At 57.2% G+C, this 105,058-nt stretch overlaps 4 protein-coding genes across 12 annotated transcripts; 3 read left to right on the top strand and 1 right to left on the bottom strand.

The window, feature by feature from the left end:
- The first annotated feature begins 9,901 nt into the window (after positions 1-9,901).
- Positions 9,902-54,733, top strand: PLA2G6 (phospholipase A2 group VI). 7 transcript variants are annotated; one of them, XM_036299708.1, is made up of 18 exons: positions 9,902-10,006; positions 10,539-10,597; positions 17,840-18,092; positions 29,887-30,102; positions 31,439-31,622; positions 33,788-33,975; positions 36,234-36,330; positions 37,431-37,613; positions 40,757-40,865; positions 42,743-42,895; positions 44,593-44,671; positions 48,167-48,330; positions 49,577-49,727; positions 51,083-51,219; positions 51,645-51,799; positions 52,462-52,629; positions 53,089-53,162; positions 54,611-54,733. In XM_036299708.1, exons 3-18 carry the CDS (start codon positions 17,884-17,886, stop codon positions 54,636-54,638), a joined length of 2,295 nt encoding a protein of 764 aa, XP_036155601.1. In that variant the 5' UTR covers positions 9,902-10,006; positions 10,539-10,597; positions 17,840-17,883; the 3' UTR covers positions 54,639-54,733. The 7 variants fall into 7 exon arrangements, with proteins under 7 accessions (XP_036155601.1, XP_036155597.1, XP_036155599.1 ...); XM_036299704.1 differs by lacking the exon at positions 54,611-54,733 and adding an exon at positions 53,305-53,449; XM_036299705.1 differs by lacking the exons at positions 9,902-10,006; positions 54,611-54,733 and adding exons at positions 10,058-10,238; positions 53,305-53,449.
- On the top strand, positions 54,669-75,710 carry BAIAP2L2 (BAR/IMD domain containing adaptor protein 2 like 2). 2 transcript variants are annotated; one of them, XM_036299712.1, is made up of 14 exons: positions 54,669-54,800; positions 55,824-55,899; positions 56,927-57,013; positions 57,415-57,476; positions 66,214-66,285; positions 66,467-66,583; positions 67,381-67,527; positions 71,872-72,024; positions 72,431-72,581; positions 72,677-72,902; positions 73,801-74,013; positions 74,322-74,529; positions 75,032-75,075; positions 75,251-75,710. In XM_036299712.1, exons 1-14 carry the CDS (start codon positions 54,750-54,752, stop codon positions 75,324-75,326), a joined length of 1,683 nt encoding a protein of 560 aa, XP_036155605.1. In that variant the 5' UTR covers positions 54,669-54,749; the 3' UTR covers positions 75,327-75,710. The 2 variants fall into 2 exon arrangements, with proteins under 2 accessions (XP_036155605.1, XP_036155604.1); XM_036299711.1 differs by having other exon boundaries at positions 73,798-74,013.
- A 1,825-nt stretch (positions 75,711-77,535) lies between these two features.
- Positions 77,536-82,146, top strand: SLC16A8 (solute carrier family 16 member 8). The gene is made up of 4 exons (XM_036301174.1): positions 77,536-77,749; positions 78,181-78,324; positions 78,524-79,336; positions 81,705-82,146. Exons 1-4 carry the CDS (start codon positions 77,536-77,538, stop codon positions 82,013-82,015), a joined length of 1,482 nt encoding a protein of 493 aa, XP_036157067.1. The 3' UTR covers positions 82,016-82,146.
- A 1,567-nt stretch (positions 82,147-83,713) lies between these two features.
- Positions 83,714-104,575, bottom strand: PICK1 (protein interacting with PRKCA 1). Of its 2 annotated transcripts, XM_036300544.1 has the most exons (15): positions 104,191-104,575; positions 99,254-99,304; positions 97,886-98,212; positions 97,672-97,769; positions 96,570-96,681; positions 94,261-94,389; positions 92,195-92,261; positions 91,139-91,228; positions 88,799-88,852; positions 88,312-88,374; positions 87,230-87,363; positions 86,829-86,921; positions 86,140-86,190; positions 85,004-85,148; positions 83,714-84,537 (listed from the first exon to the last, which is right to left on the bottom strand). In XM_036300544.1, exons 4-15 carry the CDS (start codon positions 97,710-97,712, stop codon positions 84,266-84,268), a joined length of 1,251 nt encoding a protein of 416 aa, XP_036156437.1. In that variant the 5' UTR covers positions 97,713-97,769; positions 97,886-98,212; positions 99,254-99,304; positions 104,191-104,575; the 3' UTR covers positions 83,714-84,265. The 2 variants fall into 2 exon arrangements, with proteins under 2 accessions (XP_036156437.1, XP_036156436.1); XM_036300543.1 differs by lacking the exons at positions 99,254-99,304; positions 104,191-104,575 and having other exon boundaries at positions 83,714-84,532; positions 86,829-86,949; positions 97,886-98,717.
- Between the last annotated feature and the right edge of the window lie 483 nt (positions 104,576-105,058).

The following is a 105,058-nucleotide window of genomic DNA, read 5'->3' as shown; positions in this document are numbered from 1 at the left end:
CGAGTGATACAAAGCCAGTGATGACCTGACCCTGCCGAGAGCCCCCATCTCCTGCCACAGGGAGGGACCTTGTTGCCAGTTTCTGGGGAGGAGTTTCCCTCTGCCAGCTCAGTCCAGCAGAACTCTCACTGGCCCAGCTAGTCCCTCCCTGTTTACCTGCCCCAGAGTCCAAAACACCAGGCAGCACCCAAGCACCTCCCTGGGGGCCCCTGGCCCACAGTAGGTGCTTTTCCCACTAGTAGGTACTCATTGACAGTGACAGGCTTGACCTGAGACAGGATCTGCAGCTCAGATTGTAACAGTGAGGAATCATAACCCACCCCACTATTCTTGTGACATTGTTTCTGTAAATGCTGACTCTGACTAATACGTATAGCTTGTAGATAAACAGTGTGTTTGTATAAGAATCCTAGGAACTAACTTCAGGAGATACAGACTCTGACCTTCAGTCATCCCAGTTCCAGGAGATTTGCTGACCTTCAATGATAGAGCCAGGATAATGTAGAACTAGGATGACGAAGACTGGATCATCACTTGACCAGTTTTGAGATCCTTATCGGAACGGACTGTGCTGGCCTGCACGTAGAGAACATTTCAACCCCCTCCCCTTGATCTCTTTGTTCTTCTTTCCCTCCCCCTCCTAATAAAAATGTCTCCCTGCACTGAAATGGGAAGATGGGCTTTGCAACGAGTCCCCCATCTTCTCAGATGGCTGGCACTTGAATAAACCTCTTTCCTTTTTCACCAGCACCCATCTCAGCTTTCAGCAGGCAGCTGAACCTCAGTTTCAGTTACAAGATTGTACCTCTGGCTAACCCCAGTGTGGGGCTTTCTTCACTCCAGGCTCAGTCTCCCTAATTGCAGTGAGTGCGTAGGATTAGATCAGTCGTTTTTAAAGAACCTCAAACCACAGTAAACTTTCTCCAAATGCAAGTTGTCTCTGCAGCGCATCCCACATGAGAGACAGCTGGAAGCTGGGCTTTGGCCGAGGAGACCAGGTCTGGCTTTAACATTTCCCTGGCGAGTATTCTCTGGAGGCCCTTCCTGCCCTGAGATTTGGTATCTTGGCCCCTGTGAGTGCCTGTCCTGGACCCTCAGGTCTGCCCCCCGCCCCCCCTGCCCTTCAGCAAGACAGCCCTCCATCAGCTGGGCCATGTCCTACATTTTCCATGGTCCCCTCTGCTGGGTGGCAGTGATGTCAAAGGGATCTCTTTCAGCACCTGACCTTGTTCTGGGTACTTCCACTCATCACATGCCCCCTACCAGTTTCTTATTACTGCATATTACTATTACTATATACTTACTACTATGACTGTATTTATGGAATGCTTCCTTTTTGCCAGACACTGTGCCTAAGATCTGTTTGTGTGGTATCTATTTTTCTGGTTCTTTTCTCCCACGCCTAAATAAACCAGCCATCCAAACAATGATTTTTTTCTTTTTATCACATTTCAATGTCTTTAAAACCCAACTTTTCCTTCTCACAAAGCCCTCCCCACTTTGTGATGGGAGGTGCATATTTGGACTGGTATGGGTTCAGGGAGCACCCCCAGTTGCTGGATGTGGTGTGCTGGGTGGCCCTTAGTCCTTTCCCACCATCTTAGAAGTTAGATATTATCATCACCATGCTGCAGGGGAGGAAACTGAGGCTCTGAGAGGTGAGGAACTTGCCCAATGTCACACAGCTCATCCCTGGAAGAGGAGGACTTAAACTTGGGCTAGTCTGAAAACTCAGGCCGATCTGATTCAAGGACCATGCTCTCTCTCCCTTCTGATAACTCTGCCATGCCCAACTAGAGGGGGGCTGCCAAAGCTGATGTGGCAGGGGTCAATCATAGTGCCCAACTCCTGGCCACAGCTGATTGGCTCGGGGGTTGGCCCAATTAGAGTCCTTTCCAGGAAGGTCAGTCCATTTCTTTTGGTAAAAGCGGTGGATAGCGTGGGAGCTGCATTCCTCATTCCTGGGCAGAAGAAGCCAGAGAAGAGGATCAGGTGGATGTGCTGAAAGAGGAAATGGGGGGCCTGGTTCACCCCAAGGCCCTGCTAAGGTTTAGCTGGTCATCTCTTCCTTGCTTCCTTGGATTCTGGAAGATTCTCTGATTACTTTCCAGTCATGTACACTAATGTGAGTTGGGTTTCTGTCACTTACAATCAAGGGAGTCCTGACTCACTTTAATCTCTTTCTTTTCTGGATCCCATAGAATCCTGTTCCTCTAATTCAATTCCCTCTTCTGGGAATCTCTAAAAAGATGGTTGTATGGCCACATTTAATTAATTTATATACATTTTAGAAAGCTTTATGCTGAAGATTGCCTGGGATTATGATTTATAGTTGATTAAGCATGAAGGTTTCTGTCATCACAAACAAAACAGCACCTTTTTGCCTTGTCAATCGATGTAGGAGTCATTTAGAATATTCACAACTATTCTGGTTCCTCTCCTTCTTGCCACATAGTAGGACCGCATTTCCCATCTCCCTTGAAGTTGGGTGTAGCCATGTGACATGCTTTGTCCAATGAAAAGTAACACAAGAGGTACACATCACTTCTGAGCAGTACCTTTTAGAGGGGCAGCCTGATTCACAACGGGCTGATCGGCTGATCGGGGAAGCCCGTGCTGGGAAGGAGCCTCCTCAGCCTGGGCTCCTGAGCGACTTGGATAAACAGAACCTACATCCCTCCCCACATGGGACAGACAGTGCGAACAAAGACATCAACTTGTGCTAAGCCAACGAGATTGTGGCATTGTTCCTACAGCATTCCCTGGCCTGGCCTGGCCCGTCCTGCCTGATGGATCTGGAACATGAGCCACTGTACTTCATGATTTCTGCAGGAAAACCATATTTGCCTGCATCCCGCGGCTTTTTCACAATAAACAATGATCTGTGTGCCTGAGGCAAGTGGGTATGCCATTGTGACCTCTAAGGACAGAATAGAGTATCTTCCATATCCCCATCCCACCAAGAGGGAGGCCATGCACGTAGTGGGTACGTCATAATTACTGGCTAAAGAAACTGCAGTGAGGACGAGAAGTCTAGGAGAGAGAAGAAAGGGAGGGATGAAGGCCTTGCACACACTGACCCCACGAACCCCACACTGGAATCCCTGAGAGGTCAGAATCTGCATATTTGCTCCTGGCACACGCCCCTAAGTGCCCTTCACTCAGCCCCTCTAAACCCTCACCATCCTTCAGGACTCAGGTTCAGAGCAGCTTCCGGCAAAACCACCCTGGTCCCTGGCCCTGAGAGCCAGCCTCTCCTCAGGCCACAGTCTGTCCTGAGAGCCCCAAGCGGGGAGCTGGGGAAATCCTGCCTTTGCTGCTCAGCACTGGCTCCTCCCCGCCCCCCGCCCCCCGCCCCCCAGGCATGGGAGCATGTGGCTGCTGCCTCACAGCTCAAGGTTACCTGCACTCATTTCCTTCCTGAGGGGGCACAAGACCCAGTGGCCCCTCACCAAGTCAGAAGCCACATCATCGGTGTAATCATTACACAGCTGCCTCGTGACCTCTGTGCCCTCCAGTTCCCCTCTCCCACCGCGGCAGAGGGATTTTTTCCAGGTCACTTTCCTGCTTGTATCCCTTCTGGGGCTCCCACTGCCTGCAGGGCAAGGCCCTCATCTTCCACCTGGCACTGGAGAGCCTTCATGCTTGGCCTCTGAGGCTCACCTGCCTGATCACCTGCTCACATACCAGGTTCCGGCACAACAATCCACACACCCTCATGCTGTTGACCTTCGCCCATATGGTTCTTTCCACCTGGAATGTTCTTACTTCCCTAATCCAGTTGGTAAACCCCCTATTCAATCTTTGCAACCCAACTTAAGAACAGGAGTTGGGGTTGGTAAAAAAAAATTTTTTTTTTTCTGTTAAGGGCTACATAGAAATATTTCAGGCTTTGTGGCCCAGATGGTCTGTGTCACAATTACTCAACTCTACCATTGGAGAAAGTATAGACAGATGGAAATGAATGGTGTGGCCGTGTTCCCATAAAACTTTGCTGACAGAAGAGGTGGCAGGAGGGATAGCGTGCCCACCCCCTTCAAGAGCCATCTCAGAAAGCTTCCTATAGGAGGATCTCAGCAATGCCGCCTCACCATGTCCTCTCTACCGTCCACATTTTGTCATGACACAAACCCCATCGGTAATGACGCTACAGTTGTGCTGACTAAATGGCAGGATAGTCATACCACTGTCTCTCACTTGGGTTTCTGCATCAGCCTCCTCACGAGTCTCCAGCCTCTGCCTTGCTCTTATAGTCCGTCCTGTGATAGATCTGTTCAGATGTAAGTCTGGTCAGGTTACTCCTCTGCTCAAAAGCCTCCATGGCTTCCCATTTCCCTTACAGCGAGAGAAAAAAAAATTTAAAAATGGCCCATAATGTCCTATAAGCGCCAATAGCCCTTTGGCCTCATTGCCTGCTTTGCTTCTGTTCTCTCGCTTAACTCCAGGAACACGGCCTCCTTGTTTTTTCTTGAAACAGGCAAGAGAGATGCCGCCTCAGGGCCTTGGCTCTTGCTGCTGCCTCCATCTGGGACTCTTTCCTGACTTTTCACGTAGTTCACTCCCTCATCAACCTTCAGGTCTTTATTTAAATGTCTCCCTTCTCCGTGAGGCCTCCTCTGGCCACTCTGATTAAAACTGCAACTCTCCCCTGTCTTTCCTCCCCACTTTTACTCTATAGCATGTATCTAACCCACTATATTTCCCCAAAAATTTTCAATTATAAAAATGTTCAGTACCTCAACATACTAAAAGCCTTTTATGACAAACCTTCAGCCAACATCATACTCAATGAGCAAAAACTAAAACCATTTCACGTAAGAACAAGAATGAGAGACAGAAGTTCTCCCACTGCAGACACAGCTGATTCTCACAGACAGTTGGCCTGGAGGTCAAATCCCCCCCAGTATTACCTACAACAATCAAGGCTTAACTACAACAAGACTGCGCACAAAGACCACAAGGGGGTGCACCAAGAAAGCATAAAAAATGCGGAAACAAAGAAACAAGACACAACTGACAGAAATGGAGGATATAGAGTTCAGACCCCGAATAGCTGCAGCGATCCTGAGAAAGAAGAACAAAGTAGGAGAGATTTCAATACCAGATATCAAGCTGTATTACAAAGCCACTGTTCTTAAAACTGCCTGGTACTGGCACATGAACAGACATATAGATCAATGGAATAGAATAGAGAGCCCAGAAATCGACCCAAACCACTATGCTCAATTCATATTTGACAAAGGAGGCAAGAACATACAATGGAGTCATGACAGTCTCTTCAATAAATGGTGTTGGGAAATTGGACAGATACATGCAAAAAAATGAAACTAGATCACCAACTTATACCATACACAAAAATAAATTCAAAATGGATAAAGAACTTAAACATAAGGTGGGAAACCATAAAAGTATTAGAGAAATCCACAGGCAGCAAAATCTCAGACATATGCCGAAGCAATATCTTCACCGATACAGCTCCTAGGGTATTGGAAACTAAAGAGAAAGTAAACAAATGGAACTACGTCAAAATAAAAAGCTTCTGTACAGCAAAGAAACCATCAACAAAACAACAGGAAAGCCCACTGCATGGGAGAACATATTTGCCAATGTTATCACCGATAGGGTTTAATCTCCAACATTTATAGAAAACTCATACAACCTAACAAAAGGAAGATAATCAATCCAATCAAAAAATGGGCAACGAACCTAAATAGATATTTTTGAAAGAGGACATATGGAAGGCCAAGAGACATATGAAAACATGCTCAAAGTCACTAGTATTCCAAGATATGCAAATGGACAATGAGGTACCATCTCACACCTGTCAGAATGGCTATCATCAACAAATCAACAAGCGACAAGTGCTGGTGAGGATGCAGAGAAAAAGGAACCCTCATGCACTGCTGGTGGGAATGCAGACTGGTGCAGCCACTGAGGAGAACAGTATGGAGTTTCCTCAAAAAACAAAATGTAACTCCCATTTGACCCAGTGATCCCACTTCTAGGAATATATTCCAAGAAACTAGAAACACCAATCAGAAAGGATATATGCACTCCTTTGTTCATAGCAGCACAATTCAAATAGCTAAGATTTGGAAACAGCCTAAGTGCCCATCAGCAGATGAATGGATTAGAAAACTGTGGTACATCTACACAATGGAATACTATGCTGCAGTAAAGAAGAAGGGATTCTTACCATTTGCAACAGCATGGATGGAACTGGAGAGCATTATGCTAAGCAAAATAAGCCAGTCAGAGTAAGATAAATACCACATGATCTCACTCATTTGTGGGAAATAATGAACAACAGAAACTGATGAACAAAAACAGATCCAGAGACAGAGAAGCATCGATCAGACCATCAAACCTCAGAGGGAAGGTAGGGGAGGGTGGGAGTAAGGGGGAAGAGATCAACCAAAGGACTTGTATGCATGCATATAAGCCTAGCCAATGGACACAGACACCAGGGGGGTGAGGGCATGAGTGGGGGAGTGGGGGGCAATGGAAGGATAAGGACACATATGTAATACCTTAATCAATATAAGAAAAAAAATGTTCAGGCGCGCTCTCCCTTCAGGGAGCACGTATCTCCTAAACTCCAAGGACCCCATGAAACTTGCAACCAGGTGAGGGATGGGCATCGACAGCTCATTCTAGGCTAACCCCCTGAAACTGTCTCCAAAGCCCCGTTTTCTCTGCCTTCCCAGTGAGCCCAGCCACCCAGCCTAGGCTCTCCTGTTGCGTTGTCTATGCCCGTCCTTGTTTCACTGTCCTAAGTGGGGTTTTTTGTTTGTTTGTTTTTGCCGGAGTCAATAAATTCTTGCTTGCTTTTCTAAGAAAAAATGTTCAAACAGAGATAATGGAAGGACTAATGCAGTGACACTCATATACACACAACCCCAGATTCAACACTCAAGGTATTTTGAAAGAAAGATGCTAACATCATGACATTTCACCCACAGACTTTAGCAAAACACTCTATGTTTGACGTCTCTATCTTGTTTATCATTTTTCATTCCCCACCAGGCTGTGAGCGTCACAAGGACAGAGACTTTTATCTATTTGGTTCACCGTGGTATCATCAGCATCAAGAACATTGCCAAACTTCTATAGTTTAGGGGAAGAAAAGATAACACAGGTCCTGATTCTGGTTCTGCCTCTAATTGACCTATGATTCTGGGGATCATTTCCCCTTCCAGAACCTTGGTTTCCTCATCTATAAAGTGAGGGGAATAGCACTGCTTCTCAGGGTTGTTGTGAGGGTCAAACAAGGTAAGAGTGTAAAACTGCACTGTTAGCATGTCAGTTAAATTTCCACCTAACTTCTTGAGGGAGGGGGCTTGGTCTAGTCTGACCCTTTGGAGGCTGGGTTCCTAGAAGGCAGACACCTTGCTCCGCGATGTTCTTAGATGCAGGACCTAACACAGCCCCTCAAGAGAAGCTCTTTGATTTGATCTGCTCCCATGGAAAATCCAGTAGAAACCCAACAGAATGTATTCCCTTGAGCTTACTTGACCTTCTCTTTCCATTGCTTGCTCATTCAGTGCTACCTAATAACCACTATATTTCATCTCTTGCTTTATCTACTCATGGAACAATTTTTGCCAGATATACCTAGGGGAGGAGCACTCACCTCATTAAGTCCTGAGGTCCTATTTGATTAATGTCTTCCATGGATCTTCGAGTGTGTCTAAAGAGCGATCCAGTCTCCTTTGGCCTCTTCAGCATTTCAGATTACATTGTGTGTCCATGTTGACAAATTCGCCTTGCAGACTCACCTTGAACACAAAGTTGGATGTTTGCTGAAGAATGGGACTCATTCTGTTGAAACCATACATTTTTTGGGGGGGTCTGATTGCTTGGTAGTGGGTGGAATGCCTGGTCTTTTGCAGTCTCCTGGATAACCATCACCCTAACTTCAGTTGCTATGGGTGTGTAGGAAAAAATATTTTCATGGAGAATTCTGAGTCTTCATCCCATTATCTCCACTCCAAGCTGAAACTCTTGAGCAAAACTTCAATTTGTTTAAGGGAACAGTTTCCTCATCTGTGTGGATAGGGAAGAAAAAAAAAAAAGGAGTTGAATGGAAGATAACCTCACAGGGTGATAAGGTCATAAATTCCTAACTGGGAGGTCATGGTGGGTAGTCTTGCCTCAGGTCTATACCTTCTTTAGTGAAAAGCTTTAAGCCAGCCTTGTCCATTGCGCTTGTGCATCTAGGTTAACATCCGGTATCTCTGAAATACCAGAAGTAATACCCCTCAAAGGGGATGTTAACCCTCAAGAGAGCACAGAATCTTGCTAACGATCCTGTAATCCAACCCCCACCTTGCTTTCTCTAATCTTCCTTAATTTCAAATGCATAAAAGAAACAGCAAAACTGTTATTCTCCAGGGCACGGGAGATCCTGCTCCCCAGCATATGCCCTCAGTTTGGCACAAATAAACTCATAAAGCTTATCATTTCTTACATTGACATCGGTAAAAATGCCAACCAGTGTAACTCACCCCAGCAGTGATGGATGTGAAGTCTGGTTCCTTTGTAACTGGCAAAGCTCGGTACCAGTATTGGTCACTATGGTTAGTTGTAACTGTCTAGAGCAGCGGTTCTCAACCTGTGAGTCGCGACCCCTTTGGGGGGTCGAACGACCCTTTCACAGGGGTCGCCTAAGACCATCGGAAAACACATATATAATTGCATATTGTTTTTGTGATTAATCACTATGCTTTAATTATGTTCAATTTGTCACAATGAAAATACATCCTGCATATCAGATATTTACATTACGATTCATAACAGTAGCAAAATTACAGTTGTGAAGTAGCAATGAAATAATTTTATGGTTGGGAGTCACCACAACATGAGGAACTGTACTACAGGGTCGTGGCATTAGGAAGGTTGAGAACCACTGGTCTAGAGCCTTAACTAAACCGTGCCCTGCTGCATTGGCCGCCCTGTCTGGGCATTAACATCTTTGGACAGGCTGAGGGCCAAACTCCCTTCTTTCCACAGGAATGACAACAGCAACTCCATTTCCCACGGGGACAGAGAGCAGTTTGGAGAATTCATGTGACCTAGGGCTGGGGGGTCATAGGGGAGTAGAAGGTGTCGGTCCAATGGAGCCTGGAGGGCGGGAGAGGAGACCTGAGCTGCTCAGTCCGAAGCAGGCCTGTAACTAACACCCAGTCTCCTCGTTTCCTCCCAGCATACCCCATTCTCAACACTATTGACCATAACAGCCCCCATTTATTGAAATCCCAGCTGCTGCAGGCCCAGGGACTCACGTATCTCTAGTCCTCACGGCCCTGTAAGGTGTTACTGTGCTCACTTCTCAGACGAGCTCACAGCAATCAATTTGCTCAAGTTCGTACTAAAGGTGCTAAGAGAATTCCTGAGATTGGCTTGGGGTAGGGCTGCCCGATTACCAGAATTTTATTTTTATTAGTATTATTTTTTAGCATAACTATAGTTAAAATTATTGGTTCTTTAGCTGAAATTTAAATTTAACCCGGCAGAATTTAACGGGGCATCCCATATTTTTATTTGCTAAATCTGGCAACCATAGCTTGGGGGTAGCCGGCAAAATAAAACCCGGGTTCCTCCCTGCTCTGCCCCATGTCTTTACTGGGTTTAGTTTTCTCTTTATGAGCCAGTCCCCCAGACTGCAGGCCTGACCTTCTCAGGAGGCGGAGATTCTGCCCCTCAACAACATGTCTGCCAGCGCGCCGTCACAAGGACCTTCCGCCCAGCACAAACATGGCCGCGCGCCGCCGGCGCGGATTGGCTACAGCCCACAGCCCGCCCCCCACGGCGCTGGGAGCCTCGGCCATTGGGCGGTTAGAAAAGATGGCGGCGCCCGTCCCGCCTCCTTTGCGCTCAGCGCTCGCGGCTCGGGGGCGGGGCCGCGGCGCGGCCGGGAGGCCAGGCCTTCGCTGATTGGCGGAGAGCGGTGGCTGTGGCCGGGGGCTTGTTTGCGGAAGTACAAAGAAGTGCTGAGTAAGCCGAGGTGAGTGACGGGGCAGGGGAGGCGGGGCCTGAGGGGCCCCCCCAACCTCCTCAGCGCCCCAGACTTCGTGGTCCTTCCCTCGCACCTTCCCCGAGTTCCCTGAGACACGTTCTCCATTCACCCTTGTGTGACACCCGAGTACCCCCACCCCAGATTCCTCCCTTTGACCCCCGGCGTCCTCAACTCCCATCCCGTGACCTCTCTTGTCTCCCAGGAACCCCCAGCTTTGACCGTGGGTCCCCATCGGTACCCCAGCCTGCCTGTGTGGTTCCCCTCTGTCCCTAACTTCCTGAGTCAGCCCCTCCTCCCTTCCCCATCTCTCAGTGGCCCCCACTTTCACTCTGGCCCCACTGATTAGTTCCCCCCTTTTTTCTGGGCGCTCCCGAGTTTTCTGCCTGTGTCTTCCCATTCCCACTTCCCCCCCATTTGTTTCCCTGCCTGCTCCCCCACCCATGCTCCCTCCGTCCCCATAGCCTCCTCGCCCCAGAGTCTCCCAACCCCCTAATCTTCTGTCCACCTCCTGCTCCCACAGATGACCTGGAAGCTGGTGACAGGGTGCATGTGACCCATATGACCGTGTGACTGGGACAGGCAAGCCGTGGGTGTGGGAGAGGGAGGAGGGCCTAGGGCTCAGGGATTTTTTTTTTTTTTTTAATAGACTATCAAACAAATACCTTCCCTTCCCCTAAGCTTCTGGATCTTTCTCTCACCTGCCTCTTACTCGCCCAACAGGAAGTTAGGCAGGTTTGGTTTGGCAACACATGTGCTCCACCCTTGGGCTGAGTGCAGTGTTTTTGTTACTGTCTTTGCCCGAGAATGTTACTGGGGTTTGGAGGCTATTTTTCATCCGAGTCTGTTTCCTCATCTGTGAGGGGGGATTGTATTTCCTGCCCTCATAAGGCTGCTGTGAGGTTCAAACTGAGATAACGCAGAAAAGCACAGCGTTGAGATCAGTATGGTCCTGGGCAAATGCATGCGTTTGCTATTTTGTCATAGACGAGGAGGGGAAGACAAGTAGAAGGTAACATTGTCTTTTATGTAGTGCTTGGCAGTATTTATTGATCATGAGCTATGAGTCAGGCTCTCTTCTATGTTAACCTTACCCTTCATTTGTTCCTCATGTATTTAACAGATACTAATGGGCTGTTTACTATGTTCTAGGGCCTAGAATCTAGGCTGCCCTTGATGTAGCCAGTGTTGTTCCCCTTTAACATAAGGAAAGAGGGCAGCTCAGTTGCCTGAGATCACACCAACTGATGTCGGTTGGAACTGGAATCTGGATACAGTACTTGGTGACACCAGAGCCCGTGTGAGTGCCCGGCTGTGTAAGGGTCACTGCTGCTGTCTCAGTGCCCAGGGCACTTTTTCTCCTCCCGTGGGTTACTGTCTTCTTAGAGACAGCCATAGCTTGGGGTACCCGGCAGTCCTCAAAAGGGGATTTCCTTCTCACTCGGCAGAATGACATCAGCAAGAGAGGGAGGAGGAATTGAAATTGTGTGTGCGCTCACGCATTGCTATTGTGAAGGAGCACCTAATCAGCATTTAAACCTTTGTTTGTATTTTGCCTATTTATCTTCTTTCTGATTTACAGCCCTCTAAAGCATAAGTTCTCGGAGAGCAGGGATTTTGTCTGTTTTGTTCATTCATGTATTCTCAGCAGTTAGAACTGTGCCTGCCGTGTAATAGGTCTTCAATAAATCTTTGTAGAGTGAGTCATACATAGACTGGGCCATGCCATCAGCCCGAAGATCTCTTAGTGATTGGTGTCTCCTGTCCAGCTCCAGCAGCACTCCCAGGGCAGCTTGCTTGCAGGCATGGTCCAGCCGAGCAGAGTGAATGAGAGACACCTTGTCCTTTTTTTGAAAGAGCCTTTGGCTCTGACTCATGTGAATGGCAGTACATTTGTAAGAGGGGGCCTCAGCTTTTGGAGTACAAGGGCCTGAAGATCAGGCCTGACTCAGCCGTCTCCCATTCAGGCTTGCTCCTGAGGGGGTCTGAGGAGTATGAGCTGGGGCTCTGGATTCCAAAGATTTCGGTTCAGATCTGGCAAGTTACGTACCCTCCTGTGCCTCAATTTCCTGGGTGTCCTATGGCAGAGGTGTACCTTCTTTTATGAGTGTCTTGAGGATTAAATATGATAATTACCTAAAAGATGTGGTGAGGCGCCTGGTACCCAGGGGGTGCGGGGTGAATGTAGCAGTGGTGTTGGGGTGCAAGGGGATGGGAGCGAGCTCTTCCTCATTCGTCACTCACTTAGGAATGAGGGACGAGCTGGGGTCAGCGTGAACGTGTGGAGGGACATTTTGTCTTGTAGGCAGCCTTGGCGGTCCAGAGGCTCAGGTGGGAGGTGGAGATGGCATTTGACTTGACCCCCACTTTCATCTAGTCTTTCCTCACGCACCAGCTGAGTGCCTACTATGTGCAGGCCCTCTGCCTAGCGCTGTTCAGGAGTCTCAGGAAGAAGGCATGAGTGCAGCTGCAGGCAACACCTCCCAGCTCCTCTCCCTGGGCATCGGTTTCCCATATTTCCCACAATTGCACTTGCCCTCTGTAATGGGCACTTGTGAGCTGCGAGGCAGCCAGCAGAAAGAGAATTCCCTGCCAGCCGCAAAGCAGGTGGCTGTGGGGAGATGCGCTCACGTGCCGAGGTGCAGGAAGGGAGCACGCAGTGGCCAGCGGCCGGGGCTCTGATCAGACCCCGTGGAGCCATCGGCTGCACAGGAGGGTGTTGCTGTCCTGTGGCCATTGCTCCGATCATGGGACATCCTGTCATAAGCAGCGGCTCAGGAGGCCTGATTTCCAGCTGGAGCAGTTCTGCGTGTGTTCCCAGGGTCCCCACGTGGCCAGTCCCGTGAGGTCAGCTTCCTGGCCCGGCTGCCTGAGGATCCTGTTACGCACCTCCCAGCGGCGTCCTGCCCTCTGGCCAGGCTTCTTGGAGAAGGAGGCAGAGGCTGTGAGAGTTTTCCCCCCTTGGAGTGTGAGCTCAGCTCGTGTCTATAAAGCTGAGCTTTCCAGACCAAAGCGCAGTGTCCCTCCTGGGGCCCAGCAGGAGCCCCGTAAAGGTTCCCCTGGCGCAGGGTGAGCGCCCCCTGAGCCTTTCTTAGAGGTGATGCAGCTCCGAGTGGGTGGGGAGTAGGGTGTGTGTTCTGTTACCACCTGCAGGGGAGTTAGAGAGGAGCGCCTCAGAGGTGCCAGCCTGTGGGCTTCCAACCGGCTCATTCACTAGTTCTCACTGGTTCATTCACCAAACATATGTTAGGTGCTTGGCTAAATCACTACCTACTAGGTGCTTTGATAAACAAATCAAAAGGGGGCAGGTGGGCAGCCCAAACCCACAGATACACCCCCATAAGTACAGGATAAGGACTGCAGTGTGTGTGCGCTGGGCGGTGGGGGTACAGAGGCAGGAGCAGGGGCACCGAGGACTGAGAGCAGGGGAGACACAGAGCATGGTTCTTAGAAGAGGTGGCATATGAGCCCCGCCTTTAAGGACAAGAGGGATAAGAGGGATTATTCATTTGTCTAACAGGCCTTTTTGAGAGCATCCTCCAAGACGGAAGATGGGGGGCGGGGAGGGTGCAGCGACACTGAGGCCCTAGTGGCATGCTCTGGGAGGCTGTGGTGGGCAGTGTGGCTGGAGCAGCAGTGCAAGCAGTGGGTTGGAGGGTGGGCCGGGTCAGCCCACATGGATGCTCACATTCTTTCTCTGGAAGGTGATGGGGAGCCCCTCACAGGGTCTGATTTGTACAGAGGGCTGTAAGGTGGGTGGGTGGGCCAGGCCCTCATGGTGCATAGGCACAGAAAGGGCTGTGGGGTGAGCTGGGAGGGAGTGTGGCAGGAGGGGCAGATCCATTGCCCTGAGGGTTCCCAGGGTGCAGCTGGGCCTTGAAGGAGGAGCAGAGGTTCTGGCAGGAATTGGGGGGGGGGGGCATTCCAGGGGGGACAGGCCAGGAGGTGTCCCTTCACTCTGGGAGAGCTATTTCACCACGAGCTCCCCCATCTGCCACACTGATTGAGCCCACTTGACAGGGTGGCAGTGGTCAAGGCTGGCATGGCCGGTGCTGGACAAACGGCGCCTGGTGACCAGTACCCATGTGGACAGCAGCAGTAGTCGTAGCCCCTCCTCTGTGCCACCTGGACTAGTGACGATGCTCCTTCCCAGATGGGCTCCAGGCCCCAGGCTTTCCCACTCATTCTCGTGGGCTCTGTCTACTGGGAGGACCTCTGTCCCGTCCCCAACTTCAAGGTACAGCTCAAGAGTCACCTCCTCTCGCCGCTCTTCCCCGACACGTTCCCCGCAAGGGACTGTGTGCTTGTTTAGACAGGGACTGGGCGTGAGGTCCCCCTGTGACTACTCATTTTATGAACCGCTTCCAGGAAGTTCACCCAAGATTCTACCTGTTGGTTCCAGTCGCCTCTGATCCCGGTGAGGGCTTTCTGTTTGTTTTTCTGGTGGACATCAACATGTCCTTCTTAAATTGCTCTTTGAACACCCACAATTTAAGGCCTCTCGGGGCCTCAGTTTCTTTATCTCAGCAATGGGGATAATACTGCTTGTCCTTCCTGCCTTACAATTCCTCCAGGGGCGCCTTCCCTGAAGCACCTGAGCAGGCAAGCTGGGCCTCTGCCGGGGGCGGGGGAGCAACACTGAGAACAGGCCAGACAGCCAGCCACACTCCGGGGGACGCAAAACCCGCGCCTGGAGGCTGCCTGGAGTAGAGTCAGAACTGTTGCCATCACGGTCACCACCAAGCTCTCATTCGTGTCGTACGGCTTGTGGCGTTTGAGGGCTGCTTGTAGCAGCTGCAGGTGCCCAGCAGGGTAGGGCCGTCAGGTGACCTGGCACCACTCAGGTGCAAAGAACAAGCCCAGGTGAGGACGAGAACAGTTGTCAGCAAGTGAAAGCAAATGTGGACACCATGGGGAGGTCAAAGGGCAAGCAGCTGTGAAAGCGAGAGGAAGAGAGGGTGACAAGGCTGTGCAGGGGAGCGGTGGCTGGGAGGGACCTTACAGGTTGGGAAGGCAGCCGGCTCCCCAGCCCAGCGTCCTGCGTCCTCCTCCTGCAGCTGCGCTGGAAAAACCCCTGGGTCTGAGGTCAGAGGCGGTGGGGGCGGGAGGGGGACAGGAATGAGCTGAGCCAGGACGCAGGCATGCGCTGTCCATGCCACACTGGCCACTTTCCCCTTGGCCTGTTATGATTGTTCCAGGATGTGGCGCGGTGGTTTTCATTTCCTTTCTTCCACCTCGTGATAACAACGGCCACTGTTTGTGTGCCCAGAGCGTCCTGGCCACTTGCCCCGCATTGTGTCATTTCACCCGCTTGCCCAGCCGGGGGCGGGAGGAGAGCAGGTGTGTCCTTTCAGCGGTCAGGCTGCTGTCTGTAGGAGGCAGGACCCGGAGGGCGTGTCTCCTCTGGGGCGGGGTACCTTCCTTCATCCAGCTGGACCCCTTAACCTGAGTGGGCTCCCTGCCGTGCTCCTGGCTTCCCCGTTTCCTGCGAACACCATCCCCAGGGCAGCCAGCCTGCCCTCCAGAGCCTCCTGCCGTCTTTCTAAGCCACGCCTGGCCCCCACAGGCCCCATCTCCCCTATACGCCTACTTTCTTTTTTAAAATGGAATTTATTGGGGCAACATTGGTTCACAAAACCATACAGGTTTCTATTGTGCGACTCAACAAAACACCCTGCACCGTGTGCTCATCGCCCGAAGCAAAGCCTCTTCCATCCCCATCTGTCCCCCCTTTGCAACCTCTACCTACTCCCACCCTTGTTTCCCTCCGGCTACCACCACACCTACTTTTCTTTAAAAAATAGAATAATTTTCCATACCATTTAAAAAGTAGGGAAAAGAAAAAAATTTCCCATAAAACCTATACCCTTATCTACCCTGAGTATTTTGGTATGTTTTCTATCAGTCTATTTCTCTCTTTTTTGCTGTGCATAATTTCCACTCCATTAAATTATGTAAATTATGTTTTAACAAACTTTCTGTGGGCCACGCTTAGTGCTAGGGGTGAGTGTACAGAGGGGTAGCACCTGCCTTTAAGGAGCTCAGACTCCAGAGCCCGCCCATCTGGCTGTGTGACCTTGGGCCTGTCACTCTACCTCTCTGTGCTTTGATTTTCTCATGCGTGAAATGAGGACTACAGTGGTAACAGTTGTGTAGGTGGGGGTGCGGACGCGCTGGTTAATAGGTATCAGCTCTTGGGACAGGCCCGCAGCGAGGCCCACGAGTGTCTGGTGTGAGTAGTAGTAGGGATTGTGCAGGAGGATCAAAGGCGAGGAAGGACATTTCAGAGAGACGGGTCAATGCAGACAGGCAAGGAGGCGTGAAACAGCATTGCTTTCTGGAATCACGCGTGGTTTGGAGCTGACAGGGTGGGACTCCAGGGGAGAGGCTGCAGGGGGAGGGGGGCAGGGGGGCAGGGACTCTGCAGGCCGTGCTTTGGCCCATGAGCAGCACGGGTGCGTCGTGGGCTCGATGCCGCTGAGCCTGTCACAGAATGCCGCATGCTTTTCCCGGGTTGCTGGTGAGGCTGGGACTTGAACGCAGTTTGCCCCGGAGCTGTGCGGTGTGCTCAGTGCATCTGCCTCCTGTGGTTTGGTGAGCATGACGCGAGACAGTGACGTGACGTGTTTAGCTCAGGCCCTGCTACCTAGTAAGTGCTAAGTAAACGCCCCTGATGTAGTTATTATTGACTCGTATTCTCTGTTTAGAGGATTAAATGAGGCCTCTTGTTCCTGTTATTCCTCAAGTTGATTTGCTCCTCAACACACAGCCAGGGTGTGACCAGTGTCCACTCCCCTGCCCACACCTCCACCCTCTGTCCTCGGGGTCGGACACACTCTTGGCAGGTGTGTGCCGCACAGCGACAGAGGGCGGCCTCTGGCTGAGTGTCCCCTGACTTCGGTGACACTCACTCAGGGAGGCAGAGTGCTTTCTGGGAACCCAGGAAATAACAAGACATCTAATTCTGTCATCCATGCCTGGCCGGTGTGGCTCAGTGGTTGAGCGTCAATCTATGAACCAGGAGGTCATGGTTCAGTTCCCAGTCAGGGCACATGCCTGGTTGCTGGCTCGATCCCCTGTGTAGGGCGTGCAGGAGGCAGCCGATCAATGATTCTCTCTCATCATTGATGTTTCTATCTCTCTCCCCCTCTCCCTTCCTCTCTGAAATTAATAAAAATACATTTTTAAAAATATAATCATTCTATCATCCAAACAGGATAATTTAATAGCAGAAACTGTGACCCCATGAACATGAAACGTAAAATGTCTCCCCCAAATAGGTGTTCGCTTTTTCTAAGTCTTTTCATTCCTATTTATTTCCGGGAGCTCCTTGGGAAACCAGTGGGGCAGGTGTTAAAGGTGTCAGACAAGTACTAGCCTCCCTCCCCTGGTGGTTTCTGGCAGAGAGGGGTCATGGCTTCTTTGTGGAATTGAAATGACCCTGCCAAGCTCTTCGCGTACCAGAAAGTTGACTCTCCCCCTTCCCCACGTAAGGAGAACCGCCCCATTGGCCCAGGGCAGGGCCGCCCGTGTGTGCATTCATTTGATCACCATGGCTCCATACCACAGATGAGGAAACTGAGTCTCTGCTGGGAAACTGGGTCCGGTCGCCTGTGCCGGTGGCATCTCTCTTACCCCACAAGGCCTCTTCCCTCCCACTCAGTGCCATTCTCTCTCTCCCTTCCTTTCAGCTCCCTCCAGGCCCAGCCTCAGGGGGACCACGCTGGTGGGGAGCCATGGGCACCTGGGCAGGAAACTGCTGTCCTTGGTGAGATGGGCCTGGAAGTCTGAGCCCCGCTAACCAGAGACCCCGATTTCTTCCAGACGGAGGGGGGAGGCAGCAGGGCCCCCCACTGGCCCCGCAGAAGATGCAGTTCTTCGGCCGCCTGGTTAACACCCTCAGCAGCGTCACCAGCTTGTTCTCTAACCCGTTCCGGGTGAAGGAGGTGTCTCTGGCCGACTACACCTCGAGTGGCCGGATTCGGGAGGAGGGGCAGCTGATGCTGTTCCACAGCGTTCCCAGTCGCACCTGGGACTGCATCCTGGTCAGCCCCCGGAACTCACAGACCGCCTTCCGGTGAGTGATGGTCTGCTGTGACACGCACATCTTTCCCTGGACTCTCCCAGGTCCCTGGCTTTGGGCCTACATCTGAGGGCTCAGGAGAGGGGTGAGAGAGAAAACCGCTCTTCAGTGGAGAGCGGGGCTTCCTAGACTCCCTCCTTCTGGCCCATCAGGGTCCCTGGAGCAGGGGCAGGGGGCACAGAAGACGGGGTGTTTCCTGCTGTGGGGCTTGACCCGTGCAGATAGAGAGAAGGCTAGGTCGGGTAAGGCCCAGGTGTCACCTGTCGCCCTGGGTCTTAAAGGCATGACTGTATTTAGGGGCTAGCCTAGTTTTGTTCAGGAGAGCTTGTAACAGGTAGGTAGCTGTCACTTCTCAGGGCACACTGGGTCAGCCATGGGCTAGAAGGAAGGGGTCAGAAGCCAGCTGCAGGGCTATTAGGAAAAGGGGAGAGGAGTGGCCAAGGACCTAAAATGCACGGTCCCGATGCGCGTGGGATCCTGCAGGTTGGCATTGAGTTGGCTTGTACTAACAGCCCCTTTCCGTTTATGTATTCCTCTCGCCATCCCGTCCTCCATCCATCCAGTCACCATGCTCCGAGCACCTCGTGTCTCTGGAGTCCTGGGCCAGGCCCAGCTGCTGCTATGAGATGACAAAACGTGCTCTGTGCTCTCAAGGCACGCGCAGTCCTTGGGGGAGGCCACCTGCAGACCAGGCAATACTGCGTGAGGGGCCCCACGGAACAGGGGGACACAAGGAGGCACCACTTCCTGGTGGGCTCCGCTGTGTGTGGGAGAATGAGTAGGAGTGAGTCAGGCAGAACAGAATGGATAAGGTTGTTTCAGACGTGGGAGGCACGGCGGGGGGACCTGCAGGCAGAAGGCTCTGGCTGGATCCTAGGTGCACCCAGGGCCTTGGTGAGAAGGGAACCTCAGGGTCATTCTGAGTAAGCAGGTGTGGCAGCAAGAGTCTCAGGAAGTGCCAGCTGGGGGTCAAGGTCCAGCCACCAGGAGAAGAGTAAGGCAATGTATCGGCCCCAGCCAATCAGGTGAGAATTCAGGGCCTGGCTCCACAGGGAAACTGAGGCAGAGGCACCCTAGTGGGTAGGTGGGCAAGAATACAGTTCAGTGGCCAGTCCAGACATAGTTTAAACAAAGCAGAACTAGTCGGAGCTCTGGATGCCCTTCCCCAGGCCTGCCGCTGAGGACTGCTGTTCCGGAGAGCACAGCTGACCAGGGCAGTGGGTCCACTCTTTGGAGGCCACTCATCCTTACTTTTTGTTTTTTATCCTCACCCGAGGATATGTTTTTATTGACTTTAGAGAGAGAGGGAGAGACGACAATGTGAGAGAAACACTGATCTGTTGCCTCCCTTACACGCCCCAATCATGAGTCGAACTCGCAACCTTTTGGTAACGGGATGACACTCCAACCAACTGAGCCACCGGGCCAGGGCCATCCTTGCATTTGAGGTGCCCTACCTTGGGGACTCCACACCCTCCACATGCAGATCATCCCCAAGTCCTATGAGTTCTAAGTATCCATTGATGGGATTCCAGCTTTGTCTTGGGAAGCTTGAGCCCTGCTCTGGGCAGACTTCCACCTCACAGGTTAAACCCTTTACCAGCAGTGTATTAACTACGCCTGTACTGGTGCACCTTATCGTCAGCGTACTTCCGCATGCGTGCATCAGCGCATCCTCCAGCGGCCTGCGAGGGGAGCGCGGCAGGCAGTGTCTCCTCGTGTGGATGAGAAAGCCGAGGCTCAGGGATGAGCAGGTTGCTCCAGGTTGGGCAGGAGGCAGTGAGGAAGCAGGATCTTGGCGTCCTCTGGTTCCACATCCATTTCTCTTCGTGGGCAGCTGTTTCCATGTGTTGAGACAGCACAAGAGCAAATTGGGTGGGGCTTCAAGCTAAGCTCATATCTCTTCTTGGAATTCCTGACATTCCTCACGTGGCTCTGGCGTCTGTCTGCTCTCCTCTCTAACCTGCTCCCATCCAAGCATTTCCGTGTCAGCAAAGGGCATCACCATCCATCTACATGGTTGTGCAATCCAGACACCCAGGAGTGATCCTGATTCCTCCGCCTCCCACAGCCCCACATCTGGGCCCTTAACAAATTCTGTTGGTTTTCCTCCCACGTACACCCTGAGTCTGCTTCTCTGTCAGTTACACTTAGGTTGGGCTTGAGTGATAGGAAGCCCCACAGGGTAGTGGGGAAGCAGGATAGGATTTCCATTTTCTCCTAAGCGACACCCATGGTAGAAGGGGCTGATGTGGCAGCCCTGCTCCTCAAAGTCCTCCGGGGCCCAGGCTCCTTCTGTCTTGTTGCTCCCCCATGTGTGGCTTCCGTTCTCTAGGCCACCACATGGTCCCAGCTGGCCACATATGGTCCAGCTGTCACAGCCACCTTTCCAGCCAACAGGAAGGCGGAAGGGCACTCTCTTTAGGAACACTTCTTGGAAAGTTGCACACATGCCTTCCACCTAAATGCCTTTGGCCAGGAATTAGTCACAAGGGAGGCTGCATTCCGGTCACATTCTAATCCAAATGCAGGGGTCCTGTTACTCTCCATTTTGCTGCTGGCTCTTTTCAGGCCATGGTGGCTGTGTATGTGGACTCCTTGCTCCCTGCCTCCTGGGATGTTGTTCTGTCTGCAGTCTTTTTAAAAAATATACATATTTTTTATTGATTTCAGAGAGGAAGGGAAAGGGAGACAGAGATAGAAACATCAGTGGATGAGAGAGAATCATTGATCGGCTGCCCCCCACTGGGGATCAAGCCCACAACCTGAGCATGTGCCCTGACCGGGAATCGAACTGTGACCTCCTGGTTCATAGATCGATGCTTAACCACTGAGCTTACACTGGCCGGGCGCTCTGTCTGCGGTCTTGCCCTCCTCTCAGAATCATCTTAGAGGACAAATCTGATTACCCACTCCCCTAATCAACTCTTCAAGGGCTGCCATGTCCTTAACACATCAGCTGATGAGCATGGCTTGAAAGGGCCCCTCCTAGGGCCTTGCCTCTCCCTCTGGTCCCATGTCTGGCCTCCCTGTGCTCCGGGCCTTTGCCCAGACTCTCAGCTCTGCCTAGAACACTCGCCCTTCTTTGCTGGCCTCGCTTCTCCTGCCCTTTCCTGGCTTTCAGGCTAGAATAGGTGCCACTGCTGTGGGTCCCACTGGAATCCCATCCCTGTGCCCAGTGGACTGCCTGCCTGGTGACTACAGACCCTGAGAGGGTAGAGGCTGGCTCTGTCTTATTCATCCTGGCGTGACTCCCTAGCACATGTCAGGTTTGTGAGATGAGTGTGAAATATCCATTCAGCTTTAACAGTATTTATCAAGGGCCACAGTGTCCAGGCCCTTTGTCGGGGCTGGAGTGGGTGAGCTGGGAAGTGTGAGTAGATAGCTGGAGAGTGGGGTGCTGGAGCAGAGGTTCTTATAAAGAGTTGCTGAAATGTCAGCGCCCAGGCCTGGGGTGTGCCCGGGAGTGAGGCCCTCCCCACTGCTCTGACACCCTGCGGTGTGTAGAGAGAAGGCTCAGTATAGCAGACACCTTTTCAGGGGCTGAGACTCAGTCCTTTTTAAAATTTATTTTATTTTTTAAACTTTTTCAAAGAATTGATTTCAGAGAGGAAGGGAGGAGGAGCTAGAAACATCAATGATGAGAGAGAATCATCAGCTGGCTGCTCCTGCACGCCCCCTACTGGGCATAGAGCCCGCAACCAGAATCGAACCAGTGACCTCTTGGTTTCTGGGTTGCCACTCAACCACTGAGCCACACCCTGCTGGATGAGACTCTGTTCTGTACACGTCTCCTCCTGTACTTGTCTGGGGGGCTTTGAACTGCAGGAAGGTGTGAGAGAGAGATGTCAGAGTTCTGCTTCCAGCCTGGCGCAGGTGGAGGTGTTCCTGCAGTCCGGTAGCTGCTGGTAGCTGGCGGACATAGCTTTAGGATGATGAAGGGAATCGGGGACTTGGGAATCCCCAGGTTTGTTGCCTGAGGCCTGTGAGTCCACAACACCCCTGCTGGGTGGAGAGATTGGACCCTGGCTGCTGCAGATGGCAGCAGCTGCAATAATGGTATCTGTGGTTTATTAGCGCGTCCCATGTGAGAGGACTCGCTCAGTGTTAACTCCCTTATCCTTGCAGCAGTCCCAGCGGTGGGGTTATGACCCTGTCTTACAGGGGAGGAAACGCAGCTCAGAGAAGTTAAGTAAGTTGCCCAAGGTAACATGGCTGGCTGGTCAGTAGCAAAATGGGATTCAGACCCAGGCATTCTGCCTCCAGAGCCCACATCTTCCTTTCCTTTCACCAGAGCCACCTGGCAGGGTGGTGAGCTGGGAGGGGCTCAGCTCACCTGGGCCCATCCTGGGCCCCAGCCTGACATATGGCCCAGGGTCCTGGCTCTTCCGCTGTGAGCCCCCGGCAGTCGCTTGTCGCATTGCTGTGTACATTGTGATAACGTCCATACTGTGTTCTTGGTACGAATTAATCATTGACGGTGACGTTGACTGTGGCATATGCTATTTGATGAAACCTGCCCGCCCTCACTGGCATCCCAGCAGAAGCAGGCCTCTCACCCCAAGGCATGTGCGACACGTGATCTCCGCTTCGCAGAAGGGGGCTGGCTCTTGAGCCCGCAGTGCTTCTGCTCCTGGACTGCTGTGCAGCTGCCTGTCAGGAAACCTCTTCCCATCCCTTCTGTAGACTTTACTTCTTACCGCTTCAACGCCATGGCCATCCTCACAGTCACACCCTTGCACTTACTCTCCGCCTTCCTGTAGCTCTCTCTCTCCATTATGTTTGCTGGGCACAACCCCGACAGGAGTCCATTCCCGTTCTCTCCACCATGGCTGACGGAACACCCTTCCACACCCACTGGTCCCACCCCAAATCATGACATCAGCTCCAAGTGACCTGTCATCCTGTTGGCAGCCCGGCATTTCTCGGGGTCATCCCTGTCCGACTCTCCTGGACGGCATACCTGTCCTCTCCTCTACCTCCAACCCCTCCTCATGCTCACCCCCACGGATGGCCTGGCATCTGCCTCACTGAGAAAGTAAACAACCAGAAGAGAAGTACCATAAGCTCCCTATACCCCGTCTGCCCCATCTACACCCATGTGCTGGGCCTTCCTTGTTTGTTCCGGCTAGAGATGCTTCTTCGCTCATGGGTCTCATTGAGGCCATCCCCCTGTCATCTTTCCTCTCCTACACAATCCCCCCTCTTTACTGGACATTTTCCATTGCTATACAAATGTGCTTTAAAGAAATCTTCCTCGACTCTACTTTCCCCACAGGCACTTCCTATACATATTTAGGAGACATATTGTCCTATAATTTTCTTTTTAAGAAATATTCTAATCAGTTTTCAGTGTCAGCTTTATGCTAGACTTATATAAAGAGTTGATAAGTAATCCTCCCATTTTCTGAAAATTGTTTAAGACTGATATTTCTTTTTTAAATGTCTAGAAGAATTCATGAGTGAAGCCATCTGAGCTTGGAGTTTTCTTTATGGGAAGTTTTTAAAATATAGTATGTATTCAATTTCTTTTTCTTTTGTATGTTTTTCTTTATTTCAGAGAGGAAGGGAGAGGGAGACAGACATTGAAACATCAGTGATGAGAAAGAATCATCCATTGGCTACCTCCTGCACACCCCCTGCTGGGATTGAGCCCACAATCTGGGCCCTTGACCCGAATCAAACCCAGGACCCTTCCGTCCTCGGGCTGACATTCTATCCACTAAGCCAAACTGGCTAGTGCTGTATTAAATTTCTTTAACAGATATAGGACTAACAGATTTTCTCTTTCTTCTTGTGTCAGTTTTGCTATGCTGTGTTTTCAAGAAATTTGTCCACTTTAAGTTGTCAAATTCATTGGCATAAAGTTGTTCATGATATCCTGTTTTCTTTTTAGTATCTGGAGGCTCTGAAGAGATGGTACTTTGTATTTTCTGTATTTCTTGTTCAGATTTGTTAGGGGTTTGTATATATATATATATATATATATATATATATATATATATATTTCAGAGAGGAAGGGAGAGGGAAAGAGAAATAGGAATATCAATGATGAGAGAGAATTACTGATTGGCTGCCTCCTGCACAGGCCACACTGAGGATTGAGGCTGAAACCTGGGCATGTGCCCTGACCTGGAATCGAACCTTGACCTCCTGGTTTATAGGTCAACGCTCAACCACTGAGCCACACTGGCTGGGCTAGCTTTACCTTTTTTTTTTTAATATATTTTATTGATTTTTCACAGAGAGGAAGGGAGAGAGAGAGAGTTAGAAACATCGATGAGAGAGAAACATCGATCAGCTGCCTCTTGCACATCCCCCACCGGGGATGTGCCCGCAACCCAGGTACATGCCCTTGACCGGAATCGAACCCGGGACCTCCCAGTCCGCAGGCTGACGCTCTGTCCACTGAGCCAAACCGGTTTCGGCATAGCTTTACCTTTTAATCATGCAGCGTGTAGTCACAGGAGTCTGACTTTTTTCCCCACTTACCATAATGCTTTTGCAGTTCATGATTGTTTTCTAATTATTCCATTTTCCCTCTCTGTTAGCTTGTAAGTTATACACTCTATTGTCTTTTAGTGATAACTGTTAAGAGACAGTTCTCTATGGGTGTCTTGCGTTTCTGTACATCTTGTGAACAGAGACGCTGGTTGCCTTTGCTCGGGCTGTCTATACAAGGATGTCTGCGGTGAGCAGCCTTGGAAGGCAGGGATAGGGTCTTTCCCCAGAGCAGAGGGCCGGCTTGCCTGCTCTCCTGTGTAGTAAAGACAATATCTTCCTCCAGAGCAAAGCTTAAACAGATTTCTCATTGACAATTATAGAAGATTCCAGTCCCTGCACTCAGGTTTTCTCTCTGGTGCAACATGAGCAGGTGTCACCTGACCCTCTTCATGTCACCCTGTGGGAACCGGATCCCAGGGAATTGGCACAAATGCTGATACTTGGCTACTGCTGTTGCTGTGAGTAATAAATTGCCCTTTGTCTTTGATCCAGGAATCTTGTGTCTCCTGCCAGCATCCATGAAACTGTGTCAGGCTAACTTGTTAGTTTGCAACTAGGGCAAAATCTGAAACCTTCCACAGTTCTTTTTTTTTATTATTTTTTTTTTATTTTATTGACTTTTCACAGAGAGGAAGGGAGAGAGATAGAGAGAGTTAGAAACATCGATGAGAGAGAAACATCGATCAGCTGCCTCCTGCACATCCCCCACCGGGGACGTGCCCGCAACCCAGGCACATGCCCTTGACCGGAATCGAACCCGGGACCTCTCAGTCCGCAGGCTGACGCTCTATCCACTGAGCCAAACAGGTCTCGGCACCTTCCACAGTTCTTGATAGAACCCTAGAGATTGTAACGCACATCCTTGGCCTTACTGAAGTATAATTGGTACTCTAGAATCTTCCAGGCCTGGGAACCCTTTCACTGCATTTATCCCCCTCCAGGCTTCTATGCCATGTTCTTTTTTCTTATTAATACTCTTATTTTAAGCACAATAAGGCATTACATTGTCAATATTCATTTAGATTTGCCTATAAATATACCATTTTCATGGGCTTCATTTTCCCCCCAGCATCTTTATTGTTGATCATTCACCTGGGATAAGGTTCCTTCTACTTTATGAAAATAATTTTATATTTCCTTTTGTTTAGGTCTGCTAATGACAGTCAGTCTCCCTCTCTCTCTCTGACTAGTGAAATGTTTTTGCTTTTTGGCGGTTTTAAAAATATTTTTATTGATTTCAGAGAGGAAGAGAGAGGGGGGAAAGACATAGAAACATGAATGGTGGGAATCACTGATTGGCTGCCTCCTGCACACCCCGCACTGGGGATTGAGCCCACTACCCAGGCATGTGTCCTGACTGGGAATTGAATCGTGACTTCCTGGTTCATAGATTGACGCTCAACCACTGAGCCAAACCGGCCAGGCTGACTAGTGAAATGTTTTAATTTCAAGTTCATACCTGTAGGTTTTGTGTTTGTCTGCTTTCTGGCTATAGAATTCTCTTTGGTGTTTTTTTCTTTCAGCTCTTTCAGGATGTCGTTCCATTGTCCCTGGCTTTCATTGTTGAGATGCCAGCTGTCAGTGTACCAGTTGTCCTTTGGAGATGACCTCCTCTGCTATTTTTAATATTTTCTCTTTGCATTTTGTTTTCAGCAGTCGTAGTAGGGTCCATGTGTCAGTTATTGCTGTGTTACAGTATGTTCACCAATATATGTCATTCTCTGGTATTGCTATGCAACAAACTACTCCAAAATGTGGTGGTTGAAAACAGTATCAATTATTTAGCTCACAAATCTGTAATTTGAGTGGAGCTCAGTGTGAAAGGCTCAGCTCTAGTCTACACAGCGTCGGCTGGGGTGGCTTGACTGCAAGGTCCACTGTTAAAATGACTCACTCACAATTGGCCGAGTTGGTACTGGCTGTTGGCTGGGAGTTCACCGGGGCCGAGGGTCCAGGACCTACAGTCACCTCCATGGGCGCTCAGCTTCCCTGGGGCGGGATGGCGGGATCCCAAGAGAAAAGAGGTAGAAGCTTCCGGTCCCTTAAGGCCTTGGTGCAGAAACTCGGACAGTACCCCTTCCGCCACATTCTAGTAGCAAAGCAGCTACAGAGCCAGATTAAAGGGTAAAGAGACACGAATTCCCTCCCAGTGGGAGGAGTGTGGAAGGATTTTGAGCCATGTTCTAAACCGCTACAAAGTCCTTAAGTGTAGACGACTTCTTCTTCGCTTTCTCCTTCTTCCCCTTCCCTTTCCCCTTCTTCTGCTTTTCTTTTTGGTGGAGGGGGCCCAGAAGGTATTTTAAATCAGTGCTTTTTGTCAATTTTGGAAAGTTCACAGTTGTTAACTCTTCACATATGGCTTCTGTCTAATTCTTCTGTTTTTGTGGCTCTACTTATTATGTATGTTAGATCTTTTCACTATATATTCTACATCTTTTATCTACTTTCCTGTGTTTCCCCATCTTTTGGCTCTCCATGCTTTATTCTGTTCGTTCTTTTCTGACCTAGTTCCTCTCCACTATTTTATCCCAGCATTGTCTAATTTGCTGTTATACCTAGCCATTTTCTTCATTTTGACAGTTGCATTTTTAAAATTTTATAATTTCCACTTGGTTATTTTTTTTTATAGTTTAAAGTTCTTGGCCAAAATTGTAAGTCTTCCATTTTATCCTCTTGAATATTGTCCCAGTTATTTTAAAGTCTGTATCAGATAAGTTTAACATGTGCAGCCTTTTGCTTATAGATGTGCTTCTGTGGGGTTTCCTTTATTTTGTCGTATCTCCTCATGGGCCTGGCGAGCTGTGATGGTGCCAGACTTTGGATTTGCAACAGTGCGGTAGGGATCATCTGAAGCCTAGTTTGAGGTTTCCTTTATGCTTGCGTCTCCCAGGTACCTGGGAACACGCTCACTGGGGACCACCTCAGTCCAGTTTCTGGAACGAGTTATTGAGCTGAGGCTGAGCCCAGGCTTTCAGGACCCCAGCCCACAGTAAGAGGCGGTCACCAGGGCTCTGCCTGCAGACCCTGGCCTCCAGTCCCTGTCCCCGGAGCCTGTGAGGTTGTTGATGCTGCCGCGTGTCCCCCGAGCCTCTCGAGTAGCAGCAGCCTGAACAGCAGGCTCACGTCCTGGGTTTCCATCATCCCTGCCCGCCCAGCAGTTCTTCGCTGTCTGACTAGGTATCCAGCGCCTCACGCTGATGCTTTTTATATTCTGTCTGGCGTTTCTGGTTGTCCCCAGCTGGTGACCTGGTTCACATGACCTCTGCTATGACAGAAGTGCAAGTCCTCAGAGAGACCCCATTTTCTTTTGGGCCATTCCTATCAGCGTTGCAAAGCCGGGTTGCACTTTCCCATTAGGAGCCTTTAGTTGCACCCTCTGCGGGAAACTCCACATTGTCTGTATTTGCTGCCTCCAGTTCCTCACATCCCATTCGTCCTTAAACCCATGCTAATGGGGCTTTGGTTCCCACACTCCACCAAAAGTACTCTTGTCAAGGTCACTTGTGCCTCAATAATGCCAAACCCAGTGACCAATTCCAGTTGTCATCATACCTGACACCACAGCACTCCAACATTGAGAGGTTGGTGAGATGAAGCAAAAACCATCCACGGAGAATGAGGAACGGTCCTTCCATACCCCCCTGTCCTACTTTGTTTTTCTATAGCACTCTTAAAAATACATACACACACACACATATGTACTAGTATATATTGATTTCAGAGAGGAAGGGAGAGGGGGAGAGAGATAGAAACATCAATGATGAGAGAATCATTGATTGGCTGCCTCCTGCCCACCCCACACTGGGGATGGAGCCCACAACTCAGGCATGTGCCCTGACTGGGAATCGAACCCATGACCTCTTGGTTCATAGGTCGACGCTCAACCACTGAGCAACACCGGCCAGGCGCTATGGCACTTTCTACCAGGCAGTCTGTTTCTCATATTCCTTATTTGGATTTCACCTTGCTCATTCTGTTGATCTCCCCCATGAGAATGTGGGCTCTGGCAGGCAGGGCAGGGCAGGGCTGTTGTCTGTTTTGTTCCTTCATTTACCCTCCATTTAGGGCAGCGTTGAGCGCAGGTCAGCGTGTCAGTAGGTATTTGCTAAGCGATCGATCGCTCTCCCTGGGAAAGAACAGGCTGGCGCTCCGAGCCCCCTCTCTGGCCCTGGGCCCCGGCTGGCTGCGGGGCTTGTGCGGGTGTGTGGGAAACCCCTGGTGTGCTGACAGCCCTGGTCAGAACTTTAAGCCACCATCATCGGCAGGGAATTACTTCAGCTTTTAAAGCGTTTTTCCGTCACTGTCTCGGCTGATCCTCACAGCACCTCGGCGAGGTAGGTGGGGCAGGTGCAGTCAGTCTCATTTCAGAGAGGAAAGGGCTTGTTTTAGGAGAACAGCAGACCCGGACTCAAACTCTACTTTTTAAAAGTGAACAAAGCTTTCCCCAGCTGGAGTGGCTCAGTTGCTTTAGCCTCGGTCGCCCTGTGTTCCAAAGGTCATCAGTTCAGTTCCGGGTCAGGGCACAGGCCTGGATTGCGGGTTTGATCCCCAGCCGGGAGCCTATGGAAAGGAACCAATCCATGTTTCTCTCCCCGCCTCCCCTTCCTCTCTCTAAGCATGTCCTCGCGTGACATGTATATTCTTTTTCATGAATAAAACATTTTTCCTGGTTGTAAAAACAATTCCAACTCATTGTACAGAAATGGATAAAGAAGAACGTTGACGTTGTTGTGCTGTCATACACACTCTGACATTTCCTTTCAGTCTTTTAAGTACAGCGTAGATCACGTGTCATACAAAATGTGTATCCTGCTTTTAGATTTAGCATTATAAAATGGCTCTTCCCTGTTCTTTAAATATCTGACTTTCACGGCTGCGTAATGTTCCACCACATAGATGTACACAATTTATATAACATTCTACCGCTGGGCATTTGTTAAATAACATGTTTACTTCCTACTGTGTGGGAGGGGCTGGGCACTGGAGGCCTGGGGCTGTCAGACCGGACAGTCAAATTCGAAAGTGGGTAAAATAAAATCTAAAAGCACCACATGATGATACTTTTAAAAAAAGAGAGAAGGAAATATTTTCAAATAAAAAGCAAGTCCCAGCTCCATTTAGGGGTGTGTGGGGCGGGGCTGGGAGTCTGGCGGCAGCGGATCAGTGCACCCCGGGAGGCAGGCAGTGTCCTGTTTGCGAGGACCCAGGGCTCCTGATTCCCGAGGGGGGTGGGCCGGGGGTCTTCGGCTCATTTCTGACTCCCTCCTCGGTCCTGGCTCCGCAGACTCTTCCAGCTGGAGACGGAGGCCGAGGCCCTGGTGACCTTCCAGCAGTATTCCTCCCTGCTGTCGCCCTTCTACGAGAGCTCCGCCCACATCCTGCAGGTGGAGGTCCTGCAGCAGCTGACCGACCTCATCCGCAGCCACCCCAGCTGGTCGGTGGCCCACCTGGCGGTGGAGCTGGGCATCCGAGAGTGCTTCCATCACAGCCGCATCATCAGGTGGGCGGGGCCTTGCCGGGCGGGGCAGCAGGGCTGGACCCTTGGGATGTGTGGCAGGATGGGGCCTCAGGGAATCTCTCCCTCCTGCCTCAGTTTTTCGTAAACTCAAAGGTTGCCCAGAACCTTTGCCTTAAAAGGGGCAGCGTTGCCTCTGGGTTAGAGGCTAGAGATGCTGGCTACAGACAGAGGGAAAAATGTAACATTTCTGGAGCATCCACTGGGTGCAGGCCCATGGTAGCTGTTTTATACCCACCTCGAACTGGAATTTCCCCAACACCCCCATGAAGCGTTGTCACCAGTGAGAGGTTACGTGGCCTGTGCAGGTCGCTCAGCTGGACGGGGCTGCGGGGGCTGCAGATCCTGGGTGGCTCCTTCCAAGGGTCTGGTGGCTGCCCCTCGGGAGCCGGACCACTGACTCACACCCACTCAGCCAGATGTGCATCACGGCCACAGTCCTGCCCTGAGGTGGCCACACCTCCTTTGCTCAGCTCAAAGCTCCTGGCTGCCCTTCCCAGGTGACAGGCCTGTTCTTGACCATCATGGCATTTAATCTCACAGGCCTGGCCATTTCCTAGGGCAGGCACGGCAGGGATTGTTGTTACTTTTTTGTAAATAAAGATATTGAAGCCCAGGAAGGTTAAGAGAATTGCCCATTGTTAGATTTCTGCCTTCTGCGACCCTTTTTACTTATTTATTTAATTAAAATTTTTTTTTAAATGTTTTCTCTCTTTATTGTTGAAAGTATTACAGATGTTCCCTTAGTTTGTTTGGCTTTTTTCCCATTGACCCCCTCCACTCCGCACCTGCCCCTCCCAGGCCTTCATCACTCTATTGTCTGTGTCCATATATGCATATAAGTACCCCGGGTAAGCGACCCTTTTTAAAAAATCTTCACCAGAGGTTATGTTTATTGATGAGAGAGGGAAAAGAGAGAGAGAGAGAGAGAGAGAGAGAGAGAGAGAGAGAGAGAGAGGGAATATCTATCTGTTGCCTCCTATACCCACCCCGACTGGGGCGTTTGATGTACAGGACGACACTGCAACCAACTGAGCCGCCTGGCCCAGGCCTGCAACCCTTTCTGTGCCACCCCACTGCCCACTTCAGGCTGGTGTGGCCCTGGGGCACATCTCCTATACAGTGCAACTGGCACTGAAAACGGATACAAATTCCTTGAGATACAAATAAATCACGGCTTAGCCCTGAGTTTGAACCGGCCAGCGGGAGCGTGGCGTGAGTGCTCCTGACTCCTAGCCCCCTTCCCTCTTCCGCACTTGGGTTTCTCAGTGCCCTGCCCACCTCGTGCCGTGTCCACTCACCTGTCTGCCCACCCCCTCAGCTGTGCCAACAGCACGGAGAGTCAGGAGGGCTGCACACCCCTGCACCTGGCCTGCCGCAAGGGGGACGCGGAGATCCTGGCGGAGCTGGTGCAGTACTGCCATGCCCAGGTGGACGTCACTGACAACAACGGGGAGACGGCCTTCCACTACGCCGTCCAGGGTAACAGTGCCCAGGTGCTGCAGGTGAGCAGCGGTGGGGACGGGGTGGCAGCACCAGTGACACCGCGCTGTGCCCACAGCTGTCTCTGGGTCCTTGCACTCAGATGTCACTCAGGACCTCTCACGGTCCCTCTGTGGTCCTTAAGGCCCGAGCTCCTTTGTGGATGGTTCATCTCTATCCACTCTTCCCTCCTTCGCTTGTCAAGGAGACGTGTTCCTCGCCTCTTTGCTCTGACAATCTAGGAAAGTCCTCCAGCCCAGCAGGCAGACTCCACTCGCAGTCCAGCCGGTGGGTTTAGTTCAGCAGCTCCGAGGGCCTCCGGAGAGCCGGGCCCCTAAGTGGGGGCACTCGTGGTCCTGGGGGACCTGAGCCTAACTTTTGTTGTTGTTGATGTTAATCCTCACCCGAGGATGTTTTTCCATTGATTTTTAAAGAGAGTGGAAGGGCGTGAGGGGGAGAGAAAGAGAGAGATATCGATGTGAGAGAGAAACATCGATTGGTTGCCTCCTGCTTGTGCCCTTATCAGGGCTGGGGTTTGAGCCTGCGACCCAGCTACGTGCCCTTGACTGGGAACCAAACCCGAGACCCTGCCGTGCCTGGGCTGCCTCTCTAACCACTGAGCCACGCCTGCCAGGGCCTGAGCTTAACTTTTTACAGGAATTCAAAACAAACACCACAAAATTCCATCTGGCTCCTCCTGGCATTTGCGCCAGAGGCATTCCTGTTGAATTTTCCATGAGCTGGGCAGAGAGATAAAAATAAGAATTCTGAGTGAGTAGATCCAGTGACGTTATTGAAAGGCCACTTCAAATATAAGGCAGAAAAGGCAGACTCCTGGGCAGTATTTTATTGCCTGGGCTTAGGAGACTCTTCTGAAGATGATATCCTTGCCTCTGCCTTGGCATCAGAATGGAGCTACATTATTCCAGAAAATGTGGATCCATCCCTAATGATTCGTGCTCTCGGGGGAGGGGATCGCACACCGCCGAGTGCCGCACGGGGCCACACATGTCCTGCCTCGGGGCAGGGGCAAGGTACTCTTTCCAGCGGCCACACGCAGCCGCGCCTGTCTTCGCCGCGTGCTCGTCTGCTGCCTGCCCTGTCCTGGGTGTTGTGTGTGTTCTAGTTAACTCTCAGAATGCCCTCTGCGCGGGAGGGTCATTCCCTCCTCTCCTGGCTAAAGAAACAGGGTCGGTGATGTTCAGGTTTGCCCAGGGAGGGCCCCCTGGTCTGTGAGTGGCGGGGCTGGCCCTCTAGTCGGGTCACCCTGCCGCATCCTCAGGCTGCTGATACGCCCAGCTGGTCACACAGGCACATAGGATCGTAATTAACCCCGGGGACAGCATTCAGCCCAAGGAGGAAATAAAAGCCTCGCAGCGTGCCTTTTAATACTGATATTTTTTAAAATAGATTTTTATTGATTTCAGAGAGGAAGGAAGAGGGAGAGAGAGATAGAAACATTCATGATGAGAGAGAATCATGGATTGGCTACTTTCTGCAAGTCGCCCACTGGGGATCCAGCCCACAACCCGGGCATGTGCCCGTGACCGGAATTGAACCTGGGACCTTTCAGTCCGCAGGCCGACGCTCTAGTCACTGAGCCAAACTGGCTAGGGCCTGATATTTTTAAAAAAATATTTTTATTGATTTCAGAGAAGAAGGGAGAGTGGGTGAGAGGGAGAGAATCACTGATGGGCTGCTTCCTGCACACCCCACACCGGGGATCGCTCAGGCCTGTGCCCCGACCAGGAATGGAACTGTGACCTCCTAGTTCATAGGTCGGCGCTCAACCACTGAGCCATGCCGGCCGGGCAATACTGATTTTTTTTTTTAATTGAAAAATATCTGCACACAGCAAAAAAATTCAAGCAGGACAGAAAAGCTAGAAACACTACCCTCCCTCCCAGACCCCCAGTGCCCACCCCTAGATACGACCACATTTTCAGTTTCTTTATTCAGAAATTGTCATACATGCCACAGGCATGGCAGACCACACCCCAGTTCGGTCAGCTCCCTTTCCCCCCAAGGCCGCCCTTCTCTGTTGCTTCTCTCTGAGTTCTCAGGCATGTTCTCGTGCAGTCAGCTTCCCTCGCCCTTCGTCCCCAGGGAGAGGCTGCCGCGGCGGGTGCCCGGGGAGGGACACGGGGACACGCAGGGGCTGCAGCCCACGCCTCTGTTGTGCTGGCAGCTCCTAGGGAAGAGTGCGTCCGCCGGCCTGAACCAGGTGAACAACCAAGGGCTGACCCCGCTGCACCTGGCCTGCCAGATGGGGAAGCCGGAGATGGTCCACGTGCTGCTGCTGTGCAACGCTCGCTGTAACGTCATGGGGTCCCGCGGCTACCCCATCCACACGGCCATGAAGTTCTCCCAGAAGGGGTAAGCCCTCCCTCCCACCCCCGCCTCACTCGGTGCTGGGCCTCACCTCCCTCCTGAGATGCGCATCAGATTCTGGCGCCCAGGGCTGGCCTGGCACGAACCAATGTGTAGGGTGTGAATCTCAGTCCACAAGCCCCACTGTGCAAAGAATCAAACACCAAATTGCCCTATAATGCACCTTAATTTCTGACTGTGAACCTCCCTTTACCAAAGGAGATACAACATTCATCTTTTCTGGGTTCCCCTTTCCAGCTCCCCAGGGGTGGTCCAGTGCTAGAATCTCATGCAGCCCCGACTCCGAGAGGCCCACTGACCTGATTCCTCTTCCCCCCGAGCTGACCAGCCTGATCGGAACCCGTCTCGCTGCAGTGCTCACGGCTTCTGTGGCCGACTCCCGGCCGAGGCATGATTGTCAGGGTGGCCCAGGGTCCATCTGTCTAGAAGCATTCGTCCCTCCTGGTGGATGGCACTGTGGGCTCACAGGTCCCGGCCCATGTCTCAGGGAACTCTAGAACACTTTCTCATTTCTTCCCTTCTCCCAGACCTGGGAGCCTGGTCTCAGGAAGTTCTTCTCCATGTGGGGGTTGTGTGTGTGTGTGTGTGTGTGTGTGTGTGTGTGTGTGTAAGGGGTGAGGGGGGGCATGGATAAAAGAGATGACTATCTCAAAATATTACCTAGCAGGCACAATACCTAGAATGAATGAATGAATGAATGAATGAATGAGGCGGTCAGCCCCTCAGACCAGGCACTGTGCCCTATGAAGATGGATAAGAGAACAGCCCTGGGACAGGAGACAGAAGTCACCCAAGATCCCCCAGTGCTGAGTGCCAGGCAGGCAACGGGAAAAGGGCACATGACGGGCCACACTCAGGCTCTCATGCCCTTCCTCAGGGTTCCCCTTCCTCTGGGCACCTGGCTGGCCCCCTGGGGCATTGCTCTTCCCTCAAAGGCCCACCTCGGACCAAGCCTCCTCCCCTTATCCTCCCAAGCACAGCCAAGAGCTAGAACTTTAAGAAAGACTTGACCAAGGGGTTGGAGGCAGGACCAGCGCTCTCACCCCCAGGAGTCAGGTTCCCTCATTGCAGGCTGCGACCCGAATGGGTACAGTGATGGTCGTGCTCGCCTGCACCTGGGGGCTGGCTCGGTGGCCCTGCTCGTGCTTGGCGTCAGCCCCTGCAGGCTCCAGTCACCCGCTCCGTCCATGTCCCTTCAGAACCCTGGTGTTGTCCAGGCGGCTGCCTCCTCAGGTACCCGCAGCCGCCTTCCCTCTGCCGCACCCAGGCCTCCCTGCGGGCCGCCCAGATCCAAGAGGGTCATTGCCTGCAGGATGACGCCAGTCGCCTCGTGCCTTGGGTGTGCCCACAGCCATGCTCCTTGGGGCCCCGTGGGGACACCCTCTGCTGCCGCGTGGTGGCCAGCACAGCTGCACTCTAAGAATCACAGGCGGTGGCGTTACTGAGAGTGGTTCATCCCAGCTCCGGCCTGGGAGCCCCTCTGGTGTGTGCTGACCTTCCCCGGACTCTGGTTTCACTTAGAGCGACATCTTCAAGGGTCAGCAGTGTCGTCACAAGGACCAGAGTCTCCTTCCATTTTAAGGCGGGCGATACTCCATCGGACGGGCCGCATTTTGCTTTCCAGTCATCTGTCGGACACCTGGTTGCTTCCACCTTTTGGCTGCTGTGAATAGGGCCGCAGTCAACATGCTGTTCGAGCCCCTGAGTTCAGTTCCTTTGGTTCCTCTGGTTATAATCCTAGGGGTGGAGAGCAGCTGGACTCTTACCCACCCTGCCTGCTTCTTCCTGCAGGATGCAGTCACTGCAGGAGACTAACAGTGGGGGGTCAGGGAGGGCTGTGTGCCAGGCACAGAACCAGTGCTGAGATACCCTGTCTCCTTTCATTCCTGCCCAGTCCTGTGAGAACTGCCTCCATTTGGCAGGTAGATTAAGTCACCTTCCAGAGGTCATCAGTGAGGAAGCTGGGGCTTGCCCTCAAGCCTGTCTGACCCTAAAGCCAACACCAGTGAGAGTGATCATTGCTGATGGGAGTTATCAGGGAAGGCTTCCTGGAGGAAGGGACTTGAGCTGTGCCTGGAAGGGCTCATGATACCCTAGATATACCATGGTATTCACGCTGGTTGGTTTTGTTGCAACTTTACTTGCAGAAACTCCCCCTAACCAGTCGATGAAGCCCCTGTGACCTCTCCTGGCACCAGCCTTCCTCTGGCCTTCCTCACTGACCCAGGCTCCTCTCTCCCCAGGTGTGCTGAAATGATCATCAGCATGGACAGCAGCCAGGTCCATAGCAAAGACCCACGCTATGGAGCCAGCCCCCTACACTGGGCCAAGAAAGCAGAGGTAGGTGGCTCTGGGGGAGTGGTAGGCAGGGGCAGTTCCCTGATCCTGGCTCCTACAGGGACCCTGAGGATGGCACTTGGGAGGTTGATCTCGCAGTGGGCGCCCAGGCAGAGAGGACCAAGGAGAGATGACATCCTGGTGTTGCCCTAGTGCTCACGGGCACAGTGACATGTCCCCTCTACGGACTTCTCCTGTCTGAACTGGAGGTCCTGCCTCTGGAGGTGTGACGTTAGCAAGGTATCGCGGGAGAAAAATCTTTATAAATTGTCAAGTGCCTCATAAACAGAAGGTAGAGGTTGATGGCGTGGCTGCGGCTGGCTCTGGCGGCCTCTCCTCTGAGGCCTCTCCCTACGCCACACCTCCGTCCCCCTGGGAGGAGGAGGTCTCTGGTCTCTCATCTCCGGGCAGCACAGCTCGGCAGTGCACTGGGTGGCGCCGGAGGCCATGGCCTGCTCCTAGCTGCCAGGGCCGGGAGGGCGGAGATCCACACTTTCAGGGTCCTGTCTTCATGCCAGCAGCTAGCCACCAAGTCAGGGACTTTCGTGTATGTTTGTCATTCATTGTTACCATACTCTGTGAGGCAGGGACTCGCATTTTACAAGGAGAGAAAGCTGAGGTGCAGAGGGGTGCAGTGACCCATCCAAGCTCAGGTAACTGGGGTGAGTGGAGCTGCTCAAGCCTATTGGGCTTCGAAGTCCAGGCTCCTCTCCACGGCGCTAGGCTCCTCAGGGTGCTGGGTGAGCAGTGGTGTGTGTGGCCACGTCCCGAGGAGAGAGCCTGCCTTTGCAGGGCCCTAGGGAGGGTGACAGAGTGGGGCTGGGCCCAGAAGAATTCTGCAGGGGGCACTGGCCCTGTGAGCTCCAGGGAAGGACTTAGAGGCCTAGAAGAACAGTTGGCACATCTTCAGCTTTTTAGCTCCTAGTTCTTGGGGTGCTGATGGCACCACGGTCTATAGCCACCCCCAGAACTGAGGCCTGCCAGCCGGGCTTGTCTGTTGCTGCAGCTTTCCAGAGGCCTCTGAGGGAGGGAGTGGCAGTGCCCAGGTGCCCAGGTGCCTCAGGCCACAGCTGCTGACGTGGGCCCGGACCCTGTCCCCGCAGATGGCCCGCCTGCTGCTGAAACGAGGCTGCGACGTGAACAACACCAGCTCCGCGGGCAACACGGCCCTGCACGTGTCGGTGATGCGCAACCGCTTCGACTGCGCCATGGTGCTGCTGACCTACGGGGCCAACACCAACGCCCGCGGGGAGCACGGCAACACGCCGCTGCACCTGGCCATGTCGGTGAGCCTGCGCAGGGAAGGGGGGGGGCAGAGCCCGGCTCCTTCCCTTCGCCCTGGCACCCTCACTCCGTGCCTCCCAACTTGACGCCTGGCTATGCGGGGAGGGTACAGCTCTGCCTACTGACCATGGCCCTGGGCAACTCGTGTCGCCTCTGTCAGCGCTGGCGTGCTCCCCTGGGAACTGTAGGTGTCGGTCCCACCTGCAGAGCTGTCGAGAGGAGTGAAGGGCAGCACTTGGTAGCCCTGAGGACTGTGGGAGTGACACACGGGACCTGGCGCGGGGTGAGCGTCCACTGGTGTCGGTCCTCCTTCGTCACTAGGGAGCCATATCTGTCTGCGTATTGTTCTCTTTTTTAAAATTTGTGTTGATTTCAGAGCAGAGGAGAGAACGAGAGAGATAGAACTATCAAGGATGAGAGAGAACCGCTGATCGGCTGCCTCCTGCACGCCCCACACTGGGGATCGAGCCCGCAACCTCAGCCCTCCTGCTTCACAGGTCGACGCCCAACCGCTGAGCCACGCCGGGGGGCTGTGTATTGCTCCCCTATCCCGGGTGGACTCTAAGCTGCTGGAGGCAGGCCTGCTTCCACATCTGGGCGGCAGGCGGTTGGTGTTGGTCACGCTTGTTGGTTTATTATAGAGCATAGTTCCTGCGCTTAAAGGCCGGCAGTCTGGTTAGACGGCTACAGTATGAACAGATTGCATGAGGGGAGGGACCGTTACTGTGTTACAGGCACATCTGTGTGTGTGTGTAACTGCAGCAATACCACATGCACAGAAGTCTGCTTCTAAGTCTCGGAGTGAGGGACTGGGAGGCTCTAAAAGAAGTCGATTTAGGACAAATTCAAAGACATCCCGTTTTATACCAAAGGTCATGATTATAGAGCAGCGTTGCTCAAGAGGCTGAGGTTATAAATAAAACCCTGGGCACGTTCAGTCCTGAGTGGGCCCTTAGGGTGATCCAGTTCAGCAGTTCTCGAACGTCTTGGTCTATTTGGTCCCCTCATACTCTTAAAAATAATCAAGGGTCCCAAAGATGTGTGTTTTTTAAATCCGCGCCCGAGGTTATTTTTCCCCAGTGATTTTTAGAGCGAGTGGAAGGGAGACGGAGAGACAGAGAGAAACACTGATGTGAGAGAGACACATCAGTTGCCTGCTGCATGCCCCTGACCAGGGCCGGGAGCCTGCAACTGAAGTATCTGCCCTTGACTGGAACCGAACCCTGGACCCTTCTGTCTGCAGGCTGACACTCCCTTCACTGAGCCAAACCAGCTAGGGCCCAAAGATGTTTTTATATGAATGTTATCTGTCTATGGTTACCATCTTAGAAATTAAAAGTGAGAAATTTTCAAAATACTCATTAATTCATTCAAAAATAACCATCATTTACCATCACATACTAGCATAAATGATAATTTTATGGGAAACCCCCCCCCACACACACACACACAAAATATAGTTGACTGAGAGGAGATGGCATCGTTTTACATTTTTTGAGTCTTTTTGCTGCCTGGCTTCAGAGAAGGCACGATTCTCGTATCCTCCGCTACGTCCGTCTTGTGGCGGGATGCTGGGGACACGTTGAAGACTGTGAGGAGAGCTGGCCTCACAGAGACGTGTGGCGGGAAGGACATGTAGCTCCCCTCACAGAGAACTGTGGCTGCCCCGGATGCGGCACCCCAGGGCAGCTTCCGACAGGCTGGCCGCGGCGGGCCCTCCGCAGCCGCCTCCGCGCACTGTCGCACACCAGGCCGCTAACGAGCTCATTCTCACGGGGAGCGCGTGGCCAGGAAGAGCCTCGATGACACTTGGTATGATGCCACTGCCTGGCTTAGTGCCAAGGCACCCGCACTTCACCCGCCATGGCTTTACACCATCGCTGCAGAGGCAAACGTCTTGGTATTTTTATGAAAACAGTCTTAACCTCCACCTCCCAAGCCTCTAAAAGGGCCTCCCACAGGCCTCACTCTGAGCACTGCCTCATCGCTTCCCAGGCTGCAGTCCGGAGCAGCACCATCTTCACGGTCTGGGACCCGTTCATGGACCACTTTACAGTGATGGACTTACCACGTCTCTGAGTTGGCTTGCTTTCAGAATCACTGCGAGCTGTTTGGAAGGAAATGTCTCACTGCCAGAAGTGGTTAAGCCAGTGCCACAAGTAAAAGGCAACCAAAAGAGAACTCCGTAACTCGTGTTTAAAGCACACACATTTATCTGGGCCCCCCCCCACACACACACACACACATCCTCATGGAACGTGAGCAGCTGTTGGGACAACTGCATTCTAGACACACCTCTTCGCTCTCTAGGCAAGGAATTCAGGCTCCGAGAAGAGGGAGGTGATTAGACGAGCGCTCGGGCCTGGCAGCCAGTCTTCGGCTGGCGCTGGGACACCAAGCCATGCCCACCCGCCCAGCCTCCAGATGGTCACTGCTCAGCGCTGTGAGGGCCATCAGGGAGGACACGTGCTTGGTACCCCTCAGGACTGGCATCCCGGCCCGGACCAGCAAGACAGCCTTCCCTTTCCTCGCTCACCCTCTCCTGCTATCCTGAAAGCGATGAGTAGCTAACCCTCAGTGTCCCCGCGGCTCCTGAGTCGGGGGTCATAGCTGCATTGCTTCCTGTGAGAGGGAGCTGCTGGGCTGGAGGCCAGTGAGGCTGCCTGGGTTTGGAAGCCCTCACCTGGGGATGCTAAGCCTGCTTGTCAGGGCACCAGCCTTCAGATTGTAGACTTTGGAATTCCAGGTCGAGGGGCAGGAGATCAAAGGTCCCAGTGTTGCCCTAGCTGGTTGGCTCAGTGGTTAGAGTGTCAACCTGAAGACCAGAGCGTCACAGGTATGATTCCTGGTCAAGGGTACATACCTCGGTTGCAGGCTTGATTCCTGGTCCAAGTCAGGGCATGTGTGGGAGACAACCTGTTGATGTGTCTCTCTCAAATCTATCTATCTATATATATTTTCTCTCTCTAAAAATCAATGGACAAATATCCTTGGGTGAGGATTAAAAAAAAAGGGTCCCGTGTCTCCCTGTGCCGAGGAGAGGCGCCCGAATCGATGGGTAGCATGGGAGAGGCTGGGCTCCCTTTTCTTTGTGTTTCCTTGCGCTGTTGGCTGTTTCCTCCAATCCCCGCTCCATGCCCAACAGAGAGGCAACGTGGAGATGATCAAGGCCCTCATTGTGTTTGGGGCAGAGGTGGACACCCCAAATGACTGTGGGGAGACTCCTACCCACATAGCCTCCAAGATCAGCAAAGGTATGTTCTCATCACCTGGTCCCGCTTTGGGGGGGGGGGGTGCAGGACTGGGGAGGAGGGAAGCCCAGCTCGGGCCCAGCATCCTGCTTGTACCCACCCCATTGCTTCCTGCGCAGGGTTTCTAGGAGGACCTGGGAGGCGGAGACGGAAGCTTCCGTTTCCCAAGAACTGGGTCCCTGACCAGTAGACCAAGCCCACAAGGGGCTTGTCAAGCCAGTGTCCCCTCCTGTGCAGCCCCATTCCCCTTCAGGGTGCCAGGGTTCAGCGGGTGGGACAGACAGTGGCAGTCCTCTTCCTCAGTCTTGAAGAATTCTCTGATGGAACCACTACACGTATGCATGTGTGTCCCATGCTCAGGCACCCTGCACGTATTACACTACACAAGTGTGTGCATGTGTGTCCTGTGCTCAGGCACCCTGCACGCATTACACTACACAAGTGTGTGCATGCGTGTCCTGTGCTCAGGCTCCCTGCACACATTACACTACACAAGTGTGTGCATGCGTGTCCTGTGCTCAGGCTCCCTGCACACATGACACTACACAAGTGTGTGCATGTGTGTCCCGTGCTCAGGCTCCCTGCACACATGACACTACACAAGTGTGTGCATGTGTGTCCTGTGCTCAGGCACCCTGCACTCATTACACTACACAAGTGTGTGCATGCGTGTCCTGTGCTCAGGCTCCCTGCACACATGACACTACACAAGTGTGTGCATGCGTGTCCTGTGCTCAGGCTCCCTGCACACATGACACTACACAAGTGTGTGCATGTGTGTCCTGTGCTCAGGTACCCTGCACGCATTACACTACACAAGTGTGTGCATGCGTGTCCTGTGCTCAGGCACCCTGCACGTATTACACTACACAAGTGTGTGCATGCGTGTCCTGTGCTCAGGCACCCTGCACGCATTACACTACACAAGTGTGTGCATGCGTGTCCTGTGCTCAGGCTCCCTGCACACATTACACTACACTAGTGTGTGCATGCGTGTCCCGTGCTCAGGCACCCTGCACGCATTACACTACACAAGTGTGTGCATGCGTGTCCTGTGCTCAGGCTCCCTGCACACATTACACTACACAAGTGTGTGCATGCGTGTCCCGTGCTCAGGCACCCTGCACGTATTACACTACACAAGTGTGTGCATGCGTGTCCCGTGCTCAGGCTCCCTGCACGCATTACACTACACAAGTGTGTGCATGCGTGTCCCGTGCTCAGGCACCCTGCACGCATTACACTACACTAGTGTGTGCTCAGGCACGCTGCATGCACTGCATGCTCACTTGGTGAGCCTTGGCTTCAGGGCTGGAAAAGCAGGTGCTCCTCACCAGCAGCCTGGAGCCCCCTCTGGAGGTTTCCGGGAGCTGTGGAGGTTGCCGTGGGTGTGTACCCGCCAGTGTGTGTGCATGCATGTACGCGTGTGGGCACACTGCCTCTCGTGGCATCCCTTCCAGTCATCCCATGCGTTAGATGGGCGTAGCTGCTCGCTGGCTGGCTGGCCAGTCCCTTTCGAGCTCTGAAGGACTGTCCTCTCAGCAGCTTTGAGAATTGCTGACTATGGAGGTGGGAGTTCCTCTTTCTTGACTAGAGTCGGAGGGAAAGGGAGAGTCCCCCAAATACTCAGGCGGGGCCACACCGACCTGCTCCTTCCATTTTCCACGGTCCACCCCGCACCTTCCCGGCCCCCGGAAGGAAGCTGCTTGGGATGTAACAGACTAGAGTCCGCATGCCCTGTCGGGGTGGGGTGGGCTCCCCCATGTACCCAGGCCTGGTAGACGGGAGAGGGAGGGGCTGTGTGTGGAAAGGAGGGGCTCTCCCCTGCATGATGACATCATTTCTGATCCTGTGTGGTTCCCCCTCCCCACACTCCCCAGCTGGCACCAGGAAGGCAGTCTTAACTCTGCTGAGAATCATAGGGGCCAACCACCACTTCCCAGGGGCCCCCACGGAGCTGGGCTCCTCCGCAGCGCAGCATTCCTTCTGCCCGGAAAGATCTCAGCCCCCACCGATCAGCTTAAACAGCCTAGGTAGGCCCCCTCCCCCCGCACTATGCTCCCTCCTCTCCAGCTGGTTCCCAGGCTCTCAGCTCAGAGCTCCTGAGAGAAGGCCCCAGCATAGAAGCCATTGAGATGAGTGGGGAGGGGGGGCGGGGCGGGTTGATTAGCCTCTGCGTGCAGCCAGCAGCCCACAGAGCCCAGAGGCCACGGGTCCCTGGCTAACGTCCCACAGTCCATTTTTCCTGCAAGGATGCCCCGGACACGGGTCTCAGGTCTGGGCATGCCTGGCACCCATGAGGTGGGTGCTTTCATGGCCTCTGTGTCCCCTGGGAGCTCAGGGTGGAGTGAGGAGTTCTGTTTGGGGTCCAGAGCCCCTGACCCTCGGGCTTCAACGAGGAATGTTTCTGCTGCGCAGGGAGTCACTGTGGGGCCTGAGGCCTGTGTGCCCCCCGCTGGCCCTTTCAGTGACCTGCAGGCTTTGATCATGAAGAGCACCCAGCATCTGCCCCAGGCCTCCCGGGTGCCTGTAGAGATGCCCCCAGGAGACTCTCGGTCTCCTGAGCGTAGCCCCCCAAGGCCCTAGATTGTTTGGGAAGGGGGTCCCCTGAACGGGGCCGTCAGAAACCCATCCTTGGCAAGCTGGCCTTTTTTGGGGGGGGCGGGGGAAGCAGACCAAGAGAGCCCAGCCAAGCCTGGAGCTCAGTCAGTCCTCTGGCTCCACTCTCCCCGCCACCCCACCCCCACCCCCCCATCCAAAACCTGCCCCCACCTCCATCTCTCAATCCACAGGCAGGCAGTCACCCAAGCCAGGCTGGATGGCGGGCCTGGGCGCGGCTGCAGATGGGTAAAGCCCTGGCCCAGCGGGGCTGAGCGCCATGCCCCGAGTTAGCCGTAGCCGCGTTCCCTCTTTTTCTCAGCTGCGTGCCCACACGTGCGCCCTGCTGCCCTCCCTGCCTGGCCCTCTGTCCCTGCCCTCCTGGCCAGCCTCCCGCTCATCTTGCCCACTCTGGCCGCCTGCCCTGCTGAAGGGGGCCCACCGCCTGCTGGCTGCTTCCTGCTTTGCTGCTTCTAGACTCCATGCTCAGTGGCGTGGGGGGCCCGGTGACCTGGCACTGCTGGGCCAGGTGCCTGGGGCCCAGCTGCTTGTCAGGAGGGCAGCTCGGGCACGGGGTGGGCACGGGGGACACAAGGACTGAGTAGACGGGTGCATCCAAGCCGAGAGGCCGCTGAGGAAGTTTTCAGGGGGTCAGTCTGGAGATTGGTTCGGGTGTCTCCCCGCACGCACGCAGTTAAATCCCAGGGAACGTCCTGACTCAGCCCTTTGGACTCAGTGACCGCGGACGAGTCGCGTAGCCTCTGAGCCTCGTCTGCGAGTTGGGATCGCAGTTCTGGTGAGGGTGGGTGTCAGCAGCACCAGCCAGGTGTGTGAGGAGCACGCTGTGGACTGCGAAGCACAGGATGCATCAGGGGCGCCTGTGCTTCCCAGCCCTGAGGGGACGACATTGAGCCACATCCGGGGACTGGCCCAGCAGGTTGGGGGCCCCCAGGGGCCTGCGGGCTTTGGCTGAGCTGTTTCCTGGGACAAAGAGCCCTTCCCGGGGCAGCAGGCAGATGCTCCTGCTAGGGATGGTGGGGTGAGGGTACAGCTTTGCTCCTGGACCCATTGGGGCAGCGGGGGGTGGCTGGCATCTGCCCGGCCTCTGCCCACCCAGCCCTCCACCCTGCAGAGCTGCAGGACCTGGTGCACATCTCCCGGGCCCGGAAGCCCACCTTCATCCTGAGCTCCATGCGGGACGAGAAGCGGACGTGAGTGAGGAGGGAAAGGGAGGGCACATGTGCGCGGCCTCTGCTGGGGTCCACCGAGGGCTTGGGGCTTGTGTCTCGTCCGCCCGCGGTCCTGTGAGGCGGCTCGGTCCTCTGTGGTTCACAGCGAGGAGGCTGAGTGTTTAGAGAGCCTGGGTCTGCTCCTTCGCCAGTGGCCGTGCAGGCTCTGGGCCACACGATGGAGCGGCTGCAGTCCTGTCCCTTCCCCGAGACCTGTCATGGTTGTGGGGGCAGGTGCAGGTCCTCTCTGCAGAGACCAGGGCCTGCTTCCCTCAGATTCCACCCCACTCCTTACCCTGCCTCCGAGCACCTGCTGTGCACCCAGGCCCATTGCAGAAGGCGGACCTGGGTGATGGGCACAAAGAGAAGAAGCCCTGCCATGTCCTGGATGACAGTCCCTAGGGCCCAGAATCCATGCCCACTGGCACATCAGGTCACCAGGATGACGTGGTTCCCAGCGGCCGCCCTCTCCACCCTCCCTTAGTAATAGAGCTGGTTTATTCTCTACTAGAGGCCCGGTGCACAAAATTCGTGCACTGGAGGAGGGGGTCCCTCAGCCTGGCCTGCGCGTTCTCACAGTCCGGGGACCCTGTGATCGATCGCCCCGCAGAGGGAGGCCCCACTCACCCGCCGTAGCACAGCTGGCCAGGTAGCCTGGGCCTCCCTCTGTGGGGCAGTCGATCGTGGGGCTCCGTGATGGATCGCCCCAAAGAGGTAGGCCCCACCCATCCGACCAGGGCTCTGCGATGGATTGCCCCAAAGAGGTAGCCCTGCCCACCCGGCCAGGGCTCCGTGATGGATCGCCCCTGCAGAGGGAGGCCCAGACTACCCGCCACAGCCTGCTGGTCGGTGGCCTGGGCCTCCCTCTGCAGGGCGATTATGGGGCAAAGGCTGGGCCCCCGACCAATCATATCGCACCCGCTTTGGCTGGCCTGGCACCAGTGGGTGTCATAGCGTGGTAGTCCGGATGGTCGTTCTGCTGTTCGGCCATTCAGTCAATTTGCACATTATGCTTTTATTCTATCAGTGTTCCTGTTCTAGCAGCCTCCTAGGGACCAGCATCCTTCTTGGGACCAGCAACTTCCTAGGGCAGTGATGGCGAACCTTTTGAGCTCGGCGTGTCAGCATTTTGAAAAACCCTAACTTAACTCTGGTGCCGTGTCACATATAGAAATATTTTGATATTTGTAACCATAGTAAAACAAAGACTTATACTTTTGATATTTATTTTATATATTTAAATGCCATTTAACAAAGAAAAATCAACCACAAAAATGAGTTCATGTGTCACCTCTGACACACGTGTCATAGGTTCGCCATCACTGTCCTAGGGATTAGCAGCTTCCCTAGGAATTAGCAGCCTCCAGGGACCAGCATCCTCCTAGGGATTAGCAGCCTCCCTAGGGACCAGCAGCCTCCTAGGGACCAGCAGCCTCCTAGGGATTAGCAGCCTCCTAGGGATTAGCAGCCTCCTAAGGACCAGCAGCCTCCTAGGGACCAGCAGCCTCCAGGGACCAGCAGCCTCCTAGGGATTAGCAGCCTCCCTAGGGACCAGCAGCCTCCTAGGGACCAGCAGCCTCCTCGGGATTAGCAACCTCCTCGGGATTAGCAGCCTCCTAGGGATTAGCAGCCTCCTAGGGACCAGCAGCCTCCTAGGGATTAGCAGCCTCCTAGGGACCAGCAGCCTCCTAGGGACGTGTTAGCAACTGCAGAACCTGAGTCTCTGAGAGGTTAAGTGCCTTTGTCAAGGTCACATGGAGTGAGTGTCAGAGCGGAGACAGGCCAGGTCTTCCGGGTCCATGTGCTTCCTTCCGCTGCAGGCTCTCTCCTGGCCGTGGCCCAGTGCCAGCCCCGACAGGGCCAGGGAAAGCCCCGTAAGCACACAGCCCACTCCCAGGGCCCGGCAGCCGCACCGCGTGGTCTGCTGCTCCGTGCCTGAAGGGTGCCTTCCCTTGGCTGCCCCGCTCATTTCCTGGGGGTGCATCTGCCTATCCAAGTTCCGGTCCTTCCCTCCTGCTGTGCCCCCTGCACCTTCCTGGAGATGGGGCTGGGGTCTGGACCTGCAAACTCTGGTCGGCCTCGTCTTGACTGGCATCTCCTTCATGGAGCTGTCTGGGCTATGGGGTCCTGCCTGCCTGTGGGGAGCCTCCCAGAGCAGCATCACTCCCCTCCCCCGAGGCAGGCAGTGCCCTCGGCCTCCCTGACTGTGACCCCTGCCTGGTCCAGTCGGAGTCCATACTCTCCAGATCTGAAGACACCAGGAAAGGACCCTTCTGCACCCGGCATCAGGTGCAGCGTCAGGACACCCTGTGGGGATCTTTTCGGGCGGGTTTGTGAGCCACACTCAGCCCCGCATCCTCAGGAGGGTCTCTTGCATGCATGCCCCTCTGGTCAGGCCCTGGAGGACCCCAGCCACAGCAGCCTCCCTTGCCACCACTGGGCTTGCTTCAGGGCTGGCCGCTGGCCCAGGAAAGGCCGCGGGGCCACACAGGCAGGCGCACCAGCTGTCTATTGTAGACACCTCTTGTGCACTGGATCCGTAGCCCTGCACAGAGCAGAGCCCGCCCTGCCCTCAGAAGCCTCCAGTCCAGGGGGGAGAAAGACAGTCAACAATGAACAAAACGTGGTGCTGATGGGGGACAAGTGCTCAGCACCAGGACGTGGCGGACAGGCAGGCTGAGGCGGGCCCTGATGGCAGCGCAGGCTCCTCTCCGCAGTGACGTGTAGACAGAGATGGCAAGAGGAGGAGGCCAGGAGGAAGGGTCCAGGTTTGCGCAGACAGCGGAGGCCTCCCCCGGGGCCAGGGCCCGGCACACAGGACTGGGGAGACAGGTCAGGGCGTGCGGAGAGCGGCCACTCGGAGTCAGCAGACTGGTCCAGACGGAGCCAGCATCTCTTGACCACCCGTGTGCCTGAGCTCCATCCTTCATCCCTTCAGTCACGCACCGGGCCACAGGGAGTACCCGCCTTGAAAGGGATGAGGGCATTTACCTGAGCTCGTGCTGGCAAAGCCCCTCCAGCTCCTGGCACACACAGCCCTTTCTCCCCCCCTGCCCCCTGCCGCTCCCACCTGGGCGGAGCGCCCTGACCCTCTGCCGCCCCCCAGCCTTAATTCAAGGCTTGAGTCAGGCAAGTGGGAGTGGGAACCTAGACCTGAGCAAACCAAGCGCTGTCCTCACGGGGCTCCTGTCCGGAGTGGGGCAGACCCAGGTGCCTGCTGAGGTGGCACCCGGCCAGTTACCTGCCCCCAGCTGCCCCTTACCCTGTTTTTCTCTGTTGTACTTTTCACCTCCTGAAATACATACTTACTCCTTTTTTGACGCCCCCTTCTGCCTCCCCGAAAGCTTCAGTAGCCCCGAGCTTGGTCTCACGTGCCCATCCTGTGGCCATAGGTGCCCTGGCTCCGGGCTTGCGTGCGGGATGTAAAGTGCTGGGCGGTGACGAGCCCTCTTCTCTCCCCTGCTGTCCCCCCCGCAGCCACGACAACCTGCTCTGCCTGGACGGAGGGGGCGTCAAAGGCCTGGTCATCATCCAGCTCCTCATCGCCATCGAGAAGGCCTCGGGCGTCGCCACCAAGGACCTCTTCGACTGGGTGGCTGGGACCAGCACCGGCGGCATCCTGGCCCTGGCCATTCTGCACAGTGAGACGCTCCCTGCAGGGCGGGGGCCGGGCGGGCTGGGATCTGGACCTGCAAACTGCTCGGCCTCGTCTTGACTGGCATCTCCTTCATGGAGCTGTGTGGGCTGTGGGGTCCTGCCTGCCTGTGGGGAGCCTCCCAGAGCAGCATCACCCCCCTCCAGGCAGGCAGTGCCGACTGTGACCCCTGCCCGGTCCAGTCGGAGTCCATACTCTCCAGATCTGAAGGCACCAGGGGAGGACCCTTCTGCACCCGGCATCAGGGCCAGGCCGGTGCCAGGTGCTAGGGACATGGGCCCGAGTCAGACACATGCCCCACCCAGGGAGCCCCAGTCTGATGGGTGTTCACCAGGGGAAGAGGCCACGGCCCAGCTGCCACAGTGTAAGGGCCCTGGACCAGGAGGTGGCCGGGAGCAGCAGCATCCCTGAGCTCTGGGAGAGGAGGGTCATCAGCTGGCACATTGCCAGGTTTGGCATCCCAACAGTTTACTGCCTGGTGCTTCACATCGTGTTTATGACGGTCACCATAGCCTGTGAGGGTACAGCTGGGGAAGCTGAGGACAGAGAGGGTCAGGCCGGGTCTCCATCTGTGTGCCCCACCTGCTGTCTCCTGGCTCCAGGACCCACATCCCTCTCTGCTCTTCAGTCCCTGCCTTCCACCCGAGAGGAGCCATCTCAGGGCTGCCTCCACGGGGACATGGGGGTGGGGGGAGAGCCTAGCCTCTCCCCCAGGCAGGTCTCTCCCTCCTTCAGAGGACACGGGCCCTGTCCAGGGTCTTCAGACTCCTGGGGGCTGCGGAAGGGATCTGGGAGTTGCCCAGTTAGACCTGTCACGGGCAGAACCCCCTCCACAGCCCCCGCTTGCTCACCCCGGCCGGTGAGGCACGTGGACACCTCACTTCACCTCCTGTGAGGTGCAGCCTGCCCTTTGACCCTGTCATTGGAGCCTCTGAGGACAGGGCTGGTTCTTATTTCCCGTGACGCACAGAGTAGATCCAGATTTAAAAGCTCATACACGTCCGGGGCCCTTCAGGGAAAATAATGCAAAATTGTGAATAGGAAGTCAAGTGCAGCGCCTTGGGCTGCTGAAGGGGAGGGACATCTGCCTTGGGAGGGGAGGTGCCGAGGAGGCCGGAGCCCGGCGTGGTCGGTGCCTGGGCAGAGCTGCCCTCACCTGCCGCTGCTGCGCTGGCTTCCCCAGCCGGCCTGTGCTCAGGCGCGCCTCCCCGCTCCGACCCGTCCGTTCCTAGGCAAGTCCATGGTCTACATGCGTGGCGTGTACTTCCGCATGAAGGACGAGGTATTCCGGGGCTCGCGGCCCTACGAGTCAGGGCCCCTGGAGGAGTTCCTGAAGCGGGAGTTTGGCGAGCACACCAAGATGACAGACATCAAGAAGCCCAAGTGAGCCTGCGCAGGGGCCTGGGCTGTGGCCGGCTATGCCTGCAGGGATGGGGGAAGGGGCAGGTTTATTTCTGATTTACCTTATCCAAGAGTATAGCCCTTTGGGGTCCCACCCTAATATAAGGAGGGTCTCTCCTTAGACCCCTAACCTTTGGTGGGCCCTGGACTTCGACTCTGTCCCTCTGGCCCCAGGAGGCCATCAACCCTGAAGCTTAAATGGACTGAGTTTGGTTTCTGGCTTCAGGCCGGAGCTGGGTCTGTGCTCACTTACGTCTCTGGGTCCTTGCTTTTCCTCAGGCCTTACCCTGGCATTCCCTTTGTCTTGTCGGGTCTGTGCTTTTAAGTAGATTTTTAAAAAATATATCTTTTCCAGCTTTTAATTTTTTTCCAGTGGGAAAATTGTTCAAATTCCCTCTCCACAGTATTCCCAGAAATGGAAAACTAATGTTTTTTCCTGTGCAGAGTTTTTGTTCCCTTCCCTTTATATCGAGCTTTACAATATAACAAATTCGTTTCTGTGTGACGCTGACCCCCTTGTAACTCTGAATGGCCCAAACAGCACCTCACTCTCTGCTGTCCTGCTTCGGTGGGCTCGTTTTTCACAGTAATGCATGGCAACGAGACGACAGCCGTGTACGGAAGCCTGCGCTGTGACTAGATTATTCCTTTAGGGAGATTTCCTAACGTGGCTTACAGGCCAGAGAGCCAAGACATCGATGAGTCTCCATACATGTTATTTCCCAGGGGGCTGTGCCGGTCTGCACTCCCCACCACATTTTAGGATGTCTGGTCTCTCAGACAAGAGGTATCTTCTTCAATAGGCTCTCCTGGCAGATAGAGCATTGAAGGGGGACCACAGGGGAGGTCTCCTGAGCTGCAGCCCCCTGTCCCCAGGGCCGCTCGTGGCCCTTCAGAGTTACCCTCCGACCAAGCAAATAGGCACATGGGTTTTGGGGGGATTTGTTGTTGATAAATGGGGGCATATCACACACTGTCCTGAGCCTGGTTCTACTTGGCCACAAATCTCGGTGCTCAGTGCCCATCGGCACATAGAGCTGCTTGATCCTTCTGCAGCGGCACAGGCCCCAGTGAGTGGGGACCGCGGGCAGCAACCCGGCCAGCACGTGGACAGTTTCGTTGTTGCCAGTCTTGTGCTTGAACAAATGCTGCTGCTGTTAGCAGCCCCCTGCGCCCATCTCCACACGTGGGTGCGGGAGAGAGCCGCTGAGGACAAACTCCCAGGAGTGGGCTGCCGGGCGGGCAGGGGGTGGGGGGAGTGGGCTGCCGGGTGCGGGGCGGGGGGGCTGCTGGGGGGCAGTTAGAGACCTCAGCGTCCTGTTCCTGTTTCTCTCCAGGGTGATGCTGACAGGGACGCTGTCGGACCGGCAGCCGGCTGAACTCCACCTCTTCCGCAATTACGAGGCCCCAGAGTGTGCACGGGAGCCTCGCTGCAGCCAGAACATTAACCTCAAGCCTCCCACTCAGCCCTCAGGTTAACACCATGTTTGCCGCATCTGTGGGAAGCGACTGACCTGCGAGGCGTGGGGTGCGGGTGGGAGTCGTAGGCTTGTCACTGGCACCCCTAGCCCACCCCCTCCCATCTGCTGCCCTGCGTCTTTATTGGCTGAGGACAGGCAGAGTGGGAGCTGTCAGCCCCGGCAGCTAGAGGAGGCCCTCAGCTGTACCCGCCTTCCACGGGGGAGGAGAGGGACAGACAGCATGCCTTGTTGGGCCTGTTCCTGAAGAGTTCCCAGCCTCTCCCTTCTCCTGCAGCCACACACACACACATGCACACATGTATATATACACATACAGGCACACACACGCATGCACATACACACGCCTACTGAGATCTGAAGAGCTCAGAAATTGTACCAGTCCCTTGTCCCACTGGGCCACCCTCCTCCCCACCCGCAGAGCAGCTGGTGTGGCGGGCAGCCCGGAGCAGTGGGGCAGCTCCCACCTACTTCCGGCCAAGTGGGCGCTACCTGGATGGCGGGCTGCTGGCCAACAACCCCACGCTGGACGCCATGACCGAGATCCATGAGTACAACCAGGACATGATCCGAAAGGTGAGAGCCCCTCAGGTCTCACACACACACACACACACACACACCCCCACCCTGCTCAGCAGATCCGGGTTTCCTGTGCGGCCATTGCCCGGGCGTTCAGCAGCAGCCTTGCCTCACATGTACTGCCTGGCCGGTGTGTCTGCCCGCAGCGCTGTGCTGAGAGCGGTTCTGAGCCCGGTCGGGACAAGGGGGGCAGCGGCTCTGGGCTTGGGCCCTGGCTCTGCCCGCCCTCCCCTTCAGCCACTGAGTGCGTGGCTGGTAGCAGGGGCCAGATGCTCAGGAGGCTCCCCTGTGCTCCTCCCTGTAAAGCATTCAGGACAGCGCCTGACCCGAGAGCGCCACGGCCTTGCTGGCTGTGGTCACCACTGTGGTCATCACTAAGCTCAGGCAACACTGGGTGGGGCCAGGGGCTCTGCCTTCAGAGGGTGAGCGCCCTCTAGGGGCCAGGCCTGGCAGAGCAGGCTCCCCGGGGGAGGAGGCTGTGGGATGAGGAAGGTCCTGTTGTGGAGTGACTCCGGGCAGCAAAGGAGGCAGCCCAGGCCCCGCTCCTCCACAGGCGCTGCCACCTCTTCTCGCCCCCCGGGGCCCCTCCGAGACCTCACTCCCCCGCGAAGGTCCGCCCGGGGAAGGTCTCCTCTGACCACCAGTCCTGTCCCCAACAGGGTCAGGGCAGCAAGGTGAAGAAACTCTCCATCGTCGTCTCTCTGGGGACAGGGAGGTCCCCGCAGGTACCCGTGACCTGTGTGGACGTCTTCCGTCCCAGCAACCCCTGGGAACTGGCGAAAACTGTCTTTGGGGCCAAGGAACTGGGCAAAATGGTGGTGGACTGTGTGAGTATGGGCCTCTCCCCAGGACGGTGCCCTCCCTCTTCTGTGTACCCGGGTGTCAGGGGCTCTGTGGGTCCGCGTTAGCCAGCCCAGGGAGGGGTCCCGATTCCGTCAGTGCCGCGGGGACCCTGTGACCACCTGAGCAGGGGCTCCAGCATCTCTTAGCTGTGGGGCCTCCTTCCAGCGGCCGCAGATTCCTGATGGCAAAGGCTGCAGGGGGCGGGGCGTGGAGGCTGTCACTCAGCCCTGTCGCCCCATCACACTCCCTGACCCTCAGTGGTGCCGCTGAGCCACCTGGGAAAACCCCAGGCCCTGCCCCTTCGATTGCCCAGCTGGGGCAGTCGCTGTGCCCAGGGAGGGGACTTGCCCAAGTCCCTCTGCGGATGGGTGGCTGAGCCAGACAGGGGGTCTGGGCAGGGGCTGTGGGTGGGCTGGGTGCTCACGGAGGCTGCTTCTCCCCAGTGCACAGATCCGGACGGGCGGGCCGTGGACCGGGCCCGGGCCTGGTGCGAGATGGTCGGCATCCAGTACTTCAGGTGAGGGCCGCCCTCAGCCCCAGCCCCACTCCCTGGCTGGCCAGACAGGGCGGCCTTCCCCACCCAGCCCTTGGCAGGGACATTCCTTTCCCCCACCCAGGCCAAGAGTCCTGGGGTGACCCCTCCTCCTTGACTTGGGCAGATTGAACCCCCAGCTGGGCACAGACATCATGCTGGACGAGGTGAGCGACACGGTGCTGGTCAACGCCCTCTGGGAGACCGAGGTGTACATTCATGAGCACCGGGAGCAGTTCCAGAAGCTCGTCCAGCTGCTGCTGTCCCCCTAGGCCCCGCCCAGCCAACCCCTCCACCTCTCACTCAGACACTAAGGGCGCCCTCGTTTGCCCAGCCCTGGGCTCCTCCGGTCCTCTGGGGTGCAGCCGCCCATCTGCCCTCTGCCCTCTGCCCTCTGCCCTGGGGGTGGGGCTGGAGAAGCTACAGAAACTGGCCACCATCCACCCCATCAGCAGGGGGATCCCACACTCGGGAGTGGGGTGCCCCATTCAACTTTGCACCTCAGTACCCACCCCGCCACCTGCACCTCGGCTGCCCCACCTGTGAGCTGCCTCAGCTCCCAACGGCTGCTCCTGGACTTGTGATTCTTCCCTGGACAGTGATTTATGATGGGGCGGGGCGCCCCAAACTGTGAAATAAACGGTTTGATTCCGGTTGCCCTGCGTTGTGTGCACTGTGGTGTGAGTGCCCCCACCCACCAGCTCCCGCAGCCTTGACCTTCAGCCTGACCCTCGTCTTCTTGTGCCCACTCACATGGCTGCTGTTTCCCAGCTCCCTGGGGCGGGGGGACCCCCTTTCCTCCAGGCCTCCCCACACGTGGCTGGGGAGGGCGTTCTGAGGTGGCCCCAGGCCCACCTGCCCCAGTGGAGGCCGGCAAGAGAGACCCATTTTCCGGGAGCGGGTGAGGTCCAGGGCAGGTGGGGGCTCGGTGTCACGCAGTGAGCGAGCAGGGCCAAGGTTTGCCCGGGTCTGTGCGACATCAGAGGCGGTGCTGTCCCCTGTCCAGCACGCAGAGGGGCTGGACGGCAGCAGCAGACGTGGGCTGGGCGCTCGAGGTGCAGGTCTGAGGGGCTCAGGGGAGAGCAGGAAGCTGACAACAGTGACCCCCACTGGGTGTTCAGCCTCCAGGGGGCTGTCAGGCAGGGTCCTGGGGGAGGGCGACCAGCAGTCCTAGCCCCTCGGTGGGCTGGGGTCCTCCCAGGGCCAGGGGTTCCGGCTGGCCTGGCGGGGCCTGGTCCTGGAGGTGGCGGTGACCTCAGAGAGGCTCACCCACACATGCCACCAGCCGCCGCTCTGAGGGGTAAATAATTGAAGGCAGGTCACACGAGCCCGCCCGCGTCACAGGATGCCTTCCCCCGGGTCCAGTTACGCCCCAGATCGCAGGCTGACATCCCGGCTGGTGAATAATTAAGCTGCCGCCTCCTCCTGGCCAGCCCTCCATTTCTAGGTCCCACTCTGTAGCTTCCACCACCACCGCTGAGCAGTGGGCACCGGACAGACAGACAGACGGTACCGACCCGGTGCTCCCAGCCCTGCACACCAGCCTGCTGCTCAGCCCGGCGCAGCCGCTCCATGGCCCCCGAGATGGACCAGTTCTACAGGTCCACCATGGCCATCTACAAGGTGAGCCCTGCAGCAGCGGCTGGGCCGGCTCCGAGGGCAGGCTGAGCGTGGCTGCGGCGCGTGCTGGCGGGGAAGGCGTGGGGCCTGGCCGGGCTCAGCTGTGGGCGTGGGGGTGGGGGAGTCTCAGCCACCCCAGCCCCAACCTGAGGCTCCCGGGCAGGGGTTTGTCCACAGTCACCCGGTCTCAGCAGGAGCCTCCGCCTCCCAGACGCTGGGTGAGGCAGGACAGGGCCCAGCTGCAGGGCCCCAAGAGCCGCCGCCGCCGCCGGGGGGGAGTGGGGAGTGTCTGTCTGTCTGTCTCACTGTCGTTTCTGAGCCCCTCTCTCAAACTGCCCACTTCACTGCAGAGGGGTTGCTGCATTTCCAAAGACCCTTATCGAGCACCTGTGTGCAGGCCCCTTGCACAGGAGGCCTCTCAACATCCTACCCGTGGGGTCAAAACTGATCACCCCATTTGGTAGATGAGAACTCTGAGGCCAGAGAGGTCAATCAGCTTGTTCAGGGCACCAAGGGAGGCAGAGGGGCTGCAGGGATTTGAAACAAGACCCAAGTCCAGGTGCAGATCATCTCCACCACCGGATGCCCTCCCACGGGCCATGCTTGGGGTGGCCTTGCTCCCAGAAGGCTCTTCTTAGAGGGGGGCCAGATCTGCCCTCACCTTTGAGGTGACTGTGGGCAGCCTGTGTGTCCAGTCCAGCGAGGCCTGGACTCAGGCCCGGGTTGAACTGTGCCCAGCTGGGGACTGCGACAGACTGGCAGGCTTCACCCAGCGGAGGCTCAGGACCCTCCGGGTTAGGTGTGTGAGCAGGAGCTGGCCAGGGGGGCCCTGGTCTTGAACAGAGATGGCCTCTGAGGCCCGTGCAGGATTCTGGGTGACCCCAGGTTTCTAGGCTGGCTCCCCCAGATTCTGGAGGCTTCTCACGGGGCTAGGGGTGCCCTGCTCCTGAGGCCCAGTGACTTGCCTCTGCCCATCATTCCTTCTTCCTCTCCCAATCCTCACCCTCCCTCTCTGCCTGGGTCCAGAGCATCCTGGAGCAGTTTAACCCCGCCCTGGAGAACCTGGTGTACCTGGGCAACAACTACCTGCGGGCCTTCCACGGTGAGTGTCCCCCACAGCCCCCCCAGATTCTCCGCACCCCACACCAGGCAGCCATTCACCACTTCTCAGCAGCACCCTCTCCCCCAGTGCTGCCCACAGAGGGTCACGAGGCACCGATAGGATGGACAGCCAGGGGCACACCTGGAGCCAAGTGCCTCCAGCCCTGCCCTGCCTTTCGGTTCTTCAGAGTCAAAGTCTGCCCCCCACACCACAACCTGAGCCTGCCCCCCATGCCCCACACCTGCACCCTCCCCACCCCACCCCTACCTCTATACCTGCACCCACCCCTCACCCACTCCACCCCACCCCTACCTCTACACCTGCGCCCACCCCTCTCCCGCCCCACCCCACCCCTACCTCTACACCTGTGCCACCCCTCACCCACCCGACCCACACCCCTACACCTGCATCCACCCCTCACCTGCCCACACCTGCGCCCACCCCTCATCTGCTCCACCCCTACCCCTACACCTGCGCCCGCCCCCACCCACCCCATCCCTGCCCTACACCTACACCCATCCCTCACCTGCCCCACCCCTGCCCCTACACCTGTGCCCACCCCTCACCTGCCCCACCCCTACCTCTACACCTGCGCCCACCCTCATCTGCTCCACCTCTGCCCCTATACCTGTGCCACCCCCATTCGTGCCCCCCACACCTGCACCCACTCCTCACCCATCCCACCCTACCCCTACACCTGTGCCCACCCCCATTCCTGACGCCCCCCACCTGCGCCCACCCCTCCTTATGGGCACACACAGATGCCTGCACCCCCACCTAAGAGAGACCACACCAAAGCCCAGGAAGAGCGCCAGGCCCTGTCCCGCAGCGAGAACCCATCCCGCGCTGCCCCCTCTCTCCGGCCTGTGCCACCTCAGACATGCCACCAGGCCCCACCTCCCTCTCACATGCACCCACCCAGATCCCTCCGTGGCCCCTGCACACTCTCTCTGGTGGAAGGAGGGGTCCCCAGAAGGGGGGGCGGCTGGAGGAGGGACAGGGCTGGACCCCTCTTCCTCCCGCGCAGCCCTGTCCGAGGCGGCCGAGGTGTACTTCAGTGCCATTCAGAAGATCGGGGAGCAGGCCCTGCAGAGCTCCACCTCGCAGATCCTGGGTAAGGGGCTCCCCTCTCTCTCTGCTCTGCACCGTTTTGGGGCCTCGGGGGCTCCTCCCGGCCCCTCCCGGCCCCTCTCCGCCCCAGGCCTCCTCCGCTGTCCAGGCTCCAGGCACCGCCTGCCTCCCGGTGCAGCCTCACAGCCCCGGGCTCTGCTTGCCCCTCATTCTCCATCCCGGAGGGGATTCCTTTTACAGACTTGCCTTTCCAGGAAGTCCCCCAAAGACACGGGTCCTGCAGCCCAGGCTCCTCCCAGCCCTCCCTGCAGGGCCCAGAGCCCCATGGGAAACCCGGGACTTTGTCCCGAAGCCCAGCCTCAGGCAGGCCCTTCTGGAAGCCTCTATTGGGAGGAGGGGATGGGGCGGGATTCCTCTCTGAGCTGCTGTTCTTGGGCCTCCTAGGTGAGATCTTGGTGCAGATGTCAGACACCCAGCGCCACTTGAACTCTGACCTGGAGGTGGTGGTGAGTATTGGGAGGGGTCACCCTCCACATCCCGCCTGAGGGAGGACTTGCTGAGACCCCAGTGACACGGCACCAGCCGGCCAGGCTCTGCCAGGCACATGGGTCTGCAGCGTCTTGTTCTGGCCTCCGGCCACCTGGGCAGCAGGGACCATTTCTGTCTCCACTTCACAGAGGAGGAAACTGAGTCTCAGAGATGCAGCCACTCTCCCAAGGTTCCAGCGTCAGAGGAGGAGCCAGGAGAGACAGGGCCTGCCCTTCCCTCCCCTGGGGAGCAGCCTGCAGTTTGACCTTGTCCCGCCCCTGAGAAAAGCCCTCCACACCCAGCCACCCCGGAACTGACCCAAGCTTCTCAGAGGACTTGCAGGCCCTGCCGGCACCCCCCCCAGTCACAGCCCAGCCACCCCGAAGTGCTGCACCCTATTCATAGCCCAGCCACCCCGAAGTGCTGCACCCCAGTCACAGCCCAGCCACCCCGAAGTGCTGCACCCCATTCACAGCCCAGCCACCCCAAAGTGCTGCACCCCAGTCAGCCCAGCCACTCCGAAGTGCTGCACCCCAATCACAGCCCAGCCACCCCAAAGTGCTCCACCCCATTCACAGCCCAGCCACCCTGAAGTGCTGCACTCCATTCACAGCCCAGCCACCCCGAAGTGCTGCACCCCCATCCACAGCCCAGCCACCCCAAAGTGCTGCACCCCAATCACAGCCCAGCCACCCCGAAGTGCTGCACCCCAGTCACAGCCCAGCCACCCCGAAGTGCTGCACCCCAGTCACAGCCCAGCCACCCCGAAGTGCTGCACCCCATTCACAGCCCAGCCACCCCGAAGTGCTGCACCCCATTCACAGCCCAGCCACCCCGAAGTGCTGCACCCCAGTCACAGTCCAGCCACCCTGAAGTGCTGCACCCCAGCCACAGGCTAGCCTTCCCCCGCTGGGCTGCTACAATGCTGTCCTCTCACAGAAGCCCCCACCCCTGCCATCCAGCACAGTGGCCCCTCCTCCATGAAGCCCCCCTGACTCCTGGGCAGGTTCAGTCCCTCCTCCCTCTAGACCCCCCAGATGCTCCCCTCTGTTCTTAGTGCGTGGCAGTTAGGAGCACTGGGTTCAAAGCCCAGCCTCACCGTTGCTGGCTTTGTGGCCTGGGGTGAGCTCTCCTGGCATAACCTCTCTGTGCCTCAGTTTATCTGTCTGTGAAATGGAGACAATCACAATAGCTGCCGTGTAGGGTCTTGTGAGGATTCAGTGAAATGGATACGTACACACCCTTCGCCTGGCACCCGGGCCCTTCGAGTCCCTTAGCTATTCCCTGCCCCTGTCCCTGCCAAGACTGAGAGCTCTGCTGGGGTGTGGTCTTCTCTCCGCAGCTCGAGGGCCTGGCACGGGGACTGGCACTGAGCAGAGCTTCAGGACTAGGAGGGAAGAATGCGCTGGGAAGGGGGTGCGGGGCTTGGCCAGAGCGGGAGGAGGAGATCGGGCGTTCCGAGGGAGCACAGTGGCCAAGCGGGGCGTGAGCGCGGCACCCATGGGAGACATAAGCCAAAGGCCGGAGTTGGGGCAAAGGGGCGGTGGAGGCGGTGGTGAGGGGCCTTAGAAGCTTCTGAAGGAAATTTCCACTGATTGTGACAGTCCGTGGTTCTCAAACACGTGGGGGGGACCCTAAAACTCGGGGTGCTCTTTGTGGGACACCATTACATACTCATCAGTGTGGTTATCAGGTTGAAACGGGAAACAGTTTTACCAGCGGAAACTGTGTACCCACCTGCACAACCCCCCGGGCGACTCCCCGGCCTCTGGGTGGATGCAGCCGTGCGCCTGCACCGCCCCTGGGCTTGGGCGGGAGTATGGAGCCCGGCTCCCACGGGCAGCCCGGGACTGCCTGTCCTTGTGTTTGATGGCTCTCCGTGTCACTGGGGCACCCCTGGGCCGGACGGGGACAGTGTCACCCAGGCCCGCTCTGTAAAAAGAGCTGCCACCTCTGGGCACCGGTGTCTTGGCTGTGACAACCGGGCAGGGCCGTTGGCCAGAACCACACTGGGCAGCACAAGCCAGCGGCGGCCTCCCTCTCTGGCTCATTCATTGGACGGCTCCTCACTGCCTTGTGCCAGGCGCTGTCGTAGGCACTGGGGGTCCAGCAGGCGACAGCTCTGCCGTCCCCGAGAGCGGGGCCAGCCCCAGCCCCAGGCCAGGAGGCGCGGGTCTGTGTGAACTGTGCAGTCGGCATTTCTTACGTTCTGCGTCATTCACTCGGCATACGGGCTGTGAGTTTACCCCCTGCTGTTGCAGGCATTGATGCTTTGTTTTGTTTAACTGCTACGTCTTCCATTGTACGAATATACCACGGCTTGTTTACCTCTTTTCCAGTTGACAGTCATTTGGGTTGCTTTCCGTTTGGGGCTATTAGAAAGGGGGCTGCTGTGGCCCTGGCTGGTTTGGCTCAGTGGATAGCGCGTCAGCCTGCGGACTGAAGGAAGGGTCCCTGATTTGATTCTGGTCAAGGGCACGCATCTCAGTTGCAGGCTTCTCCTCAGTCTGGGCCCTGGTCGGGGCGCATGCAGGAGGCAACCCATCGATCCATCAATATTTCTTTCTGTCTTTCCCTCTCTCTTCCACTCTCTCTAAAAATCAATGGAAAAATATCCTCGGGTGAGGATTAAAAAAAAAGAAAAAGAAAAAAATTAGGGCTGCTGTGAACATTCTTGTACAAATCTTTTTGTGAGTATATATCTCCATTTCTCTTGGGTAAACACCTAAGAGATGGCCCTTCGGGCTGATACATACTTAGCTGTACAAGAAGCTGTCGGAGCGCTCTCCGAAGCCCCCGGACGATCTGCACTCCCGCCAGCGGGCCTGAGGCTGCTGGCACCCTGTCCTTGCCCACCTCCCTGCTGTCAGTCTGCCTGACCCTGCCTCCTCACGTCCTCACGGCTGTGGAATGGTGTGCCTCGCTGTGGTTACATTTTGCATATCCTGGTGACTAAAGGACTTGCTGGACATTTGCATATCTTCTTGCAGGTGTTTATTTTAATCTTTTGACCGTTTTTTATTGGGTTACTGTTATCGCTGACTTTCCGTGTTCTTCAATAGAGTCAAGATGTGAGTCCTTGGCCAGACGTATGTACAGTGAATGTTTTTTCCAAGTCTGTAGCTTGTCCACTCATTTTCTTAATGGCGTCTTTGATGACCAGAAATTTAAAATTTTTATGAAGCCCAACTTGGCAGTTTTAAAAAATGGTCTGTGCTTGTGTCCTCCCCAAGAAATCTTCACTTACCCCCATCGCAAAGATAGCCTCCGACGTTTTCTTGTAGAAGTTCTATGTTCTGGGCTTTACACTTATGTCTCTGTTCCATCTCAAATGTATTTTTGTGTATGAAGTGAGAGGGAGTCAGGGTTCCTTTTGTCCTGGACGGATATTTGGTTGTTCCAGACCATTTTTTTAAAAAAAAAAAACTTCCCTTTCCCTGTTCATTTGACTTGGTGTCTTGGTCAAAAAGTGATTTGTTCTATATGTTTAGGTCCATTTCTGAACTCTCCATTGATTTTCAACCGGTGTGGCCACAATAATTTTTAAAACGTGCAGTGCCTGGCTATTTAGTCAGGGGCACTGACCTTTTCACCCTTAGATTGTCAAATAAAAAAAAAAAATGAGCCGAACCGGTTTGGCTCAGTGGATGGAGTGTCGGCCTGTGGACTGAAGGGTTCCGGGTTCGATTCCGGTTGGGGGCATGTCTCTTGGTTGCGGGCACATCCCCACTGGGGGGCATACAGGAGGCAGCTGATCGATCTCTCTCATCGATGTTTCTAGCTCTCTCTCTCCTCTCTCTTCTTCTCTGTAAAAAATCAATAAAATATATTTTTTAAAAAAATGACAACAGCGAACACAACAATAGCTATTCTGTGTGAATGAATCAAAATGATACGGTTTTTGGTTAGATAAGCAAAAAAAAATATTTTTTGATGTGCTGCAGAATTTTAGTAATTAGTTTATGTGTGCCATGAGGTAAAGATTGAAAATCACTGCTCTACTCTGACCATCAGTATCTTTGTCTATCCTTATACCAATACCACACTGTATAAATCACTGTAACTTTATAGTAAGTCTTGAAATCAAGCAGTCTAAGAATTTTTTCTTTTTTTTCAAAATTGTCCGCTCCGTTAAAGATCCTTTACATTTCCCTATACATTAGAGAATCAGCTTGTCAATTTCTCTAAGAAAGCCTGCTGGTATTTTGATAGTGATTTTATTAATCTGTAAGCAGTGGTCATCTTAATAATATCTAGTCCTTTGATCCATGAACATGGTATGCCGCTCTATTTATTTATTTCTCATAGCAATGTTTTGTCATTTTCAGTGTAGCAGTCTTGCACATCTTTTGATAGTTTTATTTCTAGGTATTTGACGTTTTTTGAAGTCATTCGTAAATGGCCTTTTAAAATGTCATTTTCCACTTGTTCATTGTTTGACTTATAGTTTAGTAGGATCACTCTGGCTCTTATACTAAAAATAAAATAGTGTCCAGCTGGTATAGCTCAGTGGTTGAGCATAACCTATGAACCAGGAGGTTACAGTTCGATTCCCGGTCAGGGTACATGCCTGGGTTGTGCACTAGATCCCCAGTAGGGGGTGGGCAGGAGGCAGCCGATCGATGATTCCCTCTCATCATTGATGTTTCTATCTCTCTCTCCCTCTCCCTTTCTCTCTGAAATCAATTTAAAAAGTTTTTAAAAGAATAAAATAGCTGTGGAGGGCAAATGCAGAAGCGGGAGACCAGTCAGGAGGCTGTTGCAGTAATCTAGAAGAGGGAGGTGAGGCCGGGGAAAGGGTTACAGCAGTGATGGTGTTGGGGAGACCTCAGATTGAAAGTAGAACCAATGAGATTTCCTGCTGGATTGGATGTGTGTTGCAAAAGAAAGGAGAAAGTCCAGGTAACTCCAGGGTCTTCACCTGACCAACGGGAAAGGTGGAGTTGCCATTAGCTGAGGTGGAAAAACTGAATGTGGAGCCGTCTGGATGGAGAGGAGAGGCCAGGGGCTCAGTTTAGACAAGATAGGTGTGAGATGACGATCGAAGACAATCGGAGAGGTGGACGCCTCAGCCGCACACAGGAAACTGGGGCTGGGATGGCCGTCTGAGCATGGGGACTGCTCATGGGGGGGGGGGGGGCGTATGTAGTAAGGAAGGGAAGAGGCCCAAGGCCTGAGCTCTGGGTCGACCCAGCGTTAAAGGGTCAGGGAGATGGGGGGACTCAGCAAAGGACGGAGCGGCCAGGGGTGGGGGCGAGAGAAACAGGAGAGGGTGCCGGCTGGAGGCTGGGGGAACAGGTGTTTCCGGAGGAGGGAGTGGCCAGTCGCGTCCCGTGGTGATGACTGGCTGAGGTGGGTGAGTCCAGAGAGCTGACTTAGCAACATGGAGTCTCCGTGACCTTGACAAAAGCATTTTGTTGGCGTGGCAGGGCATGGCCTGACTGCAGGGGATTCAAGATCAAATGGGGGTTCGGCCCACAGGCAGTTCCTTCAAGGGGGTCTCCCGTGGAGATGGCAGAAGTCTTGTGAGAGTTCCTGGGGTCACACAGAGCTGGCAGCGATGTTCCCAGCAGCGGGGCCGCACGCAGGGAGCCTCTAGGACGCGCTGATAGCGCGGGGGCAGGGAGACGTCTGTCCTGACCTGCTCGGAGTCCTCAGCCTGCCTGGGCAGGGACTTCCTGGTTGCAAAGCCACCTGCCAATTATTGACAGGCGTCTGCTTCCTCCGCCGCGAGAGCGCAAAGTCCGCGCAAGCATCATCCTCCACAGACCCGTTCCTCCAGGAGCGTGCGGGACTTTCCATCGCCTGTGCCAGCCCATCTGGTGGGGGCAGCCTCGGCTGTGCCCTCTCCGTCTGCGACCGCAGTCAGGCCGCGGCAATGAGCCGCCTTATGGCCCCTCTGTGCGCTCACCCTGCCGCGGTGGCTATGGCCCCTCTGTGCGCTCACCCTGCCGCGGTGGCTATGGCCCCTCTGTGCGCTCACCCTGCCGCGGTGGCGCAGCCAGATGTGATCGGAGCAGGAGTGACATCATATGATGGAAGGGGCTTGTTCACCAGCAGTGTTTCCAGGCAAGAGGAGAGGGAGGAGGAAACAGAATCAAGAGGAGGGAGACGGCTCCCAGCTTGTCTGCTGTCAGTATTATAAGGACATTTGAAACCATCTCTGCCCCCCCCCCCCCCGCCCCCCTCAGACAGCCCCTTCCTCCCCACCTCCTCAGCAGGCCAGCTCTGCAGTAGCTGAGGGGCAGCATGTCCGTCTGTTGGCTTTGTGCGTCTGTGATGTTCTCTGTGGCCTTCAGTGTAGTTCAGGTTCGTCTCCCAGGTGCCAGTCGCCTCTTTCCTAGCGCTGGCTACACACTTGTCTGGGGTTTGAACGTCTGCCCAGCCCCACGTCTCCCATAAGCCTGTGGTTCCTACTGGGCGGTTCAGCAGGATGTGGGATGTTCGGGAGCACGGGTCTGTGTCCAGGCAGGAATCCCGACCTGTCTCTTCAGGGGGAGGCAGGCCCAGGAGGACAGTGGGATCCTCCTGGCTGGGCGGTCTCGCCAGTTGGGAAGTTGCACTTCCTGTGGATCCAGCAGAAAAGGCCCCACACAGGCCAGAAGTGTGTACTCAGTGCAGCTCATAACACTAACACGCCCCACACCACTTACACACACACATACACACACCCTCACTCACACACACACACATACACAAACACACACATACACACACACTCACACACACACACACCCTCACTCTCACACACACTCATACACAAACACACACATACACATACCCTCACTCACACACACACACACACATATACAAACACACACATACACATACCCTCACTCATACACACACACATACTGTCACACACACTCATACACACACACACATACTCTCACACACACACACACCCTCACTCATACACAGACACACACATACTCTCACACACACACACACACACCCTCACTCATACACACACACACCCTCACACCCACACTCACACACACTCTCACACAGCTTCACTCATCCACACACACACACACACACACACTCACACACACACTCACACACACACACACCCTCACTCACACCCACTCACACTCACACACACACACACCCCTTCACTCATACACACACATACTCTCCCACACACCCTCACACACACACCCTCACTCACACCCACTCACACACACACACACACTCACACACACCCACTCACACTCACACACACACACCCTCACTCTAACACCCACTCACACAACACTCACACACACACTCACATACTCACACACACATACTCTCACACACACACCCTCACTCACACCCACTCACACTCACACATACACACACCCTCACACCCACACTCACACACACTCTCACACACCTTCACTCATACACACACACATACTCTCACACACACACACTCACACACACACTCACACACACACACACACACACACACACACATACTCACACACACACTGGTAGCCACAGCTCAGCGGGTTAGGGTGTGGCCAGTCGCTTACAGACCAGCAATTACCAAAGTTTCAGAAACAATTGTGGGGGAAAAAGTTACAATTCAGAACTTTTATATTTACTGGTTTTCCTGCATCCTGGAAGGAAAGTCCCAGCATTCCTTTTCTGGGCGATGCCGTACCCCGGGGGACAGAGCCCCCGCAGCACAGCAGGGAGAACCCCGTGGCAGGAGGTAGGATGCCAGCAGAGGTGACGGTCCCCAGAGGCGGAGGTGGCAGCGGGTGAGAGACGCTCCTCTCCGCTCCCTGTGCAACCTGAACTCCAGGGCAGAGAGGGCCGCTGGAAGGACTGAAGAGCTGATGCCCCAACGATGCAGAGTGACCCAGGGAACACGATGGGACACAAGCGAATGTGCCAGGCGACCGCTGAGGCCCAAAAACAAAGCTCGTCGGGTTTATCGGGCTGGACCTTAGCAGCACCTTGCCAAACCTTTACTATTACAGGTGGGGAAACTGAGGCCCAGAGAGGGCCAGCAACTTGTTCAAAATCACAAAGCAAATTGGAGACACAAGCAGAACTAGGACCTAGCTCCTCTGAGACGGCTCAGAAGCCTCCCCTGGCCTCCCGGCCACCCAGTGGTCAGCCGCCTTCTCACCTGTCACGGGAACCTACCACCCCCACAGCTAAGGCGTCAGCCGTTCTGAGCACTTTTCCGCTGGGCCCAGCCCTGCCCACGGTGCCAAGGATGCAGAGATGGGTCAGACTTGGTTCCTACCCACAGTGCTCGCTGCTCATACAAAAGGGCTGAAGAGGGCCGAGCAAGAGATGCTGTCCTGTGGCTGGAGGGGTGGACAGTGACCGAACAGATGTACACACCTTTCAGGAACTAAATGACTGAGCAGCGACCCCGCCGGGAGGTCAGGGGGCAGGCATTTGAAGATTGGTAGGGAATCCAGGGACGGGGAATGGCGTCGCCAAAGCACAGGCTGAGACCAGGAGTAGAACCAGGGGTCGCTGGCACAGTTATCGAGGGTGTTTGAACGAGGTGCCACACTTAGTGTTTCTCATGATTAACATGTAATCCCACCTCCAGCCAGGCACTCTTGCTACGCCCATTTCTCTAATGACCCGGCAGGTGCCTGGTGTGTGAGCACTGGGTGGGCAATGGGTCTGAATGGGCAGTGCAAGGGATGCTGGGGCCTGAGAGGGGAGGGGCCGCCTGACCACCCCCTGCCCTCCGCGCAGGTGCAGACGTTCCACGGAGACCTGCTGCAGCACATGGAGAAGAACACCAAGCTGGACATGCAGTTCATCAAAGTGAGTCTGGCTGCCGCCTCTTCCCGCCTGACAGATGGCACCGAGGCCAGCGCTGGGCAGTGCCCGGCCCCAGGGCACCCACGTTCCCAGCCGAGCCGCCTGCCCTGTCCAGCGCTCTGGCCCATGGGCCAGGCGTCCAGAGCTCTTGACGTGGGTCTCCCACCCCCACCCCCACCCCCAGGACAGCCGCCAGCACTACGAGATTGAGTATCGCCACCGAGCCGCCAACCTGGAGAAGTGCATGTCTGAGCTGTGGCGCATGGAGCGCAAGAGGGACAAGAACGTGCGGGAGATGAAGGTGCGAGGGCTGGGGACAGGACTGGTCTCTGGGGGCCCTCTGATACCCTCCTGAGCTCCCCCCACCAGCACCAGGCCACGCCCCGGAGTGTGGCTTGCCCGAGGCCCTGCTGAGGTCAGCCAGCCCCTGGAGCGGGTGGAAATTACTGGTCAGGGACGCCCTCAGCACTGCTCCTTGCCTCCCCAGGCGCCCCAGGCCCCTCCAAAACCCTAGCACCTCACTAGCTTACCCCGCTTCACTGAGCAAACCCGAGACCACTGGTCATGCACTCCTGAACCCACTAGCAAAGGTGTAACCCACCCTCCTTCCCCTCCCGCCTGCCCAGGCAGGGCTCTCCTCCCTGGCTAAGGCCAGCCCCCCCCAACCCCTCCTCCCCAGCCCCTCCTCCCCAGCCCTGGACTCTTTCTCCAGGAGCTTCGTCTCCTTCCCTGTCCCCTCTTCTGGCTCCTCTCATAAACTCCTCTCTTTTCAGAATCTTCCCTCCCAAGTAGAGGGTTATTGATCAACTCATCTGCACTTTCATTAAACCAGTCTTCCTGGGCACCACCTCCGTGCTGGGCCCTGAGCTGGGTGCTGGGGACAGAGGGCTGTCTGGGGGGACACAGAGCCCAGGCTCAGGAGGACGAAGCTGCCTGTGACAGGGCAGGCCCGGAGCTAGGATGGGCTGGGTGTTCAGGGGAGGCCCAGGAGGAGGCGGCTGGGTCAGGGAGGACAGGGAGGCTCAGAGAGCTGGCGCTCCAGGTGGGTGGAAGGAGGCACCCACCCCCTGCCTCAGCCCAGACCCCCCTTCCCCCCAGGAGAGTGTGAACCGGCTGCACGCACAGATGCAGACCTTCGTGTCTGAGAGCCAGCGGGCCGCTGAGCTGGAGGAGAAGCGGCGCTACCGGTTCCTGGCCGAGAAGCACCTGCTGCTTTCCAATACATTTCTGCAGTTTTTCGGTCGGGTGAGCTGGGCTGGGAGGGTGAGCTGGGCTGGGAGGGTGAGCTGGGCTGGGAGGGTGAGCTGGGCTGGGACAGCATTGGAGCCCTCGGGCTGTGCTCTCGCGCTGGCTGCACAGAGGAACCGCCCTCCTTCCTCCTTTGCCTTCTCTCTTCCTCGGTAGCTATTTTATTTATTTTCTCTCTCCATCTATTTCTTTTTCACTCATTTCTGTGTCTATTTGTACTATCAGATATTCGTGCATTTATCCACTCATGGCTTCGTTTATTCTCACATCATTCACTAATTCGTGCATTTATTCATTAGTGTATGAACCAGTTACTTTTTCATTCCTGCTTGCATATACTTCCATTCACAAATTCATTGATTCATAGGTTCATTCAGTTATTGTCTGTTAATTTTACCCGATGCTTTAAATCCTCTATGCTTTGCTATTTGCTAAGACCAATCAGGTTTTTTTCATTTCTCATTGTGTTTCTAATGGGTTCCGCTTTCTGTATTTTGCTGCCACGTTGTCAGTGCTGTTGGGTTTATGAGTGTTATACCTTCTGGGTTAGTGTTGTCATTTAGGTTCTCACTGTCTCTCATAATCCAGTCTGAAACTTTTAATTCCACTTCATCTGAAATTAATATTGCCCTTCCTACTTTCTCTTCTCTCATCCATTTTTTTAAAATATTTTTTTTTTATTGATTTCAGAGAGAAAGGGAGAGGGAGAGAGAGATAGAAACATCAATGATGAGAATCATTGATCAGCTGCCTCCTGCATGCCCCACACAGGGGGTTTGAGCCCACAACCCGGGCATGTGCTCTGACTGGGAATCAAACCCTGACCTCCTGGTTCATAGGTCAATGCTCAACCACTGAGCCACGCCGGCTGGACTCATCTGTTTGTTTTAGGTGTGTTTTTTATGTTACTAACATATAGCTCAGTTTTTATGCTTGACCCGTCTGACATCTGTCTTCTCAGAGGAATTCGGTCTATTCCTCTTAACCTGACAACTGATATACCTGTTTTACTGTTTTCGGATGAGTTCACTTAACTGTATTTACTTTGTCATTTCTTCTTTTTCTCCCATTCTTGTTTATGTCATTTGATTGAGTTACTATTTCCCTTCCCCTTTATTAATTTGGAAATTCTACTGTTCTTATCTCTACTCATGATGACCACACTTTGTGACCCTCATAATCACATATATTTACCTATCATCTTTTTTAAAAATATATTTTTATTGATTTCAGAGTAGAAGGGAGAGGGAGGGCGGGAGAGATAGAAACATCAATGATGAGGGAGAATCGTTGATCGGCTGCCTCCTGCACTGGGGATCGAGCCTGCAACCCAGGCATGTGCCCTGACCAGGAATTGAACCTTGACTTCCTGGTTCATGGGTCGACGTTCAACCAGCTGAGCACATCCTAGTGTCGCCCTAGTGAGTGTGAAGGGCTGTCGCGTTGGGGTTTTGATTTGCATTTCCCGGATGACTAGTGATGCTGAATATCTCTTCATGTGCTTATTGGCCACTATATGTCTTCTTTGGAAGGAAACTCCTTTCTGCCTGTGTCCTTAGAGTTAACCTCCAGCGGACCCCTCCCTGGCTGCCTCCTGCATGCGGGGTGGCCTCCCAGCAGGGGCCTGGGCTGGTTGAGCCTGACTTCCCCGAGGTATGGGGAATGGGCAGCATGTTGTCTGGCCCAGCTGGGTTTGAGAACATACAAGATCTGACTCCTCAGCTAGTTAACCATAAACATTTACCCGTTACTATGGCGAATGCACGAGATTCAGAACAAGACACAGAGAACTGTGACTCCTGGCACAGGGAGGCATCCTTCTCGTCCGTAGCCATCAATCAGTCCTTGCTTAGCCCGGGTCTCCTCAATAGCGCCTCCCCCACTGCAGTGCCTCCCAGTGGGTCGCACTCTGCAAGCACAGCTCCAGGGTGAATCCCCAGGAATGGAGTTTGAGAGTCCGCGGATATAGGCATTGGTTATACCAAGTCACACTTCCACCAGCAGTGTGTGCGAGTCCCTGCTTCCTGGACAACACTGTGAGCCAACTTTCTGATCTTTGCTCATCAGAAAGGTAAAAAGAAGTGTTTTTTACATTCTCCCATGATCCTCTGTGGCTTGAAGGACTGTACAGGTTCCTTCCCAGCCGGGGGCGATGCTGGCCGGAGGCAGGGCTGGGGGAAGCCAGCGATGCTGAGTGCTGCCCGGGCTGGGACGTGTGGTGGCCGTCACTCCAGGAGCCCCTGCTGCCCTGGCAGGCGCTCTCCACCGAATAGTGTCAAACTAGACAACAGCAACAACAAAAACTTTAAAAAATGTGGCCTGCAGGCCCTCCTGGTTCTTGCTGTGCTCACTGCCTCCGAAACAAGCTCACAGAGACCTTTGTTGTAAGGGGTTCACTAATGACTATGCAAGGCAACAGGGAGACCGTCCCTCGTGACCAGCTCCCAGCTGCTCCTGTGACGTGAGGCTCTGAGCCTGTTTGCTGCCGGAGAGTATGCTGAGGTTCCCAGCAGCTGGGCCAGGGAGAAGGGAGTGGCCACTGAAAGGCAGCAAGCCCCCTCCAGGCTGGTGCCGGCCATTTCCCTGCTGCCGTGAGGCCAGGCCTGGAGCCATGGCTAACTGCTCTGACCCTCGGCATCTTTCTCTCTAGGGTGGAGATAGACTCGCACATACCTCCCAGAGCCATTGTGAGAATCAAGTAAGAATAATGCAGGCGAAGCCTTTAACACTAGGCCTAGCAGAGCACATATTCAACAAAAGGAAGCTTTCATTACTCCTCAGGTGACAGTCTGGAGCTTGGCCGATCCCTAGGGGACGGAACGCTTGAATAAAGAGAGGAGTTCGTCTGGCAGGGCTCAGGGGCTGAGCATAGATCCATGAACCAGGAGGTCACAGTTCGATTCCTGGTCAGGGCACAGGCCCCGGTTGTGGGCTCAATCCCCACTGGGGGAGTGGGGGGGGGGGGGTGCAGGAGGCAGCTGATCAATGATTCTCTCTCATCATTGATGTTTCTATCTTTTCCTCTCTCTCTGAAATCAATAAAAACATTTAAAAAGAAAAAGTGTGAAAAATTTAAAATTGGAGAACTGTTTTGATTGATTTAATCTATAGAGGTGACTGGGTGACAACACAGACAGATTAATACCATTGAAGACAGTTTTATTACATATCGCAGTCCCCAAAACAAGGATCATGTCCTGCCACCCAGGACCACCTGGGGAGGCACCAGGGGTTGGTCAAGAGGCAGAGGGAGCAAGAGGAAATCATGGCCCAGAAATGTACTATGGTTTCCATGGAAGGAAGAGGCAAACCAGGAGAGGTAACTTGAAGCAGGTTTGGGATTGAGTAGTTTCAGTGGGCTCTGTGGCATAGGGGCGGGGTCTGTCTGTCTGGTACCTGGCTCTGGGGTGATTTAGGGCAGGGGAAATATTGGCTTGATGGGTGAGTTAAAGGAAGTGGTTGGGGATGCAGCTTTGGATTGTTGGTTTGCATACAAAAGGCCTGTTCAGGGGCAAGTTGTTTAGGATCCCTAGGGATTATCTACACCACGGAGGGGCAGTCTCTCCAGGAATAGCAAGACCTCGGGATATCAAAGAATCATAAAATACAGAAAATTTAAAACATGATTAATATACATTGCAGGTCTAACACTTAAAGCCCTCCTACCCCAAGCTGTTGTGGTCAGCTGCTGAGTGTGTGTCCTTGAAAGTGTCAAGCAGAGTTCAATGCCCCTGTATTGGGGACCCTGGAAAAGGGGTGCCATGTGACTACAGGGATGCACTGGGAACGGGGTTTGAAAGGCCTCTTTAGAACACTGCTCCCACGGGCTCAAACAAGCAGGTGCTTATTTAGTGACTGGGAAGTTCAAGGGTTCGGGTATAGCTGGGCCCAGGAGCACAGCCCGTCATCAGAAATTCGCCTTTGTTGCTGCTGAGTTGTAGTTTCCTGTGTTGGCTTCACTCTACCTGTTTAGCAAACCCCACGAGGTAAAAGGATACATGCCTCCAGGTTGTTCCAGGGTGAGCACTGGGTTTGAATTCTTTGGTCACAGTTTTGGGGTAAGTGCCATCCCTGTGGCCAGGAGGACGGAGCACCCTGAGTGGCCAGCCTAGGTGCTGCCCTCCTGCCGCCGGGGCAGTGGGAGAACTCCGTCAGCCCAGAGCACACAGAGAGGGGCAGGGTGCCTGAGGGGCCTTTGACAAAAGTGGGGGTGCTTGGACCGTGGGCAGACTCAACGTGACACCAGCATGATCTTTAGCTCCCGACAGCTACCAAAGCTCTGCGTCTCCAGGATCCTGGGGCGCGCTCGGACCTGGGTGACCGCGTGTTCTCACCCACCAGGCCCGGGGGACGCTCCAGAACCGCGTGCTGCTGTGGAAGGAGCAGTCGGAGGCCAGCCGCAACCCGTCGCGGGCGCACTCCCCGGGCCTGCTGGGCCCGGTGCTGGGGCCGCCCTACCCCTCGGGCCGCCTGACGCCCACCCGCCTGGACATGGTGAGGCCCTGGGCGCCCCCGCCGCTCTTCCCTCCGCCACTCGTGCCCCCGCCGCTATTCGCGCCACCGCTCGTGCCCCCGCCGCTATTCGCGCCACCGCTCGTGCCCCCGCCGCTATTCGCGCCACCCTTGATGCCCCCGCCACTGTCCCCGGCGCCCTCCGTGGGGCCCTGGGGCCTGTGGCCCTCCGCGCGCAGCCTGCTCCCGCCCCGGGTCCCGCTCTACGCGGCGCCCCCGACCTGGCCCTTCCGCCCCGGCGCCGCCTCGGCGCCCCCCTGGTGGCTGGGCCACCGGCCGGTGAACCCCTACGCCGACTGGGACTGGGACTGGGACTGGGGGTGGGGGCTGGACTAGGCGCGCGGCCCCCCCTCCCCGCCCCACCCTCCCCTCCCGTGTCCCCCCGCAGCCCCCGAGGCCTCTGGGAGAGGTCAGCTCCCCCCGCAGCGGGCACGGCCCCGGCCCCGGCCCCGGCTCCTACGGCCCCGAGCCCAGCGAGGCGAGGCCCGCGTCCCAGCTGGAGCCAGACCGCCGCTCCCTGCCCCGCACGCCGTCCGCCTGTGAGTGCCGCGCCGGAGCGGGCAGCGGGCCCTGGGTGCGGGTCCGGGAAGGGACGCGGGGGCCCCCGCCCACGCGCCGCGCTCTCCGCCCGCAGCCTCGCTCTACGCCGGCAGCGCCCAGCGCTCGCGCTCCAACTCGTTCGGCGAGCGCCCGGGCGGCGGGGGCGGCGGCGGGGGCGCCCGGCGAGTCCGCGCCCTCGTCTCCCACTCGGAGGGCGCCAACCACACGCTGCTGCGCTTCTCGGCCGGAGACGTCGTGGAGGTGCTGGTGGCGGAGGCCCAGAACGGCTGGCTCTACGGCAAGCTGGAGGGCTCGTCCACGTGAGTGGGCCGGGGGCCGGGGGCCGGGGGCCAGGGGGCGCGGGGCGGACCCGGAGGCCTGACCGCCAGCTCCGACCGAGACGTCCCTGATGGAGGTTCCCCATCTGCTCCATGAGGGAGCAAGAGCCTCCTTACCGAGGGGTGCGGCCGTGAGAGGTGGGACAGGCGGGAACGGAAGACTCAAGCGGAACATTACAGAACCTTATTACGAGCACCTACTGTGCACCCGACACCGGGGGAGGGACCGCTTCCCTCTGCGCCCCGGTCAGCCGGACCGGCTCTGATGGGGTGGGCGTGGCCTCCCCAGGCGGCAGAGGCCGTGCTGGGCCCTCGCAGGCTGGCTGCTCTCCTTAGTCACTCGCAGGGGAAATCCTTGAAGGACCTAAACAGGCAAAGACTCCAAAGGCAGGCTGTCCAGGGCACCGGGGCCGGAGGGCAGCAGCTGGGCCGGGAAGGAGGGAGCACAGGCGGGGGTCAGGCACCTGGGCGTGGGCGTCCCTTCCGCTGGACCTGCCCTTGGCTGTCACCCTGTCATCATGCTTGTGGTCCGTCCCCTGCCAGGCCAGGAGCCTCTGGGGAGGACTGTGCCTGCCTCTCTGGGCCGTCATGGTGGGTGCTCAGTGAGCAGGGATTGAAGGGGTGACCCTAGTCCTTGGACATGTTGCTTTCCTTCCGGATCTCCAGTTCCTCCTCTTAAGGAGCCCGAGCCTGGGGGACACGAGGCTGGGCTGGTGGCCTTGAATGCCAAGAAAGACCTTCAAGGGGTGACATGCGCTGCCCTCGGCACAGCCCTGGAGCAAGCCGCACCTGCAGGGCCCCGGGCTTGTGTGCTCCCGGGGAAGGTGGTTGGGTCACGTTGTTGGGCCTTTGCTTAGGGGACCCTCTGCTTCCCCAGCAGGAGCGGCTGGTTCCCCGAGGCCTATGTGAAGCCATTGGAGGAGGTGCCCGTGAACCCCATGAACGCCTTGAACCCCGTGACCTCCATGAACCCCATGAACGCCTTGAACCCCATGAACGCCTTGAACCCCATGACCTCCATGAACCCCATGAACCCCTTGAACCCAGTGACCTCCATGAACCCCATGAGCCCTATGAATGAGCTACCTTCCAGGTACCTGGGTGGTCAGAGTTGGGGCAGGGGTGGGGACTCCAGTGGGGGGTGACCCCACCCATCAGGGGGCTATCTGTGAGTTGCAGTCCTGAGTGGGCCCACCCCCCTGTAGCCTCTGGAGAAAGGGCACCCCGTCTCTCTAACTGTGAAGGTCATTGTGTCCATCCCTCTGCCGCCTCTCAGGGCTGCCTGCAAGCCAACAGTCTCCTCTCCCCCAGGCGGCGGGGATGAGGCTGTAGGAAGCTCAGGGGCCCAGAAGATGGGGCCTGACCCCTGATCCCCTCCCTTCCCCTCCTTTCTGAGCTCAGGTCCTACCCGCTCCGGGGCAGCCACAGCCTAGACGACCTCCTGGACCGGCCGGGTAACGCCACAGCGCCCTCAGAGTACTGGGACGGCCAGCCCCGCTCGAGAACTCCCAGCCGGGTCCCGAGCCGCGCCCCCAGCCCCGCACCTACACCTTTGCCTGGCAGCCGCCGAGGCAGCATGGGCAGCACGGGGGTGGCCACTGACATCAAGGTGAGCCCTCTCCCCCAGGCTGTCCACAACCTGGGTCACCAGTGGGCAGGGAGACTGCAGACCCCGGAACCCTCTGTGCTTTCCCACTGTGTCTGGCAGGGGCCCCTCCACCGGGCCTCGGTCTGCCCATCTGTGCAGGGAGGGGTGGGGGATGTATTCATGTCAGGGACTAGAGCCCCAGGTGCCCTGCCAGGAGCACTGGGAAAGGCCTGTCCTCCCTGCCTCCCAGGGAGGACACACCAGGGTCGTGGGTCAGAGCCGGGGCGGGGTAGTGACACAGGGAACGGCTCCCCATAAGGCCACCACCGTCTTGTCCCGGAGATTGTCCTCTGGCCCAGAGGCTTCTCAAGTCTGAAACCCACAGAATCCTGGGCCTCAGGACACCAGGGCTGCACGCCCAGAGCCTGGCACTGGGGGGCCGCTGCCTCGTAGAGGGGGAGAGGGAGGGGCAGGAGCTGGCTGGCCCCTTAACCCTCCGGACCTGGCCCTTCCTCCCCTGCAGAAGCTCATGTCCTGGGAGCAGCAGCCACCAGAGCTCTTCCCTCGGTGAGTCTGGGGCAGGACTGGGCCAGCGGGGACTGGACTCGGTAGAGGGAGACAGGGTGGGGATGAGTGTGGGTGACGGGACAGGAGGCAGGGTGGACACCTGGCTCAGGTGTCCAGGTGCCTTCCCCGGACCCACAGCCAGCTGGAGACCTCTCTCTGACCTCTCCCCCCACAGGGGCACTAACCCCTTTGCCACCGTAAAGCTGCGTCCCACTGTCACCAATGACCGCTCGGCGCCCCTCATCCGCTGAAGGCCTTCCTCCATCAGGGGTCTGAGGTCGCCCCGCCACATGCCCAGAGCTGGCGGCAGCAGCAGCAGCAGCCGTGGATTCGAGATGCCGGGGCCCTGATCCTGGTGGGGGGCGCCCTTCCCCTGACCAAGTCCCCAGCCTGAGCAGCTCTGAGGGCCCCGGCATGGGGTCTGGGACCTTCAAAATAAAGCAGGCAGAATGGGGCCAGCACCACTTCTTCCCGTCCAGGGGCCCCAGGACTCTCCCTGGGGGCCTACCTCACGCCCCCATCCTCTTTCCCCTTCTCCACCCCAGTGGGGAGGAGCCCCTTACACACCCTCCCCCTCCCGCACTTGTCCCCTTTTAACTTTTGTAAACAATGAGAAATAAAGCAAGTGGACAGGCAGCAGGACTGGTGCTCTCTGGTCTGGGGGCTGGGCAGGTGGGCATGGAGACCTCCCACTGGAGAATGGGGTCACCGGCAGGTGCCTGGGAGGCCTCACCCCCTCTGATCCCTTCATAGCCCTCCCCCTCCTCCATCTCCAGCCTCAGGAAATAGCTGCCTCTCCAGGGGCAGCGGGTGGCAGTGGCCGAGGTCAGGGCCCATCAGTGGCCTGGGACACAGCGCCCTTTGTTCCGCCCTCCCTGCCCCCGTCCCGGGCTCTCCTGGATTAGCTTTATCCAGGGGAAGGCACAGAGGCCCTTCCTGGAATGTGGCCGGGGGTCAGGGGCACACGAGGCATTGAGGTGATTGGGGCCTGGGGGGTGTCTCTCCAGGACAGGACTATGCCCCCAGCACCAGCAGGACCCCCACCACCACCACCACCAGAACAGGGCTCTGTGTGTCCTCCTGGGGCCCCAGAACGTGAAGCCTCATCTGTCCAAATCTCCCCGGCAGGCCTGGGGCCCCCTGTCCCTTCACCCCTCCCAGGAAAAGCCTCTTAGGGGGTGGGGGGGGGGAATGCTCTAAGCCCCCGGCCTGGGGTAAGAGCCAGGCCAGTGGCTGATCTGCAGGCAAGCCTGGGAGTCTGGCTGCACCCCCCACCAGGCTGGGGTATACCGGGGAGCCCCCCCTGCAGGCCTCAGATGTGAGGCTGGACGCCCAAACCCACAGGACGGCTCTGGTGAGTGTGGGGCAAGGCTGCCAGGGACCACCCTGTCTCATGAGAAGAGGGCAGCAGGCAGAAAGGCCAGACCTGTCCTGGCAGGGAAGGGGCAGAGTTCCGACACCCACAGGTCCCTGGGCATTGCCCGATGCCAGGAGGGAGGCCCAGGTGAGGAGGGGCTGCAGGAGGGAGGGAGGCCCAGGTGAGGAGGGGCTGCAGGGCGAGGGAGGCTGCCGCCCAGCTAGAGGCTCGTCCATCCCAGGGACGGGGAACGCAGGCGGCTGCCGCGTGAACCCATGGCTGAGCCCAGGAGTGTGACAGACTTCTGAGAGGGTTCCGGCATGTGCAGGGGTTGGGGAGGCTGCTAGGGGTTCAGGGGGCAGAAGGGCTCTCTCCTGGTGCCACCTAAAGGTCCCCACCTGCCCAGTGAGAGCCAGACCTCCAACCCCACCCCAAGAGTCCCTGCTGGCCTGGGGTGATCAATCCCTCATCTTACAGGTGGGGAAACTGAGGCTCACAGGGGCAGGGCCTGTCCAAGCCACCCAGCAGATCCATGGCTGAGCTGGATGAGCTGGAACTCGGCTCCCTTGGCTTCCGAGAGGCTAATGCTCTATACACGCACTCTTGTCCCCCTCCCCCCATAATATTCCAATGACAATAGTCACTCCTGGTCATTGAGGAATTAGGACATACCACAGGCCAAGGGGGCATCTCGGCCCATTTCGCTGCTGGTGCCTGTTTCTTCCCCCCCCTCCCCCCATGCTTGTTCCCCTGTCCAACATCAGACATGTTCGCTGGGGACACCACACTGCCAGGCACACGCTGGCTGCCAGGCTCCCCCACTCACCACACCCCCTCTCCTGCCGCCACCAGGCCCTGAAGAGCAAGGGGTGCCCCCCATAGAGACTTCCGGAAGTCAGGACTCAGGTGGGACCGACTCTGTTGTCCCCCCTCTTCCCTCACGTGCCCGCGGGAGGCGGGAATTTGGCCTCATTCCCTGCGCAGGGCTCCGGTGGGGAGGCCGGTGCCTCAGTTTCCCCAGGCTGGGTCTCCCTCCCCGCTGGTCTGGGTGACACCCTGGCTGCTCCCTCTCGTCTCCTCTTCCCCCAGCAGAGGCAGAGGCCATGGGCACGGGCGGCCCCCGGCGGGGCGAGGGCCCCCCCGACGGCGGCTGGGGCTGGGCGGTGCTGGGCGCCTGCTTCGTGGTCACCGGCTTCGCCTACGGCTTCCCCAAGGCCGTGAGCGTCTTCTTCCGCGCGCTCATGCGCGACTTCGGCGCGGGCTACAGCGAGGCGGCCTGGGTGTCCTCCATCATGCTCGCCATGCTCTACGGCACCGGTCAGCGCCCGTCCGGGCGGCGGGGGTTAGGGACCCGCAGGTGCCGGACCCCGTGGGCGCCCTCGGAGCCCCTCGGACGGCGCGGGGACCCCGGAGAGGGGAGGCGAGGACAGGAAAGAGGCAGCGGCCGGAGGGGAGGCCGCCCACGCCCCCAGGCTGTGCAGATAAGGGGGTGGGCCTGCCCTTCCCGCGTTGGGTTCCGTGTTCTCTGGAGGGTGGGGAGGGGGCTCTGGGCCAGGACAGGTCCCTCCCCGAGTCCCCACGGGGCGCTGTCTCCTGGGCGTCTCCCAGCCGAGCCGTGTGCCCCGGGGGCCCCTGCGCCACGGGTGACCTGATCCCCCAGCCTCCTCCAGGGCTGGGGGTGCAGAGCCTGGCGTGTGTCCACCCGAGAAGAGAGCGGACCAGCCGAGCGTGACTCTGCCTGCCCCCAGGCCCGGTGTCCAGCGTCCTCGTGGCCCGTTTCGGCTGCCGCCCGGTGATGCTGGAGGGCGGGCTGCTGGCCTCGGCGGGCATGGTCCTGGCTTCCTTCGCCCGGCGCCTCCTGGAGCTCTACCTGACGGCGGGGGTGCTCACAGGTGAGGGCCGTGGGGGGCCGGGAGTCCTGGGCAAGAGCCCCTGTCCTCCGTTTCCCCGCGAGGAGCTGTCCGCCAGGTCCCTCTGCTCCCCTCCCGGGGGAGGGGGGTGGTTCGCCCCGCGGGGCCTCGCCCCTCCCTCCCGCTCTGGGGCGGGGCCCTGGGGAGCCTGGCCAGCGCCGCCCCGCCCGCCCGCCCGCAGGCCTGGGCCTGGCCCTCAACTTCCAGCCGTCGCTCATCATGCTGGGGCGGTACTTCGACCGGCGGCGGCCGCTGGCCAACGGGCTGGCGGCGGCGGGCAGCCCCGTGTTCCTGGCGGCGCTGTCGCCGCTGGGCCAGCAGCTGCTGGAGCGCTTCGGCTGGCGCGGCGGCTTCCTGCTGCTGGGCGGCCTCCTGCTGCACTGCTGCGCGTGCGGCGCCCTCATGCGGCCGCCGGGGCCCGGCCCTCGGCGCGGGGGCAGCGCCCGGGGGGCGCGGGCGGAGGCGGCCCGCCAGGGGCTGAGCCCGAGCGCGGCGCCCGCCGGCCCGGCCCGCCGCCGCCTGCTGGACGTGGCCGTGTGCGCCGACCGCGCCTTCGCCGTGTACGCCGTCACCAAGTTCCTGATGGCGCTGGGGCTCTTCGTGCCCGCCATCCTGCTGGTGAACTACGCCAAGGACGCGGGCGTGCCGGACGCGGACGCCGCCTTCCTGCTCTCCATCGTGGGCTTCGTGGACATCGTGGCGCGGCCGGCGTGCGGGGCCCTGGCCGGCCTGGCGCGCCTGCGGCCGCACGTGGCCGACCTCTTCAGCCTGGCCCTGCTGGCCAACGGGCTCACCGACCTGAGCAGCGCGCGCGCGCGCTCCTACGGCGCCCTGGTCGCCTTCTGCGTGGCGTTCGGCCTCTCCTACGGCATGGTGGGGGCGCTGCAGTTCGAGGTGCTCATGGCGGCCGTGGGCGCGCCCCGCTTCCCCAGCGCGCTGGGCCTGGTGCTGCTCATCGAGGCCGTGGCTGTGCTCATCGGACCGCCTTCTGCGGGTGCGCCCTTCAGGAGGGGGTGGCGCTGCCGAGGGCCCCTGAGCCCGCAGGAAGCCCCCTGCCTGTAAAATGGAACTTACAGGGATGACCCGTCAGGGGAGACAGCCTGGTGGGTGGGCTCCCCTTCCCGTGGCTTACTAGCCCTCCTCCAGGCCGGTGCCACCAGCTCTGGGTGGGGACGGAAAAGTGCCAGGAAGCACCAACATTGATGGCTGCCGGCTCATCTCTGGCAGCTGGCACAGAACAAATGCGCATTCTCCTTTTGTAGCTGGGGAAACTGAGGCACAGAGGCCTAGTACAAGTTTCAGTCCCAGAATGACAGTGCAGCCCTGCCCGGCACTAAATGCCTCGCCTTTGAAACACTTCCTCTGAGTGCTTTAGTGGCCCAGCCCCTGAGTGACTGGAACAGGGACCGTGTCTTTGGAGAACCAGCCCTGGGGCCAGGAGCGGAGTGGGGGTGCTCAGGGTGCTCACTGCAGGAGGGGCGCTGGGTTCTTGCCCTGTGCACACTGCCTGCTGGGCACTCGACACTCATCACCTTTTAGGAAATTGTCCTGAGGAGGTGGTCCAGGAGGGCTTCCTGCAGGCGCTGGCGTGAAGGCAGCCCCACAAGGCAGGGCAGACCCCACAGGGCACAGGGTAGACTCGCAGGGAGCAGTATTCCTGCACGAGGAAGGCAGGAGCTAGGGCCGGGAAGGTGTGAGGGGGACATTCATATCTTCCTGGGTGGTTGGGTGATCCCTAAACAGCAGGAAGCCCGGCTGTGAGCTGGAGGGAGCTGTCAGCTGCAGGAAGGGACCCGTGGCAGGGAGAGGTCACCTTTGCTGGCGCCCAGTGTGCACAGAGATGGGGTGAGCTGCCCATGCTTCCGAGGCTGGGCTAGCTGAGTGCCCTCAGCAAGATTGGACACCTCACCTGACCCAGTGGGAACTGCAAAGCCTTTGAAACCATGTATGGAGGCCCCCAAGCTTACTACCAAAGGCCACAAAACCAGCCCCCTCACCGCCCCAACCAGGCTTAGAGAACCAGCTTTCATTTTCCTGTGTAGTTCCTAACCCTAACCCTAATCCTAAACTATAACATAGCCTTAAACCATAACCCTAACCCTAAACCACAACCCTAACCCAAACCCTAAGCCATAACCCTAACCATAACCCTAACCCTAAACTATAACCCTAACCCTAAGCCATAACCCTAATCCTAAACCATAACCCTAACCATAAACCATAACCCTAACCCTAAGCTATAACCCTAAACCATAACCATAACCCTAAGCCATAACCCTAACCCTAACCCTAAGTCATAACCCTAACCCTAAGCTATAACCCTAACCCTAAGCTATAACCCTAACCCTAAACCATAACCTAAACCCACCACTGGGTTCCGGTGTCACTTGAGTCGAGGTGTCCGTGGGGGACCAGAGGGAAGACACAGACAAGGAACCTGCTCACCACCCATCAGGTTCCTAACCCTAAGCCATAACCCTAACCCTAAACCATAACTCTAACCCTAACCTTTAACCATAACCATAACCCCTAACCCTAAGCCATAACTCTAACCCTAACCTTTAACCATAACCATAACCATAACCATAACCATAACCATAACCATAACCATAACCTAAAAGGCGGAGAAGTCACGTGGGCTGTGTATGGGTGGGACAGGGACCAGGAAGACAAGTTTGGTGGAGTACTGCTCAGAGGGGCTCAGGGGGCACAGCCCGCTCAGGGGTCACTGGGCACTTGGAAGGTCACAGAGATGCAGACCCAGGTGTGGACAGCCACAAGAATGCCCGGGAGAGGGAGGAGCCCACGGAGGAACCACACTTTAGGGGAAAGTATCTGCAATGAAGATTTTCCCGAGAATGACAGTAACAGGTGCGTGTGATGGAAAACTTGGATATGCAGAGAAGGGAATAGGAGTGACCAACCCACAAACCTTGTCCCAGGTCCCAGCCGTGCTAATGAGCTCAGTGGGGGTCCCAGGAGGAGCGGAGGCGGCCAGGGGGTGGGGCGGGGGCGGGGCCAGTGGAGAGCTGAGACTGGCCCCTGAAGGTTGGTGGAAAGAGCAAGAGTTGGGGGGCCCCAGGAGAGGGGCTGAGCCCAGAGCCCCTTCCTTCCCCCCTCCTACCCCAAATCTCCCAGCCGCATGCCGCGCAGGCACATGTGGGGTTTGACTCTGCGGGTGGAGGGGAGCCTCGTTAACTATAAAGTGCTGCCTCGCCATGTCACTGAAGAACTTGAGGCCCTTTTTTAAGGTCTCACATGGCAGAACTTGTGCGGGGTTTTCATTCTGTAAAATGGGAATCAAGACTGGGGGTGCAGGGTGGGGTCCCCCGCTTGTCCTTAACCCCCCTTCCCCACCCCAGGCCACCTGGTGGACGCGCTGAAGAGCTACGAGGTCATCTTCTACCTGGCGGGCTCCGAGGTGGTCCTGGCCGGGCTCTTCATGGCTGTGGCCACCAACTGCTGCCTGCGCCGCGCTCAGGACGCCCCGCCTCGCCCCGGCACCGAGGGCGGGGCCAGCGACTCGGAGGCCGCAGAGGCCGAAGGGGACTCCGAGCCCCTGCCCACCCCGGAGCCCAGTGTCCCTGAGGCTCTGGAGTTGCTCAGCCCTGGGGCTGGGCCCTCAGCACCCGAGGTGGAGGCAGAGCCAGGGCTGGACCCGGAGTCTGTGTAGCGCAGAGGCGTGGGGTGGAGAGCTAGTGACTGCAGACACAGGGCTTCCCTGGCCGAGGGAGGCTGCTCAGGGTGGTCACCCCTGGGTGCCAGGTGCGAGCTTCCTCCCTGTCTGCCCCTCGAGCCATGGCCGGCCCTGCCCCCGCTCAGTGAAGCTGCTGAGCCCAAAATGGGCCTGAGCGCTGTGAAACTCAAGTTCATAAAGCTCAGCCCAAAGACAGGTTCTGTTCCTGCGCCTCCGCTGTGGCTGTGGCTCTGGCTTCGACCTGGGGAGGGGCGGGTAGGATGGGGCAGAGATGGGGGAAGGGTGGGGAAGGTGATCCCAGACTGAGGGCTGGGGTGGGCCTGGCCCTGGGCTCCCACCAGCCCCAGCCCTGCCCACTGGCAGCACCTGCCACTGGAGGGTGGGGGCTGCTTGTGGAGGGGGACCCAGAACCTCTGAGAAAGAGCAGCGTCGAGGACGGGGTGAGTCCTGGCCCTGAGCCTCCACTCGGCGCTGAGGCTGGCAGCGACCCATCCTGTGGTCGCCTGGGGCGTGGGGCCAGCACTGCCCTGCTGCCTCCTGCCAGGCATCCTCCCCTCTCCTTTGAGAGGGCCCCTCTCTCTAGGATGCAAACGCGAGTGTCCTGGGGCCTTTGCCTCGGACACAGGTCCCTGTGGGCACCAAAGGGCTCTGAGGGCTGCCCCTGGCGCCTGCTTCCCGCATGGGGCGTCCCCGGAGGTCTCCTGCACCTGCGGTTTCCCCACCTCCACCCCTAAGAACAATGGTTCCCTCTCATTTTAACAGACACAGAGAGCGACTTGCCAGGCACTGTCCCAAACCCTTAACTGGACTCATCTAGTCCTCTGAACAGCCCAACAAGGCAGGTGCCATCATTAGCCGTATCAGAGAGGGAAACCAAGGCACAGGGGCGTTAGGGAGAACCCAGCGTCACAGAGGCCGACTGATCCCAGGCTGCCAGTTCGTTTGTGCCCTTGGCCTCGCTGGCTGCCCCTTCAAAGGTGGTGCCGTCTGACAGCTCTAGGGACCCACGTGGACCTGGTGACAGCCAGTCCCTCCCTCCTGCTCCCAACCCTGCTGGCCACCCCCTGCAGGTCTCCACCCACCGCGTGGGTCCCTGTCCTGCAGGGGCGCTCTGAAAGGGAACAGGGCCGCTATCAGTAACCATACTGGCACCGCAGGGGCACTGGCTGTCCAGGTGAGGCAGGACACACGGCCACCCCGTTTCTACCGCCCGCCCCCCAACAAAGACACAGGGTGCTCTGCGCATCTCCTCTGGGCTCCTCCCAGGGCCTGCAGAAGGGAGCACCTGGAGTGGCCGGGGCACCCTGAACGTGCTCCTGTTTGGGGCCTCAGGGCCTCCTGACCTAGCGTCTGTCCTGCCCATCCCCAAACAAAGGTTGAGTTCGAGGCAGAGCCCTGAAGGATCAAGGTGAGGACGGACGTGAAGGGCGCCACACACCAGCGAGCCTAGGAGGCAGGGGAACCGTCTTTTGGACAGGACAGATCTGCGTCGATCCCAGTCTCTGTCCAGTGTGGCCTCAGCAGGAGTCTCCTCTGTGAACGGGGCCCGCGGTGCTGCCGGCAGTACTGCTGTGAGGACCAGGCACGTGAGGCACATGAAGGGAAGGGCCGTAGCCCTTGTTGCCCACCCGCCTCGCGATCAGGCGACAAGAGGGGAGCGGAGAGAGGCAGGTCTAAGGCGCTGCAGAGCCCGGCTCCGTCTGGATTTGTTTATTCAGTACAGGCCCAGCGCCCAGCCCTCCCCCGGGAAGTGGCTGAGCTGGGGGATAAAATAAATAAAGGCCGCCGAGGTGTGCGAGCGAACGGGGCTGGGCCAGCCTGGGGGGGCGAGGTGTACTCGAGACCCGGGCCGGCCTCGGCAGTCCATCCCCAGCCCCCACACCAACGGAGGTGCCCACAGGACTGGGCCCTGGACTGCCTGCCACTGCCCACCCCTCTTCCCTTCTGCCCTCTTGCCTTCCTGGATCCGGTCCAGAGACCGAGCTCTCCTGGCTGGGGGGGTAGGGAGGAGGGGGAGGGCCAGTGTCCAGGCCCGAGGTCGCAGCCTGTGGCCTTGCCTGGGGGGCCCAGGTTCGCTGTGCGAGGACAGAGGAGCAGGGAGGCAGGCGCCCCAAGCCAGCAGGCCTTTATGCGCCACCCTGTTGCGCGGCGGCCCAGCCCCAGCTCCCACGCTCTCGTCCTCCCACTCACCCTACCCCCCAAATCCGCACCCCACAGCAGGCACACTCAGGAGTCACACCAGCTCCCACCCTTGTCCGGGGGCCCGGCAGCCCCTCGCGCATCCCTGGACGGCTCCCTGGCTGCCGTGTTCTCGTCGTCTTCATCCTCGTCCTCCCCATCAGTGAACTCTTCCTGGCCGGGGCCGTAGGCCAGCGTGGTGTGGGCCAGGTCCACCTCGATGGGGAAGACGTCAGCGTCACGCAGCACGGCGTAGCAGTCGTTGTAGTACTTGGACATGGTGGACACGAAGCGCTGCAGCTGGAACACGATGTCCTGGACATGCTTCTGGGCAGGAGAGCGGGTGGCGAGGCACCAGTGGGCCGGCTGCCTGCCTTGTGGCCTGGGCCTTCCAAGCCTGCCTGGGCCCGCTCCCTGCCCTGGGCTTCCCATCGTGCACCTCCTGGGCCTTCACAGTACCCAGGTATCAGGCTCCCACTGAGGGAACAGAGGAGCCCTGCCAGGGCGGGTGGGTGTGGACTGCACCCCAGGGAGTCCAGTCCCACCCAGTCCAGGCTCTGGGAGGTGGGTGTGCTCCTGCCAGCTCTCCCTCTTGGGTCTGACAAAGCACTGCATGGCAGGGCCTGGCCCTGGGACATCACGTTAAAATGTTCCCTTCTGGGCCTCAGTTTTCCCAGCTCTGAAATGGGGAGAAGATGGTATCCACTCACCACAATGAGGATGGTGTATGGACTGGCTGAGGGAGGGCATGACCCTTGGGCCCCCGATCCCCACCAGGCCCCTCACCATGCTTCTGGTCCAGCAGCTCCATCTTCTCCAGCACGTCCTTGCGCATCTGGGAGAAGCGGGCGCGGGCCTCCTGGCGGCAGCGCAGGATCAGGCGGTATTCGTAGTTGCCTGTGCTGACCCGGTACAGGGGCTCCCCGAGGGCCTGGGGTGGGGAGGGGCACATCAGGGACCTGGGTGGGGCGGGATCTGCTCTGGGGCAGATGGGGCAGGGGGCACCACATGGCACCTTTCAAAGCTACCACGGCTCCTCACTTCAGAGATGCCAGAGATTTTGAGAAGCACTTAGTTACAGCTTCATGAGAAACAAAACAAAACAAACCCTTGCCTCGTTAAATAAATGAACACTTAGTCATAAGATAGATCCTGGTATCAAAAATATTACAGATTCAGCCCTAACCGGTTTGGCTCAGTAGACAGAGCGTTGGCCTGCGGACTGAAGGGTCCCAGGTTCGATTCCAGCCAAGGGCATGTACCTTGTTTGTGGGCACATCCCCAATAGGGGGTGTGCAGGAGGCAGCTGATCGATATTTCTCTCATCGATGTTTCTAACTCTCTATTCCAGGGGTCCTCAAACTTTTTAAACAGGGGGCCAGTTCACTGTCCCTCAGACCGTTGGAGGGCCGGACTATAGTTTAAAAAAAAACTATGAACAAATTCCTATGCACACTGCACATATCTTATTTTGAAGTAAAAAAACAAAACGGGAACAAATACAATATTTGTATTTGCATGTGGCCCACAGGCTGTAGTTTGAGGACCCCTGCTCTATTCCCTCTCCCTTCCTCTCTGTAAAAAATCAATAAATATATTTTAAAAAGTTATTACAGATTTAAAAAATAAAAAAGGCCTCTCAGGAGTGTAGAAAGCCCCCTTTTCCCTGCAAGAACCTCACACAGTCAGGGCAGGGAGGGGGGCGGGAGGGAGTGGGCACAGGGGACGGTCCCACAGCGAGCCGGCCAGAGGGGCCGGGGTGGGGGGTAGCCCCACGTCTCCAGGAATAAGAGCCCGGCCAAGCCCCCAGGCCTCTCCCAGGTTGGCCTGACCCACCTGGTGTCCTGACAGACCCAGGGCATTCTTGGGGCTCTGTGAGGCAGGCAGGGAAGGCTGGGCACCCCCGGCCCCGTGACACTCACAATGCAGCTGTATTCCTCGTCGTCCATCTCCTTCACCTTCAGGCAATATGACTGCGTAGGACAGGTGAAGCCAGGCTGTCAGAGTGGCCGCACCTCCTGGACGCCCACCCGACGTCCCCAGTGCCACATGCCACACTGCCCCCAGGCCACCCAGGGGAGCAGCTCTGCCAGGCTCCTGGCTGGGACAGGCTGGGCACCAGGGAAGCTGGCAGCAGTGCTTCGGGGCACAGGGATGCAGCCCCTCACGCAGGCTGAGCCTTGCTGGATGGTCCCTGATGGCAGCACAGGGGAGGGCACTCGTCTGGGAGGGTGGGAAGGGCCTGAGAGGCAGCCCGCCATTTACCAAACTCAAGTCCCACGGGTGCTCTGGGGAAGGTTCGTGCGAAGCAGCTGGGGAGACCCGCAGACTCACGCTGCACACGGCCTCCCAGAGGCTCCCGCAGGGAGGGACCCGCTCGCTTGATGCAGCCTTTTCCCCCGACTCCGCAGGGCCAGTCACCATTAAACATAACGCCACCAACACCCCGTGGTAACCTTCACAACCACGGACCTCGTCTAACCCATCGTTAAAAGTGACCGAAGAGCCAGAGGTCCAGAGCGAGGGCCCTGCCCATGTCCCAGGCCCTGCCCACTCCTGCATCCCACTCCACAGGCTCAGCCCCGCCTTCCCGAGGCCGCAGACCGCTCACCAGGTACTCGAACTTCACGTCCAGGTACTTCTTGATGGTGAGGCGGGTGTCTGGGATGGCTTTGTTGAGGTACGTGTTCAGATCCGTCAGCATCTGGAAGGAAGGGGAGAGCGGGCCGATGCTGAGGCCCCCACAGGCAGGGGTCAGAGTGGCCAGGGCGACAGAGAATGGCACTGACGCGTCAGCCTTCCCGTGACTCGGAATGTCAGAGCCACCGGCGCTGCTAGACGGTCTGTCCATTTCAAGGATGAGAAGCCAGGCCAGGGTGAGCGGAGACTCCGCGGGGGAGCGAGGGCCACAAACCACCTGGAGGTCAACCTTGGCCGAGGCCACGGTGCTCGACGCCAACTGCATGACCCACCGCCCTGCTCTGCCCTCACACAGGCACCCACGTGACCTACCGGCTTGATGGTTTTCAGCAGCCGGATGCCAAACTTCTCGATGCTGCGGTGGGCGTCCGCAAACTTCACAAAAGCCTCGCTCGCGGCCGGCTGGGGCTCCCGCACGCCAATCACAGAGAACACGTCCCCAAAGGCTGCATGACAAGTTTGCCCTGAAGGCTGCCCCGACCTGGCCCTTAATGGAGAAGCCAGGGATTTGTAGGGGAGAGGCAAGGAGGGGCATGGCAGGCCGGGGGCCAAGGTCTGCACGGGGCCTACACCCCAAGAAAGGTGTGTCTACACCCCGAGGGAGCTGGTCTACACCCCTAAAGTAGGGATGGGGAACGTCCAGCCTGCGGGCCATATAAGGCCCAGGAGACCATCCGGTCTGGCCCTGCCAAGGCATTAGGGGTGAGTTAATTAACTGTCTGACCAAATAGGGCAGCTGACTTTTAAGGGGATGATGTTGTATGGCCCGTGAACGATGTTGTAAATGTTCACATGGCCCTCGGCAGAGAAAAGGCTCCCAGCCCTGCCCTCGAGGATCTGAGGGAGCTGAGGCTACGCCCCAGGGAAGCGGGGCCACCCCTGGAGGGAGCTGGCTGACCCTGTGAGGAAGCTTGGTCGGTGCCCTGAGGGAGCCTCATCCCCTACGTGACCAGGCTGCAGAGAGGGTGGGGCCAGGCTGGACGTGGCGATGTCTGAGGGCAGAGCCCGGTCTGGATCTGGACACCGGGGTCCTGAGGCCAGCTCTGCCCCAGGAGCTGTGGGGCCATTTCTGCCCCACCGGGGCTTCTCTTTCCCAAATGAGACCCCGCCTGAGTGACGGCCTCGTACGCTGCGTGGCAGGGCAGACGGACCGATGGGGCTCGTACAGGTGACCGTGCCCACAGGGACCAGCAGCTGGTCAAGGTGCCCCCAGCGTTGCTCCTTCCAGCACCTGGACGTGCCACTAGAGCTGGCCCTGGCCGGTGCTGTGATGTCTGCCTGAGCACGGGCATGAGGACCAGGCACAGCAGCCACACCTTCACTTATGGGGACACTGAGCCCAGAGGGGGCAGGGGTTTGCCTGCGGCCATGCAGCATGTTTGGGGGCGCCTTACCCCGGTGCGTCTGCGACAGCTCATAGAAGGCCCGCAGGAGGTTCTTGGTGTGCTCTGTCATCCCTGTGGGAGAGGCCACACGAGGGGGGGGCATGTGATGGGGCGACCCTGGCCCAGGACATGGCCTCCAGTCCACCCCACCGAGGCCTGCACTGCTCCTGAGTACACCCACTTTTCCCACAGCCCCCCCAGACCCAGCACGAGGCGCCCCTGTTGACGGAGCCGGGACAGGGCAGGAGTGGGCGTGCCTCCTATGGGCTTTCTCTCTGGAGAGCGTGCCATTCTGGGGGCCTTCACTACGTTTACACGAACTTTCACTTGACTGCTTGTGTGTATGTACTACTTTTATAACCAGAGAGTGTCTTAAGACTTTTTAAAAAGAATTGTTAATGGCCTCGGTCCTAGAACTTTTCGGCTGGCATTCTTACCCCCCACCCCCACCACCGTCTTTGGAGCAGGCCCCTGGGACTCCGGCAGGCGCGCCCACCTTTATAGAGCTCAGCCGTCCGCTCCAGCTCCTCCAGTCTCTTGACAAGCCCATCTGTGGGTTCAGAGAGAAGGGGGTGGGGGTCAGGAGTCTCAGTGAGCAATGGGGGGAGGGCAGAGGCAACCCGGAGGATAAGCAGGATCGGCACAGAACGGGGTCCTTGGGGGGGATTTGGCACCTCAGGGTCAGCTGGTTCAGAGGTGTTTTGTCAACAGCTCAGAACACCCAGATGAGAGGCAGGGCTGGCCCCCCAAACACTCCTAAGACAAGCTCCCACCCAGAAGGCCAGGGCACATGGAAGGGGCAGATGGGTGATAACACAGGTGCTTCCAAAAGGCATGTGAGAGACAGTCGGCGCCCCCACAAGGCCAGCCTAGCAGCCATGACCCCCATCCTGCTAACACGTGCTGCCCACAGCCGAGGAGGAAAGCCGTCGGGGACAAGTGGGAGAGACCGGTGGACCAACAATCGGTGTAACCAGGCTCCATGTGGCTCCCAGAGGGGGAGTGATCTGGGGAGTGGGAGGAATTCTGGAAGCGCTAGGGCTGTGAGGGAGAGCTCCCGTTAGATGGGGCCTTGAGCTTCACCTTTGTGTTTATCCAGCACCTACTGTGTGCAGACGCCAGGCTAGGCTCCAGGGATGATTGGGTGAATGAGATCTGAGTCGTGCCCTTGAGGCTCACAGTCTAGTGGAGGAGCAGACAATGGCCAGGCGCTGCCTGGCAGTGACAGGGCTGCAGGGGGAGGGGAGGGGCCAGCTGCCTCATTCCAGGGGCTGGAAATGGGGGCTGTGGATTGCCAGGGCTGAGCAGGCCTTTCAGATTAGAGAGGGACGGGCAGGGAGCTACGAGCTCAGGGCAGGGCAGTGAGGAGCGGTACCGTGTGGGGCTTTCTCTAGCAGTGGGTGCCACCCCCCACTCCAACAGGATGAGGCCTGCCCCCCACCCCCACCCCGGGAGCGCCATAGCAACTGCAGACCAGGGGCCCTGTCAGTGGCTTGCTGCCCCCCTCAGCCCCCCCCCCCAGGCCCCCAGGCAGGGTCTGGCCTTCCTGAGTTACTCTGCTGTGAGCAAGGACCACTCAAGGCTCCCTGCACCCTCAGTCCTTCCACATGCGCCTTTGGGGCAGGGACTCTTCCCTCACCCCCCCCTTTTATACTTCCCTCATTTTATTACAAAAAACAACGGGGGACAGAGAGGTAAAGGCACAGCGGGGCTGTCCGAGCTGGTGTGCTCTGCCCGCCCCTGTGCTGGCCTGGAGGGCAGGGGAGGGAGCAGCAGGGGCCTCCGGCCTTTCTCTGGACAGGGAAGGCGGCTGTGGGACGGACTTCAGGGGAGGAAGGCTCGGCTCAGGGGGCCGGAGGGGGCAGCCTGGAGGTCTTCACGAGGCTGGCCCCTGGCTGGCTCCCCAGAGCCTTGGCCCCAGGCCAGCCTGGCGGGAAAGGCGCACGTAAGCGCTGCTGTTGCTTTTAGCTGGGTCATGGGACATCATGACAGCTTCAATTTTAGAAACACTATTTCAGGCCGGGAAATTGCAAGGTTCAGGGGGAAAAACACAACAATCAGTTCTAATTCCATCTCCACGCGTGGTAACTACAGTAACGGGGATTTATAGACACCGAGAGGCCGGAAATAGCAGCCTCCACTCTGAACGCCACTTGGAACGGGCTCAGGCGCCACCCCCACGCCCAGCCAATGAAGGCCAGCGCCCGGCTGAGCCCACCGTCCTATAGGTATTTATATCCACCGCGGCCCGCAGAGCTGCTGCTGTTTATAAACTCAGGCGGATGACGGAGGAACGGGTCCAAGTGCCTCGCTGGCCACCCTGGGGGGAGCGTGTGCACACGCGTGTGGGTGTGAATGTGCGCGGACATGGCGTTCTCCCTCCAGGCGGCCGCCTCCAGCCCGGCAGGGCCCGCAGCGCCGGCTGAGACAGGGCAGCAGCGCCACCTCCTGGAGAAGGCCGGGCGGGGAGGGCAGTGCGGGAGCAGTGGGCGTGCTAGAGCGAGGGGGTGAGGGGGGCACAAGGGGCAGGGGCGGCCTGAGCCCTGGTTCTGTGAGAGCAGCTGGGCAGTGGCGGGGGTACCAGCTCGGAGCCGGAAGAGCACCTCCCCGCTGTCCTGTCTCCCCGCGGGAGCTGCGCCTGTGCGTCCTCACCTGACCAGCGGGGGCGCTCTTTGGGAGCTGGAGGGCCTCCGGGGATAGAGAGGCGACTCTCAGCCCCAGCGGGAGAGGCCAGGCCAGAGGGACCCACAATGGCTGGGGCGGCAGCCACGATGCCCCTGCCCCCGGGAGCCTGGGCCCGGGACCGGGCTGGGGCTGGTGTGAGGGAGGGACTCACCATTGCACAGGATGGCCCGGCTCAGGCCCAGGGCGTCCGCGGTCCCCGAGCTCATGTTCTCCACCAGCCGATGCTTCACCTTCTTCAACACTGGGACAGGCGAGAGGAGGCTCAGGAGGAGGCGTCTGCAGCTGGGCCCAGGCCACCCCTGCCCCCTCGTCACGACTCACGGGGACCACACCAGGCGGAAGGGGCTGAAGTGGGGAGGCCCTGCCCTATTCACTCTCCATTCAGGAGCTGTGGGCGCCTGGAAGGAGATGACTATGCGAAGTGCTCAGCCCCAGGCCTGGCACTCTGAGTGGCTGGCGGCCACCGAGAGCCCCGCTGCACAGGCTGGACCCAGAGGCCCCTGCTCCTCTCCCACATCTGCCCTGAGGGTCCTGGGCAGCAGAGGCGCCAGCAGTGACAGCTGCCCTGGGCCCGGACAGTTACTGACTCGTGGTGGAACATGGCTGCACTTAGTCCTTGGAAGGGGACCAGGGTGGGAACAGAGGAAGGACCCAGGACAGGCTCAATCTGCCCTTGGCCTCCATCCTTAAAACCCAGGAGGCAACTCTGGCCCTAGGGTACAGGAGGGGGGTGCTGTCTGGGCCTGGAGATCTGGGGGTGCGTTCACCCAGGGGGCGCAGGGCCTTGAGGGGCCTCAGGTCTGTCTATAACGAGGTGGCTGGCCCAGAGGACCTCCACTCTGCCCGGATCTTTGAGTCTTGACGTTTCCATAAACCCAGCCCCACAGCAGGGGGCACCGTGACCTGGGCCTGCTGGCGGAGGAGCGGCCTGAGGCCCAATTCAGACCGTGGGCTCCCCTGGAAGAAGCTGGGTGGGAGAGGAGGCCGAGGGGAAATGGGGGGTGCAGGCCAGGGCTGGGGTGCCCTCCCTGTTGGGAGGCTGAGCACCTGGGCTGTGGTAAGCTGAGGGCGTGGCTTACAAAGGCCCCAGGGGAGGTGGCCTCCCAGCCCTGGGGGTCGGCTTGGTCAGAAAAGCTATTGAGCACGACCACGCAGCTACCCTCGCCCTGTCTCGAGGAGGCAGACCAGGAGTTGGGGGCCGGCTCACCGATGTCCAGGGACATGCCCTGCTTGGGGTCCGCCTGCAGCTTGTTGTAGTGGATGGTCACCTCCCCCTGCAAAAGCAAGGCAGGCCGAGTTGAGAAGGAGTCCCCTGGGCCCCAAGCCCCTTCCCCAGGGAGGCCTGTTTCCCGGGAATCTGTGGGCGTGAGAGAACCCTGAACGCAGCCCTGCCAGGCCCAGGGCTGTGCCAGGCGCTGGGGGATCAGCAGGGATGGGGCAGTCATGGTCCCTGCTGTCAGAGCCCGCGGCCTGGCAGTCTCCGACGCCCTGTGCTGCAGCCAGATCAGGTGCCCTGCCCTCCCACACGCCACACTCCAAACCCGCGCTGCAGAGCGTCCCCTGCACAGAACATCTTCCCCTCCTCTCCACATCGTCCCACCTCCCGCCCCTCCGTCCTCGACCAGCACGTCTGAGCACTTGCTCTGTGCCTGGTGCTGGAGTGGCAGGAGCAGCACCGGGGCCCGCCCGGGCCCAATGCCAAAAAGGGGGTTACACAGTCCCAGCGACTGGAAGAGGTGCCAACTTCTCCCAAGAAGCCGTCCCTGACCACGTGAGGCCGCATCACTCTCGTCCTTGCAATCTCAAGACCCTTCGACGGGGGCTGAATCCACTCAAATACAGGACAGGATTTCAAAACCGAGTCCTGGATGGAAACCAAACTGACCGCTGTGGGCAGCGTCGGGTGGATGCGCCAGACCCCTCAGGGTGCAGCACCTGTGCTGGGGGCTAGGGAGGCAGCCCTGGGTGCTGGGCCAGCCTAGGGACCGCAGGCAAATCTCCTGGGCTGGGCACCCACCCGAGGCTGGGTGGTCCCGGCGTTGATTCAGGGCTGTACACGCACACAAGCCGCACCGGAAGCATGAGGGGCTGGCGCGAGGCAGGACAGGAGGGTCCTGGTGAGGAGAGGGCCCGAGGGTGCACACACCCCGCCCTGCACCAGAACGAGGCACCGCCCACCACTTGCCCTGAGGAGCTCCTCGGCCCCCCAGTGATGCCAGGCCCCGGAACCAGACCAGGGGGAGCGCGTGGCTCCAAGGAACCTGTCACTCCCTCTGTACAGCAGAGCCTGAGCCCAATCCCCCCTGTGCCCTGGCTGACGAGCTGGAGTGGGAGAAAGGACAGGACTGGACTCTTGCCCTAAAGGCGGGAGGAATGAGAGGTGAGGCAGAACAGGACAAAGGGAGAAGGCACCGGCTAAGGCAAGGAAGAGGGACTGGAAGGGATGCTGGTGCCAGGTCCTGAGGACATGGAGGGGAGGGGAGGAAAGGTCTGGATGGGGCCGAGGGACTAGAGCTCAGCCAAGCCCCATTTACAGCTGGAACCCTTCACTCTGACTTCCCAACCATCCCCCGGCTTTGCAACTCCTTCAGGGCACTGGTTTCCCAGTTCCCAGCAGCAAGTCTCTGGGAAGCGGCAAAAGGGCTGCACGCCTGCTTCTGAGGGGCGGGGAGGCCGCTGCCATTCAGGAGGGGCCTTGGCCGGAGCAGCTGGCGGGAGGGGGTGGGAGGTGGGGGAGAGCAGGGAGCAGGCAGCGTGGGACTGTGGTGGAGGAACAGAAGACCAGCAGCTGCCCCAGAGCCAAGAGGGGCCCCTGGGGGTCTGCGAGCCCAGAAGGACCCACTGGGGTGAAAGTTCCATCAGGGACGGGCCAGGGAGGCTCCTGTCTCCCTCCAGGCCCACCACAGCTCAGCCGGCATCGCCGGGGTGTCTGTGACCCAGGGAAGTTCACCGTGGACGTGCAGCTTCAGCTCTGACTGGGGACACACTGGGCCCTGAAGCTCGGTTGTGAGCCTGCTGGCTCCCTGGGCACCTTTGGTTCCTGATGCCCCTCTCATGCCAAGGCCCAGCCCAAGTCCTGCAGCACAATTAGTGCCAACTGAGCGAGTGAGGAGACACCGAGGGGGCTGGAGTGTGCCCAGACCCTGATGCTCTGAGCGGGGAGCGGGGATAGGGCCGATCTCCGTGCCAGGCCTGCCGGGCCTCAGTGTGCCTTTCCTGGCTCAGGGCCCCGCTCCCCCGGCTCCCCACCCCCACTCCCAGGGCAGCCCTTACCTTCACTTCCTGGATCATCTTTGCTACCTCCACCTTAGTTTTTCCTTTGATTGACCTGCCATTGACACCGGTGATCTCATCGCCAGCTGCCACAGTGCCATCCAGGGCTGCCGGCGTGTTGTCAAATACCTGGGGTGCAGCAGGGGGAGGGGAGAGCTAAGACACCCGGCGGGAGACAGTCATTCCCTTCGCCCCAACTAGTGCCTGGATCCGTCCTGGCCTCTATCCTCCCGTCTCTCTCTCTCTTTTTTGAAAGATATGTTTTGATTGACTTCAGAGAGAGGGAGAGGGAGAGAGAAACATCAGTGATGAGAGTGAATCATCGAAAGGCTGCCTCCTGCACACCCTCTACTGGGAATCGAGCCCAAAACCCAGGCATGTGCCCTGACCGGGAATCAAACCCTGACCTCCTGGTTCATGAGTCAACGCTCAACCACTGAGCCACACCGGCCAGGCGCCTTCCTGTCTCTCAGGTACTCGAGAAGGGCAGGGTAGAGAAGCCTGGACAGACAGAAGCGCATGAGCCCACATGCTTGGAGGGGCGGAGGACGGGAGGCAGACGCGAGCTGATGAGACTTGCCTTTTCTAACGCCAAACACACCCAACCGGACACACCCGAGTGTTTGCTCCTCCGGTCATTTTTTAAAAGGTTTTTCTAACAATGCTCTTCCAAGCTGATACTGATTGATTTATTTTTTAATATTTTTTTATTTCATGGAGGAAGAGAGAAGGAGAGACAGAAACATCAATGATGAGAGAGAATCATTGATTGGCTGCCTCCTGCATGCCCCACACCGGGGATGGAGCCTGCAACCCAGGCACGTGCCCCTGCCCGGAATCGAACCCGGGACCCCCCAGTCCACAGGCCAACGCTCTATCCACTGAGCCAAACCAGGCAGGGCCAAGCTGATACTGATTTAGCCAAAATCACAAAATAACTACGCTGCAAAGACAGGGTGAGAGGAAGCAGAGTGGTTTTGGGAGAGAGAGGCTAAGCGGGCACATGGCAGGAGGCCAGGCCCCGGGGCGCCTCCCTAATACCTCCTCCTGGGCCAGGAGAGGCCAAACCCCTCGTGAAGGCAGCACCCTGAGGCGGCAAGACCAGGTCCCCGGAATCTCCGTTGTCAGGACCTAGAAGCGACCCTTTGCAAGATCCTCAGAGACTGGACTTTCCCATCTGCCACCAATGGCCACTTAGCTGTCAGAACAGGTTCGAATCCAGGTCAAGTTTATGTCCAAGGTGGCAAGCCTCCCTCCAGGGCTACAGAGAGATCACTGCCTGGCCCCACCCCTGAGCCACAGATGACTGAGTATCACCAGGCAGCTTCCTCCACAAGGGACCACAGAATAGTTCATTACCGCCGGCAGATCAGCTGGAGTGGGAACTAATGCCATAAAAAATAGCATCTGTGCCCTGGCTCGTGTGGCTCCGTTGGCTGCGTTGTCCTGTGCACCGAAAGGTGGCAGGTTCGATTCCCAGTCAGGACACATGCCCAGGTTGTGGGTTTGATCCCCAATCGATGCTTCTCTCACCTCTCTCTCTCTCTCTTTCTCTCTTTCCCTCTCTCTCTCTCTCTCCCCCCCCTTCCTCTCCCTCTCCCTTCCTCTCTAAAATCAAAACATGTTGTTTTTTTAAAGTAAAAATAGCAGTAGCTACTATTTAATGAGTACTTATTGCGTGCCAGACATTGTGTTATGTCATTTTATTTAATCTTCCCAACAACCCGAAGATGCCCATCTTTACGTATTTTATATCCCCACTTTTCAGGTGAAGAAACTGAGGCCCAGGGAGGTTAATTAACTTGCTAATAAGCAGGGAAGCTTGCATTTGAACTCAGGCCAATGTCATGTCATAGTCTTTTAGTCTTTCCACTACACTTCACTTGTGCTAGTACCGAAGGCTGACAGCTTTGTTGACTCATTAGAGATATTTTATCGAGGGTCCGCTCTTTGTCAGGTGTTATACCAGGAGCTGACTGCTGCGAAAAGCAACCTGGGCCCTGCCCTCGCAATACAAAGAGTCTGAAAAAGCAACCAGATACAGAACAACCGGAGAGCAAACCCCCACTTACAGATGGTGGTAAGTGCCGAGAAGGAAAAGAAGAGACTGAAATAACAGAGAGAGACAAGGGCAGACCTGTGAGAGGGGGTGGTCAGGAAGGCCTCTATTAGGAGGTCGGACCTCCAGAATGAGAAGGAGCCAGCTCTGCAGAGTAGAGAGAGGAACCTGCCTTTGTCATGCCCAAGTAGGAGGTGGCCCGCCCCCTCCAGGACCTCACCCCCACCCGCACCCCCGAAGCACCCAATACCTGGACGATATAGAGGCAGGGACAGTACTGGGCCCCTCCTCCAATGCTGATCCCGATCAGGTTCTGAGCATCCTTCTGCAGGGTCACCTTCCCAGGCACGGTAGGGATCCCACTAGAAAGACAAGCAGCTGAGGCTGAGTCTCCGGAGGAAGCAGGACGGGAGGGGCGGGGAAGGGAACAGGCCTTCTAGAACCCCACGCGGCTCCAAATGCTGCCCCGCCTTTTCCTTCACCCTTGGCCAGAGGGACAGCATTTTGTGCTGGAATGTGCAGAGCTCTTGGAGTCACACAGATGCGGGATGGCCTCCCAGCGGTGCCATGAATCAGCTACGGATTGGGTCGGTTACCCTCTCGCCACCTCAGATTAAATGGCTACTTTACCAGAGTTCTCGTAAGGAAGAGCCCAAAGGACATTTAACGCCAACCCTGCCCATAGCAAGCGCTCCATGAAAACAGGCCCCCTTCCCTTTGCTTCGTCCCCCCTGAGGTCTGAGTCAGGCTTGTCGCCTCCTCAGGCACATACGGGACATGATGCTCTCGTCCCGTGAAACTTCCCATCACCCATCTCTCCACTGAAAGCTCCGTTTTCACTAGAAATGAGCACTTAGTTATGCTTTGCAGGAGATGTTCTCATTCACTCACTCATGCAACAAATATTTGCTAACAGCTACTGACGCCCAGCACCTTACAAAGAGCCGGGGACACAAAAGGCACTGGGCCCAGTCCGTGCTCTGAGAGGAGACGAGCAGAACTTCTGAAAACCTGTCCCACGAGCTGTCTACCCCGGGGAAGGCAGTCAGCTCGATATCCCTGCTCATCCTCCCAAACCTGGCTAGCTGCCCTTCCCCTGTGAAGCCTTCCCTGGCCCCCGGCTCCATCGGCCCTGCTCCCCTTGCAGCCAGGCCCTCAGGGCCTAACCGTAATGACCTGTCCATGAGTCCCCGCCCCCAGGGATGGTGAGCTCCGGGAAGGGAAGGGTCCATTCTGCTCCAGGACAAGACCTCCTCCGCTGAGAAGCAAGGGTGGGCGGGCCTGGGGAGTACAGGGATCTGGGGGGCCTGGGGCGCCTGCACTTTGGGGACTTGGGGGAACAAAGTACTCACAGTTTATCCTCTTCGATTTCATAATCCAAGTCTGCAAACATGGTTCCGAGAGCTGAGGTGGGCTGGCTAACTGCCCAGCTCGGCAGGGGCACAGAGAACTGGATCCGGGAGGAAAAGAGCGCAGGGCTTAGGGAACCGAAGTGCCTGGATGCTCCCCGAGCCCGGGCAACCCTGGCGCCCTCCCCTCGGGACGCGGCGGGTAGGTGATTCTTACTAAGAACAGCGGTGGGCTCCAGGCCAGGGCGAGGGGCGCAGGTCCTAGAGCCGCCCACGGGTCTCCAGGCCCTAGGAGCAGCCTCTGTGGCTCACCGGAAGCGCCGGTCCCACAGTCGGTCCGGGCCAGGCTGGCACCTGAACCCACCTGCCGTTCCACCTGTCGGCGGCCGCGACTGTCGCGTCACTTCCGGAGGGACGCGGAAGTCACGCCTTCCCTCTCTGGGTATTTGCCCCGATCCCAGCAGGCAACCCTCCCCCTCCCTGGCTCCCGGGGGCTCCCGGAACCAGGAAAGAGAAGCGGTATGAACGGAAGCTCGCCGTTAGCCTGAGAAAGCGGAAACAGAGGGAAGGTCTGGGCAGGCCGGCAGCGCTCGACCCCGCCCCTTGCCCCGAGGCCGCCGCCATCTTGGTAAGGGCAGGGTTCTTCCCAGCGTCCTCAGCGGGACGCCAGGGACCACGCCGGCAGGGCGGTTGCCGTGGCAACGGAAGCATCCTCGGCTGGGGAGACTTTCGGCGAAGTCCAATCACCTACAAACCCTTCCACCTTTCCAACGCCCCGTCCTATCATGCTGGCTGGGACTCCTCCAATACAATGGCAGTGTCCGGGGCAGCCTAATCCCAGTTTTGCAAACCAGGAGCCTAAATGCAAGAGGGGGGAAGGGGTTTTATCCAGAGCCACCCATCCAAGATCTGGTCTAAGATTCAGATCTTGGGTTTGAGACGGCCGCCTCCTCCAGCGCCCTTTCAACACGTGCACACCTGTGTTCAGTAGATCTGCTATTGACAAAATGGACAAGTTACCTTCCCTCCCCTTTATATGCCTCCTCCCCCCCCCCCCCCCCCGCAAGCTAAGCCCCGAGGCAGATGCTTCCTATGGTCTTTGGTGAGAGATTCCTCACAACCCATCCCCTTTTGTTAGCCCTGAGGAACAGTCCCCTGAAGTCCCATTGAGGGTCAGGAAATGCCATCAGTGCTCCCCAGCCAAGGAGTCCGAACCTCATCTCCCCACCAGCCTCTGCTGCCACTGCTATTGTGTACAGCGGGTTCCCCGGAGGAGGCTGGTGCTCCCAGAGCTAGCCCTGGCACCCACCTCCCCCAGGAAGCATGGGCCCAGGCCTGTCCAGCTTCCTTCCGTAGCTTCCAGGGGTGTAGGGAGAAGGAGAGGTGCAGAAAGATGACTATCCTAGTAGCCCAAGGCCGGATGGGAGCCTCACCCCACTCTCTGAGGGAGCTCATCTGAGCCTCATCAGATGTGCAGATGCCACCATAGCAACAACCTTCCCATGTACCCACTGCTCTGCAGTTCAGGTCACCTTCACAGGATTTTAAAGTTCACCGTGACCCCGTCTCTCTTCCTCCTACGTACCGACTTTATCATCCCTTCCATAGGATGCTGGGTCTCCATCAACAGGTGGCACTGTGACAAACAAGAAAAAGAAAATCAGGTTGCTGTGTAATGCCTGTTAGAGTGAAAATATTGACCCACTTTGCGTTGTCAGGGGAGGGGTCTCCAGGGTCAGCCCACACAGCATGGAACATGTTCCAGCCAATTAAAGGGCGTGGTTGGGACCGTGCATTTATTTGAAAGGAAAGAAAGCTGGATCACCTTGTTCCATCACCAAAGTAAGCATTCTTGTCTCCCCAGTGGGACAGGGAGCCTCTGGTGGCCCGTCTTGCCCTCCGATCTCCCACAGAACCTGGGACAGTATCTGGCTGAGGATGAAGTGCATCAAAATAGCTGTTATCTTATATGAAAGGGGCCGTTCTCCGGGCCCTGGAGGAGAGGACATGGATGGGCGGAGAGGGAACGAGATGACGAGGGCCTGAACCTGGACAGTGGCAGTCAGTAGCTTGAGCTTCCTCTACAGGGATCACCAGACCCCTGGGACGTAAGACCAAGTATACATGCCCTGAGTTCTGGAATTGTGGTCCTCAGCAAACAGCAATTTCCAACCCTAGGAGCTTTAACATAGCTTGCAGCTCTGCCTCCTCAGCAGGTCCCCAGACCAAACCCCAGCTCGGCTAGTTTGTAGCTGGGGGATTTGGGGCAAATCGCCCATTGCCTCTGAGCCGTGGGTATCTGTAAACTGGGGATGGTGATCCCTCCCAAGATAGCAGTGGTAAAGATGGAGATTAAAGGGAGAAATGGGTGTGAAGGTGTTTTGTTAGTGACTCACTTGGCACAGATGTCAGGTTTTTATTGTCCCCTCATTATAATCATTTTGCCCAACTATTTCAGGGGGACGGGCCGATGGCACCCTTAAAGGGCCTCCAGATGGCCGGGCCCTGCCTCAGGCTCACCAGGGAGGTGTTCAGAGTCCTGGGCTCTGTCACAGTCCTGTGTGTTGAGTCTCTGGGGAAGGGGCATCTAGAAGGCTGCATTTTCACAAAGTTCCACGGGCGGCTTCAGGGCCAACTGCGATGGCGCACTGTCAGAGACTCAGGATGCACAGTATCTGTGTGCACTCGAGGCGGGGGGGGGGAGGGGCGCAGTTCAGGTCCACCAACAGCCCTGCCCTGCAGGCCTCCCCAGCAGCAGGAGCCAAAGGCTGGGAAGGCTTCCTGGAGGAAGTGACATCTCAGCTGAGTCCTGAAGGAAGTGCTGGTGGTACCCAGGCCACGAAGAGGGGCGGGGTGACAGGCAGAGGGCACAGTGGTACAGGCAGTAGGGGGTGCACAATACAGTCCCTGTTCTCAGGAAGTCACTGTGGCAGGGGAGGGGGATGAAGACAGACAGTGGGCACAGTGACAGGGTGATAAGGAGAGCTGCCATCTTTGCCAGAGTCACAGGTGAGGGGGGTCAAGCAAGAGTCTCAGAGGGGAGGTTTGAGCACCTTCTTCCAGATGGTTAGGATTCTGGGGGTTGAAATGGGGGTGAGAACACCCACCCACTCCCAGGAGGCCCTCCCTCTCCAAGCTTGCTGCTCCTCCTCCTCCCCTGCTCTGCTCCTGAGTCCATCCGGCAGGCGGTGACCTCTCGCCTGGCCCTGCCCCGCCACTGAGAGCTGTGCGACCCTGGGCCCGTCCCAACCTCTCTCTGGGCCTGGGTTCCCTCCATCCTTCCTCCCTCCGTTCCTGAGCCTCAGATTCAAAGGCAAAAGATTGCCCCTCAACCCCATATTCCTGGGGACGTGCTGCCACCAAGTGGCCATTCGGAGAAACACCCCTGGGGACTGGAGCTGCATGAGCTGTACACCCCACCCCCCACCCCCACTTCCCACTCCTGTCATTGCCACCACCCGGCCCAGCTCAGGGCTGGCTGGAGAGACCGCGAGTCTTTGCAGTCAGTAGGCGATGGATGAGGCTGGGTATCCACGTGCCGTGCTGTGTCTGACCTGCCTGCCCTTTAGCACAGCTGTAGCCCCAGGCCTGACTCACCCCTGGCTTTGCAGCCCCTTTAAAGGTCAAGAAACCAGGGGTTGGTGGGTGGCATTTGGCTCAATTAATCATCAGCATAGAGATCTAGAGCATGGGCTTTAAAACCAAACAGATGGTGACAGTACTGCCAGCCGCCAGCACTTACGGGGCCTTCACTAGGCGCGGGCCTGGAGCGGGGCTTCCATTCATTGTCTCCTGGGAAGCTCTCCAGAGCCCCTAGAGGTGGGCTGGCCCTTCCTGCATTGGTTCATTCAGCAAATAGTGTCAGTCACCTGCTACGTCCAGGCCTGGAGGGCACATCAGAGAACAGGAGAGCGAGGTCTGGCCCTGACACGAGGGGGAGCAGCCGGTGAACCCAGGTCACAACCTCCCGCTTCAGGGCATCAGGAGAGGCCCCAACTGTAACGGGGGGCCCGGCGGGAACGGGCCAACTGTGGCCTCGTGGGAGCTGGTGGTGCGCTGGACTCGGTGGCAACCGTGTGACCTCTGTGAGCCTGGTCTCTGGGTACAGCGGCTCTTGTAAGAGACGTCAGGCCGTGACACCCCCTGCTCGGACCCTCCAAGGTCTTCCCCTCGCCCGCAGGGTGAACCCAGGTCCTTCCCTAGAGGGGGGCCTGGCTGCTCCCCCAGCACACGGCCCCCTTGCTCCCCGTGCACATTCTGTTCCAGGCCTCTGGCGCTTGCTGTTCCTGGAACATGCTGGAATGTTTCCCCCTTGGGGCCTTTACTCTGGCGGCTCCCTCTACCTGCACAGCTCTTCCTGGCCCAGGTCTGCCCCCTCCTCCTTTATCCTCGCCTCTACTTGCTTGTTACCGCCTCAGGGAAGCACCAGCTCAAGTACAGCTCTGGCTGCAGGCTGTCAGAGCACCGTTCCCCCGGGATTACACATTTGTCTGCTTGTCAACCGGCTTCTTGTCTGTCTCCCCACCAGACGGCAAGTCCCCCGAGGGCAGCCCTGACGGGTCACACCACTATCACCGACAAACCGCAGAGCGCAGGAATAGGCCGTGCGTTCCTCTGAATGAAGGAAGGACTGTCGCTGAGAGCAGGAGCCAGGGACTAGGCGGGGTCAGGGAGCCCCCATGTCAGAATCAGGACCCCACTCTGCCTGGCCCTGGGAGCCCAGGAACCCAGCTGTCTGAGTGGAGAATATGGGGCGTTATCCAAGGCGTCCCTTGAGATAAACTTAATGGTGCAGGTGTTCGGGCATTAAGTAGTTGCCAGCAAAGAGACTACTCTAAGCAAGCAGGACCGAGGGTAGGCATTGTCATCTGACCTTATATTAATACTAGAGGCCCGGTGCATGACATTCATGTACTGGGGGGTGAGGGGGGTCCTCTCAGCTCAGCCTGTGCCCTTTAGCAGTCGGACAACCTTAGGGCTGCTGCAGAGGCGGAATAGGCTCCAGCCACCTCCGCTGTGCTAGCCAGCCTTCAGCCGGGCTTGTGGCTGAGCAGAGATCCCCCTGTGGGAGCGCACTGACCACCAGGGCAGCTCCTGTGCTTAGCGTCTGCCCTCTGGTGGTCAGTGCACGTCATAGCAACCAGTCATTCAGTAGTTTAGTCATTTGCACATTACCCTTTTATTATACAGGACTAGAGGCCCGGTGCACAAAAATTTGTGCACTGGGGGTGGGGGGAAGGGGGGGTCCCTCAACCCGGCCTGTGCCCTCTCGCAGTCTGGGACCCCTCGGGAGATAACAACCTGCTGGCTTAGGCCTGCTCCCATGTGGCAGAGGGCAGGCCCAATCCCTAGGTGCAGCCCCTGATCGGGCTCAGAGCAGGGCCAATTGGGGAGTTGGGGCGCCGCCCCTGTCATGCACAGAGCAGGGCGGATCGGGAGGTTGCAATACCACCCTCAGTCACGCTCAGGGTAGGGCTGATTGGGGGGTTGGGGCACCGCCCCGTCACACTTAAGGCAGGGTCTATGGGGAGGTTGCGGCGCCACCCCAGTCACGCACAGAGCAGGGCCAATCAGGGGGTTGGGGCGCTGCCTCCTGTCACACACAGAGCAGGGCCGATCAAGGGGTTGGGGCACCGCAGCCTGTCACACACAGAGCCGCAGGGCGATCAGGGGGTTGAGGAGCTCCCCCCTATCAGGCACAGAGCAGGGCTGATCAGGGGGTTGGGGCGCCTTCGCCTGTCACGAACAGAGCAGGGTGGATAGGGAGGTTGTGGCCCCAGCCCCTGTCACACACAGAGCTGCAGGGCGATCAGGTGGTTTGGGCACTGCCCCCTGTCACGCTGATCCCGGTGCTGGGAGGCATATTACCCTTTTACTATATAGGATAGAAGCCTGGTGCACGGGTGGGGGCCGGCTGGTTTGCCCTGAAGGGTGTCCTGGATCAGGGTGGGGGTCCCCACTGGGGTGCCTGGCCAGTCTGGGTGAGGGGCTGAGGGCTGTTTTCAGGCTGGCGGGTGACGGAAGCTCCCAACCACTCCTTTTTGTCTTTTTTTTTTATTATTCTGGGCCAGCTTTAGCTCTGAGGCTCCAGCTCTTAGGCCTCCGCTGCTGAAAGCAGGTTTCTGGCCTTTGTTTACCTTCTGTATTTGAAACAATGTTGCGATCCTGCTGGCTGAAGCCCGGCAGACTAAAACAGGTTTCTGGGGTTTTGTTTAGCTTCTATATTTGTAACATAGTTGTTTAGAGTTGCAGCTCAGAAGCCGGCAGCAGCAGGCGGGGAATGTTGGAGTCCTCCGTCACTGAAGCAAGCAAGCCTCATGTTCATTTTAAGCTGCCTGGCTGCCAGCCGCCATCTTGGCTGGCAGTTAATTTGCATATCGCCCTGATTAGCCAATGGGAAGGGTAGCGGTCATACGCTAATTACCATGTTTCTCTTTTATTAGATAGGATAGTTAAGACCGCGGAGGAATGATGCCACACAAGAACGTGCAGTTGCAAATCACACAGCACTTTATTACTCACAAGGTTCCTGGTGCCGTGGGCTCAGGCTTAACGGGGTCCCCGGGGGAGAGTGGCGTCCTCTGTGGGCAGCGGCGGATCTGTCTTTGGGTTGCTGGCCGTCTGGCTGGCCGTCTGGCTGGCCGTCTGGTTGGGTCGAGTCAGCGGGAGGAGGGCGACCCAAGTCTCCGGATCGGAGGTTCGGCCGTTCTTCTGCCGTCCGTGGAGCAAGGCAGAGTGGAGCGTGGATCAAGAGGATGATCATGTCTGAAGTGGGGGCCTGTTTTTAAGCCTGTCCCGGCCCACGGCAGTCCAGGGGGCTATCAGTAGCATCTGTCATCACACAAGTGTTAACCAGAGTACAAGCTGGTTATCCGTCACAGTGTCACTCTGAAGGTGTCTATCAGGCTTACACGCGTCATTCCTAAGGGTAGCATTCAGCTGTGGTCTTATCTATACGGTGCAGCTAGGGCTTGGCCAGAGCGGCCATACCCTGTGCTCGTTACTATTTCACACAAGTATTTCACAAAAATAATTTTTCTAATTTCCTATAACACTCTCTAATTGCTTTCCATTGCTGTAACAGTGTAATACTCTCTACTTATTTCCTGTCATTATCACTATTACTGTGACGCCAGCAGAGGCCGGAGCAGTTGGACCCCAGTACTGGCTGAAGCCACAGGCAGGCGAGGTGGGGGCCTCGTCTCCTCCTCCCTGAGTCCGAGGCAGGGTCGGGAGCAGGGAAGCTGGACTGAGAGGCGGAAGGGAGCCTGGCTGGGAGGCCGACCCTGGGCCAGATTCCCGGGGGCAGGGAAGCGTCTCCCACTAACTGGGCGGTGGGGGCTGAGGAGGGGCAGGGCCTTGCTCAGAGGCATCTCATCCTCCCAGAAGC

This window comes from Myotis myotis, unplaced genomic scaffold (assembly GCF_014108235.1).
Source record: "Myotis myotis isolate mMyoMyo1 unplaced genomic scaffold, mMyoMyo1.p scaffold_m19_p_3, whole genome shotgun sequence".
Classification (NCBI taxonomy): Eukaryota; Metazoa; Chordata; class Mammalia; order Chiroptera; family Vespertilionidae; genus Myotis; species Myotis myotis.
The sequence above is the reverse complement of the archived record's forward strand: the minus strand, read 5'-3'. Positions and strand labels throughout refer to the sequence as shown.

Bases quoted from the DNA above. Each gene is read 5' to 3' on its own strand.
- PLA2G6 (XM_036299707.1), top strand. From the start codon at position 17,884: ATGCAGTTCTTCGGCCGCCTGGTTAACACCCTCAGCAGCGTCACCAGC. The intron at 31,623-33,787 runs GTGAGCAGCGGT...TTGTGCTGGCAG, and splicing joins ACAGTGCCCAGGTGCTGCAG to CTCCTAGGGAAGAGTGCGTC. The intron at 53,163-53,304 runs GTGAGGGCCGCC...TGACTTGGGCAG, and splicing joins GTCGGCATCCAGTACTTCAG to ATTGAACCCCCAGCTGGGCA.
- BAIAP2L2 (XM_036299711.1), top strand. From the start codon at position 54,750: ATGGCCCCCGAGATGGACCAGTTCTACAGGTCCACCATGGCCATCTAC. The intron at 55,900-56,926 runs GTGAGTGTCCCC...CCTCCCGCGCAG, and splicing joins CTACCTGCGGGCCTTCCACG to CCCTGTCCGAGGCGGCCGAG. The intron at 75,076-75,250 runs GTGAGTCTGGGG...CTCCCCCCACAG, and splicing joins CCACCAGAGCTCTTCCCTCG to GGGCACTAACCCCTTTGCCA.
- SLC16A8 (XM_036301174.1), top strand. From the start codon at position 77,536: ATGGGCACGGGCGGCCCCCGGCGGGGCGAGGGCCCCCCCGACGGCGGC. The intron at 78,325-78,523 runs GTGAGGGCCGTG...GCCCGCCCGCAG, and splicing joins GACGGCGGGGGTGCTCACAG to GCCTGGGCCTGGCCCTCAAC. The intron at 79,337-81,704 runs GTGCGCCCTTCA...TCCCCACCCCAG, and splicing joins CATCGGACCGCCTTCTGCGG to GCCACCTGGTGGACGCGCTG.
- PICK1 (XM_036300543.1), bottom strand. From the start codon at position 97,712: ATGTTTGCAGACTTGGATTATGAAATCGAAGAGGATAAACT. The intron at 87,364-88,311 runs GTAAGGCGCCCC...CTTGTCATGCAG, and splicing joins GCTGTCGCAGACGCACCGGG to CCTTTGGGGACGTGTTCTCT. The intron at 86,950-87,229 runs GTAGGTCACGTG...TGGGGGCCTCAG, and splicing joins TGCTGAAAACCATCAAGCCG to CATCGGCCCGCTCTCCCCTT.